The sequence below is a fragment of the Hypanus sabinus genome, chromosome 28 (assembly GCF_030144855.1).
Source record: "Hypanus sabinus isolate sHypSab1 chromosome 28, sHypSab1.hap1, whole genome shotgun sequence".
In the NCBI taxonomy this organism is placed as follows: domain Eukaryota; kingdom Metazoa; phylum Chordata; class Chondrichthyes; order Myliobatiformes; family Dasyatidae; genus Hypanus; species Hypanus sabinus.
The window spans coordinates 32,881,997-33,026,175 of NC_082733.1; the positions used below are offsets into that span (position 1 = coordinate 32,881,997).

Here is a 144,179-nt window from a genome sequence, read left to right on the forward strand (position 1 = left end):
ATTTATGACACACAGCAGTTTCAAACTTACTCAAGTCTACAGCAAGGAATGGTCTCCAAGCATATATTGTTTGGGTCCATATTTAAAGAAGGACTGGAGAGACTGGTGCTGGAGAAAATCCAGTCTCCTGGAGGTTCACAAGAATGATCCCAGGAATGAAAGGCCTAACATGGGAGGAGGGTTTAATGTTTCAGGGCCTGTACTCCACGGGTAACCCTATGTAATTTCTAAAGTAAGGACATGTTAGGCACAGCTTTGTGGGCCAAAGGGCCTGTATTATGCTGTAGGTTTTCTATGTTTCTATGAGTTCAGAAAGGTAATGGGAGATCTCTTTGAATCCTAATGATTGCTGAAAGGCCTAGGGAGTGTGGACATGGAGAGGATACTTCCATTCGTATGAGAGTCTAGTTTCCAAGACTACAGCGTGCTCCTTTAGAACTGAGATTAGGAGGAATTTCTTCAGCCAGAGGGTAATCTGAAAGCAAGAGAATGTTGAGAGGGAAAATTAATCAGCCATGATCAAATGGTGGAGCAGACTTGATGGGCCAAATGGACTAATTCTGCACTGACATCTTATGGTCTAATGAACCTGTAAAATTTGTGGCGACAGCACCTTCTCCACAATCACCATCAGCACAGGTGCAACACAAGGCTGTATGCTTAGACCCCCGCTCTACTCGCTTTGTACATATGACTGTGAGGCTAAGTACAGCTCCAATGCCGTAAGTTTGCTGACAATACCACTGCTGTGGGCCAAATCAAAGGTGGTGATGAATCAGCATGTAGGAGGGAGACTGAGAATCTGGCTCATTGGTGCAATAACAATAATGGGCAATGACACTTAATCTCAGCAAGGCCAACGAGTTGATTATTGACCAAAGGAGGAGGCCCATGAACCAGTCGTCATCAGGGGATCCTTGGCTCTTTGGCGTTATAATTTCAGAGGATTTGTCCAGGGTCCAGCATGCAACTGCAATTACAAAGAAGGCACAGCAGCACCATTACTTTCTTAGAAGTTTGCACAGATTTGGCACGCCAACTAAAACTTTGGCAAGCTTCTATAGATGTACAGTGGAAAATATACGGACTGGTTGTATCATGGTCTGGTATGGAAGCATCAATGCCATTGCATACCAAGCAGCATCTATGGAAAAGTGTAAACAGTTGACTTTTAGGGCTGACATCCTAATGAAGGGCCTCAGCCCGAAACCTTGACTGTTCATTATCTTCCTTTGACCTGCCTGGCCTGCTGAGTTCCTTTAGAATTTTGTGTGCGTTGCTTTGGGTTTGGAGCATCTGCAGATTTTCTTGTGTTTATGGATGTGGTCTATCACAGGTAAACCACTCCCCACCATTGAGGACAATTGCAAGGAGCGCTGTGGCAGGAAAGCAGTGGTACAGAGATCTACCCCTTAATAATGATGATCAGAGAGGCACAGAGAGGATCTGTAATTACTGGCAAATACCTTTATTATCTCAACTAAAAAGCACATGGTTTCACAAACTAACCACCTGTGTGCTCACTCACTAGGATTTTCTGACCCTCCATGAAGAGAAAAGGTATTACCTGGGAAAGGAGTCTCTGCTGGCCAGGCATTCCATGCGGTCCCACTCCAATCTCCACTTGTCAGTGAGGTCCCCCACATCCACGATTGTGGTCTCTGGTGATTGGAGAGTTATTGCTCTCTCGTATTTGAATCGCCTGACTGTTATAGTGTTCCTCATCCATTCAAATGATACATTTTCATTTTGTTGGGTCAAGGCCACCTAACCTACCTGGGTCACCTTCTTATTGGCTCTGAAACAGGGTTACAACCAGCATTGTTCTATGGCTTCTGCCCTCAGCCCCACGTCTTAGTTCTTTTCAACCCTGACTGGTACAAAACTAGGTGACCCAGACACTGAGTCTAACCAGATTACAGATTACTTCTCCGACAAGCCTGCCACTTTACATAATAAATAGTTACTTCTCGGAGAATAGTCTCATGTTTAGCAGGCTATTAGCTGAATCTCCTTGTATCTATATTCAATTGCCCTGATTAGATCATCCCAAAGCAAGAATCCGTTCACAAAATGGGGGGCTGCAAGGACAGCCTCACAAAATGGCCATCTCTATCTCTTTCAAGCACATGGCGGGAACAAAGACAATTGGTTTGTCTACTTCCACTGTCTTTGATTCATTCAAATTCACTGATCTATAGACTGTAGTTCTTTATAGCCAACAGCAGCATCCATCATCAAGGACCCCCACCATCCAGGCTCCTTTCTCACTGCTGCCATCACAGAGGAGGTACAGGAGCCTTTGTTCTCACACTACCAGGTTCAGGAACAGTTATTACCCCTCTTGAGCCAAAGGGAATAACTTTTTTCACCTCAAGAATAAACTGATTCAACAACCTATGGACTTACTTTTTAAGGTCTACAGTTTTGTTCTCGATATTTATTGATTATTTCTTAATTTATTTTTCTTTCTTTCTTTTTGTATTTGCACAGTCTGTTGCCTTTTACATATTGGTTGTGTGTCCGTCTCTGTTGTGTGTGGTTTTGCATAGATTCTATTGTGTACTTTATATTTATAATGAACACCCACAAGAAAATAAATGTCAGGGTAACATATGGTAGCATATATGATAATAAATTTACTTTGAACCTAGGTTCTCTTGAGTTTGGAAGAATGATTGTATCTTCTCAAAACTCTAAGGTTCATATGGTTTGACAAAGTAGATGCAGTGAAGTTTTCAATTAAGAGAAAATCTGCAGACACTGGAAATCCCAGCAAGATGCACAAGATGCTGGAGGAACTCGGCAGGCCAGGTAGCATCTATGGAAAAAAGTACAGTCGACATTTCGGTTCGAAACATTGACTGTACCAGTCCTTCCAAAGGATTCCGGCTTGAAATGTTAACTGTACTTTTTTCCAAACAAGCTGCCTGGCCTGCTGAGTTCCTCCAACACATCTTGTGTGTGCTGTAGTGATGTTTCCCATGCCTGCGCTATCCAGAACAGGAAGTAATGTCTTAAATTCAGGGGTTGGCCACTTAGGACTTTGTATTTCTTTAACCACAGTGTAGAGAGTTTTGGAATTACAAGATAATGGTAACTTGGTTCCAGAATGAGAGATTGATAAACTGTTGAGAAGAAAGGAATCAAGGAGTGTGGAGTTACTATGGAAAAGTAGCATTTATGTAGGAGATCACCAATGATCGTATTAAATGGCAGGAGTGGCATCAGAAGCCAAATGGCCTACTCCTGCTTCTTTCTGTTAAGTTCAGATTGAGTCATAGAGCTACACAGCTTGATAACAGGCCCTTTGGCCCAATGCGTACTTGCCAACTGAATTCTTTGAGTCCCTTTTATCTATGTTTGACCTATATCCCTCTGAACCAGGGGCTCCCAGCCTTGTTTATGCCATGGACCCCTACCATTTACCGCGAGGTCTGTGGACTCCAGGTTGGGAACCCTGCCCCAAACCTTTCCTATCCATGCACATATTTAAATTTCATTTCAGCATTGTAATTGTACCTCCTCTGGTGCCTCATTCCATATACTCACTGGCCTCTGTGTGAAAGAGTTGCCTCTCAGGAATTTTGTAAGTCATTCACCTCTCACTTTATACCTATGTCCTCTAGTTTTGGATTCCCTCACCCTGGGGAAAAGACTGTGGCTATTTGCCTCCTCCTCCAGAGGACCATATAATATGCTATACAATATATTATGTACCATAATACATATTACATATATACAGTTTATATATAATACACACATATGTATATGTAGGTGGCCACATTATTAGGGACAGGAGTGGAACCCTTCTGTAGCCCAACAACTTCTAGGTTCAATGTGCTGTGCATTCAGAGATGCTGTTCTGTACACCATTGTTGTAACATTCATTTTTGCTTTCCTATCAGCTTGAACCAGTCTGACCAATCTTCTCTAACCTCTCTCATTTTCAGGGGTGTTTTGCCCACAGAACTACCACTCACTGGATCCTTTTTGTTTGATTTGTTTTGGACCATTCTCAGTGACCTCCAGAGACTGTTGTGCATGAAAACCCAAGGAGATCAGTAGTTTCCGAGATACTCAAACTACCCCATCTTAGATCGCATCTCTTCCCCTTTCTGATGTTTGGTCTGAACTGAACTCCTTGACCATGTCTGCATGCTTTAAGGCACTGAGTTGCTGCCACATGATTGGATCTTCCCATCACCATGATCTCCCATATTCACCTCCATTTCTCTGTTTCAGTTCATTCATCCATTCCATGTTGTCTACAGCAACACTCCCGATTAGCTTTCCCTTTACTACCCCTTCACTTTCTGGTTTCCAAGTCTCACCGTGAGCTCAACTGTTGCTTTCTTTGGTATCACCTTCATCCCATGATCTGCACTTCCCCCAACATGACCCCTTTTTGTCACTTCATCATCAGCAACTATATCTCCAGTTGATGAAGGGTCTCAAACCAAAAGATTGACTGTTTATTCTTCTCCATAGATGTTGCCTGACCTACTGAGTTCCTCCAGTATTTTGTGTGCATTGCTCTGTTATCTTCAGCTGGCAGGGCCCTAAGGAACACCTTCTGTCCACTTTATTTTGCTCCTTGAAGACACTCCTTAACAGTTAGTCACCTCCTCCAAGAGGACCACAATCTTGTTGTGAGTTGGTGGCTTCTGTGCCTCGATGACCCAGAGAGGTATGTAGGCTGGATGCTTTGGGATTTGGTAGGGTCACCCATCCAAACAGATCAAAGGGTAGAGGCCAGACTAAGAGTGGTCTACCAGTCCTCCAGGTTCGGGGAACCAGCTCAGGGCTGACCACCCTGAATGGCAAAACAAAATTGTTACGGAAACAGCAATGACGAATCCTTCAACATCCGAGTGTGACGGTACTCCTGAGTCTCCACCCGGGACTTGCATGACTGACAGTGGTGAAAACCGAGAGGAAGCTACTGATGCAATAAAGGAAGCCCTGAACACACCAGAGAAAGAGGACCTTCATTGCTGCCTTAAACAACAGCAGCAGAATGGGCAGAGTTCAAGGATGTATAGAGGCTTGATGTGTGAGGGTAACAGCATCCACATGAAAGACTGGAGGTGACTGCTTACAATAGAATAAGTTCACTCAGCCAGCTGCATCATGGGCATTAGCCTCCCCAATATCGAGGGCATCTTCAAAAGGCAACTCCTCAAGAAGGTGACATTTATTATTAGGGGTCCTCACCGCCCAGGACATGCCCTTTTCTCATTGCTACCATCAGGAAGGTGGTACGGGAGCCTGAAGGCACACACTCAATGATTCAGGAACAGCTTCTTCCCCTCAGCAGCAGATCTCTGAACAGTCTATCAATCCATGAACACTATCTTACTATTTTGCTCTTGCTTTGCGCAATTTATTTATTGATTAATTGATTAATTTAATGCTTCTTATTGCAACTTACAGTACTTTATATATGTATTGCACTGTACTGATGCCACAAAACAATAATATGTCAGTGATAATAAACCTGATTTTGATTCTGATTCCAACTAAACCTCTGGATGGAAAAGAACAAGTGGAAAATGTCATCTTAACCATAGTGTTGGTAGACGAAAAAATACTGAGTACTGTTTAAATAGTGAGAAATTGAGAAAAGTTAATATTGAGTGTGGACTTCAAAAGGGGTAAGATTAGGGAACACACACCAGCCCTCTTCAAGGGATCAGAAGAGGAAAGGGTGAGCAATTTCACATTTTTGGATGCCAACAAATTTGAGGATCTATGCTGGGCCCAACGTATCAATTAAATTATGAACGAGGCACAACAGTGGCTATATTTCATTAGGAGTTTGAGGAGATTTGGTAAGTCACCAAAGAAACTGATAAATTTCTACAGAGAGCATTTCTAACCAGCTGCATCACCGCCTGGTATGGGGGGTGGGGGTTTGGAGATGCATGCACTGCACAGGATCAAAATAAGCTGCAGAAACTTGTGAAATCAATCAGCTACATCGTGAGCACTAGCCTCCTTAGCATCCAGGACATCTTCAAGGAGTGATACTTCAAAATCACATGTTCGTCATTCAGGATCACCAAGGGCATGCACTGTTCTCATTGCTACCATCAAGAAGGAAGTACAGAAGCCTGAAGGCACTCACTCAATGATTCAGGAACAGCTTCTTCCCCCTTTGCCATCTGATTTCTGAATGGACATTGAACCCACCAACACTACCTCATTACTTTTTTTCCCCTCTTTTTGCATTAATTTAACTTTTTAAACATATATAATTCTTAGTAATTTCATTTTTATTATTATGCATTGCAATATACTGCTACTGAAGACAACAAATTTCACAACATATGCCAATGATACTAACTCTGATTCTGCTACTAATTTTCAGCATGTTTGTGAACAAAGTTATATAGGATTCAACTGTCCTGATGCAAGCTCTTGATTCAAAACATTGGCAATCTCTCTCTCTCCTCGGATGCTACTTGACTCACTGGGTTCCTCCAGTGCTTTGCTCTATTGCTCCAGATTCAAGCATCTGCATTCTCTTAATGAATAGTAACGTGCTGGACCAGCAGACAGACAGGAAGGCAATGGGTAAGTGGGGATTGCATATGTGTAAGAGTAAAGTCGTCCTGCTACAGGTATCAAGTACCTGGTGATGTCAAATTAGGAGTATTGTGTGTTGTTGTGATCTCTTTACCTAAAAAAAAGATAAAATAAAGAAAAAGTTGAATGGGCAGCAAATATTCACCAGACGTGACCCTCAGGTAACTCTTGCAAAATGAAGGAAGAACCAGGCAGGTTAGATGGCATCTATGGGGGAGGTTGACGTTTCAGGCCAAGACCCTTCATCAGGACTGAAAGGGGGGAAGAGGTTGACGTTTCGGGCCAAGACCCTTCATGACTGAAGGGGGGGGGGGAGGTTGACATTTTGGGTACAAGCTGGCAGGTGATAGGTGACACAGGTGAGGAGAGGAAGGTGGGTGGGATCAGCCTGTGTATTTTCCTACCTCAGTCCCTAACAGCTCAATGTGTGCAGCAGCTTCTCCTGAGGCTGTTGTTGTGTCTGGTGCTCCTCATCTTGTAGACCGCAAGTATAGGTGAGGTGACCACCTTGCTGAGCACCTGTCCTTGTTTCACCATGGACTTCTGGGAACTCGGATTGCCAGCCATTTTAATTCTTTTCCCTGTGTGTCTCCAGCCTCCTCCACTGCTAGTGTGATGCTAAACACAAACTACAGCAACAGAACAGTACCTCATATACCACATAGATAGTCTATAACCTGATGGCATGAACGTTTAATCCTCCAGTTTCTGGTAATCTGCTGACTTCCATCCCTTTCTGCTCCCCTCCTGATCTACCCGGTTCCTCCTACATCCATGAAAGCCACCCCCACACTGCCTCTTCCTCCTCCTCCACACAACTCCAACACCCTCCGCCCTTCCCTCATCCTTTATTTGGCTCCATGTTCCGCTTTCTTTCCCCATCAGATTCAATCATCAACGACCCTTTGTCACCCCTCCCTCTGTTGCTGCTTTCACACTTCCCACCTCCGCCTGCCTATCAACCCCGCTCACCTGTATCCACCAATCACCTGCCAGCTCTTGCTCCGCCCCTCTCCCTCACCTCCTTATAGTGGCCCTACCCCCAAGTCTTACAGTCCAGACGAAGCGTCACAACCCACTATGTCGACTATCCATTTCCATCCACCAATGCTGCCTGTTTCGGGGTGGGGTGTGTGTGTGTGTGTGTGTGTGTGTGTGTGTGTGTGTGTGTGTGTGTGTGTGTGTGTGTGTGTGTGTGTGTGTGTGTGTGTGTGTGTGTGTGTGTGTGTGTGTGTGTGTGTGTCCTGTTTGTTAATACCATTCAGTCTGGTCTCCTCCACTGTACAGTCATCATCTCTATCGCCTCCCCATTTCCTTCACAATGTTAAGTACTTCTGTCTGATCTCCTTGCAACCTGCTCCACTCCAGGAACAACCCAACTTCCCATCTGTCCACATACCGAGCTTTCCACCCTAAATTCCTTCATGAAATTTTTAACTATATTTTAACAATGGATCCTTTCACACTTCACCAATGTTGTCCCCTGGAGACATTCAGAATCTCTGAGGAAGGAAAGTTTTATTTCAACATTAAATGTAACTCAGAAGTGAAATTAAAAGTTAAAGTGAAGGTATAAATTTAAATTTTAAAAACAAAACACAAGTAATTGTGGTGATGCTGGAAATCTTGAGTAACACACACTAGGTGCTGGAGGAACTCAGCAGATCAGTCAGCATCCATGGAGGGGAATACGCAGTCAACGTTTTGGGCTGAGACCCTGCTTCAGGACTGCAAAGGGGCCGAAGCCAGGATCCTAGTCCTTTCTGGTCCTGATAGGGGGTTTCAGCCCAAATCGTTGACTGCCTATTCACCTCCACAGATGCTGCCTGACCTGCTGAGTTCCTCCAGAGCTTTGTGTGCATTACACAATGAAATAAAACGTTTACTAAAGCATTTCATTTGAACAACCTCTAGGAACATCCTTTTAAAACATACAATTCAAAAATAGTTTCAACAAGGTGGGTTTAAGGTCAGAAGCAGACTTTAAAAATTTACATAGATTTCAAATTTTAAAAGTCAACCAACAATGTTACTTTTTCCACAGGGGTTAGAACAGAAGTTCTCAACCCCTGAGTCAGAGGGAAATATCTTTGGTTATTACCTTTCATATGTGAAGGATGGAAAATATAAATAATTATTCTAATACAAACTCTACTGAGCCTCATTCCATGGTGGCAAACTAGTTCCTGGATGTGCTGGGACGGCTGATTTGAGCTTGGTTTTCTACTGAGGATATTGCAGTTGGAAGTTTGGGGCCGAAGGCAAGGCAGTCAGACAGTGCTCACAACTCTCCAGAAACGAAATCTGCCCCAGCAATCAGCAGTGAAAAATCAGTGGTGGAATGGGATTGATGGGGTTGCTTGGAGGACCAGTATGGATGCGATGGACAGAATGGCTTCCTTCGGCATTTGAAGGAAAGATGAGATATCTAATTAAACCATCGTCAGCCTATTTCATTTTCTAAAATCATATTGTGCATTGTTCAGAAGTTACTTTAGCAGCACATAAGATCTCACAAGAATATAGTATCCTAAATTAGCAGCTAAAGTACGAAAGTTGGTAGTGTGGACCTGGATAATCCATGCAGGGCGTGGACTTTTGGAGTAGGGACACTATGTTGCAGTTGTGTATGTTATTGGTGATGTCACACTTGGAGTAATGTGTACAGTTTTGCCCACCCTGTTAGAGGAAAAACACTGTGAAGTTTGAGAGGGTGCTGAAGAGATTCACGCAGATGCTCCCAGACTAGAGGGCTGAGGTGCAGGGACTGGCTGGCCCCGATGGATCTTTATTCCCTGGAGTGCGGGAGAATGAGGGGTGACCTCTTGGATTTTGTGATATCGTGAGGGGTACGAATAAAGTGAACGGTCATAGTCCTTTCCCCGGTGAATCCTAAGCTAGAGGGCAGAAATACAAGGTAAGGTGTGGGGGGGGGGGGGGGGGGGAGATTTAAAGCAGCCCTCTTCAGCCTCCAGAATTGACTTTGCAGCAGGGATCGGCCACTGCCCAAACCCACCCATGTGGACACAGCAGAGGAGCCTTTGAGCGTGAGAAGGTGAGAGGGGGAGTGACTACCAGCGAGAGACCCATGTAATAGCTGGGATCTCCTTCCCTTTCCCTGACGCAGCCTTGAGAAGCAGAATTCGATCAGGTTCAGTCCTGTTGTCAACTGGGCCAGCTGCAAAAACAATTGGTTGCTAGGCCCACTGGGGCTTCTGGAGCCCATGAGAGGATCTATATAAATTTACAGCAAATACATTCTTTTGTCAGGACAACCTCATCCCCGCACCTTCAGCAGAGGCAAAGGCAAATTGAGGGAGACAGCACTCGGGGTTTGGAGGGGGAGGAAGAGGCAGGGGATCTGGGGTGGCAGTGGGAGCCCCATCTATGAATGGAGTGTCAGCAAACCACTGAAAGAAAGGCAAAAGCCGTTGAGTAATTGAAAATGTTGCCAGTAGCCGAGGCTGAAGGGATGGAGAGCGTCCAGTCTCTGGTGGAGAGAGAGGTCTGGAGGTATTTCGGCACCAGTAGCCTTTCCGTAGAGTTCACTTGTAAGTTGAAGCAGTTTAGGGTAAGTTCACTGCTCTCACTTGTACCGCAGAGAACACAGAAGTGTTGAACAAAATGTCAATCACAACGCACGATCATCTGAAAAGATAAAAAATGGAAAGATTCTGTTAGTATCATCATCTTCAATTAGAGACACTCTAGTTTTATCTGACTGTTAACTTTTTTCAACTGTCTGGCTTTCCTGCCGTTGTCCCTTGGCATTACATGCTCGACTGTGCCCTCCTGTGGCAAGATAGTGAAATTACAGCAGCTTAAGCCAACTCCAGAAAACGTTGCAGGAAGTGAGAAACTTTTTAGACCCTGACATTCCTTGAGGATGCAGTTTTAATAATAATAACAATCATCATTATCAGATAATCAGTCAGACTGGGCAATCAAAGCTCTCTTGAAGAAATATACTCTTTATTCCTTTCCTTGCCTGACCTGCTGAGTTCCTCTAGCATTTTGTGTGTGTTGTTGAAGGAATCAGAATCCTTTATTATCGCCAAGTATGAGGACACACACAGGGAATTTGATGCCGGTTTCCCTGAGCTCTCTCTGTACAGAATTAAAAGCAAACAAAATGAGTCTAAAATCCTATCCACTATCAATGAACAATGTTCACATTAGTTATATTATAGACTGGGATCTGTGGGCACAGCCTCAGAATAAACAGGTGTCTCTTTAGGTAGAATGAGGAGGGATTTCTTTAGCCAGAGGGTGGTGAATCTGTGGAAGTTGGTACCACAGAGGACTGTGAAGGACATGAGGTGTATGTAGGGCAGAGATTGATAGATTGTTGGGGGGGGGGGTAAGAGAAGGAAGAGAAGAGGGTTGAAAACATTCAACCATGATTGAACGGTGGAGCAGGCTTGCTGAGACCAGTGGCCTGTTTCTCCTCCTATAGCCCAGGGTCTACGTTCACTCTGGGAAGGCTGATTGCCCCGATTCGGGATTTCATTCCACGTGAGCTTTGAAGATAAATTAAAAGCAAAAGCTGGAAGTACACTTCCTCTCCAAGGCACCTAATTAACAAAGTGATTCTCAGCTGAGGAGTCGTGGTGTGAAGCCTCGTGTGGTGTGTGGAGTCACCAACTGATGCTGCACATTAAGACAATTTCCTTCCACGAGGGCATCACACAAAAGGGGCTGGTGGGTCCACACTGCAGTCTCTTGTGTCTGCCTTCCACGAGTGGAAGTATTCCCAGTAAAGGAGGAGCGGATGGAGACCCTACTTCTGTCAGCAAAATGTGAGGGCCGAGTCCCTGTTTATTTATCTATCTTTCTATTTATCTATTTGTTTATCTATTAATCAATCTATCTATCTTATTTGTTCAATTTTACTTTGCACAGTTTGTCTTTTTTCCACATTGCTTGTTTGTCCATCTTTATGTGTAGTTTTACACTGATTTTCTTTATACCTACAGTATTTCTTTATATCTACTGTGAATAATACGTGTATATTACGTAATAATACGTAATACAAATAATAATATTTGTGTAATACGCAAAAATACCCACATGTAGTACATGGCAATATACATGTACTTTGATAATAAACTTATTTTAGAATGTTAGCTTTCTCTCCCATTCTTCTCTCTGTGACAGTCTGGATGGAAATTATCATACCTTGGGTTATACTATTAGCAATTTGGGAGTTTATCAACTATTCCTTGTAGCTTTGAAGGCATAAGACACAACCAGTTTCAACATTAGACAAACGAAGGTATGGATTGGAAATACCCTTTCATTAAAATTTATTTTGGACCCAAGGAATTGACCCGAGGAAATTAGACGATTATGCATGACGTTCCTACAGAATAGTTACAGGGTGAAGGAAATCAATTGGTCCCTTAAAAAACCGGGAACCCTAACAACGAAGGAGAGCCTGTTGCTACCACTTCTCTTCCCTATATTTCCACGGATTCTGGTAGGATCGCCGGGATCCTGAAGATGGTATCCTGAATACCATCCACACACCCATAAGGAAGCTCAAGTCACAGTTTATGTGGCTCAAAGATGACCAGGGACTCAGGTCAGTTGCCACTTACAGGATTCTCTGTGAATGCGGAGCAGTGTATATTGGCCAGATGGGATGCACAGTGGAAATGCACGTCAAGGAGCATGTGAGGTGTATCCTTTTGGTGTTACCCAGAGAAATTGATGGTAGCAGAACACTGCACTTACAATGGCCATAGGATTGACTTTGATGGCACAAAACTACCATGTCACACCAATGGCTTTTGGGACTGCCTGGTGAAGGAAGCCATTGAGATAAAACTGGAGGAAAGGAATTTTAACAAAGACGAACATCTCGCTCCAAGTAAGAACTGGAATTCAATTGTAAACAAGGTGGGAGAGTGGCAACCTGATTGGATGAGAACTAACCAGTCAGGAGGGATGGAAGACAGGGGTAGACATGCCCAGACATCATCCCTGAAGGAGACTGCAGAAACATTGGTTATAATCCGATACCTGTAGCTGGCTGGAAGCCTGAAAACTTTATTCATTACCCTTTCATTGAATATTTTGAAACTTTTTCTTAACAGATTTCCAATAATTACTTCCAATTGTGAAGCTACATATTGAGGATTTTTATTTTCTGGGTTATGGACCAATCCATATTGTAACCACGACATTACCACACGAGAAGAAAGACCTGTGCAGATACACTTTACACAAAAGGTACAAATCACCTGCTTCCATTATTGGCTGTCTCCATTAGAATTTGCTTTTAAGGCTGGGGTGTTCGTGGATTGAACGCTGAGGAGAGCTTCATCTTCTGGCACCTGTGGATTCAAGGGGAATACTCAGATATAATTGTTTTCAACCACTTAACCCTCATGTATAGTAAATAGGACAGTGCGGGATAGGATACAGGCCCTTCAGCCTACAATGTTGTGCCAACCTACTCCAAGGTCAATCTAACCCTTCCCTCCCACATAGACATCCATTTTTCTATCATCCATGTGCCTATCAAGAGTCTCATAAGTGTCCCTAATTTATCTGCCTCTGCCATCCCCGGCATATGCTTCCCACACACCTACCACTCTGTGTAAAAAAAACTGACCTCTGACATCCCCCTTAAACTTTCCTCCAATCACCATAACATTACGCCTTCTCGTATTAGCCATTAACACCCTGGGACAACACCCTGCTGCCCACTCTATCGATACCTCTGATCATACTATAGACACCTATCAACTGCCTTTCATCCTCCTTCTCCAAATTGAAAGCCCTAGCTTGCTCAACTGTTCCTTATAAGACACGGTCTGTAACTCAGGCAGGATCCTGGTAAACCTCCTCTGCACTTTCCTATAATGAGGAGGCCAGAACTGAACACGATACTCCAAGTGTGGTCCAATCAGGGTTTTATAGAGCTGCAACGTTACTTTGCATTTCTTGGACTCAGTCTCGAGACTAATGAAGGACAACACACCATACGCATTCTTGACCACCCTATCAACATGGTGCGGCAATTTTGAGGGATCTATGGAGGCAAAATCCCTCTGTTCCTCCACAATGGTAAGAATCCCGCCACTAACCTAGTACCCTGCCTTCAAGTTTGACATTCCAAAGTATATCACTTCACCTTTCTCCGGATTGAACTCCATCTGCCACTTCTCAGCCCAGCTCTGCTATGTATCATTAACCCGTTGTACTACAACAAGATTCTACGCTATCCACAACACCGCCAATATCAGACTCCTAGAATTGTAGAAGGAGAAGGGAGAAATGTCTATGGGCATGGGACAGGAAACATTTATTGACCTGAATGATCTTCTGTAGTTGAAGAGTGTCTCACATTGTTGAACAGGAATTATTCCCAGTGATACAAATTCTCTTCAAAATCAGAGAGTCTACAACCAGAACAATCTTAGAATTTACATAACCTTTGATTATCAATTCCAACTATCAAAGCCAGAGCTAGTGTATTGATTATGTGAATGATGTGTTGGGTGTCTTGGATTTAAGTATTAAATACCAGGGTATCCCTAAATACACTCAGTGGCCATTTTATTAGGTACACCAGTACACCTGCTCATTAAAGCAAATATCTAATCAGCCAATCACGTGGCAGCAGCTCAACGCGTAAAAGCATGCAGACATGGTCAAGAGGTTCTGTTGTTGTTCAGACTAAACATCAGAATGAGGAAGAAATGTGATCTAAGTGACTTTGATCATGGAATGATTGTTGGTGCCAGGAGGGTAGTTTGAGTCTCTCAGGATCTCCTGGGATTTTCATGCACAACAGTCTCTAGAGTTTACAGAAAAGGGTGTGTAAAACAAAAAAAAACATCCAGAGTGTGGCATCTCTGTGGGTGAAAATGCCTTGTTAATGAGGGAGGTCAGAGGTGAGTGGCTAGGCTGGTTCAAGGTGACAGCAACTATGCATTACAAGTGGCGTGCAGATGAGCATCTCTGAATCCATATCACATTGAACCTTGACGTGGATACAACAGCAGAACAGCAAGAAAGTGCACCCAGTGGCCACTTTATTAGGTACAGTTGCTGCCTAATAAAGTGGCCTCTAAGTGTATATTCAAAAGTAAAAATTCCAGTGGCTTCTGAATGGGTTCGTTTTTAGCCTGTCTTATTGGAACAAAAATATTGAAGTGACCTATCGACAGCACGAAAAGCACACTACTCCTGTAATCTGCTCCCTCATGAGCCACTCATACACTTACCTCCCAGTAAACTTCATCGTCAAAGCAGTTTTCATCTGACGGGTCTCCCCAGAGGGGCAATTTCAGAATAAAACCTTTGAAAAGAAACAGGACTGATTAAAGTTCAAAGTTCAATTTATTATGAAGGTACGTGTATGTCACCACATACAAGCCATGAGATTCTGTTTCTTGTGGGCATACGCAGCCAATCTAAGAAACACAATAGAGTCAAAGACTGCACAAAGCCAATGTGCAAAGGACAACAAATAGTACAAATACAAAAAGAAAAAAATTAATAATGATAAATAAATAAGCAGCAAATATCAGGAACATGAGATGAAAGTCGATGCATTTTCAATTGTAATTCAGGATGCTATGACCATGTAGGGGCAAATTATTCACATAGGAAGTATAAGGACCAAGCTGCGACTTGCTGAATATCAACAGCTTTTTGATTTTCACAAGATTAGTCTGGGTGAAGTTAGCAGGAAAATCCCAGCAGAAGAAACTACTGGAACCAGTGCATGGATTGTGTGCTAAGTTCTTAAATATTAAATGCATGTAAAGTAAACTCGATATGTATATATTCCAGTACTCTGGAAAGGCTTTCAAGTACTTGCTTTTCCACATTTTGAAGCAGCTTCTCAATCAGAAGGTATTTTAAATTACAATTTTTCAACAGGCCATTCAAAATATAGCAACACTGAACAAATTTGCACTCAGGATTTTTGAGGTGTAATAACAAAGCCATACCACCAGGTGGCAACAACAGCACAGTGTATTTAATCTGAGCACCGCCTCAGTAAATCAGGGGTATTTTCTTAAAGGTGTAACATCCTTAAGAAGAAAAGCCTTTTCCCTGTTCTTGTTTAGGCCACGGAAAATTTCACTATTATTGTCAAGAATGAAAAATTGATCAAGGTATTGGGGGGGCCGGGTAGAGTGAAAATGTCTGAACAGTGTTTGGTGGGGGTGTTGAACTCATTACCTGAAAGAATAAGGAGGCAGGAAGTCTCCTTGTTTTAGAGTAGGGGTTCCCAAACTTTTTGACACAATGCCATGGACTAAAACCATTAAGCAAGGGATGATGGACCCCAGGTTCAGAGAGGGCTCGGTTGACCACCTACACTCCTGTAATCTACAGAGCCACAGATCAAGAGCTGTGAAGTGAACTTGGGTTGCTGGCTTCACAATGTGTCCTGAGGGAGGGTCTCGGCCCAAAACATTGACCGTTTATTCATTTCCATAGATGCTGCCTGACCTGCTGAGTTCCTCCAGTATTTTTGCGTGTGTTGCTCTGGATTTCCAGAATCTATTGTGCTTATGATGTCTTCAGCTTCTGGTGATGTAATGAGCAGTATGCTTTCTAGTATGATGTTGAGTTACACCACACAGAAACAGGCCCTTCTGCCCATCTACATCCATGCCAAGCACTGAGCACCCATTTACACTTGTATTATACTAAATTAAGTTAGAACAAAGTGATCAGAGGTGAAGGATAAAATATTTAAAGGGAACCTGAGGGGGAACATTTCACTCCGAGGGTGGTGTGAGTGTGGATCAATTTGACAGTGGAAGTGGCGGATGCAGGTTTGACTGCAATATTAAAGAGAAACTTGGATAAGTAAACGGATGGGAGGGGTATGCAGGGGTTTGTGGGTTGATGTAACTGGGGAGATTAACAGCTCGGCATGGACTGGACTGGCCAAACGGCCTGTCTCTGTGCTGTAGTGCTCATGACTCTATGAGAGGGGCGGGGGGCAGTGTTAAACAATAAACAAACATAAAATTTCTCGTTAAACAGATGTCGCATTCCTGACCAGCCATTCGAGGCCAAGGCTGCATAAGGACAGGCTGGAGGCTGTGTATAGGAAACAGGAGAGACCCTCCTACTCACCGACAATGATTCCGCCCGTCAGGCTGATGGCCAGAGTGACGCAGAAGGCCGCAGCCTGAAACCCCCCTTGGACAGTTGGGATCCTCCCTTCGAACCTACCCTCGAAGGCGAAAGCAGCGATCAGCCTGAGAGGAAAAAGAACACCATCGCTGAGTATTGTGGGCAATGAGTACAACCTGTTCACCGGCTGTGTGTTCTTCAGGTCACCTCCCTGAAGTCATAGAGCACAAAAGCAGGCCCTTCAGCCCACTGAGCCCATGCTACATCAAGTGTATGCAATGTATGAATTGGTAAATATTTGCAATGTATGCAAATCCTACACAAATCCTATTTTTCATTCTCATCGACACTCCCATGATTCTTCCTCTCACCTGTACCCCATAGGCAATTTGCAGTGGGTAATGAACCTACTGACCTATTAGAATTGGTTTACACTCAGCAGCCACACTTGATTAGGTAAACCTGTACACCTGCTCATTCATGTAACTATCTCATCAGCCAATCAAGTGGCAGCAACTCAATGCACAAAAGCATGCAGACCTGGTCAAAAGGTTCAGTTGTCGTTCAGACCAAACACCAGAGAGGAGAAGAAATGTGATCTGAGTGGCTTTGACCATGGAGTGATTGCTGGTGTCTGATGGGGTGGTTTGAGTATCTCCGAAACTGATCTCCTGGGATTTTCACGCACAAGTCTCTGGGGCTTACAGTGAATGGCGTATAAGTGAAAAAAACATCCAGTGAGAGGTAGATCTGTGGGCAAAAACAACTTTTGAGTGAGGGAGGTCAGAGGAGAAAGGCCAGACTGGTTCAAGCTGACAGGAAGGTGACAGTAACTCAAATAAACACATATTACAACAGTGGTGTGCAGAAGAGCATCTCTAGATACAGAGCATGTCAAACCTTGAAGTGAATGGTCTGCAACAGCAGATGACCATGAACGTACACTCAATGGCCACTTTATGGGTACAGGAGGAACCTAACAGTGTGGCCAGTGAGTGTTTTATTGTCACGTGTACAGGTTGTACAGAAGATACAAAGACCTGAAGTCGGGTACGGTAACTTTAGTATTTTCTGTAACTGTCACACTATATTCTGCATTCTGTCATTTCCCCTGCACAACCTCAACGTGCTGATGTGCTGAAATGGTCTGTATGAAACACAAAGTACTTCACTCTAGCTCGGCACGTGTAGCAATAATGAAGCAATTTAGCATATTACAGTGAAAATCCTTTAATTTTGCACCCAGACACATTGTGATGACTTTGGGTTTGCTGACCTCGAAGTTCTAAACTCAGATGAAGATGTTAAACCTTATTGCATCTAAAGAGCCACAAGTACTCTCACAGATTGTACTGTAACTATGCAATCTTCAAAGACTGGTTCACTTCCCTGTTTATTCTCCATTCTTCTAGTGTCTAGTGCTGCCAAAACCCACCTTTCAAGTGGTGAGTCCCAAGCCTACCAAGTTAAAGACACTTCCAGCTAACAAAGTAATTTAAAACACAGTTCAATTATTTTCAGTGATACACATTTAAATCTAAACTATGTTCTAAAAATACTACTAAAACTCCTAGAGGAGCTCTACCTTAAAAAAAATTTCCAAGAAACAAGCCATTTTTAAAACACAGAGGATTTCCAAAACACATGTACAATTCCTATACTAAAAGGTCTTACCAATAATGCAGATGAACGAATGAATCGTTTGCCGCAGAAACCAAAACCAGAGGAATGGATTCCAGTCACCTCGTCTTTCTATCATTCTTCTCGATGTTCTTCAACCACTCTTAATTAGCCTGAACTACTCTCTACATTCATAATCTTTTTCTACCACTTGGATGACTTGACACGTATGTGATATTTCCTCTTATGCCCTTTTAACACAAATGGTCCCAAATCATTTTGGAGACATAGACCTCAGCATAATGTTCACAGTTCACAACTAATACTGTCAAGCTGACTTTCTTGCGTACATAAACCTTCCAACTTCAAACACATCCGTTTTCTGATAGGCTAAATGGTACTATCCATTTGGTTCTGCAAGCTTCCTCGAACTAAGCAACTTAAGAGTCAGCTTGACTGTTTAAAACAAGCCAAATTAAACAACTCCTTGTCTAATACTGCATCTCAAGCAGCAGCAAACCAGGAGTAGTGAGCTAAATCCTACTTCTCACCGACAATGTGTCTTCTATCTACAGAGCTTGCTTGCAGAACTGAAATATATGATGGCAGTGGAGTTGGGGGGTGCAGGGGTGGGGGAAGAAGCTGTTCCCAGAACATTGAGTTTGGGTCTTCAGGGTCCTGTACGTCGTGATACTGGTAGCAATGAGAAGAGGGCACATCCAGGGCAAGTGAGGGGCAATGACGGATGGAGTCGACAACTACAGAACATAGATTTAACAGGTAGAAGCAGCATTGGAGATAGCAGATTGTTCACAGCAGCAGATCAGATGCAGAAATTACTGACTATTCCCTTGTTAGGGAGAATAATTGCTTACACCACCTTGACCAATCGCCTCAGCAGAAGCTAGGGAGGACACTATGTTAGGAATGCTTCCTTTTCACAGTGGGTATGGTGAGTCACCTAGAAGCTTTGTTTGATGTAACGGACAAAGATGGATCACTCTGTTGTGATAAATCTGGCTGGGTCTGTGGACTAGATCAGTGAGGGGAACTCAGTCTTCAGTCTATGACTGTGGCTGCACAGTACTGTAGTGTTTTTACGTATTGCACTGTACTGCTGTCGCAAAAAAATCATGACATATCTGAGTGATGACAGCCCTGATTCTGATTTGGGTCTCCATTGCGGACTGGGAGTGGGAAGGGGGCAGGGAGAGGCGAGAGAGAGGGGGGGAGAGAGGAGGGGACAGAGAGGAAGGAGAGGGAGGGAGGAGAGAGAGGGAAGGGGAAGAGGTGGGGAGAGAAAGGGGGGAAGGAGAGGAAGGAGGGGGAGCGAGAGGGTGGAGAAAGTGGGGAGAGAGGGGGAGGGGAAGAGGAGGGAGAGTGGGTGGAAGGGGAGAGGGAGAAGGACAGAAAGGGTGAGTGAGGGTGAACAGAAGAGGGAGGGAGAGAGAGGGAAAGAAATTGGTAAATTCTTTTTGCTATTGTCATGTTGTCATGTGTACTGGGTACAGTGAAAGACTTCGTTTATCATCTCATCCACACAGATCAGTTCACCATATGCACACACTGGGGCAGTACAAGGGAAAAATAATATCAGTATACAGACAACACACACAAATGCTGGTGGAACTCAACAGGTCAGGCGGCATCTATAGGAAGAAGTACAGTCAACTTTTCGGGTCGAGACTGGTCGTCAGGACTGACGAAGGGTCTCCGCCCAAAACATCGACCATACTTCTCCCTATAGATGCCGTCTGACCTGCTGCATTCCACCAGCATTTGTGTGTGTTGCTTGAATTTCCAGCTTCTGCAGATTTCCTCATGTCTGCATCAGTGCCCAGGATAGTTTTACAGCTACACGGAATGTGCCGCGCAGGCAGACAACCAGAGTGTAAGCCATCATGAGGTAGAGTGTGAGGTCAAGAATCCACTTTGACAGACTAGGGGACCATTCAGAAGTTGTACAGCAGCAGGACTGAAGCTATCCTTGAGGAAGAAATGGAAAACGAGTGTAACACACAGGACAGTTGCCCTGCTTCACTATACCCTTCCTTGGTGTAGACTTCCTCGGTCGCAGCAGCCGCAGTGATTGCCCCCACAATGGCTCCGATCAACCCGGGGATCGCATGCAGGTTATGGACGCCACAGGTGTCTTGGATAAGGAGGTACCTCTCCATGAATGGCTTGAAACAGAAATCAGACCGTAACATCAATAATAGCGTTTATTTAGCAAATGCCAATGATCATGCAGTTCAGTCCCTGGGGTGTGCTTGAGGTCTAGCTATACCCGAAGTCTGTGCAGATACACAAAAGCCCCAAGTCAATCAGTGGTCCAGCCGGCCGCAGATCATTGAGCCCAACTCCAGGCTGGTTCAGAGCTCAGCCAAACCCCACTCAGTTTTTCTTTCGGCATGGAGACCTCACATGTCCTCTCACCTGCTCTGCGAGTGTCAGGACTGGAGTGTCAGCTGCCCCTCTAGGAGAACTGAGGGCATCGAGCTCATCCCCATTGAGTGTACCACCTCTTTGAATGAGTCTCCCAATTAGTCCTCGTGCCACTTGTTCAAAGCTTTGTCCGTAAAGTACATTGGCCCAAGGTATACATGTTGATCAGAAGGCATCACGTGGAAGAGAAACCCAGAAAACACACACACACACACACACACACACACACGCACACACACACACACACACACACACACACACACACACACGCACACACACACACACACACACACACACACACACACGCACACACACACGCACGCACACACGCACACACACACGCACACACACACGCACACACACACACACACACACACACACACACACACACACACACACCAGCATCTATGCATAGTATGCATAGAACCGAAGAGCGTGCACGGCTGTTTGTTTCGAGCTCACCGAGAGGTAGATGAATCCCAGTGTTGATATGACTCCGGTCAGGGAACCGACTATCAGCGCTCCGTAGACGCTGAGCATCATCTCAGCGGCTGTGCCCAGCGCCACGCCCCCAGCCAGCGTGGCGTTCTGAACGTGAACCTGGCAACGGAGGCAAGAACATCACCCATCTGGAGGCAGTAACTTCCCCATTCCCCCCTCTCCCTACTGTCCAACTCAAGATGGCTCCTGGGTCAGTCTGGATAGTGAATGCTGGCCATCTCCCTGTCTGGAGAAGCAAGATCTAACCTTCTCGGCACAACTGCAGTTCAACCTGACTACTTGGCGAGGCATCGGTGTAGAGATCAACCCTGACATCCCCAACTGTGCATTCTTGGATAAAAGATTGTGATTAGAAGCAAGTTTCCTGGGCCAGATCTGTTTTCCTAAGTAAAGATGGTGGAACCATTCAAAATTTGTTTTACCCTGAGAAAATGTGTGACCTTTTTTCTTTATTTCAGCTTTTACCAGCTTGGAGAACCCCAGAAGGGTCCAAGTTAAATGAGAATTCAAACTCCTTCCATTCTTTTCCATTGTTCTAACCGCAAATCCAAAATCAAACCACCCTCTTCTCTAGCAGTGTGATGATTGGTGAAGAAGGTCACCATTCATATACTGACCTTTATTTGGACTGTATCTCCACACACAATGGTTAATCAAAGACCCACCAGACCTGTACATTCTCCCCCTGATATAAAATCCTGACAGCATGTACCAGCAGGCTCATGAACAGCTTCTACCACTGTAATAAGATTCCTTGCAAATTGTTCCCTGGCACATTACGAAGGACTATTGACCTCACAAATATCCTACAAAGGGCAGTGGGTTCGGCCCAGTACATCACAAGTAAAACCCTCCCAAACATTGAGCACATCTACATGAAACATTGCCGCAGAAAAGCAGCATCCCTCATCAAAGATCCTCGCCACCCAGGCCATGCTCTTTTCTCACTGCTGCCAACAGACAGAAGGTACAGGAGCCTCAGGACTCGTACCACCAGGTTCAAGAACGATTACTGCTATTCAACCATCAAGCTCTTGAACAAAAAGGGATAACGGCACGCATCTATTGAGATGTTCCTGCAACTGATGGTCTCACTTTAAAGACTCTTTATCTTGTTTTTCCATGTAATTGTTATTTATTGCTATTTATTTATATTTGCATTTGCGCAGCTTTTTGTTCATTGATCCTGCTTACAGTTACTATTCTATAGATTTGCTGAGTATGCCTGCAAGAAAAAGAATCTCAAGATTGTACGTCCTCTGATAATAAATTTTACTTTGAACACAATCTATCTTGTTATGATTTTGCACTTTATCATTTCCCTGCACTGCACTTTCTCTGTAACTGTACTTTATTATGAATTCTGTTATTGTTTTACCTTGCTCCACCCCAATGCACTTTAGGAACAATATGCAAGACAAGCTTTCTCCGTTTCTTGGTACATGTGACAATAATAAATTAATAATAATGGTAATTATGACTTTGATGATCAGAGAATAAGGGGGCTAGGGCTTTACTGTTTGGAGAGGAGGATGAGAGGAGACATGATAGAGGTGTACAAGATAATAAGAGGAATAGACAGAGTGGACAGCCAGCGCCTCTTCCCCAGGGCACCACTGCTCGATAAAAGAGGACATGGCTTTAAGGTAAAGGGTGGACAGTTCAAGGGAGATATTATAGAAAGATTTTTGACTCAGAGAGTGGTTGGTGCGTAGAATGCACTGCCTGAGTCAGTGGTGGAGGCAGATACACTAGTGAAGTTTAAGAGACTACTAGACAAGTATATGGAGGATTTTAAGGTGGGGGGGATGTATGAGAGGCAGGGTTTAAGGGTCGGCACAACATTGTGGGCCGAAAGGCCTGTAATGTGCTGTACTATTCTATGTTCTATAATCAAAAAAAATAATACAGATATCAAGCACACCAAGGGGTTGTATTTTCTCTGAGGACATTTCGTCCCAGCGTAAAGCATGAGGAAGTGATTAGTTTGACAGGCTACTCCCGCTGGGGAGATAGGAACAAGGGCTGCAGTCCAAAGGTTAGAACCAGGCCTTTGCATAGAGGAAACTGGAAACGTTTCTACAATCAGAGACCAGCAGACATGTGAAATTCTCTTTCACACATGAAAACTGCTGCCCTAAGGAGCTGGTGATTTTAATTCAGAGATGGTTAGGTTTTTGGTTGAAGTGATGTGAATAAGAGGATCGATCTGACACGATTGCATTGATAGTTTTCTTTTACTACCTTGTTCCAGCCTTCCACAGGCTCATGTTAATGGAGCAATGAAGTTCCATTAACCTAACCCCGAGTCCGAAAATGAGCCCTGTGTTCCAGAGGGCTAATCTTGAGACTCGGAACAAGCAGGAATTAGTTCAGGCCTTCAATTCAAAATGATCACTACACCGTCCCGAATGTATCCATCCTCCTACACACTCAGATCACCCTGAATGTGCTCTGGTTAAAACACTAATTTCACATTAGTTCCCCTAAAGTAGGCAAAATGATTCTAGTTGGGGAACATGGTAGCATAGTGGTTAAAACAACCATGGACATGGTCTCTCTCTTGTTCTCTCTCTGGCTATCCATCCCATAGGGTGATGATGGTTCCTTTCAGTCAGTTGGTGGGGTGTGTGCTTCCGGCAGTGGCTGTACAGGCCGATCCTTGACGGGCACTAACATCATCCGTCAGTTCCCTGAAGGCATGGAAGGCCGCATCAACTTGTGTGCTGAGTTGTCAGACCCATTTCCATCAGCAACTCTGTTTGGACATGGTAACATTGTGGTTAGCATCACCACTTTACATGGTAATGTAATGGTCAGCGCAGTTTACAGCAGCATCTATAAGATCAGCATTTGATTTCTGTTACTGCCTATAGGGAGTTAAGTTAATTCTCCCTGGGACAATCTGGGTTTCCTCCGCGTGTCCGGTATCCACCCCTTTTCCAAAGACATATGTGATAGGGTTGGTAAACCCTAGGGAAGCACGGTGGCACTTGCCGGCTGCCCCCAGCACAATCCTCGCATTGCATTGGCCGTAGACGGAAAACGGCGCACTTCACTGTATGTTGTGACAAATAAAGCTAATCCCTTCATCCCTCTTCGCTTTGGAATGAAGTCCAGCTTCCTATGGGCTAAAGGCCTAGATCTAAATCAGCATTGGTTTCAGTCCTCGTCCCGTTATGTTACAGCTGTTAGTGACCTGCCCCTGGGGAAACCCTGGTCCAGTGTATTAAACCCCAGACCACCTACCATATCGATCTTTCCTTTCTTCTCCAAGATGCTGGAGATGGCGATGGTGGTGAGCACGCAGGCAGCCAGTGAGGCGTACGTGTTGATGGCTGCGCGGTGCTGGCCGTCGCCGTGGTTAGAAATCGCAGAGTTGAAGCTGGGCCAAAACATCCAGAGGTACAGGGTGCCTGAGGAAAGAGAGAAAACAACCCCCTGTAACTGAGTCTTTCACACCTGATGGAAGCTTAAAGCTAGAGGAGAAGCACAGACAGAGCAGATAGAAACATTTTCCCAAGGTAGACTTGCAAAGTGCTGGAGCGGGAGGTTTAAAGGGGACATGAGGGGTGTACTCTTTTACACTGGCAGACCTTTGTCTGGCAGGGTCTGCCAGAGGCAGTGGTGGAAGCAGATATGACAGGGGTGTTTAAAGGTCTTTTAACTGGACAGCCGAACAGAGAAAATGGAGGAATCAAATGCAGGCAGAAGAGAGGGTATTTAATTTGGAATTATGTTCAACACAGACATGATGGGGCGAAGGGCCTGTTTCTGTGCTGTACTCTACTACACTCAGCAACCACTTTATTAGGTTGTAGAGGTACCTGTGGCTACAGGAGTGGAAGCCAATATGGTGGCATTTTTACCACAGAACTGCTGCTCACTGGATGCTTTTTATTTATTGCACCATTCTCTGTAAACTTCAGAGACTTTAGAAACTTTAGGGAAAATCCCAGGAGATCAGCAGTTTCTGAGATACTCAAGTCACCCCATCTGGCACCAACAATCAATCCACACTCAAAGTCACTTAGATCACGTTTCTTTCCCATTCTATTGTTTGGTCTGAATAACAACTGAACCTCTTGGATAATGTCTGCATACTTTAATGCATTGTGTCGCTGCCACATGATTGGCTGATTAGACATTTGCATTAACGAGCAGGTGTACAGGTATACCTAATAAAGAGGCCACTAAGTGTATGTTCTTTTACCAAACCTGGCCACAGCATGCTCAGTGGTAAAATCTGCTGCTTCCTCCACCCACCTCTGCTTCAAACTCTTTCCAAAACCCAATTTAATTTCTTTTCCACTACTGCACTTTTGCCGAATCTGCTGAAAGCCCTCGGGCTGATGCACGCAACAGTCAGTACAGTTACACACCAAAAGTGCTCCTGAAACAGACTACAGGGAGTTAGGAAAGAAACTCGAGAAGCAGGACCACAAGAGTAGTAATCTCAGGATTACTTCCTGTGTCACGTGGCAGTGAGAATAGACATACTGTGAGGTGGAGGATAAATGCGTGGCTGAGGGATTGGAGCAGGGGGCAGGGATTCAGATTTCTGGATCATTAGGACCTCTGTTGGGGCAGGTGTGACCTGTAAAATAAGGATGGGATGCACTTGAATCCCAGGGGGACCAATATCCTGGCAGGGAGGTTTGCTCAAGCTATTGGGGAGAGTTTAAACTAGAATCGTTGGGGGATGGGAACCAAACTGAAGAGACGGAGGAAGGGGCTGATTGCTCACAAGTAGAGAAAGTTTGTGGGCAGTGTGAGAGGGAAGATAGGTAGGTGATAGAGAAGGGACGCACTCAGACTGATGGTTTGAGATGTGTCTATTTTAACATAAGAAGTATCATGAACAAAGCGGATAAGTTTAGAGCGTGGATCAGTACTCAAAGCTATGATGTTGTGGCCATTACAGAGATTTTGTTGGCGCAGGGGCAGGAATGATAACTTCGAGTGCCAGGCTTTAGATGTTTCAGAAAGGACAGGAAGGGAGGCAAAAGAGGTGAGGGCATGGCACTGCTAATCAGAGATAGTGTCACGGCTGCAAAAAATGAGGAGGTCATGGAAAGGTTGTCTACGGAGTCTCTGTGGGTGTAAGTTAGAAACAGGACAGGGTCAATAACTCTACTGGGTGCTTTTTATAGACCATCCAATAGTAACAGGGACATCAAGAATCGGAAAAGGAGACAGATTCTGGAATGGTGTAATAATAACTGGGTTGGTGTGATGGGAGATTTTAATTTCCCCAATATTGATTGGCATCTCCCTAGAGCAAGGGGTTTAGATGGGGTGGAGTTTGCTACGGGTGTTCAGGAAGGTTTCCTGACACAATATGTAGATAAGCCTACAAGAGGAGAGGCTGTACTTGATCTGGTATTGGGTAATGAACCTGGTCAGGTGTCAGGTCTCTCAGTGGAAGAGTATTTTGGAGATAGTGATCACAATCCTATCTCCTTTACTATAGCATTGGAGAGGGATTGGAGCAGACGAGTTAGGAAAACGTTTAATTGGAGTAAGGGGAAATATGAAGCTCTCAGGCAGGAAAATGGAAGCATGAATTGAGAGGCAGATGTTCTCAGGGAAATATAAGGCAGAAATGTGGCAAATGTTCAGGGGATATTTGCATGGCGTTCTGCATAGGTATGCTCTAATGAGACAAGGAAAGGATGGTAGGGTACAAGAACCACGGTTTACAAAAGCTATAGAAAATCTAGTCAAGAAGAAAAGAAAAGCTTACGAAAGGTTAACAAAAACCTAGGTAATGATAGAGATCTAGAAAACTCTAAGGTGAGCAGGAAGGAGTTTAAGAATGAAATTAGGAGAGCCAGAAGAGGGCACAAGAAGGCCTTGGTGGACAGGATTATGGAAAACCCCAAGAATGTGAAGAGCAAGAGGATAAGACATGAGAGAATAGGACCAATCAAGTGTGACAATGGAAAACAGTGTATGGAACCGGAAGAGGTAGCGGAGGTACCTAATGAATACTTTGCTTCAGTGTTCACTACGGAAAAGGACCTTGGGGATTGTAGGAATGACTTACAGCAGACTGAAAAGCTTGAGCACATAGATATTAAGAAAGAGAATGTGCTGGAGATTTTGGAAAGCATCAAGTTGGTTACGTCACTGGTACTGGATGAGATTCACCCCAGGCTACTGTAGGAGGAGAGGGAGGAGATTGCTGAGCCTCTGGCAATGATTTTTGCATTATCAATGGGGAGAGGAGAGGTTCCGGAGGATTGAGGGCTGCAGATGTTGTACCCTTCTTCAAGAAAGGGAGCAGAGTTAGCCCAGGAAATTATAGACCGGTGAGTCTTACTTCATTGGTAGGTAAGCTGATGGAGAAGATCCTGAGAGGCAGGTTTTATAAACATTTGAAGGGCATAATACGATTAGGAATAGTCAGCATGGCTTTGTCAAGGGCAGGTCTTTTAAAAGACTCTTGGATAGATACATGGAGCTGAGAAAATAGAGGGCTATGGGTAACCCTAGGGAATTTCTGAAGTAAGTACATGTTCGGCACAGCATTGTGGGCCGAAGGGCCTGTATTGTGCTGTAGGTTTTCTATGTTTCTAAAAGTGCTGGAGGAACTCAGCAGTTCAGAAGGGGAACTATCAGTCAGTGTTTTGGCCCGAGACCCAAGAGCCACTGCCTTGCATTGGCATAGGTAGGGGTACAATCCAGACTTTGGTACTGTCTGTGTGGAGTTTGCACTTACTTCCTGTGAGTGCATGGGATTTCCCTGGGTGCTTGGTTTTCCAAAGAGCTGCATTTATTATGTATAGTAAGGCTGGTCAGAGGTGTCTGGTAGTGACTGGGCATGTTGATTTAGTTGACAAGTTTAGCAATGATGCAGTTGCACAAGTAAAGACAGTGTGATCTTCTTCCTTTGCAATAAAATGTACTGTCAACACCTTGTGCAGAGCGACTGCTGAACTAACAGGAAGCAGCAGCTAGATATTAGACTCCCTCAATTAGAAAAGATGCGCCATATGTATCCTGATGTCATTGTGCTTGAGGAAGAACGATTGCATTGCTGAGCTCACTAACAGAATGTATTGCTGTGATTTTGTATGTCAGAAACATTCTACGTCATTCTCTTGATGCATCAGGTAGGCTGAGCTCTGTATAAGCCTCCTTGCTGTAATGGAGGGGATGCTAGTGGTGACTTTTCGTTCAGCATGGCATCTAAAACTTTGACAAACTTCTATAGATGTGTATTGGAGTATATTGCCTGGTTGTATCATAGTCCAGAATGGAAACATGAATGCCCTTGAGCCACAACAAGCAGTGGATATGGCCCAGTCCATCACAAGTTAGGCTCTCCCAAGCATTGAGCACATCTACATGAAACGCTCTCACTGTAAAGCAGCATCCATCCTCGAAGCCCCTCACTACCCAGGACAAGCTCTCTTCTCACTTCTGCCATCAGGAAGGAGGTACAGGAACCTCAGGACTCACACCACCAGGTTCAGGGACAGTTATTACCCCTCAACCATCAGGCTCTTGAAACAAAGATAACTTCCCTTGGCCCATCATTGAAGTGTTCCCACAACCCATGGCCTTACTTTTTTTAAATAATTTTTTTATTGAATTTTCAAATAGTTACAAAAGGAAAAAAAAATTACCAACCCTTTCCCCCCTTAACCCCTCCCCCCTAACATATCCCTGTAGAAAAAGAAAAAAAGTGAAAAAAAGAGAGAAGAAAAAAGAAAGAAAGAAAGAAAGAGTGCCTGGATATCGGAAGATCCCCACATGCTCCACGGAGTTCGTAATAGCTTTAGTATATATATTTATTTATTTCCCCAAATAACCAATAATTTTATCTTCAAAGCACCTATATATTTAATCCTATCTTTTGTAAATAAGGGAGCCAAATTTTCAGAAATATTTCATATTTATCTCTTAAATTATAAGTAATTTTTTCAAGTGGAATAAATATCAGAAAGAATTCATAAAAATTGCATTGGCAGTAGCCAAAAAGGCTATTGCAGTTACTTGGAAATCGGATTCATACTTAAGTATAGATCGTTGGAAGAATGAAATTTCCCCTCCAGCCCTCTACATTTCCTACCCACCTGGCTTCACCTATCACCCTCTAGCTATCCTCCTTCCCCTCCCCTACCTTTTCACCTGGTGCCTTCCCCCTTCCCTTCCGGTCCTGAAGAAGGTTCTCGGCCCGAAACACCGTTTATTCTTTTCCATGGATGCTGCCTGACCTGTTGAGTTCCTCCAGCATTTTGTGTGTGTGGCTTGGGATTTCTGGAATCTGCAGAACATCTCGTGTTTATCTCTTAACCAGCGATGTGCTGAACTGCTTAAGGTTAATGTTGTTCTGCAAACCTGTCAAATGTGCATGGTGCAGCTAGAGATTTTATTGCACCTAAATGAAGGGAGGAGGGATGATGCCAACTCCCTCTGCAAACTTCAAACTTTATGAATATCACTCTCAAGGATGTGGTGTCCACACCCCTGTTCAGGTTCTGGGTGGACAGTGGCCACAGAGTTAATGGATTCTTGGTTTTGGTAATAGAGGAGGGGACATGTAAATGGCAAATTATGAATGGTGTTTGCCAGAGGCTGGAGTGACAAGTATTTAACTGGTAACGAGTGGGTGCCAGACAGGATGTGGGGGCAAGATTGGAGACTGGGATTTGGGAATGGGTGTTGGTGGAGATTTGGGATGGGAAGAAGAGAAATGAAGGAAGGGGATAGGCTTACCAGGTGGACATCCCGTTTCAGTGCTGGTTAGGTAAGACCACGTTATCCTGGGATTGCACAATTCTGCTCACTCCCAAAACATTATGGTGCAAGTTGGCCAGAGCTTTAAACAAGCGCAGAACGTCATCCTGAGTGCCCTGCCTGGAAAATTGTGGCAGGGCAAAAAGGAAACTCAGCCTGAAGTGGTTGCCCAAATTACAGGAATGTCGGGTAATAATCCAAAAGCAGTCATTGTTGCCTTTTTCTAAGTATTTTCTACAGTGTGGCACTGAAAAGGTGGTGCACGGTTGAAAATCTAGGCAAAGTGAACATCATGGTCAGCACAGACATTGTGGGCTGAAGGGCCTGTTCCTCTGCTGTACTGTTCTATGTTCTATATGTTGTTTGAGCCTCTCAGTCTGAACCTTGAGTTCATTAACCAGAAATTGCGACGAAGTGCAAAACTTTAGACAGTGTTTCATTCTCCGTTATCTTCTTTGCTCTCCCACAGGTCGTAAATCAGTCGACTGCTGTTTCAACAACAATGAGCATATCCCCACATCTCACAGCAAGCAAGTTTCCACCCAATATCCCAATGTACATCAACCAACTAGATTTGGAGAATGGAAGTCACCTGGTCTATGTGGAATCATTTCAGCTCTAGCTGAGAGGTTTTCTCGTCAAAACTAGAGATAACGAAGGTTCTTTTTTGGCAAGGATGAGTGAGGCAGATTTAATAGAAATTTAGGCTCCACTTAGCACCACAAATCATAAAAAAGTGCAGATGTCAGAAATCTAAAACAAAACAGAAGATGTTGGAAACACTCGGTAAGGTCTCCAACCTGAAATGTTGAGCCTGTTTCTCTTCCCATCGATTCAGCCTGACCTGTGGACTATTTCCAGCAGTTTTGGTTCTTGCTGACACCACTGACGGCTCAAACCCATTCCCTGTCTGGGCCTGACACCTGGGACTCTATGCAAGATACTGACTTTTAGAAGTTCATAAGTTTTCTGATGACGCTGCCATAGTTGGATGCATCAGCAAGGGAATTGAGGCGGAGTGCAGGGCTACGGTGGGAAACTTTGTCACATGGTGTGAGCAGAATCATCTGCAGCTTAATGTGAAAAAGCCTAAGGAGCTGGTGGTGGACCTGAGGAGGGCTAAGGCACCGGTGACCCCTGTTTCCATCCAAGGGGTCAGTATGGACATGGTGGAGGATTACAAATACCTGGGGATACGAATGGACAATAAACTGGACTGGTCAAAGAACACTGAGGCTGTCTACAAGGGTCAGAGCTGTCTCTACTTCCTGAGGAGACTGAGGACGATGCCGAGAATGTTCTACGAGTCTGTGGTGGCCAGTGCTATCATGTTTGCTGTTGTGTGCTGGGGCAGCAGGCTGAGGGTAGCAGACACCAACAGAATCAACAAACTCATTCCTAAGGCCAGTGATGTTGTGAGGGTGGAACTGGACTCTCTGACGGTGGTGTCTGAAAAGAGGATGCTGTCCAAGTTGCATGCCATCTTGGACAATGACTCCCATCGACTCCATATGTACTGGTTAGGCACAGGAGTACATTCAGCCAGAGACTCATTCCACCGAGATGCAACACTGAGCGTCATAGGAAGTCATTCCTACCTGTGGCCATCAAACTTTACAACTCCTCCCTCAGAGTGTCAGACACCCTGAGCCAATAGACTGGTCCTGGACTTATTTCCACTTGGCATAATTTACTTATTACTTTTTAATTATTTATGGTTTTATATTGCTATATTTCTATACTATTCTTGGTTGCTGTGACTATACCGAAACTCAATTTCCCTCAGGATCAATAAAGTATGTCTGTCTGCCTGTCTGACTTTCCCTTCCTCCAAAGAACAAAAGGTTTCTAAGTCTCAGTCAGCTGCAACCACTCTGTTGAATGGACTGTTGGTGGGGATTGGGGGAAGGGTTGGACAGAAGGGATACTCCTGGAATTCTCAAAAGCCAAAGAACTAAACCCTCACCAATCATGGAGAAGAGATCGGAATGGTAGACGGACCCGTTCTTGGTTTGGTCCAACTTCGCCCTGTACAGGATACGAGTGACAGCGAGTCCAAAATAGCCACCAAACATATGGATAACCATCGAGCCTCCAGCATCCCGGGCCTTTGAGAGAAAAGTTTCTCTGTAAGTAACTTATTTAGTTCTTGAGAAGAACCCATTCCTTCCCACCTTTACCCCGGAGCTGTGCTCTGTCTGGCAATCCTGCTGAATGAAAAGATCCCCACCAGAAAGTTAAAACTTAGAACAGCTTGTACTGGAGCCTACCAGGGAGAAGGTGATTCTAGATTTAGTGTTGTGCAATGAACCGGATTTGATCAGGGACCTCGAGGTAAAGGAACCATTAGGAGGTAGTGAGCATAATACAGTATGTTTTAACTTACAATTTGAGAAGGAGAAGGGAAAATCGGATGTGTCAGTATTACAGTTGAACAAAGGGAACTGTGGAGCTATGAGGGAGGAACTGGCCAAAGTTCAATGGAACAATACCCTAGCAGGGAAGATAGTGGAACAACAATGGCAGGTATTTCTGAGAATAATGCAGAAGTTGCAGGATCAGTTCATTCCAAACAGGAAGAAAGATCCTAAGGGGAGTAAGGGGCGGCCGTGGCTGACAAGGGAAGTAAAGGGCAGTATAAAAATAAAAGAGAAGTATAACATAGCAAAGATGAGCGGGAAACCGGAGGACTGGAAAGCTTTTAAAGAGCAACAGAAGATAACAAAAAAGGCAATACGCCAAGAAAAAATGAGGTACGAAGGTAAACTAGCCAAGAATATAAAGGAGGATAGTAAAAGCTTCTTTAGGTATGTGAATAGCAAAAAAATAGTTCAGACCAAAATTGGGCCATTGAAGACAGAAACAGGTGAATTTATTATGGGGAACAAGGAAATGGCAGATGAGTTGAACAGGTACTTTGGATCTGTCTTCACTAGGGAAGACACAAACAATCTCCCAGATGTAATAGTGGCCAAAGGAACTAGGGTAAAGGATGAACTGAAGGAAATTTATATTAGGCAAGAAACGGTGTTGGATAGACTGTTGAGTCTGAAGGCTGGTCTGCATCCCAGGGTACTTAGAGGAGTCTCTAGAAATCGTGGACGCGTTGGTAATCATTTTCCAATGTTCTATAGATTCAGGAACAGTTCCTGCTGATTGGAGGGTGGTTAATATTGTCCCACTTTTCAAGAAGGGAGGGAGAGAGAAAACAGGGAATTATAGTCCGGTTAACCTGACGTCAGTGATGGGAAAGAAGCTGGGTCAATTATAAAAGAGGAAATTACGACACATTTGGATAGCAGTAGAAGGATCAGTCCGAGTCAGCATGGATTTATGAAGGGAAAATCATGCTTGACTAATCTTCTGGAGTTTTTTGAGGATGTAACTATGAAAATGGACAAGGGAGAGCCAGTGGATGTAGTGTACTTGGACTTCCAGAAAGCTTTTGATAAAGTCCCACATAGAAGATTAATGGACAAAATTTGAGCACATGGTATTGGAGGCAAAGTAATGACATGGATTGAAAATTGGCTGGCTGACAGGAAACAATGAGTAGCGACTAAAGGGTCCCTTTCGGAAAGGCAGGCTGTGACCAATGGGGTACCGCAAGCTTCGGTGCTGGGACTGCAGCCATTTACAATATACATTAATGATTTAGATGAAGGGATTAAAAGTAACATTAGCAAATTTGCTGATGACACAAAGCTGGGTGGCAGTGTGAAATGTCAGGAGGATGTTATAAGAATGCAGGGTGACTTGGACAGGTTGGGTGAGTGGGCAAATGTATGGCAGATGCAGTTTAATGTGGATAAATGTGAGGTTATCCACTTTGGTGACAAGAACAGGAAGGCAGATTACTATCTAAATGGAGTCAAGTTAGGAAAAGGGGAAATACAACAAGATCCAGGTGTTCTTGTATCAGTCAATGAAAGCAAGCATGCAGGTACAGCAAGCAGTGAAGAAAGCTAATGGCATGCTGGCTTTTATAACAAGAGGAATTGAGTATAGGAGTAAAGAGGTCCTTCTGCAGCTGTACAGGGTCCTGGTGAGACCCCACCTGGAGTATTATGTGCAGTTTTGGTCTCCAAATTTGAGGAAGGACATTCTTGCTATTGACGGAGTGCAGCGTAGGTTCACAAGGTTAATTCCCGGAATGGCAGGACTGTCATATGTTGAAAGATTGGAGTGACTGGGCTTGTATACACTGGAATTTAGAAGGATGAGAGGGAATCTGATTGAAACATATAAGATTATTAAGGGATTGGACATGCTGGAGGCAGGAAGCATGTTCCCGCTGATGGGTGAGTCCAGAATTAGAGGCCAGAGTTTAAGAATAAGGGGTAGGCCATTTAGAAGAGAGATGCAAAAAACTTTTTCACCCAGAGAGTGGTGGATATGTGGAATGCTCTGCCGCAGAAGGTAGTGGAGGCCAAGTCTCTGGATGCATTCAAGAGAGAGTTAGATAGAGCTCTTATAGATAGCGGGGTCAAGGGATATGGGGAGAGGGCAGGAATGGGGTACTGATTGTGTATGATCAGCCATGATCACAGTGAATGGTGGTGCTGGCTAGAAGGGCCGAATGGCCTACTCCTGTGCCTACTGTCTATTGTCTATTGTCTATTAAAGCCCAGAAACAGACCCAGGCGAAGAGACCTTCGAGGAATGAATCTTGAAGGTTACTTCCCGCAGCCACAGAAGAAATTGATTGGAGTGTGTGATCATTCAAGAGGTGGGAAGGAGCTGAATGGCTAGATGTGGATAGAAAGCTTAAAAGAAGAAATTGCTAGAAGCACTCAGGTAGCGTTTGTAGGAAAAAGAAATTGCTAACATTTCAGGTCCAGGATCTTTCATCAGAACTTTGCACTTGGTGAAGCGTCTCTGACTTGAAACAGAAACTCTGTTTCTCTTTCCATAGCTGTTGCCTGAACTAGAGTTTTTCTAGCATTTCTGTCTTTATTTCAATCATCCAGTACCTGTAGCTTCTTTGTTTTGGAACGTAAGCACTGCGCGGGTATGAGATGAAATAGCGAGGCTAAAGCTGGAGATGAAAGGACTGAAGGGTGAACGTGGAAACACGGCCAGATGTTGGAATTTTAAGAGCAACACACGAAAAGCTGGAGGAACTCAGCAGGTCAGGTCTAGTCCATGGAGGGAGAATAAACACTCAATGTTCTGAGCCAAGACCCTCCAGCAGATCTAAAACGGATGGAGCAAGAAGTCAGAATAAGAAGGTGGAGGCAAGGGTGAGGAGCACAAACTGACCAGTGATACGCGAAACCAGGTGAGGGGGTAAGAAGGGTGCCTGAGGGAGGGGGAATGAGGTGAGAAAGCGAAGGGGGGGGACACGTTCATGAAGGGTCTCAGCCCAAAAATTCAACTCTTCATTCCCACTCCATAGGTGCCTCCTGACCTGCTGAGCACCTCCAGCATTTTGGGTGTTGCTCTGGATTTCCGGCATCTGCAGAATCCCTTGCGCCTCAAGTTTAAGGCGGTACCACTAAGGAATAGGGAGGCGAACGGCAGAGTGAGACAAGAGGCTCATTCAGGGAGAAGCACTGTGGCAGAGGAAGGCCACGTTAAAGAGGAACTTGAGAGGAGGAGGCCATTTGCGTTGACTTTGATGTTCATCCTTGAGGTTGGTTTAAGGAAACAGGGGTCGTTTGAGTAGTGGTTAGCAAAGTGCTATTGCAGTGCCAACAATGTGGGTTTAATTCCTCTTGCTGTCTGTGAGGATTTTGTACATTTTCCATGTGACTGCGTGGGCTTGATCCGGTTTCCTCTCACGTTCTAAGGACATATAGGTGAGTAGATTAATTGGGCACAGTGGTGTAACTGGGGGGAATGGACTTACTGAGTCAGAAGGGCTTGTTACTATGCTGTATCTCTAAACAAATTAAACACACCCTTTGGGAAAGAGAAACTGTTGTGCTGGCAAAGTGAAAGATTGTGTAGGGAAGTGTCCTAGACAACCTCTTCCTTGATGAGAAGTCCTCAGGGTCGGTTAACCAATGTTAAAAATTAGCTGCCATGGATATCAGGGAGAATCTATTCACCCAAAAAGTTAAGGAGCTCGTTCGATGAATCAACAGGGAGGGATGTGAAGCAGGCAATATAAATACGTATCATAAAATGAGATCAGTTTCTGAGGAGACTAAAAGAAAGGTTCAGGATTGCCGGTCCTCATGAATGTTAATGGCTCCTTAATTTCATGCCCCTTGATCAAACCCCATTTTACAGTAAGAGTACGGTAAAGATTAGCCACTGAAAAGGAATGATGGACAACTCACCCCGAGAAGGCTCAGTATGATGTATTCATTGACTGCATAGAGGGTCACTTCAACCAACGCCATGATCAGCAACTGCACTGGACTAACTTTTCCAAGAACGGCTCCAAATGAGATCAGCACCGAAGCAGCACAGAAATCGGCATTTATCAGGCTGGGAATAGAGGAATCACAACAAAATAGTGGGATCAAATAACAGTTGATATTAGAATCCTGTAGTGGTTGTGACAGAGTTATCGATAAGACCGTAAGACCATAAAACATAGGTGCAGAATTAGGCCATTCAGCCCATCGAGTCTGCGCCACCATTCTCTAATGGCTGATCCCGGATTCCACTCAACCCCATACACCTGCCTTCTCGCCATAACCTTTGAAGCTCTGACCAATCAGGAAACTACCGATTTTCGCTTTAAATATACCCACAGGTCTTGGCCCCCACAACTGTCTGGCAGAACGTTCCACAGATTCACTACTCTCTGGCTTAAAAACATTCTTCCTTACCTCTGTTCTAAAGGGGAGCCCCTCAATTTTGAGGCTGTGCCTCCAGTTCTGGATACCCCCATCATAGGAAACATTCACCTTATCTCGTCCTTTCAACATTTGGTTTGTCTCAGTGAGATTCCCACCGCATTCTTCTAAATTCAGGCCTAAAGCTGCCAAACGCTCCTCTTATGTCAACCCCTTCATCCCCGGAATCGTCCTCTGGACTCTCTCCAATGACAACACACCCTCTCTAAGATATGGATCCTAAAACTGTTGACAATACTCTAAGTGCAGACTGACTAGTGTCTTATAAACCCTCAGCATTATCTCCTTGCTTTCATATTCTATTCCTCTTAAAATGAATGCCAACATGACATATGTTTTCTTTACCACAGTAAATTAACCTTCTGGGATTCTTGCATGATGATTTTTGCACCTCTGATGTTTAATTTTTTTCCACATTTAGATGTCTGCCCTTTTGTTCCTTTTACAAAATACATTATCGTACATTTCCCAACACTGTATTCCATCTGCACATTTTTGCTCATTCTTCTAATTTGCCTAAGTCCTGCTGCAATCAAATTGCTTCCTCAATTTCCTACCCCTCCACCTATCTTTGTATCATCAGCAAAGTTTGCCACAAAGCCATCAATTCCATTATCTAAATAATGTGAAAAATAGCAGTCCCAATACTGACCCCTGAGGAACACCACTAGTCACTGCCAGCCAACCAGAAAAGGCCCCTTTTATTCCCACTCACTGCCTCCTGCCTGTCAGCCAATCCTCTATCCATGCCAGTAACTTTCCTGTAATGCCATAGGATTTTATCATGTTAAGCAGCTTCATGTCTGGCACTGTATCAAATGCCTTCTGAAAATCCAAGTAAATGACATGCACTGCCTCTCCTTTGCCATCATGTTTATTACTTCCTTGAAGAACTCTAACAGATCTGTCAGGCAAGATTTCTCTTTATAGTATCCACGCTGACTGTCGTAATCTATCATTAGTCCCCAACTACTTCTAAACCTCATCCTTAATAACGGACTCCAATATTTCCCAAACACTGAGGTTAGGGGAACTAGTGTATAATTTCCTTTTTTTTTGCCTTCCTCCCTTAAAGAGTGGAGCGACATCTATAACTTTCTAATCCTCTGGCACCATGTCAGAATCAAGTGATTCACGAAAGATCATAACCAATGCATCTGTTTTCTCTGCAGCAGCCTCTTTCGGAACTCTGGGATGTAGTCCACCTGGTCCAGACGACTCCTCCACCTTTAAACCTTTCAGTTAGCACTTTTTCCTTTGTAATAGCAATGGTACTCACTCCTGCTCCCTGACACTCACAGACCTCTGACACACTGTCTGTCACTACGTAACCAATTGCCACAATTCATATTTTCCAAGCTGTAGATATCCTTGTCCTACAGATTACTGAACCAGTTATGAAAAATGCTTACTATTGCATTCAAGATTCAAGTTTATTTATCAAGTGTGCAACAAAACCTACAGTGAAATGTATCCCTTACATTAATAACCAACTCACCCTGGCTGTAGTGCTCAATGATATCTTTAACCTCTCACTTTGGCAGTCTGAGCTACCCACCTGCTTCAAGCAGGCTTCAATTACAGGCAGTCCCCGAGTTACGAACATCAACTTACGAACAACTCATACTTACAAACAGAGGGAGGAGAGTGCCGTCCGCCATTTTAAGTCGGATCACGACGCCGTTCGCTATTTTAAGTCGTTACTGTTAACACTGTGAGTGTGTAACTTTGTACTTGGCTTAAATATTTCTTAGCAAGGTTCACCCTGACCACCCCCCCCCCCCCACCTTTTCCAGTCAGCACCGCCCCTACTTGTCCCATTTAACCTGGCTCAGCGCGAGTAGACTTTAGGACCCGGGGAAGCAGAGGACCTGCTACCCGCGGCTGCTGCTGAATCTGCAGTTTTCTGTTCTGTTGACAGAAAATGATCACGATTGAAAATAAAGTGCATACAATAAAGCGATCAGAAAGAGGTGAAACGCCATCAGTCATTGGAAAAGCGTTAGGCTACAGTCAGTCAACGATCGGAACAATTTTAAAGCATACAGGTAAAGGATAAAGTGAGAATAATGGAGCATGTGAAAGGCCCTGCCCCGATGAAAACTACAATTATTACTAAGCAATGTGGTGGTTTATATATTGAAATACTTACGTTTCTTAAGTGTTTTATATGCATAGAAAGGTAAAATATACACTATATAGTAAGACAAATGTTTGACTAACTGACGCTAAATAATACCGGATGTACCTGTTCCGACTTAGGTACAAATCCGACTTAAAGACGGACTCAGGAACAGAACTCATTCATAACCCGGGGACTGCCTATATACCTGAGAAGAATGTGGCAACCTACCTCAATGACGATCACCCAGTAGCACTTACGTCCACAGTGATGAACTGTTTTGAGAGGTTGCTGATGAAACGTATCAACTCCTGCCTGAGAAGGCTAATGGAATGTCAGTGAAGAAGACTAATGGAATGTTGGCCTTTATTACAAAGGGAATTGAGTACAAGAGCAAGGAAATCCTTTTGCATTTGTACAGGGCCCTGGTGAGACCACACCTGGAGTATTGTGTACAGTTTTGGTCTCCAGGGTTAAGGAAGGACATCCTGGCTATAGAGGAAGTGCAGCGTAGATTCACAAGGTTAATTACTGCGATGTCCGGACTGTCTTACGCAGAGAGATTAGAGAGACTGGGCTTGTACATGCTGGAATTAAGGAGATTGAGAGGGGATCTGATTGCAACATATAAGATTATTAAGGGATTGGACAAGATAGAGGCAGGAAATATGTTCCAGATGCTGGGAGAGTCCAGTACCAGAGGGCATGGTTTGAGAATAAGGGGTAGGTCATTTAGGACAGAGTTAAGGAAAAACTTCTTCTCCCAGGGAGTTGTGGGGGTCTGGAATGCACTGCCTCGGAAGGCAGTGGAAGCCAATTCTCTGGATGCTTTCAAGAAGGAGCTAGATAGGTATCCTATGGATAGGGGAATCAAGGGATATGGGGACAAGGCAGGAACTGGGTATTGATAGTAGATGATCAGCCATGATCTCAGAATGCAGGTGCAGGCTTGAAGGGCTGAATGGTCTACTTCTGCACCTATTGTCTATTGTCTAGAAGCAACCTGATTCTACCCTAATTTCCCTACCGGCTCTACAGGTTCGCAGCAGATGACATTTTACTGGCTCCTCACCCAACCCAAGAACATACGGACAACCAAGAGGCATACATCAGGAGGCTCTATATCAATTACAGCTTGGCATCCAATACTATCGTCCCCTCATATCCCGCCTGTAATGGAGAGCGACAGTAGGTAGGAGGGAAGGGTTGGATTGTTCTTAGGTTAAGATGTCAGTGCATCATCGTGGGCTGATGGACTGTATTGGCTCTGTTCTGTCTTTGTTTTGTTTCTCTTCCTGCTCCATTAGCACACCCCAGCCAAATATTTTCAATATAACTCATTTCTTGTCAAGCCTGTTGTTAACTATTGTCATTTACAACACATCTCCAGGATAAAATGATGACACCCACACTGAAATACAGTACTCCGTTTATCATTTCCATCCTCTACCTTAGCGTTTCCGTAACTTAAAACTGACATGTTTATCTCTTTTGGAATTCTGCAAAAGTCTGATCTGTGGCATTAATGCTGTTTCACTTTCCATAGAAGCTGCCAGAACTACTAAGCATACACAGCATTTTATGATTCTATTTCAGATTTGAAGAACCTGCTATTATTTTTTTAAATTTTCAGCCACTAAAGCTCACCTTTCCACTCCGATTTTGATCTTTCCATCGCTGTAATCCAGGGAATGAAACCATCCTTGCATCAGCAGAGCCCATTGGATACTGAAAGACGCTATAAGGAAGTTGAATCCGACACTGCCAAATCCGTATCTCTTCAGGAACGTCATCAGAAATCCAAATCCCACGAAAACCATCACATGAACGTCTTGAAAGCCTGTGATCAAAAGAACAAAATTACCTGAGATCGCTTCTAAGAAGGCAAACTACCTACCTGGAGCTACGTATCAGAGGAGAAAATTTCAAGGTATTCAAAAATCCAGGGAATCTTTGCAACCAGTGAAGTGGTTTTGAAGTGACACTCAAAATGAATTCCAGATAAAACAATGTATTTCATAAACACAGAGGGTTCTGCTGATGCTGGAAATCTGGGACAACACACAGAGTTGTTAGCACAATGCCTTACAGTAGCAGCAACAGGGGTTCAATTCCCACTGCTGCCTGTAAGGAGTTTGTACGAACTCCCCGTGACCGCATGGGTTTCCTCAGGGTGATCTGGATTCCTCTATCAGTTCAAAGACTGTACTGGTTTGATGGGTCAGTTGGTTGGTGTAAATTTCCCATGAATGAGCTAAGATTAAATCAGGGGATTGCTTGGCGGCATTGCTCGATGGGTCGGGGGGGGCCTATTCTGTGCTGTATCTCAATGAATAAATAAATATATTGCTGGATAAACTCAGCAGGTCAGGCAGCATCTAAGGAGGAGAACAAACAGTCAGCATTTCTGGTCAAAACCCTTACGAAGGGTCTCAGCATGACATATCAATTATTTATTCCCCTCCATCGACACTGCCCGACCTTTAAAGATTAAAAACAGATTGGCTGTATTTGTCACATGTACATCAAACGTGCAGTGAAATCAGATCGGCAATCATTGTACTGAGCACTTCCAGCGTAAATGTACTGTAGCAAGCCCCCGTTTCACTGGCCCGAGCCATGGGTCTTTGGAGCAACCACATGGTCACGGGGAGAATGTACCAACTCCTTACAGACAGCGGTGGGAATCGAACCCCAACTGGTAATCTCTGGAGCTGTAGAGCAAAGCTATGGTTCCACCCTAACTTCTCAACTAACTGTGAGTCCCTTCAGCATTTTGTGTGCGCTACAAAACGGGTCCCGAAGAACAGTGTCAACCTGAAACATCGACTATGTGTTCAATTCCATAGACGCTGCCTGCCCTGCTGAGTTCCTCCAGCATTTTGTGTCTACTGTTTTGGATTTCCAGCATCTACAGATGTTCGAGTCTTTACAATGAACCATCCTTTTGGCTACAAAATGCTTACCAACCTGAACACTCTTCATTATCAAATTAACATCTTTAAAATGTAAACATCTATTATTCAGCACTTCCTCAATACCACACTATGACCGCAAGCTTAGATTTAGTGCTTGCACATCTGCAGAGGTTTCTATACCCCTACTGCCTTCAGCTTCAGGGCTTACAAGTGTCTGGCTGTGAGAGGGTCCACCCAGTCAGACCCTCCCTGTGTGGTCAGCACATCACTCCCAGCGTATGCTGTCCCTGGGATGTCTGTGCCGTAGACGAGACAGTCAGGTCTGAATCAGATAGGGAAGAGGGTATGGAGAAGGCAAGGGTCCGCGTCACAGTTCATCCTCGGCAACTATCTAACTCTCTGATTGATGGGATGTCTCCAGGGCCACATACGCAGACATCATCTGCTGCTGGAAGATCATAAGATTAGTGAGAAATGCTCTTTGGTCTGCCCAAAGCTTGTTGGTCTCCCAGAACACATGATATCTATAAGGGAATGCTGCCAACTGGCACAGTCCAGGCTGCAGGAGTGTGCTCTTTCATTGATTCTATTGTGTTTCTTTTGTTTACTGTAAATGTCCACAAGTAAATGAATCTCAGGATTGTATATAGTGACATATATATACTTTGATAATTTACTTTTAACTTTGAATCATGGTGGAAAGTCATGCATCACAAATGAGTATTAGCGTTTTGCTTCTGTGTTTACCTGAAGCTTTCTCTTTGTCCATTTGCTCTCTCGTGACCTCTTTGCCAAGTTTTGGTGATTTCTCTCTTTTTTTCCCCATCTGCTTCACTTGTTAGCAAGTACCCATGTATCTCTTGCTCTCTATTTATGCCGTGTGTATCTGTCATTCCTTTCTATCTATTCATCACACCTCTCTCTGTCACTCTCCAATGTAACCCTTTGTCATGTTTTTTTTTCTCTTTCCTACCTTCTGACTATCTCTTTTTATCTGTCTACTCCTTTTTGTTTCTACCGCTGTCCATTCTCTCTCTTTCTGTAAGTCTTCAAAGTATGCATATTACAACAAACTGTTGTGCAGTTTTCAGGCTGAGTAAAAATTTCCTACTCAGAGCAACTGTAAAAAAATTAGAGTGTTCGTCGGTTTCAGGCTAAGACCTTCATCAGGACTCGAAAAAACGGGGGCAGAAGCCAGAATACAACGGTGGGAAGAGGGAGAAGAGGACAAGGTAGCAAGTTTGACTTAATGAAGCTTGACTCCTCCCCTCTCCCCACCTTCTTATTTGGCTTCTGCCCCCTTCCTTTCCAGTCTTAAAGAGTTTTGGTCCAAAACCCCGACTGTTTATTTCCCTGCATACGGGCTACCTGACCTGCTGAATTCCCAGCATTTGTGCAGGTTGTCCTATTGACAACTCATTATCAATAATTTACTTCCCCCCATAGATGCTGCCTGACTTGCTGAGTTCCTCCAGTGTTTTGTGGGTTGCTTAAGAATCTGCAGAATATCTTGCCTGTCAATTCTAGCTTAAGGCTACGAAGCTGAGTTTTCATATCATGATATCAGAATCAAGTTTAATATCACCGACTTACATTGTGAAATTTGTTAACTATGCAGCGGCAGTACCATGTAATATATGAGAATAGAAAGTAAAAGAAAACTGAATTACAGTATATATATTAAAAAGTTGACTTAAATAAGTAGTGCAAACAAAATAGGAAATAAATAAAAACAAGTAGTGAGGTAGTGTTCATTGGTTCAATGCCCATTCAGAAACTGGATGGCAGAGAGGGAAAGAAATGAAGCACACATTGGCTGTGTGCCTTCAGGCTTCTGTACCTCCCTCCTGATGGTAGGAACAAGAAGAGGGCATGTCCTGGGTGGTGGAGGTCCTTAATAATGGATGCTGCCTTTCTAAGGCACTGCTCCTTGAAGATGTCTTGGATACTACAGAGGCTAGCGCTCACGATGACTAATTCTACAACCCTACAGCTTACTTCAATCCCGCGCAGTAGCTCCCCCCCCCCCCACTCCCCAACCCCGTACCAGATGCAGCCAGTTAGAATGCTCTCCATTGTACATCTGTGGAATTTTGCAAGTGTTTTTGGTGACATACCAAATCTCCTCAAACTCTAAATGATATATACCCACTGTCTTGCCTTCTGTATAACTGTATCCGTATGTTGGATCCAGGTTGGATCCTCAGAGATTCTGACACCCAGGAACTCGAAATTGCTCACCTGAATTATATTCAGCAGTTAAAAAACACTGCCTCTTTCCTTGGTTGGACGATTTCATAATGGCTGACTTATTATCTATTTAACCCATTCTTCTACCTTCTCCTTGTAACATAGAAAACCTCCAGCGTAATACAGGCCCTTCCGCCCACAATGCTGTGCCGAACATGTACTTACTTTAGAGATTACCTAGGCTGCCCATAGCCCTCTATTTTTCTAAGCTCCATGTACCTGTCCAGGAGTCTCTTAAAAGACCCTATCATATCTGCCTCCACCACCATCGCAGGCAGCCCATTCCACGCACTCACCACTCTCTGCGTATAAAACATACCCGACATCTCCTCTGTACCTACTTCCAAGCACCTTCAAACTGTGCCTTTCTCTCATTTAAGGACTCAGGAGGTGGCACATTTAATCTGAGCTGGAATAGGAGCCCAGAGCCCTACTCCACTTTTGCTTCTTCCAATGTACACAAGCTCCCTTATTCTGGTTAACTCCTGCTTTGGGTACAGGTTTTTTTGTTATTATTTGACATATTTGATACCCTTATTAATCAAGAACCTTAGAGAAACTGGAAATACATGTTCCCTCAATCAGACTAATTAACACCTCCACCCATCAATCCACCACTATATACATATCACTTTGTGTCACCTTATAATTAAGCTATGTATATAATTTACTTGTATGCTGTGTTTTATAGAATTACTTTTATATTGATATTTATGGTGCTTTTCTGTTTTGTTTTTTTGTGTTCTTTATGCTTATTGCGGATTTAAACTGCATCGGATCTGGAATAACAACCATTCCCTTCTCCTTTACAGGCGTGTCCTGAAGAATGAGAATAAATCTTTGAATCTGGAATATGCAATTTTTTACAAATTTCGCTTCCACGGTAAAAAGCAGAGATGCAGATTTGATCCACGGTAGGCAACCTGAAACTACCGCGTCTCTCTTCTTACCAATGCTGCCCGACCTGTAAAGTATTTCCAACCAGTTCTGCTCATTAGCAGAATTAGGGCATTTGGCCCATGAAGTCCGCACAGCCATTCCATTCCAGCGCGGCTGATTCATGACCTCTCTCAACCCCATTCTTCTGCCTCCCCCCAAAAAACTTTGATGCCCTTGTGTTCAATAAGCTATTAGCCCCCGCTTTAAATATGACTTTGCTTTCACAGCCGTCTGTGGAAGTGAATTCCATAAATTCAGCATAAGGCACCGGGAAAGGAAGGGAACGGGTGACGCTATTTGATTACATTAGTGCAGCTACCGGAGGTTTGAAGTGAAAATGCGGTCATCGCCAGCGGGTAGTTTCAGATCAACGAGCTTTCATGCAAAGTTCACTGATTTGAAAGACCAGCACTATAACCCTCCCTGCCTTCAAGTGCTGCCTAACCAATTTTGTGCTCCGGTGTTTTCCGGAGAGCATTTGTCTTTGGTGGGGTGGGGGAAGAACGCGTCGTTGCATTACTTACTGGGATACCTGAAGTAGAAATCGTTCTCCAAGTCGCTGCTGATGTTATGAGCTATCTTGGTTTTGATCCAGTGAGCATCTGATTCTTCATTATATCTGATGAAAACTCCGAAGAGAATAATCATCGCCAACTGCCAAGTAAAACAAACGACGGGCAGTTTCCAGCGCATTAGGGTGTTCTTCATTCTGCTGTTCCAGAGGGTCCTTTTCGTCTCTCTCAAAGGAATAATGTCTACAAGTTAACTTCGCAGTTACTCTCCAGAGGAACGAGAAACTTATTTGGACTTTCTGAGTCAGTTGTTCCAGCGCAAGTGAATCTTCCTTCCCGTGGCACAGATCATTTAAATTTTGGGGAAGGGTTGGGCCTTCGCGAAGGAGGAGCCTGAAGTGAAATTCAACTGCCTGGGGAAGAATTGGAGACGAGAAAATTCGCCGAAATCAAAGCCTTTTTGTCAATCTAAAGGAATTCTTCGGATGCTTTACTGCCAACGCGATAAGATCTCAGTTGCCCTCTCTCGGCGCAGATCCGATCAGATCTGCGAGGATAGCAGGGAGGGTCTTCATTATGGAAATCCTTGAATTCCAACCGCGCTTTTTGCACCCAGGACGCCACTAGAAGCTTTACAGCCCATTTAAACATTTATTTCAGACAGGAAAGCTGGGTCAGCAACCTGGAACAGTAGCGCTGTACCTCCATCCACATAAGTACTTCCTGATTTTTTTTAAATAATTTTTCTCTCTCCAGTTCCTACAATTTTGGGGCACGTAATAGACCGCAGATGCGGGACAATTAGGAGCAGCAAACTAGATGCTGGAGGGATTCAGGGGACCCTGTGGCATCAGTGAAGTGAACAGACCAAAACGCTGCAGGAACTCAGCAGGTCAGGCAGCATCTCTGGAAATGAATAAACAGTAGACATTTCGGGCTAAGGCGCGTCTTCAGGACTGGAAAGGAATAGAGGAAGGCGCCGGAATAAAACGGTAGGGAGGGGAGGGGGGAGAGCTAGAAGGTGACAGGTGAAACCAGGTGGAGAGGAAAGATAAAGGGCTAGAGAAGAGGGAATATAGAAAGGGAAGGAGGAGAGGTCCGGGGGAGGTGGTAAACGGGTGAGAAGAGGTAAAAGGAAAGAGTAGGGAAGAGAAGGGGGGAGCAGAAAAAATACCGGAAGGGTAAATCGATATTCATGCCATCGGGTTAGGGGCTTCCCAGACGGAATATAGGTTATTTTCCCCTACCCTGGCACACGAGAAAGCCATGAGCCGACATGGCGGAACGGGAATGGGAATCGATATTAAAATACTTGACCACCGGGAGGTTCTGCTTTCGGCGGATGCAGCGGTAATGGACAAATTAGATTAGGTGAGATTTATATGTCATATCGTGAAATGCGTGGTTTGGGTCAAATCAAAGCTGCGAGGATTGTGCTGGGAGGCATGGCATGCCCACAACTCACCATCCCTAACCATGCGTCTTTGGAAGGCGGGAGGGAACCGGAGCACCCGGAGGAAATCGACGCCGTTACAGGGTGAATGTGCAAAGTCCTTACAGTCAACGGAAGAGATCAAACCCCAGTCTTACAGCCGACACTAAAGCCATTGCACTAACCTACTGCATTGCAGTGTCGCCTGTGTTGTGTTGAGACTTTCAGTAGCTTTACCACAGAGACATCAACTGTCCATTTCCCCTACTAATTCTACCTGAGCCATTAGTTCCTTCTGCATCTTGTTTCTTGCTCCTGTTATTACATATAATTTTGTTATACAAAAGTCACTAATCTAGGATATGAGTTGATAACCAGAGCTAGTCTCAGAACTTCCAAGAAACTGCTGGTCATCAGGCTGGGAAATTGTGAATGTGTGCAGAACGTCAAAAGGCTATCAAAGAGAAGGATGTGGAGGATAGGTCAGAGAGGGTACATCAATATTCTAGGTCCCTCCACTCCCACCTACCTTCTGCCTCACCTGGTTTTACTTTTTCACCTGCCTGCTTGTACTCCTTCCCTTCCCGCACCCCTTCCCTGCCCACTTCTATCTTGGCTTCTTACCCTTACTTTCCAGTCTTAGCCCAAAATGTCAACTGTTTATCCCTCTCCATAGATGTTTCCTGATCTGCTGAGTTCCTCCTGCACGTTGTTCCTCTGGATTTCCAGCATTCGGAGAATTTCGTGTGCTCATGGTATCTATCCCAGCTTATTGAGAAAGAAAAGAGAGGAGATTGCTCATGACTTAATAAAGACCTTTCTAATCCTCTTTAATCATGGGCTAGGTGCCAGAGGACTGAAGACCAGTCAGTCTTGTTCATTTGGGACTGTTACAGGAAATTATTATCTGGTAAGCCTTAAATCATTGGTAGGTAGATACTTATGAATAGAATCTACTCAAATCTAGAAATCCATGGACCTATCAGAAATAAATTGGATAAGTTGGGGACATCATGTCTTACTAGTCTGACTTAAATTTTTAAGGAGGTGATAAAGATTATTGATGGGGATAGGGCAGTAGATATTGTGTACATAGACTTCTGTAAAGCATTCTGAAATTCCCTTATGGTAGGCTGATTGAGAAGCTTAAAACACATGCGATCTAAGAAATCTTGGTATATTGGATTAAGGGCGGTATGATAGTGTAGCGGTTAGTGTATTGTCATTATAGCGCCAGTGACCTAGGTTCAGTTCCCGCTGCTGTCTATAAGGAGTCTGTACATACTTGCTATGCTCACATCAGTTTCCTCCTGGAGCTCCAGTTTCCTCCCACATTCCCAAGATGTACAGGTTAGTAGGTTAATTGGGTCATATGGACATATTGGGCAGCACAAGTTCGTGGACGGATAGGCCAGTTAGTTTGCTGCATATAAAAATAAAATTGTTTTGGATATACAACACACAGGGTTTTGCTCTTATTCTGACCTTTTATTAAACATTTTGGGATACAGCATGGTGGGTTTATATAAGTCCTTCCATTCCATGACCCCATGTTACCCAATAACACCCATGTGATGAATTAACCTACCAACCCATACATCTTTGGAAAATAGGAGGAAAACCATATGGTCACAGGGAGAACAGAGAAACCCACCAAAGGCAGGGGCAGGAATTGAACCCGGGAAGCTGGTGTTGTTATAGCATTATGCTACCATGCCACCCCTTACAACCTGTGACCAGTGGTGCTCCTCACAGATCAGTGCTGGGACCTCTGCTGGTATTGGATGAAAAAGTAGGCGGGCTGAGTTGTGGATAGTCGGGAAGGTTGTCAAAGGATTCAGCAGGATGCAGACCAATTGGAAATCTGGACAGAAGAATGACAAGCGGAGATTAAGCCAACACCTTTGCGAGGGATATCCTACAAAAATTAGTGGATTTGCCCTAGTACAACACGGGTAAAGCCCTCCCAACCATTGAGCACATCTATATGAAACACTGTTGTAGAAAGGCAACATCGATCATCAAAGATCCTCACCACCCAGGCCATGCTCTTTTCTCTTTGCTGCCATCAGGTAGAAGATACAGGAGCCTCAGGACTTGCACCACCAGGTTCAAGAACTATGTCTCAACCATCAAGCTCTTGAACAAAACAGGATAACTACACTCATCTGTTGAGATGTTCCCACAACCAAGATCTCACTCTAAGAACTCTTTAGTTTGTTATTTCTTGCTCTTGTTATTTATTGCTAATTATTTATATTTGCATGTGCACAGTTTGCTGTCTTCAATGGTCTTGCTCTTTCATTGATCCTGTGTGCAGTGAGTGTTCAATAGATTTGCTGAGTATGCCTGCAGGAAGAAGAATCTCAGGGTTGTATGAAATGATATTTATGTACTCTGATAATAAATTCTTTACTCTTTTACATTTTGGGTCTCTGCATTACAGGATGGATGTCGTGATGATGAACAGGGTGCAGAAGTGATCACCAAGATGTTGCCTGGATGGAGGAGTGTTAGTTGTCAGAAGTTGGTCAAACTTAGACTGTTTTCTCTAAAGTCCTGCAGACCAAGGGGTCAAATTGATAGAAGTCTATCAATCTGTGAGAGTGATAGATAGGTTACATCATCAGTCTTTCTCTGGGGTGAAAATATCAAATACTAGAGGGCATAGCTTAAATGTTGGAAGTGGAAGTTCAAAATAGATTTACAAGGCAAGTTCTTTACAGAGAGTAGTAAAGATTAGAGATCTTTAAAGATTAACTTTGTCACATGTACAATGAGACTTCAAAATATATGGAGAAATGCACCAAATTGAATCACTAAGGATTGTGTGCTGGGTAGCTTGCAATATGTTGCCATGCTTCTGGTGTCAATATGTCATGCCCACAACTTACAAACCCTAATTCTAACCAGAGAAAGCCTACATGGTCACGTGGAGAACATGCAAACTCCTTAGAAACAGGGAGGGTAGAATTGAACACTGATCTACGAGCTGGTGCTGTAAAACGTTGCACTAACTACCATGCTACCGTGGCACCGGGGCGGTCAAGGAAGGTGTTGAGAGCAGACAGAATGGCAATGGTTAAGATGCAAACACTTGGCAGGATATAGACTATATGCAGACAAATGGGAATTATTTGGAATTCGTCACAGCTGGCACAGTCTTTGTGAGCATAAGCACCTGTTCCTGTGCTGTACAGTTTATGTTCTATTTACTCAAGTCATCAAATCTTAAAGCAATGTCAATGATATACAATAGTCCTCATTAAAAGGTCAGCAGTGGAAAGAGTGAGCAGCTTCAAGTTTCTGGGTGTCAGCATCTTTGAGTGTAGGTCCTGAGCCCAGTATATTGGCACAATTGCAAAGAGGGTACTGTTGTGTATTTAATATTTTAAGTAATATTATAAATATATGGTTTGATTAAGTATTCATTATGGTTTATATGTAAAAGTTTCCTCAATGGCCTGGAGTCAGGGTCTTGGGCTTTAGCTCATAATCGGGTCATGAGGGGTGGAGCGAAGTGATGATGGCGCTAAATGGTGACTCCTTTGCATGCATCTTTGGAAACAGCTCTACTTCCAGAAGACCCTGATCTGGAGTTACACACTGCCTATGGTTCTTTGTGGGAAAGGGACCCCTCTTGGGGTTTCACAGCTGGCCATTGTTCGGCACACCGAGGGCTCAGCCTAAGAGTTTGGCTTGCCTTGGAGGCCTAGGGTCTCAGGGCTCTGGAAACGGGTGGATCGAAGGTCGGTGTCATGGCAGATCCATGTGTCATCAGGGGAGCCAGAAGATCTACAACTGTGTGCCCAGAGACTTGAGATCTTTGAACTCAGAGCTCAAAAAATAGCGACATATTGGACTTTTAACATCGTAAACCAGCGAGTTGTTTGTTATGTCTCACCTCTCACTGTGAAATGGAGACACCTCTTTCTCCCTTATTGGGGTGGGGGGGAGAGAGAGAGAGAGAGAGCGCCTGTGGTAAGTCGAATGCCTGGTGAACAATGTAGTCTTTGGAGTACTGCAAGTCTGTGTCTTTGCTATTGCTTTGCTCACGTTTGAGTGCCTAATGGTGGGTGCCAATGCACTTTTTTTGCTGATGGGGGGAGGGAGGATTGTTGCTTTCTGCCACTTATGCACAGGAGGGAGGGGAGCTGGAGGGGGCTTTGGGTTTCTAACATTTAATTGTCGTTCATTCTTTGGGGCACTCCTCTGTTTTCATGGATGGTTGTGAAGAAAAAGTATTTCAGGATATATATTGCATACATTTCTCTGACATTAAATGAACCTTTGAAACCTTGAAACCCATGCCAAATGGGTCAACAGGTAGAGGCCAGAGTAAGAGTGATCCACCAGCCCTCCATGTTTAGGGGTTCAGCTCATGGCTAACAGCCCTGACCGGTCGAAAAAATTGTTATGGAAACAGGACTTGGAACCACACCTGGTGTGCAATAGAGAAGATTGCCTAGAACAGACAGAGATAAAGGACCTTCATTGTCACCCTAAACACCAGCAGTTTAATGAGCAGTAAGTAAGTAATATGTAAAAACACATGAATAGCATGTTTTTACACCATGACGCCATAGGTGCACACATTGCTAAAGAAAAAACTAAACTTATACACGCATCCCTGGGTTCCTGTGACTTTCTTTCAATTAGTTTTATGTTTTGGAGTTATAAAACATAACAGCAGTGATGAGAACTACCTACCTGTTGAATTGCAGTGCCATTTAACTTGACGTTCAATTTTTTTTAAGAAGTTCAGTGTGCTTTCTTCACAAGAGGAGAAGACAGTCAAATTTAAAAAAGGCAGAAAATGAATGAAATTCATGGGTTCATAAAATGTGAAAACCAGGTGACCATAATAATAATAAATTAAAACAGACAATGCAGAAACAGCTGGCTACAACGAAAATATACATGTGTTCAATTACACAACACATAACTGCAATGTGTATGCTGAGCAAACTGAGCAGTATTTTGAAGTGAGTGAACGACCCAATGAGAAGGGAGTGCCAATTTTTCTAAGCATAATAGGTGGAAGAGCATATAGTTTGCTTAGAAGAAAAACTGCTTCAACAAAACCAGCTGAAATGAGCATTTGCTGATATCATGAAAGCAATTCAGAAACATTTAGAACCAAAACTATTGTTGACTATAGAACACTTTTGGTTTCATCAGTGGAATCAAAAGGAAGGGGAGTCCAATTCAGAAATCATGGCTGAATTGATGAAGCTGTCTGAGTATTGCCAGTTCAGTGATGGGATTAATGGTGCACTGAGAGATCACTTAGTAAAGTTCATAGAATCTGAGAAGAAAGCATTCAAATACGGCTCGCATTTAAAAAAAAGGAGTACAAACCACTGTATCAATGGAAACAGCAGCCAGAGAGGCAACTGAGTGGCAGTCAGGAATGAAAGTGTGGTGAACCAAATTGCAATATCTAGACAGAGCCCTGACTGGCTGATCAAATTGTGTTACCATTGTGGCAGGAGCTCACATACATCGGACTAATGCAAATGTGAAAGCAAATTTTGCAGAAAATGCAACAATATAGGACACATACAAAGAGCATGTCGGGCAGACAAGATAAATGGACTGCACCGAGAAAAGGAAAAGATAAAGTTGCAGTTTCAAAAACAGCACTAATCTCTATGCCGTTGATGAAAAATCTGATAATGATGAGAGTTACACAGGACTGGGTAGCCTTGAGCAAACTAACAATAGACATGCAAAATAGCTTACACCAGAAGAGAATGTCAAATTAATTAAAAGAGACCCGGCTTGGCTATTTCAATCATCCCTCAACTGAGTCTGAATGGCATTTCAAAGATACTGAACTGAAGCCTGCAGATATTGAACTAAGAACATACTCTGGAGTAAAGGTAACTCCCATGGGAATGACATTTGTAACAGTGAAACACAACCACTACCAAGCCACGTTGGGCTTGAATGTGGTTAAAAAAAAAGAGGGCCAGCATTGTGGGGCTGTGATTGGCTGAGCCATCTACAAGTTTATTGGCGATCCATCCATTATTTGCACACCACATCCCGTGCAGTAGAGTTAACTGAAATTGAATTAAGAAAGGTACTTTCTTTCTTTCAAAAAATATTCTTAATACTTTATTTTTTCTTCTTATTATTGATATACTGCTTAGCTTTGTTAATCAGTTATTTGCTAATTTAATTCTTCATTATACGTAATGACATATTGACTTGATTACCTTAATGTATTTTTTGTTGATCTTCAATAATAAATAATAAAAAAGATTTTAAAAAATGAAAAAAGCTAGGTACTGGATGATGCCATAGCAGTGTTCAAGGATGGCACTGGAAAACTCAAACTTATCAAGGATAATGTAATGAAAATGCCACATCCAAGTTTTACAAAGCCCGTGCATAAGTCCTTATGGACCCACAATAAAGTAGCCAGTGAGCAAGACTACATGGAGAGTGAAGGAATTTTTCCCAAGTTTGAGCGGAGCTCATGGCCAACAGTAACCGAGAAGAATGAGTTTGTGGTGATTTTGAGATCACCACCAACCCAGTACTGAAAGTAAATCAATACCCTCTGCACAGGATACAGGGTATATTTGTAAACCTCCCTGGAGGGAAACGTTTCAGCAAAGTGGGCTTAGCTGAGGCCTACCTGCAGATGGAGATGAAAGGAGAGCCCAAAGTGTTTCTCACCACAATAAGTCACTATAATAGGCTTACTTCTGGAGTAGCATCTGCACTCAGATTCTGGCAGAAAGCTGACCATGTGCTGCAAGGCTGCCCAGGCACTCTGTGTTACCTGGATGACATTATTCTTACCAGTAAGAATAGGAAAGAACATCTTCAAAATGAACCAATCGTGTCAGCAACTCAATGCATAAAAGCATGCAGACATGGTCAAAAGGTTCAGTTGTCGTTCGGACCAAACATAAAAATGAGGAAGAAATGTGATCTGAGTGGCTTTGACCATGGAATGTTTTTTTGGTGCCAGACAGGGTAGTTTGAGAATCTCAGAAACTGCAGATCTCCTGGGATTTTCATGCACAACGGTCTCTAAAGTTTACAGAAAATTATGGGGAAAAAAACCCCAAAAAAACATCCAGGGAGCAGCAGTTCTATGGGTGAAAATACCTTCTTAATGAGAGAGGTCAGAGGAGAATAACCGGAATGGTTCATGCTGACAGGAAGGCGAAAGTAACTCAAATAACTACGCAGTACAATAGTGGAGTGTTGAAGAGTATCTCTGAACACACAGCATATCAAAGCTTGAAGCGGATGGGCTACAGCAATGGAAGAACACCCCAGGTTCCACTGCTATACCTAATGAAGTGGCCTCTGAGTGTATATCTGGAGATACTTGGGTGTACGGTCTTTTAATTGTGAAGGTCACTGATTATGGATTTATAATACATACTTTGACGGCACACTGACTTAGTTAAGTATTGTAAGATTGCATTTCTTAACCATGGGGCAGACAAAGGTGACCAGCAGTGCAGGAGGATGAAGACACAAGGAGTCTTCATTGTTTCTTTTCATAGAAGGTCTACTGGGATAAGGAGAACAAGATTGAGACTGCTTGTGAAGTTCACCATTAATAATTTCAAATTGGAAGAGCATTGCCCTCAGGTGTCTGAATGAAACAGGTCATATTGAATGGATATGAAAAGCCTCTCATTGAAGTTAGTGGGAATAAATCCTATTATCTTCATTAATTGCTATTATCATTCTTCCAAGTTGTACAGATTCACGCAACAATCAGCTAGTGAGACAAGCTTATAGAGAACCACTTCCAAACCATAAGCAATAAAATATGTAAATCACAAAATTAGTTTAATATATGTATCAATGTGCAATGAATTTTGTTTGTTTTCAATGCCATCTATGCAGATTTGTTGTATTAAAACAATGCATTGAGATAGTACAAGGGAACGGCAGTAATAGATTTCAGATTCAAGTATTACAATTACAGAAAAGTGTAGTGCAGGCAAATATTAAGGTGAATTTGTTGCTTTACAGAAACAATTATTTGAATTTATCCAGAATCTTTAACAATGTCAGGACATCCTAAAAAAATTTGCAACCAATGAACTGTATTTGGAATATCTCATTTTGAAATCCACCTCATTTCACTTGCTCTGCATCTCCGGTATTTCCAATTTGATGTACTTTCGAAGTGTGGCTGTTGCTGTAATGTAGGAAATGTAAAAACATATATGCGAAAGGGAATCATCCAAAAACAGCAATGTGTAAATGACTTCAGTGAAGTGCTGGTGATCCACTATATGATCACCTGACAGAATTTTAATGTGTCAGCACCTACCTTATTTGTTTTGATGGAAACGGTGGATTTCACTGTTTGTTCCGATGTACATTTAAGTTAAATTTAAAGTTAATCTTTAAATCATTATTTTCCAGTAGCTATGTTGAGTGTTTAGGGTTTGATCTGGAGTTATGAAGTTACAAATAGAATAAATATGGATAAACTAAAATAAGTTCTTAATATCCAGACCTTAACTTCCACTGGTACTTTCAGGCTTTTTAACCAATTATTGGGTGTGTGGCAAATTCTGATTCTGGCAATTCAAACTGCTCAGGACAAGGCAAAAGAACATAAAACATTATAGCACAATGATGTGACAACCTTTTAAAGTACTCTAAGATCAATTTAACCCTTCCTTCCTACAAAGCCCTGCATTTTTCTATCTTCCATGTTCCTATCTAAGAGTCTCTAATATGTCACTAATGTATCTGCCTTGACCACCAATCCTGGCAGCACATTCCATGCACCCACCATTTTCTGGGTAAAGAACTTACCTCTGACATCCACTCTATACTTTCCTCCAATCATCTTAGAATTATACCCCTTGTATTACCCTGAATGTTTCTGATAAATGAAAACTTCAGAATGAGATCAGGGAAGGCATTAAGGATTAACATATCCTTGACACTTAACGTACAGTTCAGGTCAGTTCTGTTTTGTCATTTAATATTCTGGTTAGTTGTACATTCAGGGAGCCATCCTTCAACACTACTAAAAATGGGGTTTAAAGGTTCAAAGGTTCATTTATTATGGAAGTATGTACGCCGAGTACAACTCTGAGATTTGTCTTCTCCAGAAAGCCATGAAACAACGAAAACCATGGAAGTAAGTTCAAAGAGTAACAACAAACCCACCCCCCCACTCACACAAACAACAAAAAAGAACGGCAACACAATCATCAACTTCCCAAACCCCCCAGCCCTGCACAACTCACAACAAGAACATTGACCCTTAAATCCCTCCCCACTGCACAAAAAAAATTCAATGACAAAGAACAGGTAAAAACACAGAATATAAAAACCATTAGACTGAAGAAGTCTGTAGTTTATTTTGGGCATCTGAGGTTTACATTCTGAAGCTTTCAAACCGGACACCAGTATTAAACATGTAAAAAGTTTCTGTTAGTAGGGATGTGTTACCATTATAAAATTATAATTCTGTGAAGTTATCTGATTACAGTGTATTCATTATGTTAAAGTTAAGCAAGTGATAATAACCATTGCTGGATAAATGGCATTACCTGGATAAAAATGGCATTGGGGATACGGTGAGCGAGCAGGTAAGTGGACATGAGGCTAGGTTTAGATCAGCCATGTGCTCTCCTGGAGCAGTTTTCGATAGCCTGGATGGGTTGGAGAGGAATTTTCCAGATTTTTTCTCCTCAATTGGCAAATCGGTTTCTTTTCTCCCCCGGGTGATCACATGGGTTTGGGCGCGATGAATAATAAAATAAAATGGGCGGCAGGGTGCCCTGTTGGTTGGCACTGTTGCCTTGTGGGATTCGGTGAAAACTAGAGTTAAGATTGGATCAGCCATGATCTTGTTGAATGGCTGAGCAGGCTTGAGGGGCCGATTGGCCTACTCCTGCTCCTATCTCTTATGTTCTTATGTATTCAGAATCAGAAATAGAATCAGGTTTATTATCATTGACATATGTAGTGATATTTGCTGTTTTAGAACATTAGAATGTAAAACATTACAGCACAATACAGGCCCTTTGCCTCACAATGTTGTGTCAGCCTTTTAACCTCCCTAAGATCAATCTAACCATTCCCTCCTACATAACCCTCCAAATTTTTACCAACCATGTGTCTATCTAAGAGTTTCTAAAATGCCCTTAATGTATCTGGGACATACCCTCTTCTTATAACTATCGTCTCAGCAGTGTGTTCCACACACCCACCACTCACAATGTAAAGAAATTACCTCTGACATCCCCCTTATACTTTCCTCCAATCACCTTAAAATTATGTTCCTTTACATTAGCCATTTCTATTCTGGGAGAAGTCAATCAGAATCAGGTTTATTATCACTGGCATATGACGCAAAATTTGTTAACTTAGTAGCAGCAGTTCAATGCAATACATAATATAGAAGAATTTTTTTAAAATAATCGAATTATATAAGTTAATCAATTATAGTATACATATATTGAATAGATTAAAATTGTGCAAAAAAAACAGAAATAAAAAATGTGAGGTAGTGTTCACGGGTTCAATGTCCATTTAGGAAGCAGATGGCAGGGGGAAGAAGCTGTTCTTGAATCGCTGAGTGTGTGACTTCAGGCTTCTGTACCTCCTACCTGATGGTAACAGTGAGAAAAGGGCATGCCCTGGGTAATAATGGATGCTGCCTTTCTGAGACACTGCTCCTTGAAGACGTCCTGGTTACTTTGTAGGCTAGTACTCAAGATGGAGTTGACTAAATTTACAACCGTCTACAGCTTCTTTTGGTCCTGTGCAATAGCGCCCCCCTCCCCATACCAGACAGTGATGTGATGCAGCCTGTCAGAATGCTCTCCACGGTACACCTGGAGAATTCTTTTTGAGATTAATTGTTGACATACCAAATCTCTTCAAACTCCTAATGAAGTATAGTCACGGTCTTGGCTTCTTTATATCTGCATCGATATGTTGGGACCAGGTTAGGTCCTCAGAGATCTTGACACCCAGGAACCTGAAACTACTCAGTCTGTCCACTTCTGATCCTTCTATGAGGATTGGTACTTTACCCTTCCTGAAGTCCACAACCAGTTCTTTCGTCTTACTGACGTTGAGTGCGAGGTTGTTGCTGCAACCCCACTCCACTAGTTGGCATATCTCTCTCCTGTACGCCCTCTCGTCTCTGTCTACGCCTTTTATCATCTTGTGCACCTCCATCAAGTCATCTTTCACCCTCCTTCACCAAAGAGGAAAGCCCTAGTCTGCTCAACCCATCTTCCTGCCTCCACTTTGTGGCAGCAGTAACGTAAGATAAAACAATAAAAAAAATAAGTAAATGGCGCAAAAGTGGAATAATGAGGTTGTGTTCATGGGTTCATGGACCATTCAGAAATCTGATGGTGAGGAGAAAGAAGATATTCCTAAAGTGTTGAGTGTGCATTATCAAGCTCTTGTACCTCCTCTCTGAAGATAAGTTAGTCTTGAGAAGAGGGTACATCCTAGATGATGAGGGCCCTTAATTTTGAATGCCGTAGTCTTGAAGCAACTTCCTTCTGAAGATGTCCTCAGTGTTGGGGAGGTGCATGTGACGGAGCTGGCTGAGTCCACAACCTTTCTTCCTTCCTGGGCATTGACACATATACATTGAAACACACAGTGAAGTGCATCATTTACACCAAATGAAATCGGGGCGCATTGTGCAGGGTCAGCCGCAAGTGTCGCCATGTGTCATTGCCAATACAGTGCGGCCACAGCTTACTACGTTTGAAATGTAGGATGAGACAGGAACACCCAGAGGAAACCCATGTGTCATGGGGAGAATGTGCCAAATCCTTACAGAGAGTGGTGGGAATGAAACCCTGCTCGGTGATCAGTCGGTCTATAAAGGGATTGTGTTACCCCGCTGCACGACTGTGCACACAGTTGCAGAAGGATGTAAAGAGGCCCAGGTTTTGAAGTTTACTGATTACTACTGAGGGGATGATTGTGTTGAAGGTTAAGTTGTAATCAATGAACAGCACCCTGACATAGGCATTGCTGTTTCTACATGGTCCAACAGTCCAAGACTGAGTGAAAAATCAGTGAGATTGCATCATCTGAGGTAGTAGGTAAGCTGCCGTGAGGTCACATTCTTGCTCAGGCGTGAGTAAGCCATGACCAACCAGTTAATCGTTTAAGGTTCAAAGTACATTTATTATCAAAGTATGGATACTTTATACAACCTTGAGATTCGTCTCCTCACGGGCAGCCACAAAACAACGAAGCCCAATATGAGTATTCGTCACAACTGGGGTCTTCCTTGGTTGCAGTGGGTGACCACGACTTCTTCTGTGCTTTGCCATCCTTTCTGCCCGTCATGAAGCATCACAGCACCACCTTCCTGGCTGTTGAATCTCACTGCTGATCACGTCTGCCCAGTCCGCCAGAACCGACTTTGCGTGCTAGGACAGATGTGTCCCTAACTCACCAGGGTAGGAGGTTCGCTGGCTACCCCCTCCAGATTTAGCCTGCCTGTTGAAACAATGCACATATCAGCTACTTGGAGCCACAGATGAGAGCTGATTGTTTGGTGGGGGGGGGGGGGGGGTGCAGCAAAGGTGAGTGAGCTGCCCCAAATTGGGCACAACAAGCCCCCTCACCAGAGCTGCTACCCTTCCCTGGACATTCCTTACCATTGTTGTATTCCTATACGTTCAACAACATCTAGATTATTACCGATAGTGAGACAGTGGTCCCTACATATAGCTTGAAGTGTCTATTGGTATGCAGACGATCTGGGTATGCAAAAGAATCTTGTCTTTGTGGTGAACTATGTGCCTGTCTGGACACGCCCCCTGCTGACTGCTCCTGTGGCTCCTCCCACAGGCCTCTGTATAAAGGAGATCTGCGGCCTGACGCTCGGCCTCAGTCTCCAGGACATAGTATGATGGACACTCACTCCTGGTTCCTTCTTCCAGTCAATAAAAGCCGATATCTCGCCTTACGTCTCAGTGTGAGTTATTGATGGTGCATCAGTCTTACTGTTGAAATTCAGCAATTTAATATTCACAGCCTGCATGTGCAGAACTTGTTAATGTTCTCATTGGCTCACTATCCCTGTAATAGAATGTTCCAGACAGTTAAAGGCTCTTTCAATCTGTTATTTTATTGCTTGCAAACTCATAATTGTAAAGGAGATATAATCAGGTATGTGAATGAATACTCACCATAGGGTTACCTTTTGACCACAGAGGCATTTTAAACTGTGCCACAGACAGAATGGAAATATATTGCATAAATTATGAAAAAATGTATGGAATGCAAGGCAAACCATTATGTTGACACCTACTAATGAATTCCATTCCTTTATATTTCTGCTTTGTAGAGCTAATGAGTGCACTGTAAGATTCTGCTCAATTGATCACTGTTAAAATTTTGGATTTTTCATAGGTGCAACCTGTTTTTCAGCCCTTTCAATCACTCACATAAGTATGACATGCATCTTAATTTGAGCGACTAACTGACACTGTGTTAAATCAAGATGTCCAGAGGGATGTAACAATAAGACCAAGTATAATCTAAAATAGGGTGGCTGCATTATAATCCTTCTTGAATCCCTATATAAAAGATAGGCACAGGTAGGGTAAATACTTTCCAGTTTATTTCCCTCAGGTTGGGTGAGACTAGAACCAGAGGTTGCAGAGTTAGGATAAAGGGTGAAATATTTAAGGAGAAGCAAAGGGGAACTGCTTCACTCAAAGGCTCATGAGAGTGAGGAATGAACTGCTAGCAGAAGTGGTGGATGCAGGTTCAGATTGCGACGTTAAGAGCACACAAATGGGAGGGACATGGAGGGCTATGGTCCAGGTGCGGGCAGATGGGACTCGGCAGAAAAACAGGTCAGCATAGACTAGATGGGTCAAAGGGCCTGTTTCTCTGCTGCCGTGCTCTATGACTCTGCAATTAGACTGAGCTGATGTATAATTTGACTTGACACTTCACTTTAATTGATAATGTGAAAAGCACTGAGCAACAAATATGCTAAGCTTCAAATCTGCTGGTACAATTCATATTCTTAAACTTATATAGAATTATAATTTGATTTTATATTAGTACAAAACAAAATTAAGAGCATGCCTATTCTCTTACATTTTACCGATATAGTATTTGAGAATTCTGTTTCAAACACTAACTATCTGATATCCAACATGTTCTGCTCTCACATACAAGGATACACAAGCACAACATTCTTGAATGTGCTAATGCGTACACTGCAAATTGCTGACGCTTCTCTATGAAATCACTTGCTAAAGGTAAGCACAGTCTGGCTCAGTTGTTGGGTTGATAACTGCTCAACTGTACTGAGGAAATTTGGCTTCAAATGAGAGGTCATCAACTTGCTACATTAACTGTTTCTATCTCCACAGATGTTGCCTGACCTGCTGAGTATGTTGCAGCAGTTATTTTTTTTTATATATTGAAATTAAATGTGTAAAGAAGGCCAAAAAATTCTGAAACAGGATGAACACCAAGCCTGGCTGTAGCCATGGTGTTGGAGACTAGCTCAGCACAGCCTAACAACTGAATCAAGCGTTTTCTTCCTCCTATTGGCCAATATTCTACAGGCTGGTGCATTTCCCAGCTTGTCCACTAGATGGACCCTTTGTAAAAATTGAGTTCCAACTTCAAAAAAACTTCGAGAACTTTCTCCACTAGAAATTTTATTTTCATTTCTTTGAGATACAGCATGGAATAGGCCCTCTCAGAGCACCTGGAGAGGACCCACGCAGTAACTGGGAGAATGTACAAACTCTCCATAGGCTGTGGTGGGAATCGAACCCAGGTCACTGGTACTGTGGAGCTTTGTGCTAACCACTGCGCTATTGAATGATCCTTATGGGGTATAGAATTCCCCAAAAAAAAGTAGCGTGCCCTCAGTGATCTTCATTCCTCAGCCAATATCACAAAAACATGATCTCACCATCATCACATTGAAGCTTCAGGGACTGCTGCTTTTTATTTGCGTATCACCATAAGTTTGTGAATCATCATTCATTGACTGTCAAAGGCCTTAATGTGAGGGGGCATAATTTTAAGGTGATTGGAAGAATGTATTGGGGGGGGATGTCTTTCTACAAAGACTATTGGATACATAGAACATTCTACCAGGTGTGATGGTAGAGGCCACCCAGATGCAAATTAAGAGCATGCCTATTCTCTTACATTTTACCGATATAGTATTTGAGAATTCTGTTTCAAACACTGAAAGTCATGATGTCAAGGTAATCACTAATGCGTAAGAGGGGGATTAGAAAATTCATGAGACTACATATTGAGGGAATGTGAAATACCCTATCACTGGAGGGAAGTGATGAGGGACTGAGAGTAACAAGGGGTAATTGGCTGTAGGCGGCAATGAGTTCCATTCTCCACGTTGTCCTCAGCTCCACCAGATTCCAAATACACCTACATGGAAATATCTCAGAAAATGTGTAACTCGAGTGGTTGATGGTTGGGTTGAGTTGTTCTCCGATCTTGGCGATCCATTTGCAAACGTTCCGTCACCATACAAGGAGACATCATCAGTGCACTGCTCACCTATGGTGCGTCCTCCGAACACTCGGCCTTTATATAGTTATCGATCAGGTGATTGGTCATTGTTACAGAAATTCAATTGTGACATAGTGAGGGGGTCTCATCACTGCTTGGTAGTGTGGCGAACTCTGAGTGTTGCCCAGAATCTTGCCTGCATTGGCTTAATAAATGGGATCAAAGACTATGTGTCTGTTTATAGGATTGTTTGTGGAAAACCATGCTTCTAGGAATTCTCTTACATGCCCACTTGTTTGCTTGTGCCAAGACTTTTACTCATGCCCAATTGAATTTGTGCCCCTCTCGATCTTCCTGGGTAGAGACTAGGGAGAGCTGGTCACACTGCTTTTCATCAGTTGATGTTCATAGATCCTTGTGGAAGCTAAATGTTCGGAAGACACACTGCAGCTGAACCATGCGGTGATGGTGTCTCCTGGTATGGTGATGAAATGTTTTGCAAATGATTGTATAATTATACAATCAGATACATGATTGTATAAGCATCTGACAACAGACAGGCATTAGTATCAGTATTGGTTTGTCATTGTCACATGTAACAAAATACAGTGAAAGGCCTGTCTTGCATATTGTTCATACACAGTGCATTGAGATAGATAGATACTTTATTAATTCCAAAGGAAATTACAATGTCGCAGTAGCATTACAAGTGCACAGATATACAAATGTTAGGAGAGAAGAAAGAATAAAAATTAAGTTACCTCAAACAGTTTAACAGGAGGGTGTCATCACTTTCTCGGCTATATATTGACTCATTATAGAGCTTGACGGCCAAGGGTAAGAGTGACCTCATGTAGCACTCTTTGAAGGAGTGCAGTTGTCTTAGTCTATTACTGAAAGTATTCCTTTGTTCAGCCAAGATGGCATGCAGAGGGTGAGACACATTGTCCAGAATTGCCAGGATTTTCTGTAGGGTCTAACACAGACTCCAGTGTGTCCAGTTTAACTCTTATAACAGAATCAGACTTTCTAACCAGTTTATTGAGCCTGTTGGCATGACTTGTGTTGATGTCTTTGCCCCAGCACATCACCACATAGAAGATTGTATTGACAACAACAGACTGGTAGAACATGTGAAGGAGAGGCCTGCATACTTCAAAGGACCTCAGTCTCCTCAGGAAGTAGAGGTGACTCTGGCCCTTCTTGTACACTGCCTCTAAGTTGGGGCTCCGCTCAAGTCTGTCATCCAGGTGCACCCCCAGATACTTGTAGGTTCTCACCACATCCACGTCCTCACTATCAATAGTAACAGGGAACAGGCTCAGTCTTTCTGAAGCCCATCACCATCTCCTTTGTCTGACTGATGTTGAGCTTACTGAGTATTACTGAGTTAGAACAAGGTAAAGCAATTACATTGCAGATTAATGTGTAAAAGCTACAGAGCAGGCAGAATGCAAGTAACTGATAAAAGTGCAAGATCACAACAAGGTAGATAGTGAGAGCAAGAGTCTCTGTAAACTCAAGAGGCTGTCATGTGCAAAAATCCCAGGAAATCAGCAGTTTCTGAGAAACTCAAAACACCCCCATTTGGCATGAAATATCATTCCACATTCAAAGTCACTTAAATCACATTTCTGATGTTTGGTCTGAACAATAACTAAACCTCGATCATGTGTGCATGCTTTTATGCATTGAGCTGCTGCCACATGATTGGTTGATTAAAGATTTGCATAAATGAGTACCGAATAAAGTGGCCACTGAGGGTTTGTGACAGTATTTCTCTGGTGTTGCCCTTAAGGCACACCATATGTTAATGTGGAAGAGTGAACAGTAAACGGTTAATCTTACTGGGATCGCGCCTCATTGACTGGTTTATACTTGGTATTTAGATCAGAGTTTTTACACCTGTGGGAGAACATTACATCTCTTTATGGCTCTTCATAATTAGATAAATTTCTTGGCTTTTATGATCTTCTAGAGGATGAAAAGAATACCTTCTTAAGTATAGAAACATAGAAAATTTACAGCACAATACAAGCCCTTCGGCCAACGATGCTGTGACTAACAGGTACTTACTTTAGAAATTACCTAGGGTTACCCAAAGCCCTCCATTTTTCTAAAGTCCATGTGCCTAGCCAGGAGTCTCTTAAAAGACTCCATCATATCCGCTTGCACCACCATTGCTGGCAGCCCATTCCACGCACTCACCACTCCCGGCGTAAAAAAACTTATGTTACAAAAAAGTATGTCATGAATAAAAAAGTGAATTCTGCTCAAATAATTGTCTCATCAAACAGAGGGTGGGTGTTGACTTCTTGGAAAGTTCTTATTTTATTTTATTGAGTAGGCCCTTCCAGTACTTTGAGCTGTGCTCGGCCAGCAATCCCCTGGTTAAATCCTAGTCTAATCACGGGACAGTTTTCAATGACCAGTTCACCTAGAAGCCAATGCGTCTTTGGACTGTGGGAGGAAGCCAGAGCACCAGCAGGAAATCCAATGGTCGCGGGGAGAACGTACAAACTCCTTACAGGCAGCGGCAGGAATTGAACTCGGGTCGCCTGTACTGTAAAGTGTTATGCTAACCACTCACTACACTACCGTGCCACTACACTCTGCCCATAGGTTGAACTACTAGTGGTATAATCGTTCACGTGTGTATGAATCTGGATTTCCCAGCCAACCCTCTCCACCATTGCCCTTTCCTTTCACTGTAACATTTCAGACAGCCTAATGCATTGATGCAATCATGGAGAAGGCACACCAGCAGCTGTACTTCATCGGGAGTTTCAGGACATTTGGTATGTCACCAAGGACTTACAAATTTCTGCATCCATTCAGAGGAGAGCATTCTGACTAGTTACATCACAGCCTGATAAGAACCTTCAATGCACAGGATCATAAGAGGCAACAGAGGGTTGTAGACTCAGCCAGTCCCATCATGGGTAGAAACCTCCTCACTTTTGAAAACAGCTTCAAGCTTCAAGAGGCAGTACATCATTAAAGAACCTCACCATTAGGAACAGGACATCTTTGTGTTACCGCCATTAGGAAGGAAGCACAAAATCTTGAAAGCCCACACCCAACGTTTTAGGAACAGCTTCTTCCCCTCCACCAACAGGTTTCTGAATGGTCCATGAACACATTATGACTACCTTGTTATTCATCTTTTCTACTTTTAGTTGATTTTGTAATTTATATTAATTTTTGGTCTTGCCCCCTCATCATTATTACATGCCATGTCATATGATGTGGGCAATCATGGTCTTTCCATGATTGTTCTTGGCATATTTTTCTACAGAAGTGGTTGTCCATTGCCTTCTTCTGGGCAGTGTCTTTACAAGACAGGTGCATCACCCCGCACAGCCATTATCAATACTCTTCAGAGATTGTCTGCCTGGCGTCAGTAGTTGCATAACCAGGACTTGTGATATGCACCAGCAGCTCGTACGATCAGCCACCGCATGCTCCCGTGGCTTCATGTGACCTTGATCAGAAGTTTAGGTGTCAGGTCAAGGCCTTGCCTTGCTATTGGTACCACGTAGCCCAGTACTACCCGTCTCGGGTCGGGTTGTCGGCAACTCATCTGGCACACCCCCGGTGGACTTTGGTTAACCAGGGAGGAGGGTGTGTAGGCGCCCAGCAGGACTAAAAACAAAACCTGTCAAAGGGCAGATGAACTCCTTGTGAGTCAACGGCCACCTACTGTCTGTGTGAGGAGTGGCGCACCACACAGTCTTTCGTTTCGCGCCTTGTAATGCATTGCCCGACGCCAGCCCCCTAGGCCTGAGTCGATGTAGTATGATCAGAGCTGGGGGTCCTAAGCAGGTGCAACACCTTACCCTAGAGTGATCTTCAGGCTGGTGGAAGGAAAGAGCACCATTCTCCTCCTTTGGTAGAGGCCTACCACACCGTGCCATCCACTTGCACTCCACTGCTGATATAATGCAACAAATTTCACAACATGCACATTAGTAACAATAAATTGATACATTTCAAATCAAACTGCTGCGTAGTACTGTATTTATTCTTTGACTTTCTTTCTTTTATTGTCTAAAAGACAACTCTCCAAAATGCCTAAAGGTATTTTCTTTAAAAATAAAGAACAAGTACTTTCGGACATCAAGACGTCAATAATATTTTGTTTGCAAACAAAATTATGAAAGCTACATGCTTCTTTTAAATTTAAAAGAATCTTGGCAGCTAGAATTTTTCAAGAACCATATACAAGCAACATCTTGTAAAAGCTGACTGGACAGGTTTCATTGGCATTATGATTTTCTTGTGGCTTCTACATGCAAATAAAGATCAAATTTCCAGCAGTGCTTTTATTTCTTCTTTCAGATATGATCCCACTACTAAGCCAAGTGCAATTAGAACCTGTGACTTATATTTTGGCGGTGTGCTTTCGGGCCAATCGAGCAATCTGGTACTTTGCTGCGTCCGAGGGAGTGCGGTGAGGTTTAGAGCAGAGGGCGCGTCCTGGAGGCCTGGAAGCTTGGAGATAGAGTGTGAGCACGTGATCAACTCCATTTCCTGCCCACCTGGCTGATTAAGGTGTCGAGCAAGATTGAAATCAATGGGGGCAAGAGCAGAAGGTAAAGTGGGTTTTTCAGGCACCATCTGCCAGCATTTGACCGGTGTCTCTCCCTCTTGATGCCAGAGAAATGTACTGGCATCTTGGATCTTGGGCAATTTTCAATTGATGCAGTTTGTGGACTAGACTGTTAGCTCATGTTATATGTGTTTCTGATTTCTGGTTACTCTGTTTTTTTATTGCTATTTTGTGCTATTTTGATCAGGGCAAAGTGGCTCTGCAGCCTGCAGTCAATGAGTGGAAATGAACTGAGTGGAATTGGACCTGACATTCCTTGACTGTTTCAAGGACTCTGTAGATTTGACGTTTTATATTCTGTGTGCTTTTCGCTCAAATGTTTTTCCATTTGTACAACTTGTTCTTTTCTTTGTGAGTTGGGTGTTTTGATGCTTTCTTTGAACGGGTATTTCTTTGTTCGGTGACTGTCTTTGGGAAGAAGAATCTCAGGGTTGTATACTGCAAACGTACCTTGATAATAAATGTACTTTAAATCTTTGAATATAAAGAGAAGAGTTTTTAACAAAAAAAAAGCACCTAAATTAAAGACAAGTAAGCTTAGTGTCCTCCCCAAGCCCCACAACACAAGAAAAAACAACAGCAACTCCAGACCAACCACAACACAATATAGAATTTTGCACTGTTTTAATGTTCCTCATTGGGATTTGGGGTTTTTAATTTGTAAAATGTTTTGAAAAACTAATAAAAAAAAATTTTAAAAAAAGAGAAGAGTTGAATAATGGAACAGGAGAAGATATCACTGTCTTATTAGAGAAGTAATCATTGAAGCCCAGGCTCTCAGCACATCTACCATTTTTCTGAATTATTTTCTCAAGTGCATTATCTAGATGACTTGTGAGTGCTTTAGTACTCACAAGTAGTACCACTACTTTAGTAGTCAGAGTGTTCCAAATCCTAGTCATTCATCGGAGTTAAATGTTTTTTCTGTTCCTAGCTCTTCAGCAAATTGCTCTAAATCTGTGTTTATAAATCATCTTAATCTCTTCAGCCCTCTAAAAGAGGTTTCTCTTCATCTGATCCCTTCACGATTTTAATCACCTTTACAGACATCCCACCTCTCCCGGAAGTTCTGGGAGTTTCTCCACAAATTGATAGCGGCTCCCTGATGCCCACAAATTATATACAATATTCTGGAAATTGATTTTTTTGAGAGCAAGCGAGCGGGAGGGAGGAAGGGGGAGAGAGAGAGAGAAAGAGAGGCATAGCGAGAGAGTGACAGAGCATCTGTCTCTCTTTCATTGTCCATCAGTTCAGTTTAGTGTCCTGCAGTGCCATGGCAGAGTGTTTCAAAAAAAGAAAATATAATACTTACTTCACCCCAGACTACACTAAAGTGTACCCCTGCCTAATAGGGGTCAAAAATAATGATGGTGTTGCTCCCTGCACTGTTTGCCAAAGAAATAGAAAAGCTATTTGCATTAGCATTTAGCTATTAGCATTGAGACTGCGAACAAAATACGGGGGTGGTGGTGCTACCTCCCTGAAATGAGTTTTTGCAGAGTGGGATATCTGCCTCTATTAAATCAGTTGTGCCTTCTTCATTTATGTCGTGTAACTAATCCCTTCCCTGGAGTTATTTTTAATCAATCTCTTCTGAACCACTTCCAAACCACCAGTCCTTCGACAGAGGATTCAAAGGAGGTTTGCCAAAACTGATTCCAGGATTGAAAGGCTTATCTTGTAAGAAGAGTTTGATGGCCCTGAGCGATTTGAAGAGGAGTCAAGGCAGAGAGGTTTTGGTGCTTGTCCAAATAAACCGGGTGCGAGCTGGAAGCTGGGATTTGAATAGAATACTTATAACCAGAACATCAACAGGTCCTAGAATGATTGGACATTGAGAATGTCTAATTAGCTATCATTAATCAAGCATTATAGTGTTACCTTTTTCCATTTCTTTGGAATTCACATAGTTTATTCCAAATATGCATGTGAATTCCTTTGTCTTTATCTGGCAGAATAGTTAAGTAAGTTACAATTCCAACTTACTTAGAGGCTCTTAAAGAATTTTCCTTCTTTTGTTAGAAAGTCACAAAAATTGTGAAATAGTCTGAAATTGAATGAGCGCTTTGTTGTCAATCATTGCTTTATATATTGTTGCCATGACAACACAAGATGGCTGCTTTCCCTTTGTTTCCTACTCACTCATAAGTGGACAAAGATGGCAGTCAGGTCTGAACCCATCTGGTCCCAAGGGAGCTTAAACTGAGCATCGGCAAACACATTATTAGTCGGTTAAGTGCTGCTTGACAGCACGGCTTATAAAAACCACCAACACTGTGGGAGTAAATTTGGGATGGTAATCGGCTGGAATGTATATCTTTGAAATTTCAGAACAAGATGTATTTGGGTAATTTTCCACATTCTCAAACAGATGCCAATGTGTAAAGTGTTTAGAAAACAGTGGCTAGAGGCAACAAAATTGAAATGAAACATTATAATTGGAATTTTATAGAGATCCGTAACTTTTTACGTACCTGTTGTCTGCAGTCACTTCTTTATAGCACATACAGCCAATGGCCACTTTATTAGACACTAGCAGTGCACCAGGTAGTTGTAGTGTGTGAAGCAAGAGAAGTGAGTGCAAGAGAGAAGGTGCCCAAAAAGCTGGAAGACCTAAGGGTACATAAGCACCCAGACCAAATAAACTGCACCCTAGGGCTCTGAAAGAGGTAGCGTTAGAGATTATGGAGGCATTAGCAATAATATTTCAAAAATCATTGGATTCTGGCACCGTGCCAAAGGACTGGAAAATTGCAAATGTCAATCCACTCTTTAAGAAAGGAGGAAGGCAGCAGAAAGGAAATTATAGACCAGTTAGCCTGACATCAGTGGTTGTGAAAATGTTGGAGTCAATTGTTAAGGATGAGGTTATGGAGTACTTGGGTGACAGGGGACAAGGTAGGACAAACTCAACATGGTTTACATAAGGGAAAATCTCTCCTGACAAACTTGTTCATGATTGTTCTTTGAGGAGATTGCAAGTAGGATAGATAAAGTGGATGCAGTGGACCAAAAGCTGTACATTTGGACTTACAGAAGGCCTTTGACAAGGTGCCATACATGAGGCTGCTTAACAAGTTAAGGACCCCTGCTATGACAGGAGAGTTACTAACATGGTTAGAGCATTTGCTGATTGGTAGGAGTCAGTGAGTGGGAATAAAAGGATCCTTGTCTGGTTGGCTGCCTATGACTAGTGGTGTTCCTAAGGGGGTCAATGTTGGGACCACTTCTTTTTAAGCTGTATATAAGTGATTTAGATGTTGGAGTAGATGGCTTTGTTGCCAAGTTTGCAGATGATACAAAGATTGGTGGAGAGACAGGCAGTGTTGAGGATACAGGTAAGCTGCAGAAGGACTGAGACAGATTAGGAGACTGGGCAAGAAAGTGGCAAATGAAATACAGTGTTGGAAAATACATAGTCATACACTTTGGTAGTAGAAATAAATGTGTGGACTATTTTCTGAACTGGGAGAAAATCCAAAAATCTGAGATGCAAAGGGACTTTGGAGTCCTTGTGCAGTGCACCCTAAAGGTTAACTTGCAGGGCGAGTCGGTGGTGAGGAAGGCAAATGCAATGTTAGCATTAATTTCAAGAGGTCTAGAATACAAGGGCGAGGATGTGATTCTGAGGCTTTATAAGGCACTGGTGAGGCCTCACCTTGAGTATTGTGAACAGTTTTGGGCTTCTCATCTAAGAAACGACCTGCTGGCGTTGGAGAGGGTTCAGAGGAGGTTCACAAGAATAATTCTGGGAATGAAAGGGTTATCGCAATACCCCGCAGCGGATAGAGAGGTCAGCTGAGAAGATCATCGGGGTCTTTCTTCCCGCCATCACGGACATTTACACTACACGCTGCATCCGCAAAGGAAACAGCATTATGAAGGACTCCAGGCACCCCTCATACAATCTCTTCTCCCTCCTGCTGTCTGGGAAAAGGCTCCAAAGCATTCGGGCTCTCACGGCCAGACTGTGTTCCAGTTTCTTCCCCCAAGCTATCAGACTCCTCAATACCTGAAGCCTGGACTGACATCTTGCCCTATTGCCCTGTTTATTATTTATTGTAATGCCTGCACTGTTTTTGTGCACTTTATGTAGTCTTGTGTAGGTCTGTAGTCTAGTGTAGCTTTCTCTGTGTTTTTTTTTTGTGTAGTTCAGTCTAGTTTTTGTACTGTGTCATGTAACACCATGGTCCTGAAAAACGTTGTCTCATTTTTACTATGTACTGTACCAGCAGTTATGGTCCAAATGACAATAAAAAGGACTTGACTTGACTTGATTTGAACGTTTGATGGCTCTGGGTCTATATTTACTCACTGGAATTTAGAAGGATGAGGGGGGAATCTCATTGAAACCTTTTGAATGTTGAAAGGCCTAGACAGAGTAGATGTGGAAAGGACGTTTCCCATGGTGGGAGGGTCTAGGACAAGAGGGCACGGTGTCAGCATCCATTTAAAATAGAGATCTGGGGAGATTTCTTTAGCCAGAGGGCGGTGAATTTGTGGAATATGTTACGTCAGGCAGCTGTGGAGGCCAGGTCATTGGGTGTATTTAGGGCAAAGGCTGATAGGTTCTTGGTTGGACATGGCATTCAAAGTAATGGGGAGAAGGCCAGGGAATCAGGGAATGGAGTTGAGGAAGGAAAAAAAAGGATCATCCATGATTGAATGGTGGAGTAGACAATGGGTCTAATGGACTAATTCTGCTCCTATGTCATATGAGTATTCTCCTGTACCTAATAAAGTGGCCAATGAGTGTATGTTCATGGTCTTCTGCTGCTGTAGCTCATCCACTTCAATGTTTGATGTGCCGTGCATTCAGAGATGCTCTTCTACACACCACTGTGGTAACATGTGGTTATTTGAGTTACTGTTGCCTTACTGCCATCTTGAACCAGACAGAACATTCTCCACTGACCTCTCTTATTAACAAGGCATTTTTGCCAGCAGAAATGCTGCTCACTGGATGTTTTTCTGTTTTTTGCCCATTCTCTGAAAACTCCAGAGAAAGATTACGTGAAAATCCCAGAAGATCAGCAGTTTCTGAGATACTCAAACCACCCCATCTAGCACCAACAATCGTTCCGGGGTCAAAGTCACTTAAATCTCATTTCTTCCCCATTCTGACATTTGGCCTGAACAACAGCTGAACCTTTTGACCATGTCTGCATGCTTTTAAGCACTGAATTACTGCCACGTGGTTGGTTGATCAGACATTTGCATTAACAAGCATCTAATAAAGTCACCACAGAGTGTAGACTGAATAGAATAGGCTAAAATTTGGCTGCTAAGAGACTGAAATGAATTCTCCTTTAAATACTTCTGGCTGAAGTTGCCTATAAGCACTCAAGTTATTTAAGCTATTCTCAGATAACTGGAATGCTTATAACCAGCTTCAGCTTATCAGTGAATTTGTTTATCATGATCCAGACGTATACTAACATCACACATATCTGATCTCGGGATCTCTCCAGACCTCACCAAGGGCAGATGGAAATGTCAGCAAAGTTGAAGAATGTATCGATAAATTATAAAGAGTAAAATCTCTCTGGAGTAAAACTCCAATGATCCCAGAATCCAAATCTATTAGGCTTAACATCACTGACGTACGTCATGAAATGTGTTGTTTTGCGGCAGCAGTACATAAAAGTACTATAAATTACAATAAGAAATACATGTATTAAAATTTAGTTTTATAAATATTGCAAAAAAGAGAGCAATAATAGTGAGGTAGTGTTCATGGGTCGGAACTTTGTCCATTCAGAAATCTGATGGCGGAGGGGATGAAGCTATTCCTAAAAGATTTTGTGTGTGTGTCTTCAGGCTCTTATACCTCCTCTCTGATGGTAGTAATAAGAAGGTCCTGGATTATGGGGGTCCTTAATGATGGATGTCACCTTTTAGAAAAATCATGACTTGAAGATGCCGAGGAGACTAGTACCCATGGTGGGACTTAAGATTTTGGGACTTCTGATTAATAAAATTTTCAGACTTTTACATGTTATCCCTCTTAAGAATAAAAATAAACTTCTAGCTCACTTGTAGACTTCGTATGCGATCTGGTGAAATTAAATGGAACAGGGGATATACAAGTTTGCCGGATTCCAGCTCCAACGGGAAACATACCGACGTTCAGATTCAGAATCAGAATCAAAATCAGGTTTACTATCAATGTGAAATTTATTGTTTTGTGGCAGCAGTAGAGTGCAAGCCATAAAAAATTAATATAAGTTATGATGAAAAATAAAATCAATGTACAGTGCAAAATAAGAATAGTTCATGGTTGTTCAGAATCAGTTCATTAACCTGATGACAGAGGGGAAGAAGCAATTCCTAAAACATTGAGAGGGCGTCTGGAAGCTCTTGTATCTCCTCACTTTTGGTCGTAATGAGAAGAGGGCATGCCTCGGATGGTGAGGATCCATAATGATGGATGTCACTGCCTTGAGGCATCGCATTTTGAAACTGTCCTTAATGGCAGGGAGGCTTAGTCCCATGATAGGGCTGGCTGAGTCTACAACCTTCAGCAGCCTCATTTGATTCTGTGCATTGGAACTTCCCCCCCAGGCAGAGATGTTATCAGTTAGAATGCTCTACACATTATAGCTGTAAAAATTTGCTAGAGGCTTTGGTGACACACCAAATCTCAAACTGATTAGAAAGGCGGGCTCTGTTACAGGAGTCAGACTGGACACACTGGAGGCTACGGTAGAACAAAGAACCCGACGGAAAATCCTGGCAGTTCTGGACAATGTTTCTCACCCTCCACATGCCACCTTAGCTGAACAGAGGAGCACTTTTCATAATAGACTAAGACAACAGCGCTGCCCCAAAAAGCGTAATATGAAGTCAATCTTACCCCTTGCTTAATGGTATTGGTCCATGGCAAACAAGTTAGGTTGAACAAGTTAGGTCTTTATTCTTTGGAGCGTAGAAGGTTGAGGCGGGACTTCATAGAGGTATTCAAAATTATGAGGGGGATAGATAGAGTTGACATTGATAGGCTTTTTCCATTGAGAGTAGGGGAGATTCAAACAAGAGAACATGAGTTGAGAGTTAAGGGGCAAAGGTTTAGGGGTAACACAAGGGAGAACTTCTTTACTCAGAGAGTGGTAGCTTGTGAAACGAGCTTCCAGTAGAAGTGGTAGAGGCAGGTTCGATTTTGTCATTTAAAAAAAAGTTAGATAGGTATATGGACAGGAAAGGAATGGAGGGTTATGGGCTGAGTGCAGGTCGGTGGGACTAGGTGAGAATGAGCATTCGGCAAGGACTAGAAGGGCCGAGATGGCCTGTTTCCATGCTGTAACTGGCCCTTTTGACCCAGGTCACCCTATCACATCCATGTGACCAATTAACTTACTAAGCCTTACAACTTTGGAATGTGAGAGGAAACTGGAGCACCCAGAGGGATCCCACATGGTTTGGGGAGAGCGTATAAAACTTCTTAGTGACCTATCAGTATTGAATCTGGATTCCTGGCTACATTATCATGCCATCCCCCGTTTGCTCCTTGACCCACATCATCTGAGTGGTACACATTTGTACCATTGTGGACGCAGATTCACGCTGCTTCAAAACTTGAATTTTTTGTAAGCTATCATTTTACTTTCTCTCCCTATAGGGCGCCACCACCACAGTGGAGCGGTTAGCACCACACTAGTTCAGCTCGTGGCTTCGGTGTTCGAAATTCAAATCCAGCGGCGTTCCTATCGAGTTTGAATGTTAATCTCCCTGCGACCACGTGAGTTTTTTCCAGGCTCCGGTTTCCTCCCACAATCCAAAGATCGACCGGTTAGTAGACTACTTGGTCATTGTAATCGCTCCTGTGTTTAGGCTAGTGTTAAATAGGTGAGTGCTGAGCGGTGCAGCTTGCTGGTCCGGAAGGACCAGTTCTGTGCTTGCTTCTAAATAAAATATGGATGTTAACCTGCTTGCTTGAAGCGCAAAACTTAGATAATGCGTTGGGAAATAGCACAGATATATGCAAGGAATGCCTGAAGAAGTTCTGCCTATTCCGCAAGATTCCCGAGTGTGTTTAACTCTTTCCTTACCAAGAAAGAGTTTACATGGACAAGAGATAGTTGGGCGCATTGGGGTTAGCTGATAAATGTTCTGGCTACAACTGCTCTCCAGTAGGAAGACTTTTGTAATCTCTAGATGGTATAATTCATCCAGACCAGCAGGTTCATCGTGGCAGATGCAAATTCAGGAACATTTCATTGGAGCAATTAAACATTCTTGCTTCAATAGAAGTAAACCTATGGTTTACATCACTTCCTATCAACACTGCATAAGATGTAAATAAGTTGAAAGAGCACAGAGAAAAATTGCAAGGGGTTGTTGCGGTCTGGAGAACCTGGGTTAGCTGAATTTATTCCCTGGACTGTGGGAAATTGAGCGGAGATTCGATGCGGTGTACAAAATTATAAGGAGTGTGGATAGGCTAAGTGCAAGTCGACCTTTTCCACTGAGGTTGGATGGAACTACTGTACAACCAGAGGTCATGGGTTAAGAGTGAACGAGGAAAAGTTTAAGGGGAACATGCGGGGAAACTTCTTCACTCAGAGGGTGATGAGTGTGTGGAATGTGCTGCCAACCCAAGTTGTGCATGTGAGCTCGATTTCAGCGTTGGAGAGAAATTTGGATAAGGTACCTGGATAGTAGAGGTATCGAGAGCTATGATCTCAGCTCAGGTTGATGAGAGTAGGCAGTTTCAATGGTTCGGCACCATAACTAAATAGGCCAAATGGCTTATTTCTGTGCTGAACTTTTTTATGACTCTATATTACAATAAGACTAAAATAATTCTCAACTGGCTCTCCTGAGAGGACATCATATTACGTTTATTCATTAGTCACATGCCTACATTGCAACATACAGTAAAATAACATTTACTTTAACAACCAGCACAGTCTGAGGATGTGCTGGGGGCAGTCCACAGGTTTAGTGCAGAGATACAGCACGATAACTGCCCTTCTGGCTCAATGAGGATGCACTGCCCAGCTCCACCTATCTGACCAATTAACCTACTAACCCGTACATCTTTGGAATGTGGGAGGACCCCAAAGCAACCAGAGGAAACCCACACAGTTATGGGGAGAACAGACACGCGTTCTGACACCAAAATATCATGCCTACGATGTTCAGCACATGTCACAAGCAACGACAGCAAAACAAATCCTTTTCCCACCTCACACACACACACACACTCCATCCTGAGAACACAGACCTCCTACAGGCTGCCAACTTTTAGACTGTGGCCCCAAATGTCAGGCCTCAGACATCAAGTTCTCTAGCTCTTCATGTACATACTAGCTCTTTCTCTCTGGACCATCTCATCTGAGTGTCTAGATGTCATTCCTTACATTTCTTCTTCAGGAGTGATTCCAACCCAATTTTATTGAATTGTTACTTAGACTAGTAAAATTGATTTATCGGACTAGGCAGAATAATAGTTCAGCACAGTCTAGATGGGCTGAATGTCCTATTTCTGTGCTATAATACTCCATGACTCTATGATTCTACAACCCTATGACTCTTTCTTCTTTAAAAATCATCATTATCACCTTTTGCCTACATCCAACTTTTACTTCCAGTAAATTATGGAGCCAGCAAACAACTTGACCAAGGGCGAAACCCTTCAGACAGTTCACAAAACTACTTATTTCATTTCTTTTACATCTTTTTCTTTCAAATGTGGTCCTGCTAGAGAGCCTGTAATCTACATGTTGCTGGTGTGTTTTTGGGCCATTTGAGTAATCTGGCCCCTTGCTCTCTCTGAGAGGATTCCGTTAGATTTTGATCGAAGTGTGCGGCCTCATGTCCAAGTCGGAAAACGAGCCCATGATCTGCTTCATTTCTTGCCGATCTCTCTGAATAAAACTTCGAGGATGATTGAAATCATTGAGGGGTGAGTGGAAGGCAAGCAGGAGTTCAGCACTGACTACCAGTCGCTTGCTCACTGCTAGCTGAGGAAGGTGTCTACTTGTGAAGATCTCTCTCCCATGTTCTTCTGGTCTGTATATACTGGCTGTGTGGTGAAAAAGGCACAACTGCACTTCTTTAACTTCAGAAGATTGAGGAAGTTTGATATGGGCCCTCAAATCCTAAGAACTTTCTACAGGGGCACAATTGAGAGCATCCTGACTGGCTGCATCACTGCCTGGTATGGGAACCGAACTTTCCTCAATCACAGGACTCTGCAGAGAGTGTAGCAGACAGTCGAGCGTATCTGTAGATGTGAACTTCCCACTATTCAGGATACATAAAATGACAGGTGTATAAAATGGGCCCGAAGGATCATTGGAGACCTGAGTCACCCCAACCACAATCTATTCCAGCTGCTACCATCTGGGAAACGGTACCACAGCATAAAAAGCCAGGACCAACAGGCTCAGGGACAACTTCTTCCACCAGGCCATCAGACTGCTTAATTCATGCTGATATAATTGTTTTTCTATGTTATATTGTTATACATACTAATTATTATAAATTACTATAAATTGCACATTGCACATTTAGATGGAGACGTAACGTATAGATTTTTACTCCTCATGTACATGAAGGATGTAAGAAATAAAGTCAATTCAATTCAATTTGTCCACTGCTCCTGCAGAAAGATCCCTGCATTCAAATGTTCCATCTCTGGCCCGTACTCAGGGCTGCCAGAGGATTCTGCTGGAGTCCTGGGTCTTGGGCAATGCTCAATCGTAATTTGTGGATTGGATTCTGTAGTTCACTTTACGATGTGTTTCTGCTTCCTGGTCACTCCATTTTCTGTCGCTATTTTGGGTGATTTTGATTGGGGCGGCCTGCAGGCAATGAATGACACAGTGCTAGATTGAACGGAACTAAATATGCCTGGACTCTTTTGATTTTACATTTTATATTCTATGTTTTTCACTCTTTTTTTGCGAAGTGACAATCTGGTTTCTTTGCATGTGTTATGGTGTAGGTGGGCTTGATGTTTTCCTTTGAGTGAGTTTTCTTTGTTTTGTGGCTGTCTGCAGGGAAGACGAACCTCCGGGTTGTACACTGCATACGCACTTCAATAATAAATGTACTTTGAGTATTTTGAATCTTTGTTGCATTTCAAATCTTAACTTCCACTGAAATTTTTGCATATCTCATCACAGAACTCTGCGTTGAGTTTTCCTATCAACAGATCACAAGCATGAGAAAAGACGCAGATGCTGAAAATCCAAGCAACGCACACAAAATGCTGGAGGAACTCTGCAGGTCAGGCAGCATTTACGGAAAAGAGTGAACAGTTGACATTTTGGGTCGAGGCCTTCATCAGAAGTCAGAGCCTCTGACTGCTCATCTTTTTTTCCAGTCCTGATGAAGGGTCTCAGCCCAAAACGTTGACTGTTTACTCTTTTCCATAGTTGCTGCCTGGCCTGGTGAGTTCCTCCAACATTCCATGATGTTTCCATTCTCCTTCACATAAAATCTAGACTATATGGATGTTTCATACTGTTCTCTGACTGCCAGTGTGGTGCAGATCTCTCTTGTTCAGTTGAATATGTTCTAAGTATTCATCAGCTTTCTTTGATCTTTGTATATTTCATCTCCTACCTTTCCTTATTCACTCTCCAAGGCTCCACTCTAAGATATTTTATTCATCTGCATGCTGTTCCATCAGTTAGAACCCGCGTCATTCCAACTATATGCTAACCACTTTGTCCCTCAATCACAACTTTGCAGTTTGATTGTTAGACACCATTAAGCTATTTTGAATGAGAACTTACAACAACTTAACGCTGGTGTTGTAACATGAACCATGTCACCAGGGAGACACTGACGCTAGTGGATATAAAAGTGTTTTATTCAACAAAAATGAGCAGCAGACATTATATTGAGACACTCTTGGAGGAAGAGACCTCCCAACCAAATATTACATGACACTTTTATATGCTAAAGATCAATGGTAACAGTTGGGATAATTCTATAGTTTCAAGGTATCTGCAGTGCTTCCTCTGGATTACATATGGTTTTTACACCTCTATACTTGCAGCCACAACCCAAGCATCCAAAATGAATGTTGATCAGCATTGTCTGGTTTGCCATCAACTCCAGTCTACAGCTCCCGGAAAATCATTGTTCAGAACTGCATTTTAAATTCAATCTACAATCCACATTCATTGCTGGTGAAATTAATATTTGCTATATACCCTAACTCCAGTAAATTAACACTGGTCCATCCCTCTATATCATCAAAGGTATCTATATTATGCAAAGCCCCAAGAAGGCAATATCTACCACCAAAGATTCCCACCATCTTCTTGTAGCTTCTCTTGGGCTGAATGTACAGAAGCCTGAAGTCCCACACTACCAGGTTCAAGAGCAGCTATTTCCCTTTAATCATTTGGTTCTTGAACCAATCTGCACAACCATAATCACTACCCCAGTGCAGCAACACTATAACCAATTGATCACTTCACAGTAAAATGGACATTTTTTTTGTTCAACGCATACAAAATGCTGGTGGAACGCAGCAGGCCAGGCAGCATCTATAGGAAGAAGTACAGTCGACGTTTCGGGCCAAGACCCTTTGTCAGGACTAACTGAAAGAAAAGATAGTAAGAGATTTGAAAGTAGGAGGGGGAGGGGGAAATTCGAAATGATAGAAGGGGGAGGGGTGAAGCTAAGAGCTGGAAAGGTGATTGGCAAAAGGGATACAGAGCTGGAGAAGGGAAAGAATCATGGGACGGGAGACCTAGGGAGAAGGAAAGGGGGAGGGGAGCACCAGAGGGAGACGGAGAACAGGCAAGGGGTGATTGTGAGAGGGGCAGAGAGAGGAAAAAAAAGGGGAAAGAGAAAGAAGAAAAAAAGGCAGAAATAAATAAATAAATAAATTGATTGATTGATAAATAAATAACTAGGTAAATAAATAGATAGATAGATAGATAGATAGATAGATAGATAGATAGATAGATAGATAGATAGATAAATAAATAAATAAATAAACAAATAAATAAATAAATAGATAAATAGATAAGGGATGGAGTAATGGGCATTAACAGAAGTTAGAGAAATCAATGTTCATGCCATCAGGTTACCCAGACGAAATATAAGGTGTCGTTCCTCCAACCTGAGTGTGGCTTCATCTAGACAGTAGAGGAGGCCGTGGATAGACATATTAGAATAGGAACAGGAAGTGGAATTAAAATGTGTGGCCACTGGGAGATCCTGCTTTCTCTGGCGGTTAGAGCATAGGTGTTCAGTGAAATGGTCTCCCAGTCTGTGTTGGGTCTCACCAATATATAAGGCCACACCGGGAGCACTGGACGCAGTATACCACACCAGCCGACTCACAGGTGAAGTGTCGCCTCACCTGGAAGAACTGTCTGGGGCCCTGAATGGTGGTGAGGGAGGAAGTGTAAGTGCAGGTATAGCACTTGTTCCGCTTACAAGGATAAGTGCCAGGAGAGAGATCAGTGGGAAGGGATGGGGGGGTGGGGGGCGAGTGGACAAGGGAGTCGCATAGGGAGCAATCCCTGCGGAAAGCAGAAGGGGGGGAAGGAACGATGTGCTTGGTAGTGGGATCCCATTGGAGGTGACGGAAATTACGGAGAATTATATGTTGGACCCGGAGGCTGGTGGGGTGGTAGATGAGTTCCAGGGGAACCCTATCCCGAGTGGGGTGGCGGGCAGATGGGGTGAGAGCAGATGTGCGTGAAATGGGAGAGATACCTTTGAGAGCAGAGTTGATGGTAGAGGAAGGGAAGCCCCTTTCTTTAAAATTGAAGACATCTCCTTTGTCCTGGAATGAAAAGCCTTATCCTGAGAGCAGATGTGGTGTAGACGGAGGAATTGCGAGAAGAGGATGGCATTTTTGCAAGAGACAGGGTGGGAAGAGGAATCATCCAGGTAGCTGTGAGAGTCAGTAGTTCAAGTTGTATTCTTTCTTGGATAATTTTGTATAATTTATGTTAATTTATACTTATCTTTTGAATGCTGCTTGAGTGATAGCATGTGCCTGTGAAGCTGCTGTAAGTATGTTTTTCCATTGCATTAAGCAAACATGTACTTATGTATATGATAATAAACTCAACTGATTTTGATTTTGATTAAAATGAATGTGTTTGCCTATCAAGAAAATGTGCAACTTTACTGCAGCATCTTCACACTGAACAAATAAAAAAACTGCAGATACTGGAAGTCTGAAATAAAAACATAACAGAACATGATGGAAACACTTTGATGGGCCGAACAGTCAAATTCTGCTCCTGTTTATGGAAAATCTCAGCAAAAAAAGAGAGTTAACATTTCAGGTTCAATGCATTTGTAAAATCTTCAGCTCCTTCCCCTCCCCCCCATTGATCTAAACATTAAACTTCGCCTGTGCCCACCTCACCAGCCACTCAAGTTCCATGCTGTATAAAGTTCGTTGAATTAAACATTTTACTCACAGCATAACTTTTATCACACCTATACATATCATATTTGGCTCCTCGTTCTTCAGAACATTTGCTCATAGCCATCTCTGCTTTATCTCTGGTCCTTCACCTTATCCTCCATTCCAGAGTAAAGTTTTGTGTCTGGCCTTGTATCAACTGACCCTTTCCCATCATTAGTGACAGAATCTGCAGCAATCCTGTGGAACCTTTCCTAAATGCTTTACCCTTGTTAATATTGCTTGCAACTTCAAAAGCTTCCTCAAGCCTACCTTTAATTAAGCAGAAAGAGCTTGTCTCTAAAGCCACCAAGTATGAAACAATAAGGGAAAATGTGCATCAGCCACCAAGATTCATTAAACATTGAGAGTGACACCAATGTTATCACTGCAAAGTACAACAGGATATGTAATAGGCACAGTATAAATGTAAAGTATTGTTGTATAGCACAGTACCACACTAGCCTACAGCATCCAGGGATGAGGTGAATAAATCCGCAATGGATTCACTTTCAACACACACAAAATGCTGGTGGAACACAGCAGGCCAGGCAGCATCTAAAGGGAGAAGCACTGTCGACGTTTCGGGCAACAAAGGGTCTCGGCCCGAAATGTCAACAGTACTTCTCCTTATAGATGCTGCCTGGTCTTCTGTGTTACACCAGCATTTTGTGTGTGTTGTTTGAATTTCCAGCATCTTCAGATTTCCTCGTGTTTGCTCATTAAATGGATTCACTTTGTCTATGTCAGCCATGACTTTACAAGATTATTCACTCAGTGGCCACTTTTTCTCGGTATACCTGTAGACCTGCTTGTTAATGCAAATAAATCTAATCAGCCTGTCATGTGCCAGCAACTCATAGACATGGACAAGAAGTTCAGTTGTAGTTTAGACCAAAAAGAGAAGAAGTCATCACCCCGATATAGTGGTGTCAAGAAAACAACCTCTCTTTCAATGTCGCAGAAACAAAGGAGCTGATTGTGGACTACAGGAGGAATGGAGACAGGCTAACCCCTATAGACGTCAATGGATCTGGGGTTGAGAGGGTGAACAGCTTTAAGTTCCTCGGCATACACATCACCGAGGATCTCACGTGGTCTGTACACACCAGCTGTGTGGTGAAAAAAGCACAACAGCACCTCTTTCACCTCAGATGGTTGAAGAAGTTTGGTATGGGCCCCCAAATCCCAAGAACTTCCTACAGGGGCACAATTGAGAGCATCCTGACTGGATGCAACTTTGCCTGGCATGGGAACTGTACTTCCCTCAATTGCAGGACTCTGCAGAGAGTGGTGTGAACAGCCCAGCACATCTGTAGATGTGAACGTCCCACGATTCAGGACACTTGAAATGACAGGTGTGTAAAAAGGGCCCGAAGGATCATTGAGGACCCGATTCACCCCAACCACAAACTGTTCCAGCTGCTACCATCTGGGAAATGGTACCACAGCATAAAAGCCAGGATCAATAGGCTCAGGGACAGCTCTTTCCCCCAGGCTGTCAGACTGCTTAATTCAAGTTGACTCAATTGTATTGCTATGCTATATGAGTATCCTGTTGTACATACTATTTATTATAAATTACTATAAATTACACATTGCAGACTTAGACGGAGACAATGTAAAGATTTTTACTCCTCGTGCATATGAAGGATGTAGGTAATAAAGTGAATTGAATTCAATTCATAAAGAATAGGGAAGAATGTGATCTAAATGACTTTGATCATAGAATGATTGTTGGTACCAGACTGGGTGGTTTGAGTATCTCCTGGGGTTTTCATGATCAGCCTTTAGAGTTTACAGAGAATGGTGCAAAAAACAAAAAATTCCAGTGAGTGGCAGTTCCATGGATGAAAACTCCTTGTTAATGACAGAGGTCAGAGGAGAACTGCCAGACTGGTTCAAGCTGACAGGAAGGCAACAGTAACTCAAATAACCATGTGCTACACCAGTGGTGTGCAGAAGAACATCTCTGAATGTCTAACACGTTGAACCTAGAAGTGGATGTGCTACAGCAGCAGAACACCAAACCAGGTTCTACTCATATGGTCTCTTTATTAGGTATTGGAGTTCACAGTACTGTGCAAAATTCTAAGGTATATATATATATATATATATATCTAGGGTGCCTAAGACTTTTGCACAGTACTATAGTAATTTAATGTAACACAGTTTACTGCTGTGTGAGTGATATAAACCCGATCTTGATATGGGTCATGGTTGTGGATTGAGAGTGGGAAGGGGATAGGGGCAGGGGAATCATGTTTGGGAAAAGGGGAAGAAGGGAGGGGAAGTAGCAGGAAGTACCAGAGAGACTGTCAGGACACTGAAGCAGGGACCCAATCGCAGACCAAGTACTGTGCATGCTATGATTTTCACTGAGCAGTAAATCCAGAGGGGCAACAAAGTCAGCATCAGAGTTCATGCAGAGATCAAAAATTCCAGAGAAATCCAAAACCCAGAATCAGGGCACAGGCAGATTCAATATTCAGACAGCCAGAGTTCAGATATGAATGCTGGACAGGCTCAGGAAAACTCACTAGCCCACTCTGGCAACAAACAGCTGAAAACAGAGAGCTAAAATACACTGAGCAACAGACAGAGAGGCAGATGATTGGTGGAGCACAATGAGACACAGTGGCAGCAAAACAGGTAATAATGAAAAACAGGTGAGAGGCAGAGGGCCGGAGTAATACAGGGGCTGGAGTAGAGCAGGAGTGGGGACTGGAGAACATGGGGCATGAAAACAAACAAAAGCACAGACTGACGGCTAGGGGGAAACACACAAAAAGACAAAGTTCAACTGGAGGTACTGACAAGAGGCATTCTGTGATGAACAATTAACCAATTCTTTGGAATCATATGACCTTGCCTAGTGTCTCAGGGCTGTGTGTGTCTGCATCTGTGCCAACACCGTCCCTGGCATACCGCCTCTGCCACCTGTCCACACAAACCCCCTGCAGCACTTCACCCACACCATTCCCAAGATTTTTAGCTCCCGCCAGATTGACAAATTCGCTCTCTGCTCCAAGTTGAAACATACAGTATTGTGCTAATGTCTTAGTCACCCTAACTATCCATATGTGCCTATGACTTTTGTTCTGAACAGTATATTTGGTATATTTAGTTTTAATTTATAGAAAAGCAGTTCTAAAACTTCACATCTGAAATTGCAGTGAAACGTTATTCAGAACACTCCCTCTATTATTTAAGCAACACACACGAAATGCTGGTGGAACACAGCAGACCAGGCAGCATCTATAGGAAGAAGCACTGTCGACGTTTCGGGTCAAGACCCTTCATGTTTGTGCTCTATTATTTACTCTGGTAGATTAATTCACAATGTTGGATGATGATTTAATGCACCTAAATTACCTTTGAGCCTGGATTATATTAAATTAATTAAATTAAATATATTATATTAATTCCAATTGTTTATCGTGACAGATTAATTGCTCATTTTGCCAGACAAAATTAAGGTGAATTTATTTACAAACTTTTGCAAAATCTGCACAGTCAAGTGTATGTGAAATTAACGTAGCCTATTGTTTCACTTGCTCTTTGCCTCTAACTTGGAAAAAAATCAAAGGGTTGTCAAAGTCTATGTGCTATCAGTAGTTTCTGAGTCTGTTACCAGTAAGGCCTACTGGTAAGATGGTGGTACGTTCAGTTGCATCTTCTACGAGGCCAAGCAAAGATGTTATTGTCTGTTTTGAATGTATTGTTTATGATCACAAGACACTACTGGACATTAGGAACTTAGAGTACTGCAGGTCTCGCCCATCAGCGAGTTGCACGTTGGCACAGAACCTGCAGGAGCTGGACTTGGCGATCGTGCTGCTGCCTGTGTCAGCGAGGCGTCGGAGGAGTCAGTGTGTGAAGGCGGTGTACCGGCTAACAGAGAGTGATCGTCTTAGTCGCTTTTCCTGTGATCTCAAGGCCCTGTTAGGCATTGTTTATGTGGAATGCTGTAAGTCTGATTCAGAGATTTATTGGCAGACAGCAGGGGCTGATGGCAGGGGAGAAGCATGGCCTTGTGTCATAGAGAGGATTAGTCCTCAAGACGCGGAGTCATCCAGGAGAAAGGCTTTGGAGTGGGTGCATGCTACTGGAGTGCTGGGGACAATATGGTGCTGCATCCAAGCTGGAGTCTGTGCTGTTCCCTAGTATCCACTCGGCAGATGACAAGCCATATTGTGTTCAACTGCAGACTGCTGCACCATTCATGGACCCTGGGTCTTAGACTATATTTTTGTGTGAGGTTGCATTTAACCGATATCTGATATGTGCTATGTGTGCCTTGTGCTGTGTATGACTGTTGGTACTGTATTTTGCACCTCAGCTCCAGAGTAAAGCTGTTTTGTTTCACTGTATTCATGGGTATTCATCTATGCTTGAAAGACAATGTAAACTTAAATTTGAATATTGCTAAAGTTATTTTGTAACAGTCCATAAGGTTCCCATATTCCATTAAAGTGCTTTGATCTCTCTGTCATATATTCTCTATTTGTTCTTCGTTATTCATGAGACAGAGTGAATATAAGCTACAGGATTCAGGATTCCAGATTCAAGATTCAAGATTTATTTATCACATGTACAGTACTCTGAAAACATTTTAGGCACTTGTATGTAGCTGGGGTGCCTACGACTTTTGCACAATACTGTATTTGTCAACGTGGAGCAGAGAATGAGTTTGTAAATCTGACGGGAACAAAAGATGTTGGGAGTGGCGAGGATGGAGTGCCGTGGGACGGGTGTGGGACAGGTGGCAGAGGAGTTGTGAAAGAAAATAAATCAGCCATGATTGAATGGAAGAGTAGACTCAATGGGCTGAATGGCCTAATTCTGCTCCTATGCCTTATGATCTTATGGATACACATGTGCTTGTAAAAAATAAAGTATGTCCAAAATAATTGGGAAAGTTGACTAGCAAATATCCAGATTGGGCCATGGATGCAAGCTCCCAGAGAAACTGATGATTAGACAAGCCAATCTCTTATCATGTCTAACTGAGCCCAGGTATGAGGAAGACTGTAAGACCATAAGACATAGGAGCAAAATTAGGCCATCTGGCCATCAAAACCGCTTCGCCATTCAATCATTTTTTTAATCTCCTCAACCCCATTTCCAGGCCTTCTCCCCGTAACCTTTGATGCCATATCCAATCAAGAACCTATCAATCTCTGCCTTAAATACACCCAATGACCTGGCCTCCACAGCTGCATGTGGCAAAAAATTCCACAAATTCAACACCCTTTGGCTAAAGAAATTTCTCCACATCTCTGTTTTTAAAGGGCACCCCTCTATCCTGAGGCTGTGCCCTCTTGTCCTAGACCAGGGGTCAGCAACCTTTACCACTGAAAGAGCCACTTGGACCCGTTTCCCACAGAAAAGAAAACACTGGGAGCCGCAAAACCCGTTTGACATTTAAAATGAAATAACACTGCATACAACGTTTTGTTTTGCCTTTATGCTATGTATAAATAAACTATAATGTGTTGCATTTATGAAATTGATGAACTCCTGCAGAGAAAACGAAATTACATTTCTGCATGCAACAAAAACATTTTGAACTCCGAAAAAAAGACGTTGGGTTGAAGGTTACTTTTAAGTAAAATACTCAACGTCTATTTGAGTCCTTCTTGTATTTATGAAAAACGCCAAACTTAAATTTGCCGCCAGCAGCAAACCAAAAATAACGTCAGCCAGCTGTCAACCTGAAAAATAAAAGGACTATTTCACTGAACAATGAAAACATATGAATATACGTAAAATAATACGCAATTAAAATATTTATCATACTTCTTCAGGTTGACTCACACCTGACAATGCAGTCGTATTCAGTAGGGATGGATCGATGCTTAGGGGAGTGACCGGGAAGGATAATGTGTTTTTTTCCTCTCTGAACTCACAGAAGCGTTTCCCAAACGATGTTTGCATTGCGATGATTGCAGAATGTAAATGCTCCGAATTTATCATGTCGTGACATTGTTTGAACTCTCTCAAATTGGGGAAGTGAGACAATGTGCCTTTCTGTAAATCTCTGGCAAGCAACGTCAACTTGCGCTCGAATGCAAAACATCCTCCAACATGTGCAGGGCTGTACGTCCTTACCCCGTTGAAGAGCTGTGTTCAGCGTGTTCAGGTGCGCTGTCATGTCTACCATGAAGTGTAGCTTTTCCAGCCACTCTGGCTGTTCCAGCTCAGGAAAGTTGAGCCCTTTGCTGCCCAGGAAAGTTTTCACTTCTTCCAGACGCGCGACAAAGCGTTTCAGCACCTCCTCTCTGGACAGCCAGCGATAAAAACACGTTGTAGCGGTTGCTACACGCAGTCAGTAAACTGCAGTCAAAGATAGCTTTATTCGAACTAAACAGCCTTGCTTTTAAGCCTCCCTCAACCCGCCCCCCCATGGGCGCGGATGCTGCAAAAGACACGTACTCACAAACCCCCGTAGGCTATCTCCCTTAGCCTGAACGCTGGCTAATTGTGAGCCGGTTCGGATGTGTCAGGAAATGGGTCGCCACAACGTCTTATTTAGATTGTACAAGATCACCATAATCTTCAAATTTAGATTTACATTTCAAAAACTAACAAACTAACATAAAATACATATTAATTAAATACTGACCATGTAGCGGTGTGCTACACGCAGTGCTAAAATTACGACACGGAGTCGGTAACTGCAGTCGAAGGAAAAAAACTTTATTCGAAATCTTCAGCCTCACTTTTAAGCCTCCCTCAACCTGCCCCCCCCCCCCCATGGCGCAGAGGCTCCAAAGCTCTGTGCTCGCAAACCCCCGTAGGCTATCTTATTGTGAGTCGGTTCGGATGTGCCAGGAAAAGGGTCGCCACAACCAATTATTTCCCAAAGCAACAGGGAGCCGCAGCACAGACGTAAAAGAGCCACATGTGGCTCCGGAGCCGCGGGTTGCCGACCCCCGTCCTAGACTCTCCCACCATGGAAAACATCCTTTCAAGCCAAGTTTCTTTTACACAGAGGGTGTAACATCCTTAGGATGCTCTGCCAGGGGACGTGTTGGAAGTATACGTTGAATGGTAGTAACACTTAGGAGGCATTTAGACAGACATATGAATGGGCAATGAATAAAGAGATATAGACCATCAGCAGACAGATGTGCAATTTAAATTGACAACATGGTAGGCACAGACATCGTGGGTTAACAAGCCTGTTCTATGTTCCAATGATAGGCCATCTAGACAATCACTTACTCATTGGGCTTCAGCCAGTGAAGGAGGATCAGCAATTACAAAATCCAACAAGGTGATATATCTTTTAAATTCTAATACCAAGGTGGAGCCAATTTCCTGTCTAAGTTCAACCAATTAATAACTCAACAGGAATGTTGTTCAACAGTCATATAATTAGCCTCAGATTCTACATAGAAAGCATAGAAAACCTACAGCACAATACAGGCACTTCGGCCCACAAAGCTGTGCCGAACATGTCCCTACCTTAGAACTACCTAGGCTTTACCCATAACCCTATATTTTTCTAAGCTCCAAGTAGCCATCAAGGAGCCATCTCTTCATAGACCCTATCATTTCTGCCACCACCACCGTCGCTGGCAGCCCTGTTGGAATTTGAATCTCAAGAGCTTCCTAACATATTGCATCCACCTTTAATGCTTTCTTCAAATGCCAGAGATTTATTTTTTCTTAGCCTGTAGTTTTGTAACTGGTGCAAAAATTTCAGAGTTGAAAGATAGGCTCAACTTCTCCATCACAGATGGCAGCACAAAATGCGGGCCTAATTCTCCAGATTAATTTAGTTTCTAAAAGAATCATAGTTAGGCCCTAGTCTGTTCCCTACTTCAGAGCAAGATAATTAGTTCAATGTTCAAAGTGAATTTATTATCCAAGTATGAAACCACATTGATGCACCATCAATAACTCACTCTGAGATGTAAGGCGAGATATTGGGTTTTATTGACTGGAAGAAGGAACAAGCAGCGAGTGACCACCATACTACATCCTGGAGACTGAGAGGCCGGGCTCAGGCCTTGATCGCCTTTATACAGGGGTCTGTGGGAGAAGCCACAGGAGCAGTCAGCAGAGGGCGTGTCCAGACAGGTATATGTAGTTCACCACACACATACTAACCTGAGATTCTGGTACTAGTGAATCTCAGCAACTTCTGGCTGGTGGCCAAAGAAACAAAGAAAACAACTACTGTAGATACTTTCTTAAACATGAGGAAATCTGCAGATGTTGGAAATTCAAGGAACACACACAAAATGCTGGTGGAACGCAGCAGGCCGGGCAACATCTATAGGAAGAAGTACAGTCAATGTTTCGGGGCGAGACCCTGTGTCAGGACTAACTGAAAGAAAAGACAGTAAGAGATTTGTAAGTGGGAGGGGGAGGGGGAGATCCAAAATGATAGGAGAAGACAGGAGGGGGAGGGATTAAGCTAAGAGCTGGAAAGTTGATTTTCTTAATCACTCTTTGTCTGGCAAATGATCATCACACACAGCAGTCTGTAACTTCCCTTTGAATATGGAGGCAGCTTGATGTGGAAGAACAGAGGTGAGGTGAGGCAGCAGGCCCGCCACCAAGTACGGGAAAGACCTGAGGTTCGATCCATTCAATCCTCAAGCCAAATTGTAAAGGTCGGGTACAGGCCAAATTGAGGTGGCGGGGTCCAGGCTCCAGAGTGTATCGAAGCAACTGAACTTGATGTTTGGATGACAATTTAGGCACTGGGCCAGATTGAAAAGCTCAGGGTCTCGGGGCCAAAAGTGAGGGATAGGCCAGTTGAATTTGCTGCTCCGTTCTGTGGATTCACTTTATGGGCTACAGTTCAGAACTCTATTTGCCTACACTTATTGTTTGCACCATTTGTTTTTTTTTCCCTCTGCACATTGGGTGTCTGACAGTCTTTTTTTAATGGGTTCTTTTCAATTTATTTGTTTTGTGGCTGCCTATTTGGAGATGAATCTCAAGGTTGTATAATGTATACATGCTTTGAGATTCGCTTTCTCACAGGCCTTCAGATAGACAAACAAATAATACCGAGAATGAGTTGTAATCCCTGAAATTTATAGAGGTTGTGGAATCAGTTGAGGTGAATGAAGTTATCCATGCTGGTTCAGGAGCCTTTTGGTTGAAGTGTAATAACTGATACTTAATCTGGAATTAAGTCTCCTGATAAGGAGTGCATAGGGAATTTAGTAATTTAACAATAAAATTGTTAGTCACACGTCATAGACTTCTGATTTGATTGTGGCTGGTTATGTTTCCCAGGCTCCAGAGTAACTAAAGGGTTGAATTAAGGGCCAGATAATACAAAACCATTTTCACCCAGCACTCCATGCCTGTTGCCTAAACTTCCCTCAAAGAGAGGTGCCTGTAAAGCAACAGCAAGGGTGAAAGATTGGACACATTCAGAACGGCTGGTTCCAAAACCATCCTCCTCACTGCCCTCATCCAAGGTGGGGGCTTGGGGTCTTAGACTGGACTTACTACTCCTGTGTCCTCCCCAGCTAGATGAAAGCCAAATTTGTCAATTAAATTCACAGTCTAAAAGAGATCCTCTTCTGCAAAAGGCATACACTATGCAGCTTGAGAGTCACGCAAAGTTTTGAGTTGTCTTTTCAGGACTCTGCACCCTGTCGACACAAGTCATCTGTCAACAGCAAGCTAAAGTTTAATATTTCTGTTTCTTTACTGTCATTACATGCATGATCATCTCTCTGTGGCCTTATAATTACCTTGCTCTTCCCATTGTACCTTACAGGTTCAAGTTCCAGTCTATTGCCATTCATCCATGCACATATATACATCTAAATGAAGCATCATTTCTCTGGGGTGCAAGACATGTACGTACAATCACACACAGCACATATAGTTATGACCCAGCAGATACAATCACAAAATTATATTGGCACAAGACCCTGAGCGGCTTGTCCTGAAGATTGACAGTTTGACATAAAGTGCGAGTTGCAAGTTTACGTAGGACAACATAAGGTTACTGACAGTATTATAATAAAGCAAGCAGTCCCATTATTATGTAATAGAGCAGCAATAAAAGATGAAAAGTGACTGGTGCAGAATGAGAGTGGCGGGGTATTCAGACAGTGTACATGTATGCTGGGTGGCAACAGAACATGAAGAAGTCTAACAGCCCATCTCTAATAATTTACTGATATTTATGCACTCCATGATATTTAATATTTTGCTCCTCTACTTCCTTATCATTTTGATTCATTTTCTCCTTCCTTTGTCTCCTTTTCAATCCTTAATGGTCCATGCTTTTAATGTTGATGGTAGGGAATTTTGTGATGGGTTAGCCATCTCAGGGGAAGTTATGGCTCTTACTGTCATAAAGTCATAGAAAAGTACAGCACAGAAACAGGAACTTCAGCCCATCTAGACCATGCTGAGCCATTTAAACTGCTACTCCTATCAACCTGCACTGCAACCATAGCCCTCCATACCCCTACCATCCATGTACCTATCAAAATTTCTTTTAAATGTTGAAAGCGAGCTCAAATGCACCATTTGCACCAGCACCTCGCTTTCCACTCTCATGGCCCTCTGAGTGAAGAAGTTTCTCCTCACATTCCCTTTACACTTTTCACCTTTCACCCTTAACCATGACCTCTGATTGTAGCCCCGCCCAACCTCAGTGGAAAAAGCCTGCTTGCATTTACCCTATCAATATCCCTCATAATTTTGTATACTTTAATCAAATGTCCTCTCAATTTTCTATGTTCCAAATAAATAATGTCCTGACCTATTCAATCTTTCTTCATGACTCAGGTCCTCCAACCCCAGTAATATCTTTGTAAATTTTCTTTCAACCTTACTTACATCTTTCCTGTAGGTAGGTGAGCAAAACTGCACTCAATACTCAAACTAGACCTCACCAATGTCTTATACAACTTCAACATAACATCCTGTACTCTATCCTTCAATTTATATCACAGATGTGTTTCAAGCCACAATATTGTCCAAGCCTTGTTGTGTACAATGCCAAACTTGTCCTTATTTGAATTAACTTAATTCTACGGTATTTTCAAGATTGGTCTGAGCTTTATTTGCTTGCAATATAAACAGCATAATTGAATAACTACTTAGTATTTATTGCTAATGATTAAGAACATAAGTTAATGATCATACCTCTTTAAGAGCCTTGTTGACATCCTGAAAATCCAAATTACATTTTTTAATTTGAACAATCAAATAAAAGGAGATGAGTTTATTTAAAGGATTAGTTTAGTCCCTTCAGTCCATTATTATAGTACCTGTGACTGTTCAGACACATAGCTGGAGGGTTAAATTGAATGGAAGTCATGAATCATGTCCAAAGGGCAAACACTTATATAACCATATAACAATTACTGCACTGAAACAGGCCATCTCGGCCCTTCAAGTCCATGCTGAACGCTTACTCTCACCTAGTCCCACCGACCTGCACTTAGCCCATAATCCTCCATTCCTTTCCTGTCCATATACCTATTCAATTTTTTTAAAAATGACAATATCAAACCTGCCTCTACCACTTCTACTGGAAGCTCGTTCCACACAGCTACCACTCTCTGAGTAAAGAAATTCCCCCTCGTGATACCCCTAAACTTTTGCCCCCTAACTCTCAACTCATGTTCTCTTGTTTGAATCTCCCCTACTCTCAATGGAAAAAGCCTATCAATGTCAACTCTATCTATCCCCCTCATAATTTTAAATACCTCTATCAAGTCCCCCCTCAACCTTCTACGCTCCAAAAGAATAAAGACCTAACTTGTTCAACCTTTCTCTGTAACTTAATTGCTGAAACCCAGGTAACGTTCTAGTAAATCTCCTCTGTACTCTCTCTATTTTGTTGACATCTTTCCTATAATTTGGTGACCAGAACTGTACACAATACTCCAAATTTGGCCTTACCAATGCCTTGTACAATTTTAACATTACATCCCAACTCCTATGCTCAATGCTTTGATTTATAAAGGCCAGCATACCAAAAGCTTTCTTCACCACCCTATCCACATGAGATTCCACCTTCAGAGAAGGTGCATTTTTTTTCATTCTCGCATTTGTGATTTAATACCTGGCTCTAACTGACATTGCTAAGTTGGGGTGAACATTTATATGCCAAACAAGTCAAAGGGTAAAGGCCAGACTAAGAGTAGTTCACCAGTCTTCCAGGCTCAGGGATTCAGCTCAGGGGTAACAACTCTGACTGATAAAACAAAATTGTTATTGAAACAGCAATGATGAATCCTACATCAGTATGAAATGGTATTCCTGAGCTTCCATCCAGGACTTGCGTGACTGACAGTGAACTGAGAGGAAGCTGCTGATATAAAGGAAATCACAAAAGCCACCGAGATGGAGGTCTGTCATTGCTGTCCTAGACACCAACGCCATTACAGGCAGTGAACAAGTAAGTTGGTTCAAAGTTATAAAGGATATCATTAAAGTACATAAAATCATCTGGGTATAAATTAAGTAAAAGCATTAAATAAAGTGAAAGACAAAGTGTTTACCTCTTCGATTCAGATTGGTATCCCATTTCAATGAATGCAGATGTAATACATACACCAGCCATAGTGGTATGAGGCTAAGGGACAGGGTGCAAAACACATCCATCCCCTCAGCTTGGAATATTGGTGTTCCACCCCTAGACTCAGTGGTCAGCCCAGCAGTGGATTTGGAGATCAAAATGTGCAGCTGCAGGTCCAGTAATGGTGCATCTGACCTCCCATTTAGCTTTGAAATCCACACTACATGGCACAGGCGTGGAATTACGTGATGAACTGGTCCCAAAACAGCGTGTCATCGATTTCTCCAACTTTCCACTAATTTCTTCACCCTTCCCCTTCCCTGTTCTGGCTCACCTCTTCCCTTCTCCTCACCTGCACATTGCCTCCCACTGGTGTTCCTCCTCCTCCCCTTTATTACTTCATCTGCACCCATCTCCAAAAGTCCTCCCTGACTATAAAATATTTGAAATGTAAGGGAAGGAAAGTGAATGCTATCTTCAGCACTCAGTGGCGACTTTATTAGTTACCTCATGTACTTAATATGCTGGCCACTGAGTGTATATTTACGGTCTTGTTATTGTAGCCCATCCATTTCAAGGTTCAACATGTCTGTTCATTCATGCGTTTTTGCATGCTACGATCGTAACACTTGATTATTTGAGTTGCTGTTGCCTTCCTGTCAGCTTGAACCAGTTTTGCCTCTCTTCACTGACCTCTCTCATTAACAAAGTGTTTTTGACCACAGAATTGCTACTCACCAGGAATTCAGCAATTTCTGAGATATTTCAAACCATCCCATCTGGCAACAACAGTCATTCCACAGTCAAATTCACTAAGATCACATTTCTACCCCCATTCTGATGTTTGATCTGAAAACAGCTGAAACCCTTAAATATGCCTGCATGCATTTATGCATTGAGTTGCTGCTATACTTAGAAGATTGAGGGGTGATCTTATTAAAACGTATAAAATTCTGAAGGGATTGGACAGGCTAGATTCAGGAAGATTGTTTCCGATGTTGGGGAAGTCCAGAATGAGGGGTCACAGTTTAAGGATAAAGGGGAAGCCTTTTAGAACCGAGATGAGGAAAACCTTCTTCACACAGAGAGTGGTGAATCTGTGGAATTGTCTGCCACAGGAAACAGTTGAGGCCAGTTCATTGGCTATATTTAAGAGGGAGTTAGATATGGCCCTTGTGGCTAAAGGGATCAGGGGGTATGGAGAGAAGGCAGGTACAGCGTTCTGAGTTGGATGATCAGCCATGATCATACTGAATGGTGGTGCAGGCTCGAAGGGCTGAATGGCCTACTCCTGCACCCATTTTCTATGTTTCTATATGTTTGGTTAAAACTTCAAAGTTAAATGCAGTGGAGTGTCTAACATCGCCTCCTCTCTCTAAGATCAGCTAAATCGCTTCTATTTTGCCAACACCAAGCCCCTAAGGAGACCTACAGCTGATGCGCCTGCAGCTTAGTCACCTCTGAAGTTGTAGTATGCAGGTGCTTCCAATGAGTGGACAGTCACAAGGCTGCGGGACTGGACGGCACCCCAGGGCGGGTACTCAGAGCGCGCGCGACACAACTGGCAGGTGTGTTTACAGACACTTTTAACCTCTCTTTCTCCTAGTGTAGAGGGCCCTCTTGCTTCAAAACATCCACCATTGCTTCTGTACATAAAAAGACCAAGGTAACATGTCTGAAAGACTGGTGCCCTGTGTACTCACCTCAATAATAAGCAAATGCTTTAAGAGGCTGGTCAAGGACTACATCTGCAGCTTGCTACAACCTACATTGGATCCCCTATAATTCACCTGCCAACTCAACCAATCAACAGATGAAGCAATAGCTACGTACCGTCCTTACACATCTGGAGAAGAGGGATGCTTATGTGAAAATGCTGTTCTTGGACTACAGTTGAACATTCAACACCATAATTCCCTCCAGACTCAACAAGAAGCTCAGAGACATTGGCCTTCACCCTACCTTGTGTAGCTGGACTTCCTGTCAGATCGCTAGCGGGTGGCAAAAGTGGATTCCCTCGCTTCTGCCCCTCTAACCCTCAACACAGGTCCCCCCAAAGACAGTGACCTAAGACCGCTCCTTTATTCTCTGTATACCCATGACTGTGTTGCCACCCATGGCTCCAATCTGCTAATTAAATTTGCTGATGATACTACACTGATTGGCCTAATCTCAAAAAAATAATGAGGCAGCCTACAGAGAAGAAGTCATCACCCTGACATAGTGGTGTCAAGAAAACTACCTTTCCCTTAATATTTCAACAACAAAGGAGCTGGTTGTGGACTACAGGAGGAAGGCAGGCAGGTTAACCCCTATTGACCTCAATGGATCTGGGTTTGAGAGAGTGAACAGCTTTAAGTTCCATGGCAAAGGCATTACCAAGGAACTCATGTGGTCTATACAATAACTGGCTGTCTGGTGAAAAAGGCAAAACAGCGACTCTTTCACCTCAGGTGGTTGAAGAAGTTTGGTATGGGCCCCCAACTTCTAAGAACTTTCTACAGGGGCACAATTGAGAGCATCCTGACTGGCTCCATCACTGCCTGGTTTGGAAACTGTACTTCCCTGAATTGCAGAGGGTGGTGCGGACAGCCCAGCACATCTGTAGATGTGAACTTCCCACTATTCAGGACATTTACAAAGACAGGTGTGTATGAAGGGCCCGAGGGATCATTGGGGACTTGAGTTTGTTAGGTGTGTTCAGAAAGGTTTCTTGACACAATATGTAGATAAGCCTACATGAGGAGAGACTGTACTTGATCTGGGATTAGGAAATGAACCTGGTCAGGTATCAGATCTCTCAGTGGGAGAGCATTTTGGAGATAGTGATCATAATTCTATCTCCTTTACAATAGCATTGGAGAGATAGGAACAGACAGGTTAGAAAAGCGTTTAATTGGAGTAAAGGAATTATGAGGCTATCAGGCAAGAAATTGGAAGCTTAAGTTGGGAACAGATGTTCTCAGGGAAAAGTACAGAAGAAACGTGGCAAATATTCAGGGGATATTTGTGTGGAGTTCTGCATAGGTACGTTCCAATCAGACAGGGAAGTTATAGTAGGGTACAGGAACTGTGGTATACAAAGTCTGTAATAAATCTAGTCAAGAAGAAAAGAAAAGCTTACGAAAGGTTCAGAGAGCTAGGTAATGTTAGAGATCTAGAAGATTATAAGGCTAACAGGAAGGAGCTTAAGAAGGAAATCAGGCGAGCCAGAAGGGGCCATGCGAAGGCCTTGGCGGGCATGATTAAGGTAACCCCCAAGCATACTACAAGGATGTGAAGAGCAAGAGCATAAGATGTGAATGAATAGGACCTATCAAGTGTGACAGAGGGAAAGTGTGTATGGAACCGGAGGAAATAGCAGAGGCACTTAATGAATAATTTACTTTAGTATTCACTATGGAAAAGGATCTTTGTGATTGTAGTGCTGACTTGCAGCAGACTGAAAAGCTTGAGCATGTAGATATTAAGAAAGAGGATGTGCTGGAGCTTTTGGAAGGCATCAAGTTGGATAAGTCACCGGGACCGGATGAAATGTACCCCAGGCTACTGTGGGAGGTGAGGAAGGAGATTGCTGAGCCTCTGGCGATCATCTTTGCATCATCAATGGGGACGGGAGAGGTTCTGGAGGACTGGAGAGTTGTGAATGTTGTTCCTTTATTCAAGAAAGGGAGTAGAGATAACCCAGGAAATTATAGACCAGTGAGTCTTACTTCAGTGTTTGGTAAGTTGATGGAGAAGATCCTGAGAGGCAGGATTTATGAACATTTGGAGAGGTACAATATGATCAGGAATAGTCAGCTTGGCTTTGTCAAGGGCAGATCATGCCTTACAAGCCTGATTGAATTTTTTGAGGATGTGACTAAACACATTGATGAAGGAAGAGCAGTAGATGTCGTGCATATGGATTTCAGCAAGGCATTTGATAAGGTACCCCATGCAAGTCTTATTGAGAAAGTGAGGAGGCATGGGATCTAAAGGGACATTGCTTTGTGGATCCAGAACTGGCCTGCCCACAGAAGGCAAAGAGTGGCTGTAGACGGATCATATTTTGCATGGAGGTCTGTGACCAGTGGAGTGCCTCAGGGATCTGTTCTGGGACCCTTGCTCTTTGTGATTTTTATAAATGACCTTGATGAGGAAGTGGAGGGGTGAGTTAGTAAGTTTGCTGATGACTCAAAGGTTGGAGGTGTTGTAGATAGTGTGGAGGGCTGTCAGAGGTTACAGCGGGACATTGATAGGATACAAAACTGGGCTGAGAAGTGGCAGATGGAGTTCCACCCAGATAAATGTGAAGTGGTTCATTTTGATAGGTCAAATATGATGGCAAAATATAGTATTAATAGTAAGACTCTTGGTAATGTGGAGGATCAGAGGGATCTTGGGGTCTGAGTCCATAGGACGCCCAAAGCAGCTGCGCAGGTTGACTCTGTGGTTAAGAAGGCATATGGTGTTTTGGCCTTCATTAATCATGGGATTGAGTTTAGGAGCCGAGAGGTAATGTTGCAGCTATACAGGACCCTGGTCAGACCCCACTTGGAGTACTGTGTTCAGTTCTGTTCACCTTACTACAGGAAGGATGTGGAAACCATAGAATGGGTACAGAGGAGATTTACAAGGATGTTGCCTGGATTGGGGAGCATGCCTTATGAGAATGGGTTGAGTGAACTTGGCCTTTTCTCCTTGGAGCAACACAAGGATAAGAGATGACCCAACAGAGGTGTATAAGATGATGAGAAGCATTGATCATGTGGATAGACATAAGTTTTTTCCCCAGGGCTGAAATGGTTGCCACGAGAGGACACAGGTTTAAGGTACTAAGAAGTAGGTACAGAGGTAAGGGGTCTGGTGTAAGTTACTTACGCAGAGAGTGGTGAATGCGTGGAATGGGTTGCTGGCACCGGTGGTGGAGGCGGGTATAATAGGTTCTTTTAAGAGACTTTTGGATGGAGCTTAGAAAAATAGAGGGCTATGGGTAAGTGTAGTGATTTCTAAGGTAGGGACATGTTTGGCACAACTTTGTGGGCTGAAGGGCCTGTATTGTGCTGTAGGTTTTCAATGTTTCTAGCCACAAACTGTTCCAGCTGCTGCTATCCGGGAAATGGTAACGTGGCATAAAAGCCAGGACAAGCAGAATCCGAGCAGCTTCTTCCACCAGGCCATCAGACGGATTACTGCTGACACAACTGTATTTCTATGTTATATTGTTGTACATACTATTTATCATAAATTGCTACAAATTGTACATTGCACATTTAGATGGAGAAGTAACATGAAAATTTTTACTCCTCATGTATATGAAGGATGTAAGTAATAAAGTCAATTCAATTCAATAAATATTCGTGTTTCAGAGCAGGTGTACCTAATAAAGTAAAATACAAGTCATTTCTTTTTCTATTCCCTCTGTTAGCTCTAGGGAAGGGTCCCTAAAATATAAACACAGCAGTATGTTATTGTGCATCTCCATCAAATTGTGAGTCAATATAATGGTGAAGAGCACGTAAGCCCATGCGTTAATAGGGATGATAATTAATGCAGAGGACTCTTTCCTCCAATTGTGTCCTAATGTGTCTAAAACTAAGCATTCAGTCAGTACAATGGAAAAGAACATATAGAAACAGTACAATGGAAAAGAATTTCTTATTTGACTGCAGAGTATTCTGCAGCCAAGATTAATCTTGGCCCAGCCCATTCTCTAGGGTCATTGAATTATAATCACAATAAGTCAACTTCACTGAATTTTAACTTTCCTTTATGACCAAAGGGCACTGATGTGATCAGCTGGCTCAGCATAGGTTACTGCAAAGGTTTTAGTGGGCAGTTAAACTCACCCATTTGCTCATCCCCTGTGACGACGCCAGCAGCAGACACTCCTTAGCATTAGTCTACTCCAGTAAGCAGCTGACATGTACTCCTGCCAACGTCTGTACATTCTATTGCCAAGGTGACATTAGGACACGATTCCAATTTTAGCAGTGGCTTCCATGGTGAACCATGCCAGTAGCAGGCCAAAGATATAGAAATAGTTCAAGACGTACAAAAAGGCTGGATGAACTCAGCAGGTCGCACAGCAACCGTTGAAAGGAGCAGTCAATGTTTCGGGCCGAAACCCTTCGTCAGGACACAGGTTCGTCAGGTTCTTGGCCGGAAACGTTGACTGCTCCTTTCAATGGATGCTGCCCTACCTGCTGAGTTCATCCAGCCTTTTTGTACGTCTTGATTTGACCACAGCATCTGCAGTGTACTTTGTGTTTAGAAATAGTCCTCCTGTCCTGTGTGAGCTCCTCAGGAAACCAAATAGAAAGCATAAGCCTTCCTTTGCTCTGGAGACTCCTCTTTGCTCATCAATAATCTCCCATTATTAATCACTTATCTGCCAAGCAATGGCCCTGTAGCTCATTACACCATCCACCTGATGGTTTCTGGCTTATGACATTCCATTGCTCTTCATCACCCCTACTGGGGCAAGACCACCAAGAGCCGCTCACCAGAGTCCTCTGTCTTGGGCCAGTCTTCCAAGTTGTCCCCAGGTGTAGCCATCTTCTTGCTGTCAGCCATCCTCTCCCAAGAATATGGTCTTTCGATAGCTCTGCTTTTTTTTACGAAATGGGGTCACTAGCCCCGCATCCAAAACCTTTCTTTTTGCAGGTGGGGTTGGGACCATCAATGGCAGCGTTATTGTTCTTTGCTCCCTGGTTGTTGACGTACAACAAGCCCCAATGTTTGCATCGTACTCTCTTTCTATCTGGCAAAACACAGACCCAGAGTTTACATCAGATCATGCATTCCCCATCTCTATGTGACCTTCTTGGCTCAGCCAAGAAGGGCCAAAAGGCCTGTTTCTGTGCTGTAACGTTCTAGTGCTCCAAAGGTTTTGGCTTTTTTCCAGCATATACTATATTACTTAATATTATGTATCACACAAGATAGCATCGAGTGGTAACAATACCAATGGTATTTTATCAACAGTCAGCACAAGAATGTCTACTCATTGCATAATAAGAATTTAAAGTACTCCCTATGAACCATGTTACAGTCTCTGAGAGGCAACTTATCCCTGATTATCTAATTGTGATATGAAGTATATTTGTTCTCAGTTCAGGGTAATGATGGAGCCACCAGATTTGCTGTGATGTATTTATAACAAATGTGGAATTGCTTCTTTAGAAACAAACACCTTAATCTCCTTCTGTTGTGATTGTCATGTGATTATATAGGTGATGGAGGCATTCAACATACCTGAGATAAGGTATGCAACACATCTCCTAGTGAAAATCTCTGACAACCATTATAGCAACTGGTTATCCAAATCTATGACACTTATGTGCCATGTCTTCATCCATACACTATATCCAAAGTACACTACTTCTCCAGAAGTTTCCTTTCTCAGTTTCTTCCAAATGGACGCAGCAATCGGAAGTATTCTTCTGAGTTCTGAATACATTTTGACTGGTTCTAGTGGTGCATTTTCACCTCATGTCTGACCCCTTGTGAATATGCTATTTCGCTGTGTGGGGGATTATCAGAATTTCTACTCTGCATTCATGTTTAGGGCAGTGCACCATCATCCCTCAATCTATTAAATGGTTTGGTCTGCCACATTTCACCTTTATGCTCAGTAGTGCTGAAAACTCGCTGCTCCATTTGGCTCCTCATCCAAATGTTATAGACAGTCTTAAAGATCACAGATACAGTTAAGCTTGTCACTGGGGGTAAAAGGACTTATCTATTCCAGCATAACCATAAATTTGCTACTGTAGTAAATCTTCATTTTGCTGAAGAGCCACTCTAATACCTAATATACTGTATACCTTTAAGTGGATACCTCCGCCAATTAACTGAACTCTGAAAGCTCACACACATTCCTCAATTGTACTTTATTTATTTGTGCACAAGGAGACCACACGGCTCCTGTCACAACACTGCTCTGAAGTTGGAACAAAGAGATGCCATTTTTATACAGAATTGGCTAGTTGGGTACAGATTCTGACCAAATGGTACCTCATGTATGTTCAAACTCCTTATTTGCATAATCCTTCACTAATCAGACTACAATATTAAAGGTATTAAAAGCCAATAGAATCTCCATATTAAAGGCCAATAATACTTTAGAATTGATAAAGTAACTGACCAATAGTAGGAGCACCAAAGAAACATTCAATTGAATCCTTGTTTTCTCTTGCTATGCTAAATGGCTCTGGTTCATTGCTGTGCAAAGGGAAACTATCATCTTCAAAGACCTTCAAAAGCCTAAGCTGACTGTACATTATCTGTAGACTATCTTTGGCCGGACATTATCTTAACCCTTGCCTTGCTGCAATTTCCACATGCGGTATTTCATTATTTCGCCTTATAACATTCATTTATACAATCATTTCAGGAGATTAGAGCACATCAAAAGAGCATGACCTCCAGTTTCTTTATCTACATAGGTTAAGATTTTTCCCTTTCTGATTTCAAAATTGGATTAAAATTTCAGGAATATAAATCTCCTGGTTCCAAAGATAAGTACACTGTTCTACCAAAGTCAAAGTAAATTTATTATAAATGCTGCATTGAGATATATTTTCTTGCAGATATTCACAGTAAAAAAAAGAAATATAATAGAACCAATGAAGAACTACATACAAATACACATTGACAAGCAACTAATTTGCAAAAGAGGGCAAACCATGCAAATACAAATAACAAATAAATAAATAAGCAATACTAAGATCATGAGTTGTAGAGCCCGCAAAAGTGTGCCAGCTGTTGCTGAGGTGAGTGAATCCATGCTGATTCAGGCACGTGATGGTTGAAGGGTAACAACTGTTCCTGAACCTGGTGGTGTGGGATTTGAAACTCCTCTACCTCCTTCCCAATGGCCGCAGCAAGAAGACAGTACAGCAAACATCTTGCCTATCAAGGGGAAATAGCGCGGAGCTGTCCACATCTGAATCCGGGTCCGCAGAAAGCTGAAGAATATTGATTGTCTTGGGGTTAGAGAACTGTGTATTGCCTAGGGAGGAGTAAGGAACAGGGGCTTGCTTTGCTGCTGTTTTGTTGGTCTGCTGAGCATTGTAGATATGCTATGTAGGTGCCAGAATGTGTGGCAACACTTGCAAACTGCCACTAGCACACACTTTGTGTTTTGGCTGTTAATATAAGCAACACATTTCACTGTATGCTTTGTTGTATATGAGATAAATAAATTTGATTCTTGCTATTTTTCAAGCAATTTTTATAGAATTATAATATATACTGCACATTTTTAATTTGGCAGCAAAATTTGAGTCCATATCTTAACAATTGGACAGCCTTGGGCTGAAAAAGGTATGGGAAAGCAAAGGCTCCCTGCAGACTTCACATTATCATCCTTCAAACCTTCAACATCAAAAAGCACCAGATCAGCAACTTGAATTCCTGTAAATAGTAACCAAAATGGAATGTAGTCATGCAAGAAGCAGCACAAGTAGCTGAAGCTGCTGTTGCTATGCAGGGACGGCCTGATTAAAAATATACAGAACATGCGAAGGAAAATAAGCACAAATTCTGTATGTCCAATGTCCACCTCGATCAATGTGAAACGATCAGAAAAAGGATATTTTCTGTAGACGCTACCTGACCTACTCAGTTCCTCCAGATTTTGTGTGTTTTGCCTTGAATCTCCAGCATTGTAGATTTTTCTCGTGTTTGAGGAGTTGGTGGTTGTAAGCTTGAAAAACATCTTGGTTTCATAGAGACTACTGTTTGGTTTGAGTGTCAATGTACATGCGCTATACATTCCATTGGCTATTTGAAGAACAACAAAGAGTTCTTTTAACATTTTGGCCAAAGTTTCTCCCCATGACTACTCATTTCTTTTCCTTCTCTTTCAGGTCTTTTTTCAATTCTCTTGTTTCCCTGTCCCACCATCCATTTTGTTCTGTAATTAAACCTGCACCAAAGTGCCTTGAACTAATATTAAAAGAGTCAAGCAGATGTATAGCAAAGTGCTGCACATGCAAAAAATTGACAAAATTAGCCCCAGAAAACCAGATTCAGAATCAGGTTAATATCACTGGCATACATCATGACATTTGTTGTTCTGTGGCAGCACTACATTGCTATACATAATTTAAAAAGCTATAAATTACAATAAGTATATATTAAAAAACTGAAATAACCAAGAGGTACAAAAAGAGGGAAAGAAAAATTAGTGATGTACTGCTTATGGGTTCAATGTCCATTCAGAAATCTAATAGCAAAGGGGAAGAAGCTGTTCCTAAAATGTTCAGTATGTGTCTTCATGCTCTTCTACCTTCTCCCCGATGGTAGTAAGGAGACGGGGATTTGTCCTGGATGGTGAGGATTCATAATAATGGATGCTGCTTTTTTGAGGCATCAGATTTTGAAGGTGTCCTCGATATAGGAGAGGCTAGAGCCGGTAAGGGAATTTACAACTTTCTGCAGCTTTTTCCAATCCTATGCAGTGGCTCCTCTATACCAGATGGAAATACAACCAGTTACAATGTTCTCCACCGTAAATCTATAGAAATTTGCAAGTGTCTTTGGTGACTACCCAATTCTCCTCAAACTCCAAATAAGGTATATCTACTGCCATGCCTACTTGCATCAATATATTGGGCCTAGGATAGACCTTCAGAGATACTGACATGCAGGAACTTGAAACGTCCCTCTCTTTCCACTGCTGATCCTTCAATGAGGACTGATGTGCGTTCCCTTGACTTCCCCTTTCTGAGGTCTGCAATCAGCCTTACTGATGTTGAGTGCAAGGTTGTTGTTGTGACACCACCGAGCCATCTGATTTCTCTTGCTCCTGTATGCCTCCTCATCACTGTCTGTAATTCTGCCAGCGTTAATAGTGTCATTGGCAAATTTATAGATGGCGTTTGAGATGTACCTAGCCACACAGTCATGGGTGTAGATAGAATAAAGCAGCGGGCCAAGCATGCATCCTCGAGGTGTGCCAGTGTTGAGTATCAGGGAGGTGAAGATATTACTTCCATTCTGCAGTCTAGACTCCCGGTGAGGAAGTTAAAGATCCAGTTGTAGAGGGAGGTTCAAAGGCCCAGGATTAGGACTTGTTGATTAGAACTGAGGGTTGGATTGCGTTAAATGCTAAGCTGTAATCAATAAACAGCAGCCTGACATGGGTATTAATATTGTCCAGGAGATCCATGGCTGAGTGGAAAACCAATGATATTGCATCTGCTATAGACCTATTGTGGCGATAGGCAAATTGCAGTGTGTCCAGGTCCTAGCTTAGGCAGGAGTTGATTCAAGCCATGACCAGTTTCTCAAAGCACTTCATCACAGTAGATGTGAGTGTCACTGGGTGACCATCATTGAGGCATCTAACCCTCTTCTTCTTGGGCACTGGTATGATTGTTGCCCTTTTGAAGCAGTTGGGAACTTCCGATTGCATCAGTGAGAGATTGAAGATGTCCTTGAACACACCTATCTATTGGTTTGCACAGGTTTTCAGAGCCCTGCCAGGTACACCATCCTGACCTGATGCCTTGCAAGGCCAAAGGTCATACAGAACAACCCACACAAAATGCTGGAGGAGCACAGCAAGTCAAACCAGCTTCTATGGAATGGAATAAACTCTGAATGCTTATTCTCAATGTTTCTCAAAGAAGAATAAACATCGAGAAGCATGTTTTAAATTAAATTAAAGTTTAATTTCATCATGTAAAGTTATATAGTTTTTTTGCATTGGTTCCTTAAGCAATGAAAACACAGCCTGGATTTCAAACAAAAATATCTGCAGATGCTAGAAATCAAAGCAATACTCATAAAATGCTGGAGGTACTCAGCAGGCCAGGCAACATTTATGGAAAAGAGTAAACAGTTGATTTTTTGGGCTAAGATGATTCGTCAGGACCAATGAAGGATCTCAGCTATTCCCTTTTTTCGATAGATGTTACCTGGCCTGCTGAATTTCTCCAGCATTTTGTGTGTACAGCCTGGATTTTTTACCTCGTTTTGGTTCATTTACTTTTCATTTTTTTTCTTTGCAAACTGTTATAGAACACTTTAAGCCTCAAAGAATTTATATTAAAAGGAGTCGTTTTATTTTGTCACATTTGGAACAATCACCCAGTAGCCACCTTATTAGGCACACTTTCTCATTAATGCAAATACTTAATCACCCAACCAAGTGCCAGAAACTCAATGTGTAAACTTCACCACTCTGATCCTAGGACTGGCAGGGTCCTCATATGAAAAGAGATTATATGAATATAATATGAACAGCCAGGACTGAGGAGAGTTAGGAAGAACAGTATTCAGCCTCATTGAAACTTTATAAGATTCTCATTGGATTGATGGGGTTTTATTTTCACTGACTGAAGATTCTCAGGAGCCATGTTGTTCTGCTCTGCTATCTTGCTTATGTGAACTTGTCAAAAAGTAGACTACTCAAAAAATAAATTTCCAATAAGGGTGAGAGACAATTATTCTACCTTCACAGTGAAATCTGGATCAAATGCAAATTCAGTTGAATGTAATCAAACAGAGATTAATTTCTGCATGAAATTATAGCGGCAACCATTGAGGGAATAGCAGAACTGAAAGAGAGAAATCTGATCTAAAAGAATTAATATGTCCTATATAATTCCCAATTCCACTTCTGTACGACTTAATGCTTCTTCATTATGGCCCACAGTACAGAAATTCAAGCTATCAAGTGGACTCCCCTCCAAGGAAGTCTAATAAGGTGAACTTTTTGATTGCTTGGGGAGACAAGGGTGTAGGGTGACAATTTTGTATACATTGTGGAGAATGGATCACTTTTTTTGATCATTATCAATATCAAACCTTTCAGCAACCCCTCATGTTTGAATGAGAGTTCTAGCTCAATCCATATTTGATAGGGCAGATTTACAACAATCTGGGAACAAAGTGCCCCTGCCTCCTTTCCTGTCCGTGGATTTAAGTGATTTTTTTTTTCTGTCTAAGTCCCCAGTATGGCTATAAAGAAATCACTGTGAACAAGGTGGGCAGAAGATTAGAACTATTAGTACTGTGGATAACAGTTAATTGTGACATATTGGGACCAGAACATTTTGCCCCAATTAAGCGGCTACCCTGATTAGCTAAAGCTTTATGGAAATAGCTGAAAAGACAAACCAACATTTAAATGAGTAATAAAATATGTATTTAAGTTAAATACAGAACAAATTAGAACACTACCGATGCTACTGCAGTACTATAAGCTATGTATAAGATCAAAATCAGTTTTAATATCACTGGCATATATCATGAAATTTGTGCTATGTGACAGCAGTAGTATAGTGCAATTCATAATAAATAAAGAATGTAAATTATAGTAACAAGCATATATTTTTTTAAAGTTAGATTAAGTAGTGCAAAAAAAGTAGTGAGGTAGTGTTCATGGGTTCAATATCCTTTCAGAAATCCAGTGGCAGAGGGCAAGAAGCTATTCCTGAATCATTGAACTTCAGGTTCCTGAGCCTCTTCCCTGATGGTAGCCATGAGAAGAGGTCATGCCCTGTGTGATGGATGTCCTTAATGATGGATCGCTCCTTGAAGATGTCCTGGATGTTTGGGAGGCTAGTGCCATGATGGAGCTGACTGAGCTCCCAACATTCTACAAGTTATTTCAATCCTGTGTAGTGCTTTCCCCGCCACCCCGTACCAGATGGTGATGCAGCCAGTTAGAATGCTCTGCACAGTACATCTGTAAAAATTTGCAAGTGTCTTTGGTGAAATACCAAATCTCCTCAAACTCCTCACCAACTATAACTGTTGCCATGCCTTCTCTGTAACTGCATCAATATGTTAGCCCCAGGATAGATTCTCAGAGATGCTGATGCTCAGCAACTTGAAATTACTCACCCTTTCCACGACTGATCTCTCAATGAGAACTGTCCTGTTCTCTCATCTTATCCTTTCTGAAGTCCACAATCCATTCTTTGGTCTTATTGATGTTGAGTTTGTTGCTGCGACACCACTCAATCAGCTGATCTATCTCGCTCTTGTACGCCTTCTTGTCATCATTTTAAATTTTGCCTACAATAGTTGTCTTGTCAGCAAATTTGTAGTTCATATGTCAACGGTGCCTTGGCCTGCAGTCATGGATGTAGAGAGAGTAGAGCTGTGTGCTATGCACACGTCCTCCACATGCATCAATGTTGATTATCAGCAAGGTGGAGAGGTTATTTCCGATCCATGCAGACCGTGGTCTGCCAGTGAGGAAGTCGAGGACTTCAGAGGCTTTGGAGCTTTATGATCATAACTGTAGGAATGATTGTGTTAAACACTGAACTGCAGTCAATAAACAGAAGCCTGATGTAACTAGTAGTATTGTCCAGGTGATCCAAGTCTGTGTGAGGAGTCAATGAGATTGTATCCACTGTAGAGCTATTGCGGCGATAGGCCAAATTGCAATGAGTCCCAGTCTTTGCTTAGGCAGGAGTTGTTTCTAGCCATAACAAACCTCTCAAAGAACTTCATCACTGTAGATGTGAGTGCTACTGGATGTTACTCATTAAGACAGCTCACCCTGCACATCTTAGACACTGGTATGATTGTTACCCTTTTGAAACAGGTGGGAACTTCTGACCGTAGCAATGAGAGATTGAAAATGTCTCTGGATACACCTGCAGTGGGTTAGCGCAGGTTTTCAGAGCCCTATTAGGTACCTCTTTGGGGCTTGTCACCTTGTGAAGGTTCACCCTCTGGAAAGGCATTCTGACATCAGCCTCCAAGACAGAGATCACAGTCACCAGGTGCTGCAGGTATCCTTATAGCTTTAGTTTTAGTCACCCTTTCAAAGTGTGCATAAAAGGCTCATCTGGGTGTGAGGCATCACTGCCTTTCATGATATTAGGTTTCACTTTGCAGGAAGTAATGACCTGAAAATCCTGCCAGAGTTGACATGTATCTGATTGCCTATAATCACAATTGGAATTGCTCTTTTGCTCCTGAGATAGGCCTCCGTAAGTCATACCTGGCCTTCTTGTATAGTTCTGGATTACCAGATTTGAATGCTACAGATCTAGCCATCAGCAGATTGCAAATCTCCTGGCTGAGCCAGTGATTTGGTTAAGTACAGTATGTATTTGTAGGCACACACTCATCCACATGGGTTTTAATGAAGCCATTGACAACTGTGCTATATTCATTCAGGCTGGAAGATGAATCCCTGAAACTCAAAGCACCAACTCAAAGCAGACCTGTAAGCACTCCTCCACCTCCCTTGCCCATAGCTTCTCAGTTCTCTGGACTGGTGTTACAGTCTTCAGTCTGCCTTTACTCAGGGAGTAGAATTACAGCCAGGTGATCAGGTTTTCCAGAGGGTGGAAATGCAATGGCATGTTAAGCATTCTTGATGCTAGTATTACAGTGGTCCATTGTGTTGTCTCCTCTGGTTCCACAAGAGATGTGTTGATGATAATTATTCAAAGACTTTTTCAAGCTGGCCTGGTTAAAATCTCCCAAAGTCAGGTGAAGACATCAGGGTGCACTGTTCCATGCCTGTTGATAATGTTGCTCAGTTCGTCTAAAGCCTGTTTGGCACAGGACTTGGTTGGAATATACACTGCTACCAAGATGATGGCTGAAATTTAAGAATGAAAGGGTTACCGTATGAGGAACACCGAGCAGCTCTCGAGCTGTATTCCCTGGAGCTCAGGAGAATGAGGGGGAATCTCATGGAAGCATCCTGAATGTTAAAAGGCCTGAACAGATTAGATATGGCAAAGTTATTTCCCATGTTAGGGGAGTCTAGGACAAGAGGGCACAACTTCAGGATTGAAGGATGTTCATTTAGAACAGAGATGAGGAGAAATTACTTTAGTCTGAGGGTGGTAAATCTGTGAAATTTGTTGCCACAAGCAGCTGTGGAGGCCAAGTCATCAGATGCACTTAAGACAGAGATAGATGGGTTCTTGATTAGCCAGGGCATCAAAGGGTATGGGGAGAAGGCAGTGGAGTGGGGGTGACTTGAATCAGCCCATGATTGGAAGAATTGAATCAGCCTATAATTGAATAGCAGAGCAGACTTGATGGGCCAAATGGCCTACTTCTGCTCTTATATCATATGGTCTTATAGAAAATTCTCATGACAGATAAAATGGACAGCACTTGAATGCTATATGTTCCAGATCAGGTGAGCAGGACTGGAACAGAACTCCATGTTTACGCACCATGAGGAGTTAATCATAAAGCATACTCCACCTCCTCTGCCTTTGAAAGACTCAGCAGTCCTAGCCTGACAGTGAATTGTGAAGCCATCAAGCAGTATGTGGGGAATAGCCAAGGTTCCATGTGACAAAAGAACACAAAACCAATGGTTTTTTTTTAAATGCCTTGCATCCTTGGAATTTACATGTATAAGGTCATAGAGTCAGACAGCACAGAAATGGGCCCTTGGGTTAGGTCATCCGTGCCAACCACGGTACCCATTCTCTGCCTATATTCTTTCATCCACAAACATTTCCTATCAATGTACCTGTCTGTGTATCTTTTAAATGTTATTATTGTACCTGCCCCAGCCACCTCCTCTGAACGCTTGTCAGATGAAGTTGACCCTCAACCCTTTTAAATCTTTCCCCTCTCACCCTTAATCTATGCCTTCTTAGTTTTTGATTTGCTTTCCCTGGGGGAAAAAAAAGACAGTATTCATCACTATGACACTCAGAGTGTTACATACCTCTATAAGGTCACGCCTCAGAATCCTATGTTCTAAGGAATAAAGTCTCAACCTGCTCAACCTCTCCCTGTAACCTAGGCCTCAAATCCTGGCAAGGTTCTCATAAGTCTTTCGTGCACTCTTAAACTTGTACCACAAAAGGTCAATGTCATTGAAAACTTAAAAAAACTCAGCCTAGACTGTTCTAGGTATAAGAACTGCTGGTTAAGTATCAAGTTGTTGTCTCCAATCACCCATTAAACTCCATGGAACCACAGCTGCTCCTTAGGACAATGGATCTAAGTAACCATCATGGGATGAATATATTGAATTATTGAAATCCTGCAAGCCCAATTGCACAATGTAACCACAGCCACGATGGTAATAGTCTTTTTCATAGCAGCAGTTTGATCCAGCAAGATTGCAGTCTGAGCTTCCATCATCATTGAGAGATTCAGTGACTATAGATTGTACTGCATTGGAAGCTAGACATTGTCCATTGATTGCTATAGTATGGTTGGTTCCACAAACCTACAGATACAATAAATTACCAGTTTTCAGGCACCACTGTGTGACTGGTTAATGTTGACTCTGCCAAATTCCTTGGCACAGAACTCTGGAAGGACAGGCCAATTGTTTCATTGTGCACAAAAACCCGAACCTCCACTCTAACATGTCAGCTCTTGATCAGAATGTAAGGAAGTTGGAGATAAACACATGTTAAAATGCAGGGAAGAGAGGGAAGGAGAGATGAGAACAAAAGGAGAAGACTGTGTCACAGTGGCAATCAATATCTTGGCCAAGGTCAAATAGGGCATAAAGCATAAAACAGAACAGCAGAGAAATAGACCCTTTGGCCCACAATGTCTGTCCTGACCAGGATGCTAATATCGCCAGGGAGTGTGGGACCATCGGTCGTGTCTCACAGTTCTTAGAATTTTTGCTGTATTTCTGATAAAGTGGAGACTTACCATTGAAAGAGATGGCAAGCAATTACCTCTGTGGTGAAGTTCAGCTGACAGCTCGGGTAAACAGATTTACTAAAATATAGTAAAACTCTAGTAATCCACAATCCAGTTGTTCAGAAACGCTGATCATTTGGGATCTCTCTCTCTGTGTTTCCCTCTAAACTCTCTTAGGTCCTGCCTATCACACTCCCTATAAACTTACTGGGACCCTGTATCATGTTGTGCCACATTCCCTGATTTTCCTAAAGCTAGTTGGTGCCCTATTATATTTCTCTCCAGAAGAGTCTTGGACATTAAAGGCCATTTCCTGCATTCTAGATTCAATATGCCTGTCATGATTTCAATAATCTTCCCCCATCCACTCTCCTCCCCACTCATCATTTCCCAGCCTGTACTCCTTTTCCCTTACCCCAACCTTTTACTGGCTTCTGCCTTCTTCCAGTCTTGATGAATGGTCTCAGCTGAAACCGTTGACGGTTTATTCCCCTCCAAAGATGCTGCCTGACTTGTTGAGTTTCTCCAGCATTTTGTGAGTGTTGCTCAGGAACAAATATGGTAATTTTAAAACTAAAAGCTTTTTTTATTTTTTTTAGATATTGCCTGGTGTAAGAATCCAGCCTAAAAAGTTTACAGCCCTCATCACCCCAACAGAATACAGAATTAGCTTCAACTATTTATACTGAACATTACCATGAACCCTATGAGTACCCTCCCAAATTCTTTACAGGTAAAAAGAAGAACCTGCTGTTCCACTTTTTTTTTACTCAGCCAATCAGAGAGAAGAGCCAGGAGGTGTGGAGATAATCTGAGGAACAATCAGATGAAAATAAACCACTTTACTTTGAAACTGAACCCAGTAATGGAAAAGTGTGATTAGATGCTATAATATACTGTCTCCATCACCTGATTATGTTTGATCACAATTTTCTTTCACCATGACCATGACCTGAATTTGAGATTGTTCAGATGCTTTATTGCCGTTGCCAAGATTTATTATGTAATAGTTTGCAACATCATATTTGCCATGGGGTTCTTCTGGGGTTCAGCATTATCATCCTAATTCTTTTTCTGTTTGTTTTCTGTTAATGACGGACACCTCAAGAATATGCCTTCCATCATTAAGGACCCTCACCTTCTGAGACATGCCCTCTTCTCCTTACTATCATTGGTGAGGAAGTTCAGGAGCCTGCAGACTCACACTCAATGGTTTACAAACAGCTTCTTCTCCTCTGCCATGAGATTTCTGAAGAGAAGGAAACTACCCTGCTCTTCCTGTCGTATAATAAATAAACAGACAAATAAATATAATCGTATAGTAATTTTATGTCTTGTACTTCACCGCTGCTATAAAACAAGTTTTGTGACGTATGTCGGTGATAATAAACTTGATTCTGATTCTGACGGAACTTAGGTAAAGAGACATTGATGAAGAATTTTCCAGGACACACTAAATTTGACAGTATGGTCAGTTGTAAGAATGAAAGCTGTAGGAAGCTGGGCACATAAAATGAGATTCTTGGGAATTCTGTGAAAATGTGGAATGCGTCAGGACGTGCGTAGTTGCCACTTGACCAGCAGCAGAGAAAAGACCAACGTAGGGATGTAAGCAGCATTTAGCAGAACGGGACAAAAATTTATAGTACCTGTTGACCTGGTATAATAATCTGCATAATTAATCTGTAATATAATTAATCTATAATATAATCTGCAAACATTATTGGCAACAGATTATGCCTAGTTTTCATCTCTGACAAACTGAAGCCTACAATTGAAGCTGCAGAATTGGTTCTGCTTTGATACTTAAACAAAATCAGTTTGCACATAGCATCCCGACGAATCAGGCAGATAAGCAATAGTAATGCATTAAATGTGCTGAATGGTAATATCCTGACACTCTCAGTAAGCACTTGGTATGTTCTCCCTGTGACAGCATGGGTTTCCTCCAGGTATTCCAGTTTCCTCAGACATCTCAAAGATGTATGGATAATAGTAGGTTAATTAGCCACCTTGGAAATTGGGTAGCATGGCCTCGTTGGTCTGGATCTCTAATTAACTAAAATATCCTGTAAAATACCCTGGACTTCCCATTTCTACCTCCTTCCGAAATTCCATAAACCTGCCTGTCCAGGTAGAACCATTGTTTCTATTTGTTCCTACCCCATCAAGCTTATGTCTGTATTCTTTGACTCTGTTTTATCCTTCCTGTTTCAGTCCCTTCCTACCTACATCAGTGACATTTCACATGGTCTTGTTCTTTTCAATGACATCAAGTCCCCTGGTCCTGGCCGCCTTATTTTCACAATGGATGTCCAGTCCCTATACACCACCATTCCCCAACAGGAATGCCTCAAAGCCCTCCACCTTTTTCTGGACACAAGACCCAATCAGATCCCCTCCACCATCATTCTCCTCCATCTGCATGAACTGGTCCTGAAATTATGAAATTTGATAATTTGATGAAATTATCAATAATTTGTCCTTTAGCTCCCCCCACTTCCTTCAAAGAAAAGGTGCTATGCCTGCCTTTTTGTTGGCTATGTGGAACAGTCCCCGTTCCAAGCCTACACCGGTCTCACTCCCCAACGTTTGCAACGCTACTTCGACAATTGCATTGGCGGTGCTTCCTGCACCAATGCTGAGCTCATCAACTTTGCCTCCAATTTCCACACTGCCCTCAAATTCATCTGATTCATTTCCCACACTGCCCTACCCTTTCTCGATCTTTCTGTCTCTATCTGAGACTGTTTATCCACTGAAATCTTATATCAACCCACTGATTCTCACAACTACTTGGACTATACCACATCCCACCCTGTCACTTGCAAAAATGCCATCTCTTTCTCTCAGTTCCTCCGTCTCCACTGCATATGCTCTCAGGGTGAGGCTTTTCATACCAGAATTAATTAGATGTCCTTCTTCAAAAAAAAGGGGCTTTCCTTCCTCTACCATCAATACTACCCTCACCCACATCTCTTCCATTTCATACACATCTGCCCTCACCCCATTGAACCGTCACACCACTAGAGACAGGGTTCCTCTTGTCCTCATCTAACACCTCACCTGTCTCTGCATCCAACTCGTAATTCTCCATAACTTCCATCATCTCCAACGGGATCCCACCTCCAAGCACAGTTCCACTACCCCCCCCCCCCCACTTTCCACAGGGATCGCTCCCTATGCATCTCCCTTGTCCATATGTCCCTCCCCACTGATCTCCCTCCTGGTATTTAGCCTTGCAAGTGGAACAAGTGCCACATCTGCACCTACATCTCCTCCCTCAATGCCATTCAGGGCCCCAAACAGTCATTCCAGGTGAGGTGATACTTCACCTGTGAGTCTGTTAGGGTCACCGACTGTATCCAGTGATCCTGGTGTGGCCTCCTGTATATCGGTGAGACCCAACAGAGATAGCGAGAGTGTTTCACCAGGCACCAACACTCTGTCTGCCAGAAAAAGTGGGATATCCCGGTGTCCACCAAATTCAATTCTACTTCCCATTCCCATTCCAACATCTTATGCCATGGCCTCCTCTGCTGCTGCAATGAGGCCACACTCAAGTTGCAGGACCAACACCTTATTCTGTCTGGATAGCGTCCAATCTGATGGCAAGAACTTCAATTTCTCAAACTTCCAGTAATTGCACCCTGCCCTTCTCCTTCACCATTTCCTATTCCCATTTCCCTCTCTCACCTTAACTCCTTACCTCTCTCTGGTGCTCCTCCCCCTTCCCTTTCTTCCATGGTTTTCTGTCCCCTCCTTTGAGATTGTCCCTTCTCCAGCCCTTTTCCGTTTCACCAATTGACTTCCGAGTTCTTTATATAAATATATATTCTATAATAAATAACTATATTAAAGCAACCAAAACAATTGTCACCGCTATCAATCCTATGGATTTGTTATACTTGCATAATGCTCCCTCACCTCTGGAATGATTTCTCCAGATGTTGAGGATATGCATTCAATCCTTTATTGGCAATTACAAATACACAATCTCGAAGGGATGAAACTTAAGTGTACCCAAGTGTAAGCTAAGCACAATTTAGCGTTATTGAGAGGTCAGTGAAAGATACCACCTCCATCGATCCCCAGCTACAAACTGTGGCAAGCAAAGAACAAAATATGTAACTTATTCCTGTTGTTTTCACCACGACCCCACTCATGACTAGTTACCAAAATAAACATAACAAGCACGCAACACAGAATACAAAGCAGATAGAGAACAGATGCATGGCTTCTACATAAATAAATAAAAACCCATGAGAACATGACTTGGAGAATCTTTGAAAGTCAGTGCATAGGTTGAGTTCAGTGATCACTTTATTGTTGAGGTGAATAAAGTTATCTATGAAGATTCAGGAGTGCAATGGTTGAAGGGTTACAACATTTCTGAACCTGGTGGTGTGAGACCTAAGGAACCTGTATCTCCTTCCCATTGGCAGCAATGAGAAGAGATCATGGCCTGGATAGTGAGGGTTATTATTATCAAAGGAATTCAATTTGTGTAAGGCCAACTGAAGCAAGTCCCTTTTTACAAACAATCCCTTAGAGTTCAGATTGACTTATCTCGACTGTGAGATTTGAAGCGACTAATGAATTGATCCCCTGCCTGCAGATTTGCCACAGGTGAGGAAGGTCAAATCATGTTCACAGGCATCAGCCGGCCAAATTCCAAATAAAAAGACCTGCAGCCTGAAGAATGGATGGTGACCTAAAGGTGGAGAGAGTGCAGCAGATCCAGCAGCAAGCCAGTAACTTCAAAGTGTGTATTCTTCACAGCCATCAGTGTTCTGGAAATCCAAGGGCCAAGCTTTTAAGAACCAAAACTGGAGTTGCAGCCAGCAGCCAGTGTTAGTGCCGTGATCACTTGAGTCAAGTGTGATGTTCTAAGGGGTTGTCTATTGGTGGGTCCTGTGATGGCTGTAGAGGTCGATCCAGTATCTATATATTCTGGTGCAGTGTGGGCAAGAGTAAGCGGTGACTGTAACTAGTGCTTGGGTCTTTTGGTTGTTCAGTCTATTCTTTTGCAGCTGCTGCTTGTTCCCTGCAGCACAGCGGAGGCTGTTCTCATGTAGCACAGCTCTCTCTTGAATAGATTTTCTCTGGCGTTATCTATTGAGAGCAATATCTTCCCAGTTTTTAGATGTATTGTACTCTGTAAAAGTCTTAGGCACATATATATATGTAGCTAAGGTGCCAAAGCCTTTTGCACAGTTCTGTAGTAATTTTATGTATTGCACTGTACTGCTGCAAAAAAGAAATCATGACATATGTGAGTGATGATAAACCTGATTCTGATATGAGTCTCCATTGTGGACTGAGACTGGGAAGGGGGCAGGGAGAGGGAAATCATCGGAGGGAACAAGAAGGATCAGTGAGACATTCTGTGATGATCAACAAACCAATTGTTTGGTGTCTCAGCATCATGTGTGTCTACCCATGCATCACAACATTCACCCCCCCCCCCCCATCGCCCCGGCGCTTCTGCTCTGCCACCTGTCCCACATCCCTCCCATGGTACTCTATCTCGCTATTCCCAACATCATTTGCTCCCGCTGGATTTACAAACTTGCTCTCCACTCCACATTGACAAACACAGTACTGTGCAAAAGTCTTAGGTACGTTCTCTATATCAAGTCAAGTCGTCATTTGTTATTGTCATTTCGACCATAACTGCTGGTACAGTACACAGTAAAAACGAGACAACGTTTTTCAGAACCATGGTGCTACATGAACAATACAAAAACTACACTGAGCTACAGATCTACCCAGGACTGCATAAAGTACACAGAACAGTGCAGGCATTACAATAAATAATAAACAAGACAATAGGCACAGCAGAGGGCAGTAGGTTGGTAGTCCGATGGCTTGGGGGAAAATCTGTTACATAAACAAACAGCTGAATGGCGGCGTCTGGGATTCCGTCTGTTTCTGTACTCCCACCGATTATTTCGTTGCCACAGATGTGGTCCAATTTAATGTCCATCGGAGAGCAGAATGGACGGGAGGGCCAGCCAGCTAGGGCTTTGCTTTTTTTCCTGGCACCGACTCCTGCCTCGCTTCCGCTTCCTCGCACACCACTTACGACGTCCCCACGTCCAGCCACCGGCAGAGATACACCTAAGACTTTTGCATAGCACTGTAACGTTGAATTTCTATAGGTAGATTGTGATGTTATCATTGAAGTGCTTGCTTTGCCCACCAGGGGCTCACTGACCGTCCTTCAACTGGGAGTAAAGAATCTGTTTGGGGAGATGTGATTTGGGCATCCAGATTTGACTAAGCCATCAGAATTGGAGTTGTTTTATCATGGTGGAAATGCTGCTCATGTTGACCTCCTTAATGGTAGAAGATCTTCAAAGATCTTCTCAACCAAGACTCCATCTTTGTTATGGGTGTCTGACTCCATTCCACATTGTATTATTTGTAAAAATCTCAGTGCTGTCCTATTATCAAAACTAAATATTGAAAATGCTTCTGAAGAAGACAAAATCCCTGCTGTAAAAGCCAAAAGAAAATTAGTGAAAATGTCAGACCCTGTCTGAGGAAAGTGTACCAATGGACCTCAGAGATCCTGTAATCATGCCCATTTTCAACAAAGCAAACAATGTTGATTGCAGTAGTTACAGAGAGGGCACTTTGATATGCACAATTTGGGAAGTTTTTTCCCAATAGATGAATAGTTTTTCCCACAGATGCAGCGTAGATTCGGTCCATTAAGAATCACAGTGGATATGGTTTTTACAGTGCAAATAATCCAAGAAACTTGCAAAAAGACTGGCATTACAACAGTGCCTACAATTTATACTATGAGACATAGGAGCAGAATTGTCCATTCAGCCCATTGAGTTTGCTCTGCCTTTTGATCATAGCTGATCTGTTTTCTCTCTTAGCCCCATTCTCTGCTTCTCACTGAAACCTTAGACAACCCTATTAATCAAGAATCTTTCAAACTCCGCTTAAAATATGGACTTAGCATCCATAGCCATCTCTGGCAAAGGATTCCACATATTCACTACCTTTAGACGAAATGAAATTTCTACTCACTTCTGTTCGAAAGGGACGCCCTTGTAATCTGAGTCTGTTCCATCAAACACTCCTCGTACTTTAACCCTTTCATTCTGGGAAACGTCCTTCAGAATCTCCCCGGACCATCTCCAATGCTAGCACATCCTTTCTTAGATCTTGGGCCCCAAACTGCTCAATTATGCCAAATGCAGTCTGACCAATGACTTATAATGCCTTTGCAGAAGTATGCCATTGTCTGTAAAATACTTTGAGACACCCTGAATGAGACACAAAAGTCTCTGCAGAAATGTAAAATGTTCTTTTGACTTATTGTAAGCCAGGAACTGGATTTGCAGTCAATCTGAGGTCGGAACCATGCCTTTAACTTGTGTGACCAGATAAGTTAAAAGTGTAAATAATCTATTTGCTAAATATGTGTAATGTATGCACATATTTAGGAACAATGCCTGTGCAGTTTTGACTGGTTAAAACCAGTTAGTAACAAATGATAACTGATACCAGCATTTGTGTCATATCAGTCCCAGTGTGGCATGTTATTTATAAGGTCATTATGAAATGAAGGAATTTCCTTTAGATAAGGTCTGTCACAGATGCCTTGCAATGGACACCTTGACCTAGATTTTAAATTCCCAATGTGCTGAGGGCATGAGGGAAGTGTTGCAAGCAGAACTGACAGCATGGTTATGTTGAAAGAGGTATGGTGTTCTAAGGAGCCAGCCAGATTCGAACCCAAGACCACTCGCCTTGAAGTCCGGTGCCGATACCACTACACCACCAGCCAGCTAGAAAAAAAGGGTATCTCTTTTACATATTCATGCTTGCCCAAAACCATACCTAATTAAAGTAGGATTTAAAGGATCATAAGGTTCTTGATTTAGCAAGCAATTGAAATTGGGAGAATTGTATCCATTACTCAATTAGCACCTAATTTTAATGAGGTTTTTCTAAATGAGGTCTTCAAAATTCCATTTTCTGCAGAAATACTGATGCAATTCTACACTGCCATCAGCATCCTCATGCCAGCCATTACTGTCCTGATTGGGTACAGCATCCTCTCACAATATACAAGAACGACAGTGAACAGTCAGGTTATTAGCTTCAGTCCACCATCACTTGTGTGCATGCCCAGGACAAAGAAGTGGGCAGGAAAACTCACTGTGGACACTACCCACCTCGCAAAATACCTTTTCCAAAAGCTCCCTTCGAGAAAGCAGTGTAGGGCTATTAAAACAAAAAGTTCAAGTGATTTTAAACATTTCTTCGCCCAGGTAATTAATCTGATCAACCATTCTAGTTAGATCAACCATTTCCCTCTATCTTCTGCAGTTTAAAACACTTATTATACACTGTTTACATTGTAAATACTGTACATGCTGGTATTTTATGTATTTACGCAGTTTATTGCATATCTGTACTTTAACCTCTTTATTTTACGTATTTCTTCTTTGTAATGCTGAATGTTGTTTATTGTTACACGTCACACCCTAGCTAACACAGCACAGCTAATTCTTAATACATGTGTGTGGAAAATAAAGTTGTTTCTTAATCCTTCAACCAGTCACTCATCTTCTGCTGGGAGAGCACGATGCCTAGGGTAAGGTTAACAAAGCAACACACAAGGAAGTGGAGGAACTCAGCAGATCAAGCTGCATCTATGAAGGGGAATAAACAGTCGAAGCTTCCAGCTGATACCCTTAATCAGGTCTCTCACATTGGCCCGATATGTCACATATTTATAGAAGTATTTTATTTATTTAGTGATACAGGACTGAGCAGGTCCTTCTGATCCAGCAAGCCACCCATTTAACACTGGCCTAATCACAGTTCAATATTGCAAGAGCCTTAGGTCCCATACCACCAGGTTAAGAAACAGTTATTATTCTCCAACCATGATGAATCAGTGTGGGTAACTTTACTTATCTCAAAACAGAACTGATTCCACAAACTATGGACTCATTTTCATACACTCTACAACTTACTTTCGGTCAGGAAACATAAAGGAGTCTTGATCCTAAAGCAGAGTGGCAGGGACAATTTAGTGGTGAGTGATTACTTTAATAAAAACTTCAAAACGTCAAGCCATGAGGGGCCAAAATACAACAGAGGACAGATACTAAACAAGGTACCTGAAAGGTAGGAGCAACTGGTTGAATCTGGCTGGTTTGATCAGTGAACAAGGACTGCGAATGAGAACTGGGTTCAAATAGGCTGCAGGTGATCAGTTGGGAATGAATAGCAGGTGACTCCTGTTAGTTGGGTGGAGACTGGGAGGTACCTGCCTGTGGAGGGTAGTATTATTTATTAAATTTCTCTCTCTATCTATCCATCTATTTTTTTCTGCACATTGGTTGTTTGTCAGTCTTTGCTTATCTGCAGATTTTCATTGATTCTATTGTGTTCCTTTGTTCCACTGTGAAAGCCAGCAAGAAAGTGAACCTCAGAGTAGTATATCGTGACATATACATAATTTGATGATAAATTTACTTTGAACATTGAATATGAAGCAAGATATAATGTATTTCCTACATTTATTGTTATGAATTTGGGTGGTGGGGTGAAGATACGTCGCTACCAAAAGAGATACAAGGCATTCCTTGCCATTGCTAGTCTGCAGGTCACCCTTGCATGCCTGGTTAGCCCCTGATCACAGTCACGTGAAGCCATTGGAGCAGGTGGTCATATGAGCAGCTGGTGCACATCATTAAGTCCTGATTATGCGACCACTGAGCCAGGCCGACAATCTCTGAAGAGTATTGATGACGGCTGGGGTCACCCGTCTTGTAAAGGCATTGCCCAGAAGAAGGCAATGGCAAACCACTTCTGTAGAAAAAAGTTGCCAAGAACGGTCGTGGTCGTAGACCATAATCACCTACAGTATGTCATACAACAAGGTCCATATGAGCGAATGAACGAATTCCCACTGCTGCCTGTAAGGAGTTTGTACATTTCCTCCCACATTCTAGAGACATACCAGTTTGTAGTTTAATAGCTCATTATGAATTGTCCTGTGGTTAGGCTAGGGTTCAATTGGGGGTTGCTAGGAGGCATGGCTTGAGGGGCCTGAAGGGCCTATTCCATGCTTTATCTCAATAAATAGATAAATTGTTACAAATAAAGTACTATTGCAATTAAAAATATATACTGTCTTCATCTCTGTCTCCACATCTGTACCAGTCTCTCATCCTTTTGCAGTGTTTAGCCTGTCTCACACCCTATATAGTTTTTTTTTCCATCTCTCTCTCTCTCCAGTCTGAGCCGGTACACTCAGAAGCCAGGGAAGAATGTGGCAACAAAGGCAGAGATTCAGAGGTGGCTATCCATCTCTACCTTACATGAGGGATGACCTGATTGAAACCCATCGATTGGTGAAAGGCTTTGACAGAGCGGACGTGGAAAGAATGTTTCCTTTGGTGGGAGTGTCTAAGACCGGAGGACACAGCCTCAAAGTAGAGGGGTGTCCTTTTAGAATGGAGATGAGGAGGAATTGCTTTAGAGAGCGGCAGATCTGTGGAACTGCCACAGGTAGCTGTGGGGGTAGAGTCATTATGCATATTTAAAGCAGAGGTTGATAGATTCTTAATTGGTCAGGGCCTGAAGGGATACGGGTGGGATGAGGCAGGAGATTGGGGCTGAAAAATGGATCAGCTAAGATGAAATGGCAGAGCAGGCTCGATGGGACAAATCCTCTATCCGCTCCTATATCTTACAGTCTTATGTTTGCCATACCTCTGGGAGCTTCTGCATGCACTGGTATTGATTGTTCTCTTTGCTCTTGTGTAAACTCAAAGTAATCCACCATAAACTGCATACTTGGTGTTTCTGATAAGTTTCCAAGGCCATTTCTCGCATCACCAATACAAACAGAATCTTCCAGAGTCAGTCATGGAAGTAACTATGTGCTCTTAATTTTGTTTGACCAATCCATCTGTCAAGCCTTCAGCTCCTTGCTCCTGGCTTCATACCATGAATGCTTTGCAATTTTCTGCAAACCATACTTGTGGGGCCCTATATAAAAATTAAAAATGTTACTTTTATAAATTACGGTGACAGAGCAGGTCAGGCACCACTTCTAATTCGAGAAACAAATTTTACATTTCAGGTGAAAGATCCTTCACTAGAAGTAGGAAAATGAGAAATAAAAGGTCACTTTAATGTTACAGAAAAAAAACAGGGAATGGTAGATTGGAATATCTCTGATAGGGTGGGGCCAAAGTCGCCATGGTGACAAATTATTGTTGAAGACATCAAGTTATACAATAAAAAGAGAAGTTAAAGAGAGAATGCACTGACAAATGAACTTGTGAAATACATAAGTGCAGTAAATTGCCAGCAGGTCTGACTGTGCTACTGAGAGAAAAACTGAATTAGTTTCACAGGCCACACACACAAGACGCTCGAGGAATTCAGCAGGCCAGGCAGCATCTACGGAAAGGAGTATAGTCAACATTTCGGGTGGTCTCATCTAAAAAGGTAGTTTGGGTTTTTGTAAGAAATTAAAGGACAGTTGTTGCATCTTCTCTGATTGTAATGGGAAAGAACCATGAGAAGGGAAATAGTTGGTGAAGGTTGAAGAGTAGACGAGGGAGTTATTAAGCAAGTAGTCACTCAGCCTCAGGACTCGTACCACCAGGTTCAGGAACAGTTACTACCTATCAACCATCAGGCTCTTGAACCTAAGGGAATAACTTCACTTCACTTAACTTCACTTGCCTCATCACTGAAATATCCCCACAACCAATGGACTCACTTTCAAGGACTCTTCATGTCATGTTCTCACTAATATTTATTTACTTATTATTTCTTCTTTTATATTTGCACAGTTTATTGTCTTCCTAATTTTACACCCTAGTTGGATGATCTTTTATTGATTACATTAAGGTTATTATTCCATAGGTTTACTCTGTGATGTAATTTTGACCAAGGAAATATTCTTCATCAGAACTTTGAGAAAGTTCTCACCAATGTCAACCTGAACTGTTGGAACTTTTCTTCTCCTGGAGAACACAGGTGCTCCACGTTACTGCACTGAATTGTGAAACTTCCTTGGACTCTCTACCCTGCTTCATCATTCCCTGAATTCATATATCTTCCTGGCATCCATCTCTTTGATCACATTCTCATCCTTTTTCTATTTCTCCCAAATGCGGGCATGACCAGTTCAAATAGCTCCAGCTGAGAGGAACTTGTGACACTTCTTGTTGTATAGAATGAGATGATATAGAGACCTGTGGCTGAAACAGTAGCGGCAGATGAGGGAACACCTGCAGTTCAAGCACAAGAGCAGATGGTATCTCAGGTCTGAACTTGGGTTATTAGTCTCTTTCATGAAAGAAACATCGGTGCTCTTACAGCCAGTGGCAATTAACAAAGATAGCCAAAGAGCAACAGTCTTAGCTAGCTTACATGGTGCCCCTGAAATAGAACTAAAAATTGTCAACACATCACTAGAAATTTATGAAAGCAGCACTCCGTCACTTTTTCCACCTATTGTTACTTGACAGCATCACCTTCTGAACCACCAGGTTCAGAAACAGGTATTATCTTTCAACCAACAGGCTCCTGAACCAGTGTAAATACTTCAACTCCGAATTAATTCCACAACCTACAGACTCACTTTCAAGGACTCTACAACTTATGTTTCCAGTATTATAATTTTTTTATTTACATAATTTATGTAAGTTGTGGGACTCAATACTCAGGACTCACACCACTATGTTCAGGAAATTACCCATCAACCATCAGGCTCTTGAACCAAAGAGGATGGCTTAATTTCATCATTGAAATGTCCCCACAATCTATGGACTCACTTTCATGGTCTCTTCATCTCATGTTCTGGATATATATTGCTTATTTATCTATTATTATTATTTCTTTCTTTATGTATTTGCTCAGTTTGTGTGTTTTGCACACTGGTTCAATGCTCAAGTTGGTATGGACTTTCATTCATTCTCTTATGGTTATTATTCTTAGATTTATTGAGTAAGCCCACAAGAAAATGAATCTCAGAATTGTATATTGTGTATATGGTTTATATGTACTTTGATAATAAATTTACTTTGTTCTTGACTTTGTAAGGAAAAAAGGAAGCATGCTTGTGCACAGCATAATCCCACCAGTACATTTAATTAATTGGCCCTTTGATCTGTTTCAATACAATCCCTTGAAGCCTAAATGTTAGTCAGCACCCTTCAAAATCTGCACTTGATATTCTCACTTCAAGTAACAAAATGGCTAGAGAGCTCAGCTTTTTGTTTCCATTCATTTTAAAAAACGACGGCTTTACTGGTGAAGGCTTTATTACGCATCGCCATCTGCCCTTGAGAAGACGGAGCTGAGATGCCTACTTGAACCTTTGTAAACCTTCAGCTGAAAAATAGTCCCACATGCTGATTTAAACAGAGTAATGATGAAGAAACGGTAAGACATTTACCTTGGGTATGGTGGGGGACCATTTGTTGAATTTGGTTTAACACTGCATTTTCTAGCATTAAACTAAATGTGAAAGTCGAAAAGGGTGCTCTTATATCATGGTGCTGACATTCAGATCCCCAAATGTTACTATATCTCATCACTCTCCTTTTCTTTAGCCAGCTAATTATTCTAAAGTTTTTATTTCACCACAATTTCATTTACAAATTAAAACTAGCTCTGCTCATATGTTCAACCTCCTCACAACTCTCTGCTCAAATCATCAGATATTGTACTTCTACTGTTAATTGTAAATCAACATTCCATTGTTGCAGACCACTGACTCACCATCTCAGAACTCCCACAGACAGCACAAACAGCCTGGTATGGGGAATGAGAATGGAAATTTCTAGAATGATTGAGTTATGACAGATCAGTGGAACAGACGTTCTGTTCCAAGTTTTGTTAGGGAAAGAGATAACCAGGTTGGTAAAGGGAAAGATGAAAGAATGTGGTTAAAGCCTCTTTGACAAGATGCAGCATCCCCACTGACATCTGGTCACCTCTGCCCCATGACTGCTCTGAGGAGAAGCAATCAGGTTGGAACTATCAATCGTGAGACTTTGCATCAGGATCTTATGGAAGCCATATGTAAGCGGTGATAGAGGCAAATCTTCTTAGAGGCTACTCATCTGCTTTATTTCTGAGGCATCTCCAGCCCCTTCTGTGAAATTCAACCTCACCAGCTACCTTGAACCCCCTGAAAACTGGAGTGAAAGAAAGTTGTCCTTGATTCAGAGAGTAACACACACTCACACTCACACTCACACACACTCTCACACACACACACACACACTCTCACACACACACACACACACACACACACACACACACACACACACACACACACACACACACACACACACACACACACACACACACCTGCACCCCTGGAGGAACTCAGCATGACCTGCAGCACCCATGGAGATAAATAAACACTCACTGCTTTAGGCCGAGATCCTTCATCAGAACTGGAAAGGAAGGGGGGAGAAATGGGAATAATAGCTCCACTCTCCTATCAGACTCCTTCTCACATATTACCTCTCAGCTTCTTACTTCATCCCCTATCTCCCACCTTACCCCTCATCTGGCTTCACCTGTCACCTGCCAGCTTATGCTCCTTCCCCTCTCTCTATCTTGCTCTGAGTTCACTCCCCTTTCTTTCCAGTCCTGATGAAGGGTCTCAACCTGAATTGTCAACTGTTGATTCCCCTCTGAAGATGTTGCCAGCCTTGCTGAGTTCTTGCAGCATTTTGTACATGGTGCTGGAAATCCACAGTATTGACAGAATCTCGTGTTCTTGATTATGAGAAACTGTTCAACCAGTACAAGACAAAAAAAAAATGAACTTCAATCAACACTTAACTCATAGAATACATACACAATGCTGGAAGAACTCAGCAGGTCAGGCAGCATCCGTGAGAAAAGAGTAGCCAACGTTTTGGGCCGTGACCCTTCATCAGGAATGGGGGGGGGGGGGAGAGAGGGCCGAAGCCCAGTAAGAGAGATAGGGGAGGGGGAAGGGCTAGAGGTGCCAGGTGGAGAACCAATCAGAGGAAGGATAAAGGGGGGAGGGGATAAGCATGAAAGAACTGTAGAGGTAAAGGAGCAGAAAGTTGAAAGGGGAGAGAGGCAGAGAGGGACCTAGGATAGGGGCAGGGGAAGGGGGAGGGAATTACCGGAAAGGAATTCAATGTTCATTCCACCAAGCTGGAGGCTACCCAGATGGTATATGAGGTGTTGCTCCTCCAACCTGAGTTTGGTCTCATCATGGCAGTAGAGGAGGCCATGTATGGACATATCTAGATGGGAATGAGAGGCAGAGTTGAAGTGGGTGGCAACCGGGAGGTCCTGTCTATTGTGATGGGCAGAGCAGAGGTGCTCGATGAAGCCATCCCCCGATGTAGAGGAGGCCACACCGAGAGCACTGGATGCAATAGACAACTCTAGCAGACTCGCAGTGTTGCCTCACCTGGAAGGACTGTCTGGGGCCCGGAATGGTGGTAAGGGGGGAGGTGTGGGGCCAGGTGTAGCATTTGCGCTTACAGGGATGGGAGTTCTGCCGGGTGGGAGTTCTGTGGGGAGGGACGTGTGGACCAGGTAGTTCCGATGCAGATTGGGGGACCGCTTTGTCGAGCACCTCCGCTCCGTCCATCACAATAGGCTGGACCTCCCGTTTGTCACCCACTTCAACTCTGCCTCTCGTTCCCATCTAGATATGTCCATACATGGCCTCCTCTACTGCCATGTTGACGCCAAGCTCAGGTTGGAGGAGCAACACCTCATCTACCATCTGGGTAGCCTCCAGCCTGGTGGTATGAACATTGAATTCTCCAATTTCCAGTAATTCCCTCTCCCTGCCCCTTCCCCTATCCTAGGTCCCTCTCTGCCTCTCTCCCCTTTCAACTTTCTGCTCCTTTACCTCTACAGTTCTTTCATGCTTATCCCCTCCCCCCTTTATCTTTCCTCTGATTGGTTCTCCACCTGGTGCCTCTAGCCCTTCCCCCTCCCCTATCTCTCTTACTGGGCTTCGGCCCTCTCTCCCCCCCCCCCCCCATTCCTGATGAAGGGTCTCGGCCCAAAACGTTGGCTACTCTTTTCTCATGGATGCTGCCTGACCTGCTGAGTTCTTCCAGCGTTGTGTACGTATTCTTTGATCCACAGCATCTGCAGTTGTATTTTTGTGTTTTGAACACTTAACTCATATTGTTCCTGATCTTGAAATTGTGATGCTGTTGGTGGATGCCTGAATTAGATGTATTGTGTTAAGAAAACCAGATTTTCACATTCTTGACTCTGAATACAAGAAAGCATTAAAAGCAATAATGTGAAATCATGGCTTATTAGCTGGCAGTCAGAAGGTTGTTCCCTTCTGGCAATTAAACTTAGAGATCTTGGATGGCATTCCTGTGCAGTTCTGAGAAAGTGTTGTCCTGCTCAATATGTTTTTTTTTCTGAGTGAAAGTCAAATGAAGCCTACTCCCTCAGATCAATGTCAGATGAGTTATCTGCTGGGTAATGTTTACACAAATGAATTAATTAATGATCCATCAGGCTGAAGACAAGAGCCATCCCCACTATTGAGGACATCTTCAAGGAGTACTGCCACATGAATGCAGCAGCTATCAGCAAGGGCCCCCAACGATCCAGGCCATGCTCTCTTCTTGCTGCTGCCACCGTGAAGGAAATACAGCAGCCTTAGGCCCCAAACCACCAAGTTCAGGGTCAGCTATTACCCTTCAAACATCAGGTTCCTGAACTAGTGGGGATAACTTCACTCACCTCAATTCTGAATTGATGCCACAACCTATGAAATCACTTTAAGGACTCTACAACCTATGTCCTCAGTTTTATGTATGCATGTATGTATGTAAATACTTGTTTTGTATTTACACAATTTGTCTTCTTTTGGACATTGGTTGTTTATCAGTCTTGTTGGCAAGAACATAAATCTCTGGTTGTATATCGATACATATGTAGTTTGGTAATAAATTTACATTGGACCTTAAATTAATTGTCAATTATCACATTGTTGCCTGTGGTTACATGATAAATATATGTGGTTGCTGCATTCCCAGCATTACATTAGTAATTGCAAATCTTCTCCATTTTCTTTAATGAGTTGTTTGATGAAAGCACTGCCACAATTGTGCTCATTACAGGATTCCAAGATTTTTACCCAGGCACAATCAAGGAGAGATATATTTCCAAGGTGCATACCTGGAGGTGTATTTGCAAGTAGAGGTGGAGCCATGTTCTATACAGCATTGAATAAGCTGTTTGGCTCAACTTATCCAAGCCAAACAAGATGTCTGTCCAAGCTAGACACCTTTGCCTGCATTTGGCTCCTATCCCTATAAACATTTCCTATCTGTGTACCTCTCTAAATATCTCTTACCTTGCTGTCCATGCCTGCGAATGGTAGCAAGCTTAGTTGTTTCGGTCAGAGAAGTCTTGTGAGTTACTGTAGTGCACCTTTTGTATCCAGGCCTACACGATAAACAAGACAAAGCAAGAAGCAATTAATTGTTTGATCTATTTTAAACTGAGTTTTTCATCATGAAGGAGTGTTGCAGGAAGCATTGGCAACGAGAAAAATTGCACAGCATTCCCCTATTTCACTGCAGCAAGTGCCAAGTTGCACAGCACATTTTAACAAGCCCTCACTTCCTTACAAAGGTATGTTTAAAGTGTTGTACAATATACCCCATTTTTTAAACATATATATATTTCATAAGATAAAATGTTCCTCTTAATTATTTGCACCAAACTGTGATATTCCACAATATACTATGATTCCATTGAAGTCAATGAAACTGAATTTCAGAGGCAGAGTAAAGCACAACTTCAATGTGAATATAACAAACACTGAGAGCTTTATCCTTAATTTTCTTCTGTAATCATTAACATCCGATTGGAACTGTTTGCACATTACAAGGGATGCGTTTCCAGACAGAATCAGAATCAAGTTTATTATCACTGACATACAATATGTTGTGGAGTTTGTTACCATCGTCTACAATAACAAGTATAAATTTAAATAGGTAGTGCAAAAGGAGAATAAAATAGTGAGGTAGCATTCAGAAGTCTGGTGGCAGAGGAGAAATTGTTCTTAAAATATTGAGCATGTGTCTTCATGCTCCTGTACCATCTCCCTGATCACTCACCCCATCATTGACTGTTCCTCTAACCTATGGACTCACTTTCGAGGGCTCTTCATCTCATATTCTTGATATTCATTGCATATTTGTTGTTATAATTTCTTTTGTGATTGCACAGTTTGTGGCCTCTTGCTTGTTGGTTGTATGTCCACTCTGTTGGATGCAGTCTTTCATCAATTCTGTTCTGTTTCTTGGATTTACTGGGTATGACCACAAGAAAAAAGAATTTCACGATTGTGTATTGTGACTTCTACATACTTTGATAATACATCCATTTTGAACTTTGAATTTTGATGTCAGAGAGCATGATCCTTGAATTCTCATCAAGAAAGAACCATTTTTATTATGCCAGGCGGGAAAGATGTGGAGGAAGTTGAAGATTTGTCTGCCACCCAGAGCTGTAGTCTGTCAAGCATGTTTTTCTCTGGACTGGTCTCATTTTGGGTCAAACCCAGAAGCAGTGTCTGTCTGCCTCCATCTAGTGGTTGCTTTGTTGTGCCGATTCAGGTCTGTCAGTGGGAACACAGAAACGACAACATCCACAATACAATTGCACTAAGTCTATCTGTTCAATATTAATGGTCATTGACCTGAGAAATTACTCCAGTTTTTGTCTCCACAGATATTGCCTGACCTACCACAGATTTGACTCTTTTCCTGTATTGTTTTATTGAACCACCAAGCTCAACAACAGCTTTGATGCCACTGTTCAGATTCAGAATCAGAATCAGGTTTAATATCACTGAGAAATGCCGTGAAATTTATTGTTATGCAGCAGAAGTACATATAAGCTGTAAATTACATTTGCACTACTTATTTAACTTAACTTTTTAAATATCTATATACAAGGGGTGATTGATAAGTTTGTGGCCTAAGGTAGAAGGAGTCAATTTTAGAAAACCTAGCACAATTAGTTTTCAACATAGTCCCCTCCTAAATTTACACACTTACTCCAGCGGTCATGGAGCATACGGATCTTGGACCTCCAGAAAGTGTCCACAGATGGGTGATTGATAAGTTCATGGCCTAAGGTAGATGAGTTATACAGCTCTCACATGCATTTCAACTCTTTGAGTGATTATGCAGAAAGTTTGAAGTTAATATCGGGGGGGGGGTGATTGATAAGTTCGAAGCCTAAGGTTGAAGGAGATGAGTTATTAGCTTCAAACTTACTGCATAATCACTCAAAGAGTTGAACTGCACGTGCATGTAATGAGAGCTGTATAACTCATCTCCTTCTACCCTAGGCCACGAACCTATCAATCACCCCTCGTATGTTTTTTAAATATTAAATAAGTAATGCAAAAAGAGAAATAAAAGTAGTGAAGTAGTGTTCTTGGGTTCAATGTCTATTCAGAACTCTTATGGCAGAGGGAAAGAAGCTATTCCTGAATGATTGAGTGTGTGCCCACATGCTCTTGTACCTCCTCCCTGATGGCCGCAATGAGTAGAGAGCACATCCTGGGTAATGGGGGGGGGGGGTCCTTAATGATGGATGCAGCCCTCTTGAGGCATTGTTCCTTGAAGATGTCCTGGACACTGGAGAAGCGAGTGCCCATAAAGGAGCTGACTGAGTTCACAACTTCTTGCAGCTTATTTCAATCCTGTGCAGCGCCCCCCCCCCACCCGTATCAGAAGGTGATGCAGCCAGTTAGAATGCTCTCCAAAGTACATCTGTAGAAATTTTGAGTGTCTTTGGTGACTTACCAAATCTCCTCAAACTCCTAATGAAATATAGCTGCTGCCATGCCTTGCTTAGTAAACGCTTGAATGGACCTCTTATATGTTGAAAGATGACCTCTTGATCTCCAATCTAACTGATCGCAGCCCTTGCAAGTTCTTTCTCCACCTGCACTGCACTGTCTCTGCATCTTCAACACTACATTACGCATTCTGTTTCCTTTTCATTACCTCTTTGTATATATGTGCGGCATGTTCTGTCTGGATGGCATGCAAAACAAATGCTTTTCACTGTAAGTTGGTACAAGTGAGAATAAAAAAACAATTACCAATATTTTTGGTACTCACTGTGGTCATAATTTGTTAAGTGTTACATACTCCGTGAGCATTTTGTGACTGTCTCATGACCATGATGTAATTGAATATCTGGTAAGCATGATGTAATGGTGAGGTGATGTATTTTCCCGCCAGAGTGAGGTCATGTGATGGCCTGTTTCAACAGGTATAAAACTGGGAAAGCCTGCTGTAATGCAGGGGATTTTGTTGGGACGTTGTTTGAGCTGTCCGTTACTCCGTTATGCTGAGTATTTGGTTTCATGATGCAGTTTTGTTTTAAAGTGGACTTTTAATTCTTACTGTGAGGTACATTGTCGTTGTGCCGGCAGTTTTGAAAATCACTGCCAGTTATGTTTGATGTATCTCCGATTTAATTTTAAGGTCTAAGTATTGGAGAGTGAAGATTTACTGCAGTACGGAAACCCGAAGGATCGTGTAAAATTGGTGTAGTCGGCGGTAAAACAGGATCAACTTTATTGGATCTTTGTTCCAGAGATAGTAACCTGGATCCAAAATAGACCCTGCCGTAAGAGCAGAAAGGGTTGGGTGCAGTGTTATTTGCCAAGGAAAAGGTCAGTTCCTTCAAGCTGTTTTTATTTCCTTCATCGTGAACCCTTCAGGTAAGGCATATTTCGGCTGGGATCAGCAGTAACATCACGTTATCGAGGAATTCATTACTTCAGGAAAGTCTCTCCTAATTGACTGTATAAATCATTTGGACTTTCGCATTTATCACTTTAAGAACTGAGTTCACATTTATCGCTTTAGGAACGGTTCAAGTTACGTATAGCAGTTGACTTCCGGTTATGTTAGTCATTTGTTTACTTTTCATTTTTATTGAGCAGAGTTTAAATAAATGTTTATTTGTTTATAAAAAACCTGTCTCAATTTTATATTCGTTGCTGCCATATCATAACATGAGTTTCAACAATATTTGGATATTGTAGAGAAACTGGAGTGGATCTTCAGTCTCCACAAAATTGACTTTGGTGGTAATATCACAATGCACATTCCAAGTTATAACTTATTTAAAAATATCCATCATCTTTTTATGTGGACCCTCAGGATCCAGGATTACTGATATGTACTATAACTCTGAGATGACTGATGGGGCCAGCATGGGATGATCTGTCTTGACTGTAGATGGTGGGGAGCACTTGGCTTTGACTACAAAAGCCATCCCCACTACTGAGTACATTTAGATAGTGTGCTGCCACAAGAAAGCGGAATCCATCGTCAAGGACCCTCACCATCCAGGCCATGCTCTCTTCTTGCTACTATCATTGGGTAAGAGGTACAGGAGCCTTAGGTCCCATACTACCCGATTCAAGAACAGTTATTGCACCACAACTATCAGGCTCCTGAACCATCACAGATAATTATACTCACCTCAACACTGAACTGATTCCACAACCTATGGACTCACTTTCAATGATACTCCAACTTGTATTTTATTTTGCAGAACTGATCTTCTTTGGCACATTGGTTGTTTGTCAGTGTTTGTTTTTCTATAGGTTTTCATAACTTCTATGGAATTTCTTTATTTTGCTGTAAATGCCTGCAAGAAAATGAATCTCAAGGTTGTATATGGTGACTATACTACCATACGGTAGCATACGTTGATCATAAATTTTCTTTGACTTTTCCAAAGAAGTTTATATATAAATATATAAACATACAGTACTGTGCAGAAGTCTTAAGCACCCAAGATTTGTTATATGGTTATAGACGGTATGGCCTCCACAGACAACTGTCTCAACATCATTGAGGCTGCCTGGGATGACCTGAAGAGACGGAAGCAAGTGAGACAGCCAAAGTCTGCAGAAGAACTGTGGTAAGTTCCCCAAGATGCTTAGAACAATCTATCAGCTGACTTTCTGATAAAACTGCACGATAGTGTACCTAAGAGAACTGATGCAGTTTTAAAGGCAAAGGGTGGGCACAATAGATATTGATTTGATGCTGCCCTTTATAGTAATTATTTTGAGTTTTAGAAACTTTTAATTTCATTATTTTTAAAGCATCTTCGCTTTACAGAATTTGTTTACGTGTGCCTAAGGCTTGCACAGTTCTGTATATACGTATGTATACATACTGTATGCAGATTTACAGTGAAGAATATTCTGACTGGTTGCATCACAGCCTGGTATGGAGTCTTCAACGCAGAGAATCACAAAGGGCTACAAAGGTTAGTGACTTAGCCAGCTCCATCACAGACACAACCCTACCTACTACAGAGGATATTTTCAAAAGGCAGTGTGTCTCAGGAAGGTGACATCTATCATTAGGTACGGTCACCATCTCGGACCTGCCCTTTCCTCATTAGTATCATCAAGGAGGAGGTGTAGGAGCCTGATGACACACACACAACATCTTGGGAACAGCTTCTTCCCCTCTGTCATCAGATTTCTGAACAGGCAACAAACCCATGAACACTACCTCACAACTTCATTTTCCTTGCAATTTGTTTATTTATAGATTTTTATGTCTTTGCTCCGTACTGCTGCCCAAAGTAACACTTTTCATGTCATATGTTAATGATAATAAATCTGATTGAAGCGTTTCTTCTGAACACCTCTGAAAAGCATGGCCTACCCAATGGAGTTCAATAAGTGTACCTTGGGCTTCATTGTTGGGGATTTTGTTCAGGGAGAGGACTCTGACATTGGTTTTCTCATTCTTCCAGTGAATTTGGAGAATTTGGCAGAGACAGTGTTGATGGTACCTCTCCAGAGATGACTGGGCCAGGCGAGTGATCAGGAGCACGGCTGGGAATGTGGAGCTCTTGTTGCACTAGACCACTCGGTCACCATTATTGTGACACTGAGCAGCAGGCCCCACCAACAAGTGGGAAAGGAAAATTTTGAAAGTTACACACAATGTCTGTTAGCAAGCACAATAATGCTGGAATATGCTGTTGAAGACGATAGTTCATGTTTAGTTCCAACAAGACTCTGACTTTAAAAATTCTCACTCTTATTTTCAAACTTAGCAAGGGCTCAAGTTATTTTCAAACTTGGCACTGCATGGTACAGGGTAGCACAGCAGTTCGTGTTACACTTTACAACGACAGCTTCCTGGGTTCAATTCTGCTACCGTCCTGTGAAGAGTTCATGTGTTCTCCCCGTGCTGGATACTGCTGCGATCCTCCAGCATTTTGTGCGAGTTATGAAGTTGTTGGTATGTTGGGTTGGTGCTGGAAACGTGGCGACATTTGCGGGCCCATCCTTGGGCTACGTAGATTGTTGACACAAACAATGCATTTCACTGCATGTTTCAATGTACGTGTTAAATAACACACATCTTAAGATCTTAAAACCTTTTCTATGCTCCTCCCATTCATGCCATTTGTGCATCCTGATGGAAATCACATCACCTTCGATGGCCTTGCCTTCCAGTCCAAATACTTTATGTCTGGGATTTCCCCATTAACCTGACCTGTCCTGAAAAACGCTGTCTCATTTTTACTATGTACTGTACCAGCAGTTATGGTCGAAATGACAATAAAAGTGACTTGACTTGACTTGACTTCTTTCTCTACTTCTCATTTATTCTTTAAAATGTTTCTTAAAAGCTACATATTTGACCAAGATTTTAGTCTCAGGCCGAATGGCTCCTTGAGGATCAATGCTAAATTTTATTTGATCATTCTCATTCTCTCAGAAATACAGGTACACTCATCACCGTCGTGGACGTCAGGCCAGATTGAGGCCTGCGAGCCGAAACGAACCAGTGTTCAGCCCCCACGACTCCACGCCAGCCGAAGTCCCTCACCTGTGCCCATTCCGTCTGCCTGCACCTGACCCACCTCCCTCTCTTCTCACCGCTACCATCGGATGGGAGGTGCGGGAGTTCTGGGTACCATGCCACCAGGTTCAAAAACAGTTGTCCTATGACCATCGAGCTCCTACACTGGTGTGGATGGTTTCACTTGCCTCAGCGCAGAACTGACTACACACTCTGCAAAATCACTTACAGGGATTGTGTTATATCCACAATATAATCATGCATTATACTGGGGCCTGCAAGAAAATGGATCTCAATGTTTTATATATTATACATACTTTTGATCATAAATTTACTTTGAATTTCAATCAGCTACATCCACAGTATATTCATTTTTGTTGTTGTGAAAAAAAATTTCCCTAGTGAGTTGGACACTAGCCTTTCACCCCGACAAACATATTTAAATCAATTCCACTCTGAAGGACTGAACGTTTTTTTTAAATTTAATGGCTGCTGAAGTCCAATACAAGACGAGGCTCTGTAATCTCATAGCAATCTCCCATGAGGTTGGGACTAACAAAGAAGCTGACCTGATTCAGTTCGAACATGGCATCCATCAACAGGATGGGTACGAGACTTCCCAAGAACAAAATGTCTGTCAGATTTCTGAAGACAGTCCTATCAGAGCGCGAATCCACTTCGAAGAGTGAACCCAAGGTCTGGATCTAGCAACTGTGAGTCCCATTTGCTATTGTTTTTAGTTCAATCTTCAGAAATGCATCTTATCAGATGCCAGCTGTTCCTCCACTTTGCTTCCGTGCTGCATCATCCAATGTGTGACAGCAATGGAAAGCACGAGAACAGATGGCACCCTGCGGCCAACAGAGCTTTTTATACAGACTCGCCAAGCCACAGAATGTAAATCAGACTAAAATATTAATAGAAACTTTTGTTTGTTCCCCAATATGAGATACGTTGCCATTAGTGGACAGTTTGAATTTTTCATGCTTTTCAATTAACAGAGCTGCAAAGTTTACAGTTTAGAAGAGTTTATGTCAAAAATTAATGAAATCAAAATAATTACAGTAGGTTTGTGTAGTACAAGGTCTTAGCGAATGCAGCAATTAATATAACAAGGTGCCCTTATTTACATCATCTGTGCCCACTGCTAATTGCGCCTGATGGTTATCTGCTACTCAAGCAAATGCATTATCTTTGAGAGGCGGCCCCCTCATCACTAATTACTTCCAGCATATCAGCACCAGGCCATTTCCTCAAACAAGTGCATCAATATTAAAGAGACCCCTTTCCTGAAATTGCAATTGGTTTTATTTGTTTTGTGACTTGCATTGCTCTGAATATTAAGGCAAGGTGCAAAATGTTAGGTAGAAGAGTCTTACATCAGGCAACTAATGATGCCCTGAAGCATTCCCAGACAAGTTACTTCGCTGAATACACATATACTAAAGCTCTTTCTACTCTCTCTGAAACAAAGTACACTGAGGTCAGGGGTGGCATAAGTGAAATTCAGATTAAAACTCCTTCTACCCTGTCTGTCAAACACTCTATTGTAAGGTACAATGGAAGTTCTGTGGCAACAGACAAAAAAAAATCACTCCAGCAAATATTCCAAATTCCTGTACAAAATTGCAAAGGAAAACTCAGAATCAGGGTTAATATTAGTGGCAAATGTTGTGGAAGTTGTTGATTTACAGCAGCAGAACACATTAAAAAACTTCAAGTTATAAAAAGAAGTAATTATATATATTGTATATTAGATAATTGGTTCAAAAAGAGAGCATTCTGGTGTTCAAGGAACTCAGCAGGCCAGGCAGCATCTCTGGAAAAAAATAAACAGTCAATGTTTCAGGCTGAGACCCTTCATCGTCCTGATAAAGGGTCTCGACCCAAAACGTCGACTGTTTACTCTTTTCACTGGATGCCACCTGACCTGCTGAGTTCCATCCAGCATCTTGAGTGTGTTGCCTTGGATTTCCAGCATTGCCAGATTTTTTCATGTTTGTGACTCTGGTGTTCATTTCTAAAGACTAGGTAATAAATAAAGTTTAGATACTAAATAAAACTTGCTTTATCATGAATTATCAACTTCATCTGATCAAGCGCAACTCAGGTTAATAAAAGTGAATTCATTCAAGCTGAAGTTTATTGTCATTCAACCATACACATGTATACAACTAAACAAAACAAAGTTCCTCTGGGACCCGGGAGCGAAAGATAGCACATATAGTCACACACACCACATACAGTTACAAAACAGTACATATCATTATGATACAGCACATATACACCGTATTAGCTGGCTGATGGTGTAGTGGCATTCGCACCAGACTTCAAGGCAATTGGTCCCAGGTTCAAAACTGGCCAGCTCCTTGCATGCTTTCTATCAATGCTAGGAGAGCGACTTCGCCTCATAAAAGCAGACAAATACTAAAGAAGTGGGAAGGTTGCCAGTGAGACATGGGAGGATATTATTTATGATTACAAATACACTGTAGTTACGATAAAACACATTTAGTTATGATACAGCACAATACAGTCACAAGATAATTTTAGCATAGATTTCTGAGTGGTATGGCCTGAAGATTTGTGGTGTGTGGGATATTGTTCTGCACCCCTCCACTACACCAACGCATTAAGTACAGGTAGATCAGAAAGAAAGTAAAATATGCTTTTCCTTCTGGAAGGCCAGAGCTCAATTAACCCTTCCTTTGGCACAACTGCCATGAAGGTATTTAAAACTCTCCATTAATTTGATGATCATAGTTGAACTGAAGCAGTGATAAATTTGTGTGGTAAAGATTCCTTAGCACCTCTGTGATATTTTGCCATCTTCTGCATCTTGTGACCTTTCTTCGTGACACCACAGGCCGATGCCCAACAGGAAACTGAAGTGAGACCATCAGGGAACAATGAGGAGATTCACAGAAAAAAAAACCAGTAATTAAATGATGCCAAGCTTGGCTGCTAATTTGTGATAGGTGACTTGGTAAAATGAGGGGGGCCCAGAATCTTAAGACTTGGAGGGCAATAATGAGTTCAGTAGGAATTGGTTTCAATGCATAATGGAAGGAAAAGAGTATTGAGGGCAAGCAGTTGAAAACATAGTTGATTACTATTAATACTAGCATTGATCCAAATTGCAAGAGATTGATTCTTTTGCTTGATATGATGAAGGATGGTGGAAATGGAGTGGGATTGCTTGCATAAGTTCCAGTTAAAGACAGTTCACAGAAATGTATGGTTATTGCTACTTTTCTTTAATCCTGAAGCAATTCAACTATGTTCATCAATTCAGAAAAAAAAACCTCCCTGTCTATTTAATTAAGGAAGGAAAATGCACTTGATTTCATACAGAAATTTGTCTGACATTTAGTAGAAAACCTGACTACTATGTCTCGACAAAACAGATAGTGCACTTGTCAAATCCTATTTGCTCCAAAAGCTTAGATGAACTCAGGCCAAATTATCAAAGGGTTTTTAATTCCAGTGAGCATTTCTCTTCCTGTCCAGGTAAGAACTCTCCTTGGGGGCACTGACATATGGGGTTGCCTCGTTCCTATCTGAGCTGTCATTCCATGCATGTCAAGTAGGGGCTGTAATCCAATTATCCATTAATGAGACAAATGCCCTGTAGCACCAGACCAATTTACCACTGTTTCATTCAGATTAAATTAATGGAGACTTTTAAACATTTTCATGGCAGGTGTGGCAAAGAAAGGGTTAATTGAGCTGGAGCCTTCCAGGAGAAAAAGTATATTTTTGTACTACTTTTCAACTGGAGTCTTATCTTTCCGGTGAATGCAACAGTTATTTTCCCCAGACCAATCTCGCCTTTTAGCCGTTGGTTCCTTTGATTCACTATCTGAGGTGACAGGAAAGAAATTTAAAGGGGCAGTATTCCTACAGTAAAACACACCGCATGATCGTCAGAGCACAAAAGAGAAGCTGATATGATGGTATGCCGCTATCAAAGGATCACAACGGTGAGCGAACAGGAGTAGCCAGGAAGCCAGTCGGCGATTAAAACCATTCCGCGGGTTACTTACGAACACTTCCCATGTCTGGCTCCTGCCTTTTAATGGGCTGAATGATCCTTCAGCCTGAGGATGAATAGAACCATCTGCTCCACTAAATTACTGTAACAGCCAGAACTGGAATTAATACCTGAGTACTCTTGGGAAGCTGGTGAGGAGTAATTACCAGATCAGGAGAAATGTGCAATTGCATTGGCATGTTTTTATATAATAACTTTTGACAAAGATAAAGATGGAATTGTTTTATTCAATTTGCATGTAAAAGTGAATGTAATATTTGTCAGCAAAAGCATGTTTTATTGGAAAATATGCAAATTTTAAGTATTTTTGCTGCTGTCAAAAAGGATTAATAAAATCCAGTCAATTTTATTACTTACCTTCAGCAAAGGCATTTTTGCCAATCTGTAATATCTTCATCTGAATGGTGATAAATCTTCACTGCATTGAAGTTTGGTCTATGTGATAAAAGGACATTTGGTCTATGTGACAACAATAGACTTCACACCATTGACTTTTACACGTTGTAAAGATTCCCGCCACTGATGTAAAAGAGGGAACTTCAGTGTTTTGAACAAGCAGCTACAAAAGGCATTGCAATATTTGTCCATGCCAGGACCATGTGTGAATTGGAAAGGATGTTATCTGTCATAGTTTTCCCAAGCACCTGCTGCCCTTCTTTTGGCATATTGTGAAGGATGAAATATTGCAGATTGCACACTGTTGGAAGTGCATACTACAACCGTGATTGATTTATGGTAGAGCACATGATCATTTAACCAGTGGGTGGTGCATCATTTCAGTTGACATCCTTATTCTAAGTGGCTTTCAACTCCATGAGAGTTCTTAGATCTTCACCCATCTAGGCAATTATAAAATTTGCAATTTCAAAGTTTAAAGTAAATTTATTATCAATGTACATACGTCACCATTTATTCATTTTCCTGTGAGCATACTCAATAAATCCAATAATCATAATAGAAGCAACGAAAGACCGTGGACAACCAGTGTGCAAAAACAGCAAACTGTGCAAATACGAAAAGAAGAAGAAATAATGATAATGATAAACGATAAATAGAGAACATGAGATGAAGAGTCCAGTGATGGGCAAGTGAAGTTCAGAATCAGAATCAGGTTTATTATCACCAGCATGTGCCATGAAATTTGTTAACTTAGCAGCAGCAGTTCAATGCAATACCTAATCTAGAAGGAGGAAAAAATAATAATAAATAAAGAAATCAATGACAGTATACATATATTGAATAGATTAAAAATCATACAAAAGCAGAAATTATATATATTAAAAAAGTGAGGTACTGTTCACAGGTTCAATGTCAATTTAGGAATCGGATGGCAGGGGGAAGAAGCTGTTCCTGAATCACTGAGTTTGTGCCTTCGGGTTTCTGTACCTCCTGCCTGATGGCAACAGTGAGAAAAGGGCACGCCCTGGGTGCTGGAGTTCCTTAATAATGGATGCTGTCTTTCTGAGACAGTTGAATGCAGTTTTGCCTTCGGTTCAAGAGCCTAATGCCTGAAAGAGTAATAACTATTCCTGAACCTGGTGGTGTGAGTTCTGAGGCTCTTGTCCCTTCTTTCTGCTGGCAGCAGCAAGAAGAGATCATGACCTGGGTGGTGGGGATCCCTGATGATGGATGCTACTTTCCTGCAACAATGCTCCATGTGGATGTGCTCAATAGTGGAGAGGGCTTTATCTGTGATAGACTGGGCCGTATCCACTACTTTTTGTGGAATTTTCTGTTCAAGGGCATTGGTGCTTCCATACCAGGCTGTGATTCAGCCAGTCAATTTACTCTCCACCACTCATCTGTAGAAGTTTGTCAAAGTTTTAGATGTCATGTTGAATCTTCACAAACTCCGAAGGAAGCAGAGGTGCTACTCAGCTTTCTTTGTAATTGCATTTATATGGGCCCAGGACAGGTCCTCTGAAATAATAACACTGCAGAACTTAAAATTGCTGACTCTCGTCACCTCTGATCCCTGACAAGCTCTGCGTAGTGGACCGTTGGTTTCCTCGTCCTGAAATCAGTAATCAGCTCTTGGTCTTGTTGACATTGAGTAAGATGTTGTTGTTGTGACACAACTCAACCAGATTTTCAATATACCTCCTATATGCTGATTCATCACCACCTTTGATTTGGCCCAGGACAGTGGTGTCTCCAGCAAACTTAAATATGGCATTCGAGCTGTGCTTAGCCACACAGTTTATATATAGGTGTGATTCAACTGCTGATGGAGATTATGGAGGGCATGTTGTTGCCAATCCGAACTGACAGGAGTCTTCTTACTTTTAACAAGAGAATGGTGGAAAGGTTTGTAACACAAACTACAACATAGTAACAAACATGCGAAAGCCTGCAGATGCTAGAAATCCAAAGAAGCACATACAAAATGCCAGAGAAAATCAGCAAGTCAGGCAGCATCTATGGAAATGAGTAAACAGTCAACTTTTCAGGCTGAGACCCTTCTTCAGGGCTAAACAATAAGACCACAAGACATTGGAGGAGAATTCTGCGCCCAGAGCTCTTCTTCCATCACCTCCGTCTCTGAACCCAATTCTTGGCAAGGATTCCACACCCTGTGCTCCCACCTTCAACCCTCCTCCTCCTTTTGGATAGCTGATTCTCTGCCTGCTCTGGATTTTTCATCTCGAATTTCTGATAAGGCGTCAACCATCTCAACTTCTGCACTCTTCTCTCTTCCTGCAACCATGCCGCCTCTGAACACTCTGCTGTCCACTCGCTGTGCACCAATCCCAACCTCACCATCAAACCTGAAGACAAAAAGGGTGCTGTTGTAGTGTGGCAGACTGAGGCCAGGTGGCAACTCTTGGACACCTCCTCTTACTTACCCCTCAAAGAGGGCCCCACTCCAGACCATCAGAAAGCTGTCTCCAACCCCAACTCTGAACTAACGCACTCTGGAAAACTCTCATACACTGCCACTAAACTCATTGTTCCCTTACCCCACACTGCTCACTTCCACCTCCTACCCAAGGCCCACAAACCAACTGTTCAGGTAGGCCTATTATCTGTCTGCTCCTGCCCCACTGAATTTGTGTCCTTGTATCTCAATTCCATTCTATCCCCCTTGGATCAGTCCCTTCCCATCTACTTCCACAACACTTCGCATGCCCTTGATCTCCTCAGTAAATTTCCTGGCCATGACAGACTCACCTTTACCATGGATGCTTAGGCCATAAGCACTTTTACTCCCCATCAAGAAGACCTCAATGCTCTCGGCTTCTTTCTTGACAAAAGAACCAACCAATCTGCCTCTACCACCACCCTCCTGCATCTGGTCCCCACCTCAACAATTTTTCATTTGTCTCTTCACACTTTTTCCAAACTCAAGGAGTAGCCTTTGCATGTAGCCTCTTCGTTGGCTACATAGAACAGTCGATGTTCAAACCCTTCCCTGATTATACTCTCCAAGTCTTCCTCCACTACATTGAAGACTGCACTGGCATTGCTTCGTTCAGTTCTCATAATGTGAGCTCCTTTTCTCTGGAGAACTCAAATGCAGGTTTGGTGACCAGCACCTCTGTGGTAGCAGAACACCTTCATCCCATAGGTATGGGCAATCCTGAGCTTCCAGTTGCCTGTCACTTTATTCTCCATCCTGCTTCCATTCTGATTTATCTGACTTCGTCTCCTGCATAGTTCTAATTTTGCTCAGTGTAAGCCCAAAGTCCGTGCTACCCAACCCAACCTGGTTCACATCTTTCTCCTCCATTGAATAATATTCTGGGTCTCAGCTCTACTTCCCTGTCGATTCTCTCATAGTCCAAGTTCTTTTCTCAGCCTTAACTTTCAGACAGAGAGAGAAAAAAAAATCACATTACTGCTTTCTATTTGTCTTTTATTGCCATTCATTTAAATATTTTATATTAAAACTACCAATCGTCATATTAGGGATTTAATATATCTCAGAGGCTGTGTAGGAACTTAAATTTGACAACAAAAAACAAGTTGCTAGAGGAACAGTGAGTCAAGCACTATTATGCAGGCAAACGGACGGTTGATGTTGTTTCGAGTCAGGACCCCTGCATCAGGACTCATCCGAAAATGTTGACTATTTCTTTGCCTCCACAGATATGCCTGGCCTGCTGGGTTCTTCCTGAAAATTCCAACATCTGGAGTCTTTTTCTCTCTTAAATCTGACTACATTTAAAAGACCATTCAAAATGCATGCATGAACACACGTTCTTAAAAAAAATAAGAATCATTCAGATGATTTTGATATTCGTGTTCCTGTAGAATGTGATGCGTTCCTTTAGGGTTAATGTGGTCATTTTTACATCAAGAAGCTACATCGCATGATGAAGTGTTGCTCAGCTGACTACACCTACAATCTCATGCAGATCGGAGATGTTGAAATCTGCATTGTCGTAGGAAAGCAGCATCCATCATCAGTAGCCCACCACCCAGGTCAAGCTCTCTTCTCTCTGCTGTCATCAGGAAGTACACAGACCTCAGGACACACGCCACCAGGTTCAGGAACATTTATTTCTCTTCAACCGTCAGGCTTTTGAACCTGAGGAGATAACGTCACTTCCCCAT

The 144,179-nt window shown here is 42.6% G+C and overlaps 1 protein-coding gene across 2 annotated transcripts; it reads right to left on the reverse strand.

The window, feature by feature from the left end:
- Positions 1-7,721: 7,721 nt before the first annotated feature.
- Positions 7,722-94,417, reverse strand: rhcgb (Rh family, C glycoprotein b). 2 transcript variants are annotated; one of them, XM_059952896.1, is made up of 11 exons: positions 94,024-94,417; positions 40,600-40,792; positions 36,306-36,456; positions 31,985-32,126; positions 24,520-24,686; positions 21,232-21,369; positions 20,371-20,507; positions 16,705-16,829; positions 14,829-14,902; positions 12,837-12,929; positions 7,722-10,239 (listed from the first exon to the last, which is right to left on the reverse strand). In XM_059952896.1, exons 1-10 carry the CDS (start codon positions 94,124-94,126, stop codon positions 12,846-12,848), a joined length of 1,314 nt encoding a protein of 437 aa, XP_059808879.1. In that variant the 5' UTR covers positions 94,127-94,417; the 3' UTR covers positions 7,722-10,239; positions 12,837-12,845. The 2 variants fall into 2 exon arrangements, with proteins under 2 accessions (XP_059808879.1, XP_059808878.1); XM_059952895.1 differs by lacking the exon at positions 94,024-94,417 and adding an exon at positions 45,584-46,500.
- Positions 94,418-144,179: the final 49,762 nt, after the last annotated feature.

Coding starts and splice junctions, on each gene's coding strand:
- rhcgb (XM_059952895.1), bottom strand. CDS start 45,767: ATGAAGAACACCCTAATGCGCTGGAAACTGCCCGTCGTTTGTTTTACT. Junction 24,687..31,984: donor CGATCTCTTCTCCATGATTG/GTGAGGGTTTAG, acceptor CTCTTTCCTCAG/GCACCCTGTACCTCTGGATG. Junction 20,508..21,231: donor TGGGATTCATCTACCTCTCG/GTGAGCTCGAAA, acceptor TTCTGTTTCAAG/CCATTCATGGAGAGGTACCT.